The sequence below is a fragment of the Zalophus californianus genome, chromosome X (assembly GCF_009762305.2).
Source record: "Zalophus californianus isolate mZalCal1 chromosome X, mZalCal1.pri.v2, whole genome shotgun sequence".
Classification (NCBI taxonomy): Eukaryota; Metazoa; Chordata; class Mammalia; order Carnivora; family Otariidae; genus Zalophus; species Zalophus californianus.
Window position 1 is genome coordinate 66,127,068 of NC_045612.1, and position 137,505 is coordinate 66,264,572.

Consider the following 137,505-nt stretch of genomic DNA (forward strand, 5'->3'; position numbering starts at 1 on the left):
GCTAATGGACACCAAAAGAAAGCTGGGGTGGCAGTCCTTACACAAGACACATTAGATTTTAAACCAAAGACTATAATAAGAGATGAGGAAGGACACTATAGCCTATTTAAAGGGTCTGTCCAACCAGAAGATCTAACAATTTTAAATACTTATGCCCCTAACATGGGGGACAGCCAATTATATAAGGCAGTTAATAACAAAAGCAAAGAAACACATCAACAACGATACAATAATAGTGGGGGACTTTAACACCCCCATCACTGAAATGGACAGATCATCTAAGCAAAAGATAAACAAGGAAATAAAGACTTTAAATGACACACTGGACCAAGTGGGTTTCACAGATATATTCAGAATATTACATCCCAAAGCAACAGAATACACATTCTTCTCTAGTGCCCATGGAACATTCTTCAGAATAAATCACACCTAGGTCACAAATCAGGTCTCAACAGGTACCAAAAGATGGGGATCATTCCCTGCATATTTTCAGACCAAAATGCTTTGAAACTAGAACTCAATCACAAGAGGAAAGTCAGAAAGAACTCAAATGCATGGAGGCTAAAGAGCATCCTACTAAAGAATGAATGGGTCAAACAGGAAATTAAAAAATAATTTTAAAAAATCATGGAAACAAATGAAAATGAAAATGCAACTGTTCAAAATCTTTGGGATACAGCAAAGGCAGTCCTAAGAGGAAAGTATATAGCAATACAAGCCTTTCTCAAGAAACAACAAAGGCCTCAAATACACAACCTAACCCCACACCTAAAGGAGCTGGAGAAAGAACAGCAAATAAAGCCTGAAACCAGCAGGAGAAGAGAAATAATAAAGATCAGAGCAGAAATCAATGAAATAGAAACCAAAAGAACAGTAGAACAGATCAACAAAACCAGGAGCTGGTTCTTTAAAAAAATTAATGAGATTGATAAACCCCTGGCCAGACTTATCAAAAAGAAAAGAGAAATGACCCAAATCAAAAAAAACATGAATGAAAGAGGAGAGATCACAACCAACACCAAAGAAATACAAACAATTATAAGAACATATTATGAGCAATTATATGCCAGCAAATTAGATAATCTGGAAGAAATGGAGGCATTCCTAGAGATGTAACAACTACCAAAACTAAACCAGGAAGAAATAGAAAACCTGAACAGACCTATAACCACTAAGGAAATTGAAGCAGTCATCAAAAATCTCCCAACAAACAAAAGCCCAGGGCCAGATGGCTTCCCAGGGGAATTCTACCAAACATTTAAAGAGGAATTAATACCTAGTCTTCTGAAACCGTTCCAAAAAATAGAAATGGAAGGAAAACTTCCAAACTTGTTTTATGAGGCCATTACCTTGATCCCAAAACTGGACAAAGACCCGATCAAAAAGGAGAACTACAGAACAATATCCCTGATGGACATGGATGGAAAAATTCTCACCAAAATACAAGCCAATAGGATCCAACAGTATATTAAAAGGATTATTCACCACGACCAAGTGGGATTTATCCCTGGGCTGCAAGGTCGGTTCAACATCTGCAAATCAATCACTGTGAAAGCCTACATTAATAAAAGAAAGAACAAGAACCATATGTCCTCTCAAGAGATGCAGAAAAAACATTTGACAAAGTACAGCATCCTTTCTTGATCAAAACTCTTCAGAGTATAGGGATAGAGGGTACATACCTCAATATCATAAAAGCCATCTATGAAAAACCCACAGCAAATATCATTCTCAATGGGGAAAAACAGAGCTTTCCCGTGTTTAGGAACACGGCAGGGATGTCCATTATCACCACTGCTATTCAACATCGTATTAGAAAACCCAGCCACAGCAATCAGACAACAAAAAGAAATCAAAGGCATCCAAATCGGCAAAGAAGTCAAACTCTCACTCTTTGCCAATGATATGATACTTTATGTGGAAAACCCGAAAGACTCCACCCCAAAACTGCTAGAACTCATAAAGGAATTCAGTAAAGTGGCAGGATATAAAATTAATGCACAGAAATCAGTGGCATTCCTATACACCAAGAATGAGACAGAAGAAAGAGAAATTAAGGAGTCAATCCCATTTACAATTGCACCAAAACCATAAGATACCTAGGAATAAATCTAATCAAAGAGGCAAAGAATCTATACTCAGAAAACTATAAAATACTCATGAAAGAAATTGAGGAAGACACAAAAAAATGGAAAAATGTTCCATGCTCATGGATTGGAAGAACAAATATTGTGAAGATGTCAATGCTACCTAGAGCAATCTACGCATTCAATGCAATCCCTATCAAAATACCATCAACTTTGTTCAAAGAAATGGAACAATCCTAAAATTTGTATGGAACCAGAAAAGACCCCGAATATCCAGAGGAATGTTGAAAAAGAAAAGCAAAGCTGGTAGCATCACAATTCCGGACTTCAAGCTCTATTACAAAGCTGTCATCATCAAGACAGTATGGTACTGGCACAAAAAGACACATAGATCAATGGAACAAAATAGAGAGCTCAGAAATGGACCCTGAACTCTATGGTCAACTAATCTTTGACAAAGCAGGAAAGAATGTCCAATGGAAAAAAGACAGTCTCTTCAACAAATGGTGTTGGGAAAATTGGACAGCCACATGCAGAAGAATGAAACTGGACCATTTCCTTACACCACACACAAAAATAGACTCCAAATGGTTGAAAGACCTCAATGTGAGACAGGAGTCCATCAAAATCCTAAAGGAGAACACAGGCAGCAACCTCTGCGACCTCAGCCACAGCAGCTTCTTCCTAGAAACATCACCAAAGGCAAGGGAAGCAAGGGCAAAAATGAACTATTGGGACTTCATCAAGATAAAAAGCTTTTGCACAGCAAAAGAAACAGTCCACAAAACCAAAAGACAACCGACAGAATGGGAGAAAATATTTGCAATTGACATATCAGATAAAGGGCTAGTATCCAAAATCTATAGAGAACTTAACAAACTCAACACCCAAAGAACAAATGAGCCAATCAAGAAATGGGCAGAAGACATGAACAGACATTTTTCCAAAGAAGACATCCAAATGGCCAATAGACACATGAAATGTGCTCAACATTGCTCAACATCAGGGAAATCCAAATCAAAACCTCAGTGAGATACCACCTCACACCAGGCAGAATGGCTAAAATTAACAAGTTAGGAAATGACAGATGTTGGTGGGGATGCGGAGAAGGGGGAATCCTCCTACACTGTTGGTGGGAATGCAAGCCGGTGCAGCCACTCTGGAAAACAGTATGGAGGTTCCTCAAAAAGTTGAAAACAGAGCTACCATACGACCCAGCTATTGCACTACTGGGAATTTACTGCAAAGTTACAAATGTAGGGATCCGAAGGGGCACATGCACCCCAATGTTTAGAGTAGCAATGTCCACAATAGCCAAATTATGGAAAGAGCCAAGATGTTCATGGACAGATGAATGGATAAAGAAGATGTGGTAAATATATACAGTGAAATATTATGCAGCCATCAAAAGGAATGAAATCTTGCCATCTACAACAACATGGACAGAACTGGAGGGTATTATGCTGAGCGAAATCAGTCAATCAGAGAAAGACATGTATCATATGATCTCACTGATATGAGGAATTCTTTAATCTCAGGAAACAAACTGAGAGTTGCTGAAGTGGTGGGGGTGGGAGGGATGGTGTGGCTGGGTGATAGACATTGGGGAGGGTATGTCCTATGGTGAGCACTGTGAATTGTGTAAGACTGTTGAATCGCAGACCTGTACCTCTGAAACAAATAATACATTATATGTTAAAAAAAAAAAGAAGAAGAAGATAGCAGGAAGGGAAAAATGAAGGGGGCAAATCAGAGGAGATGAACGATTAGAGACTATGGACTCTGAGAAACAAACTGAGAGTTCTAGAGTGGAAGGGGTTGGGGGGATCGGTTAGTCCGGTCATGGGTATTAAGGAGGGAAAGTACTGAATGGAGCACTGGGTGTTATATGCAAACAATGAATCATGGAACACTACATCAAAAACTAATGATGTAATGTATGGTGATTAACATAACATAATAAAAAAAAAAAGGATAACCCAGAGTAGTAGTACTTATATCAGACAAACTAGATTTTAAAACAAACTATACCAAGAGATGAAGAAGGGCACTATATCATACTTAAGGGGTCTATTCATCAAGAAGATCTAACAATTATAAATATTTATGCCTTTAACTTGGGAGCACCCAAATACATAAATCAACTCATAACAAACATAAAGAAACTCATTGATAATAATACAATAATAGTGGGGGACTTTAACACCCCACTCACAGCAATGAACAGATCTTCTAAGCAGAAAATCAGCAAGGGAACAATTGCTTTAAATGACACATTGGACTAGATGGACTTAACCGATATATTCAGAACATTTCATCCTAATGCAGAGGAATACACATTCTTTTCGGGCACACATGGGACATGCTCCAAAACACACTGGGTCATAAATCAGGCCTCAGCCAGTACAAAAAGATTGCGATTATACTATGCATATTTTTAGACCACAATGCTAAGAAACTTGAAGCCGACCACAAGAAAAAAATGAAAAAGACACAAATACAAGGAGATTAATGAATATCCTACTAAAGAATGAATGTGTTAACCAAGAAATTGAGAAAGAAATTTAAAAATACATGGAAAAAATGAAAATGGAAACAGGACAGTCCAGAAAACTTGGGATGCAGCAAAGGTGGGCATAAGAGGGAAGTATATAGTAATACCTCAAAAAGCAAGAAAAGTCTCAGATACACAACCTAAACTGACACCTAGAGGACCTAGAAATGGAACAACAAATAAAGCATTAAGCCAACAGAAGAAGGGAAATAATAAAGATTAGAACAGAAATAAATGATATAGAAACAAAAAAAACCCAGTAGAATGGATTAATGAAACTAAGAGCTGGTTCTTTGAAAGAATTAATAAAACTGATAAGCCCCTAGGCAGACTCATCAAAAAGAAAAGAGAAAGGACACAAATAGATAAAATGAAAGAGGAGAGATCACAGCTAAACCACAGAAATATAAGCAATTATAAGAGAATATTATGAAAAATTACATACCAACAACTTAGGCAATCTGGAAGAAAAGGATAAATTACTAGAAACATATTAAGTACCAAAACAATACTACTCAGCCATTAGAAAGGATGAATATTTAAAAGGGGAGGTGGGTGGGTGTATGGGGAAATTGGGTAGTGGGCATGAAGAAGGGCATGTGATGTGATGAGTACTGGGCATTATATGCAACTGATGAATTGTTGAACTCTACATCTGAAACTAATGATGCACTATATATTGGCTAATTGAATTTAAAATTTTTAAAAGTACCAAAACAAAAACAAGAAAATATAGAAAAGTTGAACACAGACCCATATCCAGCAAAGAAGTTGAATCAGTATTCAAAAATCTCCCAATTAACAAAGTCCAGGGCCAGATGGTTTCACAGGGGAATTCTACGAGACAGAGTTAATAACTGTTCTTCTCAAACTGTTCCAAAAAATGGAAATGAAAGGAAAAGACCCAAACTTCTTCTATGAGGCCAGCATTACCTTGATTCCAAAACCAGACAAAGACCCCACCAGAAAAGAAAATTACAGGGGCGCCTGGGTGGCTCAGTCGTTAAGTGTTTGCCTTCAGCTAAGGCCATGATCCTGGCGTCCTGGGGACTGAGCCCCACATCGGGCTCCCTGCTCAACAGGAAGCCTGCTTCTCCCTCTCCCACTCCCCCAGCTTGTGTTCCCTCTATGTTGTCTCTCTCTCTGTCAAAAAATAAATTAAATCTTTAATAAATAAATAAATAAAGGGCGCCTGGGTGGCTCAGTTGGTTAAGCGACTGCCTTCAGCTCAGGTCATGATCCTGGAGTCCCGGGATCGAGTCCCACATCGGGCTTCCTGCTCAGCAGGGAGTCTGCTTCTCCCTCTGACCCTCTTCCCTCTCGTGCTTTCTATCTCTCATTCTATCTCTCAAATAAATAAATAAAATCTTAATAAATAAATAAATAAAATAAAAAGGAAAATTACAAGCCAATATCCCTCATGAACATGGATGCAAAAATTCTCAAAAAGGTCCTAGCAAGTCAAATCCAACTGTACAATAAAAGAATCATTCATCACACTCAAGTGGGATTTATTCCTAAGCTGCAAGTATGGTTCAATATTCACAAATCATGCAATGTGATACACTACATTAATAAAAGAAAGGATAAGAATCATACGATCTTCTTAATAGGTGTTAAAAAAGCATTTGAAAAATCACAGCACTCAATTTTTATAAAAAACCTTCAAAAAAGTAGGGATAGAGGGAAAATACCTCAACAACATAAATTCTACATAGGAAAGACCCACAGCTAACATCATCCTCAATGGGAAAAAACTGAGAGTTTACATCTACGGTCAGGAAGATGACAGGCACGTCCACCCTTGTCATTGTTATTTTACATAGTACTGAAATTCCTAGCCTCAGCAATCAGACAACACAAAGAAATAAATGCAACCAAAATAGGCAAGGAAGAAGTCAAACTTCCACTATTCACACAGAGCATGATAATCTATGTAGAAAAGCCAACAGACTCCACCAAAAAGTTGCCAGAAGTGATACAGGAATTCAGTAAAGTCACAAGATAAAAAAATCAACATACAGAAATCTTGCATTTCTTTTTTTTTAAAGATTTTATTTATTTACTTATTTATTTGACAGAGAGAGATAGCAAGAGCAGGAACACAAGCAGGGGGAGTGGGAGAGGGAGAAGCAGGCCTCCCACTGAGCAGGGAGCCCGATGTGGGGCTCAATCCCAGGACACTGGGATCATAACCTGTGCTAAAGACAGGCGTTTAACGACTGACCCACCCAGGTGCCCCAGAAACCTTGCATTTCTATACACAAATAATGAAGCAGCAGGAAGAGAAATCAAGGAATCAGTACCATTTACAATACACCAAAAAATATAAGATACCTAGTAATGTACCTAAACAAAAGGGTAAAATATCTGTACTCTGAAAACCATAGAACACTTATGAAAGAAATTGAAAATGACACAAACAAATGGAGAAACTTTCCATACTCATGTTTTGAAAGAACAAATATTGTACAAATGTCTACACTACCCAAAGCAATCTACACCTTTAATAAAATCCTTATCAAAATACCACCACCAGTTTTCATAGAGCTAGAACAATCCTAAAATTTGTATGGAAACACAAAAGACATTGAAGAGCCAAAGCAATCTTCAAAAAGAAAATCAAAGCTGGGGTATCACCATTCTTGACATCAAGCCATATTACAAACCTGTAGTCATCAAACAGTATGGTGATGGCACAAAAACAGGCACATAGATAAAAAGAACAGAATAGAAAATTCAGAAATGGATCCACAACTTATGGTCAACTAATTTCTGATAAAGCAGGAAAGAATATCTACTGGGAAAAAAGACAGTCTCTTTAACAAATGGTGTTGGGAAAACTGGACAGCAAAATGCAGAAGAATGAATTTGGACCACTTTCTTACACCATACACAAAAGTAAAGTTAAAATTGATGAAATACCTAAATGTGATACAGAAAACCACCAAATCCTAGAGGATAACACAGGCAGCAACCTCTGACCTCAGCTGTAAGAACTTCTTACTAGATACATTGCCAGAGGCAAGGGAAGCAAATGCAAAAATGAACTATCGGGACTTCATCAAGATAAAAAAACATCTGCAGAGTCAAGGAAACAATCAACAAAAGTAAAAGACAGCCTATGGAATGGGACAAGATCTTTGCAAATGGCATATCTGATAAAGAGTTAGTATCCAAAATCTGCAAGCAACTTATCAAACTCAACACACAAAAAACAAATAATCCAGTCAAGAAATGAGCAGATGATATGAACAGACATTTCTCCAAAGAAAACATCCAGATGGCCAACAAATGAAAAGATACCCAACATCACTCATCATCACGGAAATACAAATCAAAACCATAATGAGATACCACCTCAGAACTGTCAAAATGGCTAAAATTAACAACACAGGAAAACAACAGACGTTGGCGAGGATACAGAGAAAGCAGAACACTTTTACACTGTTGATGGGAAAGCAAACTGGTGCAGCTACTCTGGAAAACACTATGGAGGTTCCTCTAAAAGTGAAAAATAGAACTACCCCATGACTCAGCAATTGCACTATTAAGTATTTACCAAAGGATACAAATATACTGATTCGAGGGGACTCATGCACCCTGATGTTTATAGCAGCATTATCAACAATAGCCAAATTATAGAAAGAGCCCAAATGTCCACTGAGTGATGAATGGATAAAGAAGAGGTAAAATATATATATATATATTAGAATATTACTCAGTCATCAAAAAAATGAAGTCTTCCTATTAGCAAGGGCATGGATTGAGCTACAGTGTATTATGCTAAGTGAAATAAGTCAGTCAGAGAAAGAGAAATACCATATGACTTCACTCATATGTGGAATTTAAGAAACAAAACAGATGAACATATGGGAAGGGGAAACAAGAGAGAGAAGAAAAACATAAGAGATTCTTAACTATAGAGAACAAAGTGAAGGTTGATGGAGGTGAGGTGGGCTGCGGATGGGCAAAATGCTTGATGGGTAACAAGGAAGGCACTTGTTGTTTGAGCACTGGGTGTTACATGTAAGTGATGAATAACTAAATTCCACTCCTGAAACCTATATGTTGACTAACTAGAATTTAAATAAAAATTTGAAACAAAAATTAGGAAATGTAGTGTTAGTGTAAAAGGAACTCTAACAACTTAGTACAAAAACAGAACTTAAAATGTCTCATTAATAATACTCAATAGTGATTACAGATTGAAATGATGTTATTTTGGATATATTGTGTTAAATAAAATATATTATTAAATTTTTAAGTGCCACCAGAAGGAAAAAAATAATGAAAATTAGACCAGTGGGGCACCTAGGTGGCTCAGTGGGTTAAGCATCTGCCTATGGCTCAAATCATAATCTCAGGGTCCTGGGATCAAGCCCCGCATCAGGCTCCCTGCTCTGCGGGGAGTATGCTTCTCCCTCTCCCTCTGCCACTACACCCTCAAATAAATAAATAAATAGTTTATTCTTAAAAAATTAGACCAGAAATAAATGACAGAAAAACTAAAATCAACAGATAAGATTATGAAACCAGGATTGGGATCTTTGGAAAAATTAATAAAATTGATAAACCTCTAACCAGACTTATCAAAAAGAAGACACAAAGGATGCAAATAATAATAAAATCAGAAATGAGACAGGAGAAATAACAACCAACACCACAAATATACAAATTATTATAAGAATATTAGGAAAAAATTTATGCCAAAAATTTGGACAATCTGGAAAAAATGGATAAATTCCTAGAAACATATAAATTACCTCAATTGAAACAGAAAGATATAGAAAACTTTAACAAACTGATAAAAGCAAAGAAATTGAATCAGTAATCAGAAATCTCCCAACAAACAAAAGTCCAGGGCCAGATGGCTTCACAGGTGAATTTTATCCAACACTGAAAGAAGAGTTCATACCTATTTTTCTCAAATTATTCCAAAAAATAGAAATGGAAAAAAAATTTTGAAACTCATTCTGTGGTCAGCATTACCCTGATTCCAAAAACAGACAAAGACCCACTAAAAATGAGAACTATAGGCCAATATCCTTGATGAACATGGATGTAAAAATTCTCAACAAAATACTAGCAAATCAAATCTTACAGTAGATTAAAAGAATCATTCACCATGATCAACTGGGATTTATTTCTGGGTTGCAGGCATGGTTCAATATTCACAAATCAATCAACATGATACACCACATTAATAAAAGAAAGGATAAGAGCCATATGATCCTCTTAATAGATGAAGAAAAAGAATTTGGCAAAGTACAACATCCATTCATGATAAAAACCCTCAAAAAAGTAAAGATAGAGGGAACATACTTCAACATCATAAAGCCTACATACAAAAGACAAATAGCAAATATCATCCTCAGTGGGAAAAAACTGAGAGTTCTTCCTTTATGGTCAGGTACAAGACAGGGAATACCACTCTCACCAGTATTATGTAACATAGTACTGGATGGAGGTCCTAGCCTCAGTAATCAGACAACACAAAGAAATAAAAGCAATTGAAATAGGCAAGGAAGAAGTCAAACTTTCATGATTCACAGATGACATGATACTCTATGAAAAACCCAAAAGACACCACTAAAAAATTGCTAGAACTGGTACATGAATACAGTAAAGTCACAGGATAAAAAATCAATGCACAAAAATCTGTTGCATTTCTGTACACTAATAACAAAGCAGCAAAAAAAGAAATCAAGGAATCAATCTCATTTTCAATTGTGCCAAAAACCATAAGATATCTAGGAATAAACCTAAACAAAGAGATAAACAACCTGTGTTCTGAAAACTATAAAACACTTATGAAAGAAACTGAAGATGACACAAAGAATGGAAAAAGATTCCATGCTCATGGATTGGAAGAACAAATATTGTTACAATGGCTATATTACCCAAAGCAATCTATACATTTAATGCAATCTGTATCCAAATACCACCACCATTTTTCATAGACCTAGAACAAACAATCCTAAAATCTGTATGGAACCACAAAAGACTCTGAAGAACTAAAGCAATCATGAAAAAGAAAAGAAAAGCTGGAGGCACCACATTTCTGGACATCAAGATATATGACAAAGCTGTAGTTATCAAAACAGTATGGTGATGGCACAAAAACAGGCACATAGATCAAAGGAACAGAATAGAAAACCCAGAAATGGACCTACAACTATATGGTCAGCTAATCTTCAACAAAGGAGGAAAGAATATCCAATGGAAAAAAAGACAGTTGCTTCAACAAATGGTGTTGGGGAAACTGGACAGCAAAACGCAGAAGAATGAAACTGGATCACTTTCTTACACCATGCACAAAAATAAATTCAAAATTGATGAAAATCCTAAAGGTGAACATGGGCAGTATCCTCTTTGACATCAGCCATAGCAACTTCTTACTCTGAATATCACCAGAGGCAAGGGAAACAAATGCAAAAATGAACTATTGGGACTTCATCAAGATAAAAATTTCTCAGGGAGCCTGGGTGGCTCAATCGTTAGGCATCTGCCTTCGGCTTGGGTCATGATCCCGGGGTCCTGGGATTGAGCCCTGCATTGGGCTCCCTGCTCTGCAGGAAGCCTGCTTCTCCCTCTCTACCTCCCCATGCTTGTGTTACCTCTCTGGCTGTCTCTCTCTCTGTCAAATAAATAAAATCTTTAAAAAAAATTTCTGCACAGCAAAGGGAATAATCAAGAGTAAAAGGCAGCCTACAGAATGGGAGAAGATATTTGCAAATGATATATCTGATAAAAGGTTAGTATCCAAAATCTACAAACAACTTATCAAACTCAGCACCCAAACAAAATATAACCCACTTAAAAAATGGGCAGAAGACATGAATAGACATTTTTCCAAAGAAGACATCCAGATACATGAAACAGATGCTCAACATCACTCATCATCAGGGAAACACATATCAAAACCATGATGAGATACCACCTCACACCTGTCAAAATGGCTGAAATTAACAACACAGGAAAGAACAGATATTGGCCAGGATGCAGAGAAAGGGGAACCCTCTTACACTGTTGGTGGGAATGCAAACCAGTGTAGCCTCTCTGGAAAACAGTATGAATGTTTCTCAAAAATTTAAAAATAGACCTAACCTATGATCCAGCAATTGCACTACCAGGTATTTACCCAAAGTACACAAAAATACTAATTCAAAGGGACACAAGCACCCTGATCTTTATAGCAGCATTATCAACAATAGCCAAATTATGGAAAGAGCCTAAATGTCCATCAACTGATGAATGGATAAGGAAGATGTGAGATATATATATATATACACACACACACAACGGAATATTACTGAGCCATTTAAAAATTGCATATTTGAGAGAAGTTAAGATGGTGGATATGTAGGGGGACTCTGGGCTTTCCTCCCTCCTAGTACACAGCTGTATTGATGTCAGATCACTTGGAACAGCCAGGAAATGTATCTAAGAATTGGAAGAAGGATTTCCACAGTTGGAGGGAGACAGTGTGGCAAGTGCAATGTGAATGGAAGTGAATTGGGGGAGAGAAAAGCTGTTGTGCCACAGAGGGTAGGGAACCCTTTCCTCAGGTAGAGAAAAAAGAGTGAGGGAGAGAGGGGTTGAAAGAGTGTGGTATCTGGTTCACACAAGAAAACCTCTTGGACCACAGACTGGGGAGTTGGGGGAACTGAGTGGTGTAAATTCTTTGCAAATAGTGAGTGGAGCTCAAGCTCTGGAGGTCTGGAAGTGCCCGACTTTCACCTGATCAGAGCCTCTAGCATGTGCCTCTGGAGAGAAGGAGGGTGCTGGCTGGGGAGCTTGCACAAAGTAGTATAGCACTGGAAGAGATAGTTCTCCTATCTGGATTACATTTGGAAAAGGCTATATTGCCTCTCCAAGGACAAAAGACCCTGCAGGACCCAGCAATCGGCCTTTCATGGGCATGGGACAAAGGCAGAGAGTGGATAACCTGTTTGCTGTTTTTCATGGTGACATACCATAGATTCCGCACACCATGCAGGTGGGGGACTATTTTTCTGGGACAAAGAGCACTAGTCAGAGCACAGTGAGCCTCTAATCCAAAGGAGAGAGAGGATCTGAGTTGTGCTGGCTCCTTTAAGATTGGTAGTTTTGAATCTCAGCCGCCCAAAGATCAAACGAAGGAGAGCTGGGTGCTGGGTGTGTTGACAGCCCTCACTTTGTGAGGGCTTCCTGAAGTGCAAGGGGGTGTGAAATCCCCTGTCTGGGGACAAGGAAGTGGGGTGTCACCATTTCATTCCCACTGACAACATGGTCAAATATCAGAGAGCAATCCAGTGGCCCCCAGTGGAGGTGGGAGCCCCTAACATCAAGATCCGCCCCCCTGTGCTTGGCAGCTACTTTTTTTTACTGGGGCAGGATTGACTCTGATACAGTACAAGAGACCTCTTATCCAGAAGAGCAAAATAGGCAGCACACTGCATGTACCAAATCTACTGATCATAGAGTGCTTCAAGGCACAGTTCTGGTGGAAACAGAACCAGTCTATATATATTTTTTTCTTATTCTTTTTTTTTCTTTTTACTTTATAATCAGGCTTATAGTAGTTTGTTAGTTTTTTCATTTCCATTTCTCTTTTTTGGGGGATCAGGCTTCTTTTTATTCTTTTCTTTTTTATGTTTTTTCTTTCTTTTCTTTGGAATCAGGCTTATAGTTTTTTGATTGTCTGTTTGGTTATTTTCACTCCGTTCCCTTTGCTATTTTGGGGGGGCAGGGCTTTTTTCTCCTGTCTCTTTTTTTTTCTTTTTCATTCTTTCCTTTTTTCCAGGCTTTCTTCCACAAACAAATCAAAGCACACCTAGATAAAGATCCAAACACTCCCCACTGCAAACAAGGGGGAGCCCTGCAGAGGACTGGTCAGTGGAAAAGAGCAGCCAAAACACAACAGCAGAGTGCACAGAGAATAGAGCAGAAACACTTCCTGATGTGCCAGGCCCTAGACAGTGTGTGACCCCTTTTAATAGAGCATTACTCTGAGGTGCAGGAAATGTAACAAGCTTTCATAACACACAAAAGATAGAAACTTAGCCCAAATGACAAGATGGAGGAATTCTCCCCAAAGGAAAGCTCAGGAAGATATCACAGCCAGGGACTTGCTAAAAACAGATACAAACAATATATCTGAACAAGAATTTAGAACAGTCATAAGACTACTAGATGGCTTGAAAAGGCTTAGAAGACAGCTGAGAAAGCTGTGCTGCAGAGATAAAAGACTTAAAACTAGTCAGGCTGAAATTTTTAAAAATGCTATAACTGAGATGCAAAACAGATTGGAAATAATCACAATGAGGATTGAAGAAATGGAGGGGAGAATAGGTAATACAGAAGATAAAATTATGGAAAATAATGAAGCTGAAAAGAATAGGGAAAGAAAACTATTAGAGCACAGAGGCAGACTTAGGGAACTCAGCGATTCCATAAAGCAAAACAATATCATATCATAGGAGTACCAGAAGAAGAGTGGTAAAAGGGGACAGAAGGTTTATTTGAACAAATTATAGCTGAGAACTTCCCTAATCTGGGGAAGGAAACAGGCGTTCAAGCTCAAGAGCCTCAGAGAACTCCCCTCAAAATCAACAAAAAGAGGTCAACACCATGATGTATCATAGTGAAATTTGCAAAATACAAAGAGAATTCCAAAAGAAGTCAGTGAAAGAATGTCCTTAAACTACAAGGGCAGATACATAAGGCTAGCAGCACACCTGTCCACAGAGACTTGACAGGCCAGAAAGTAGTGGCATCATATATGCAACATGCTAAATGAGAAAAATATGCAGCCAAGAATATTTTATCCAGCAAGGCTGTTATTCAGAATAGAGGGAGAGATAAAAAGTTTCCAAGACAAAGAAAAACTAAAGGAGTTTGTGAACACTAAACCAGCTCTTCAAAAATTATTAAGGGGGAGCCTTTGAATGGGAAAGAGAGACCACAAGTAAAAAGACTGGCGTGGGGTGGGGGGGAGAGAGGAGCACGATGGGGTAGGAGTACGAGACCTAAATTTCGTCTGGTCCCAGGAATTCAGCTAGATAGGGATCAAACCATTCTGAACACCTACGAACTCAACAGGAGATCAAAGAAAAGAATAGCAGCAACTCTCTGAACAGAAAAGTGACCACTTTCTGGAAGGTAGGATGTGCGGACAAGTGAATCTGAGGCAATATTTGGGAAGATATTTGGGAAGACACTCCGGAGTGCAGCCAGAGACGGGGGAGACGGAGTGATTGACTGTTTTTCTCTGGGGGCTCACTGAGAATTGGGGCCCCGAGTTCTTGGCTCCTCTGGGTGGATATTGGGAGGCCGCCATTCTCACCATCGTCCTCCAAAGCTGTACGGAAAGCTTACAGGGAACAAAAGCTCCCGAGAGCAAACCCAAGCAGATTAGTTAGCCCGGCCCCCAGCAAGGGTGGTGCAATTCGGCCTCTGCCTCCGCCTCTGGCAAAGACATTTGAGAACCACTGCAACAGGCCCCTCCCCCAGAAGATCAGCAAGACCAAGCCAAGACCAAGTTTACTGAACAATGAGAACGGCAGAACTCCAGCACTAGGGGGATACTGCACATAGAATTCATGGCTTTTTCCCCATGATTCTTTAGTCTTTCAAAGTTAATTATTTAATTTTCTTTTTCTTCTTTTTCTTTTTCTGAATTTTTCTTTTTCCCTTTTTCAACCAACATCTTCTCAAACCTTTTTTTTAAAAAATCTTTTTTATTTTTCATTTTTAGAGTCATATTCTATTCCTTCATAGTAGTTAACCTTATTTTTGGTATATATATAAGTTGTTCTCTCTTTAAAATTTTGGGATACAGTTTTCTCTAACAGACCAAAGTATACCCTAAATCTCTAGTGTATGGTTTTGTTCTAGTCTCCTCCCTGATCACATTCTCTCCCTTCTTTTTTTTTTTTTTTTTTGTAAATCCTCTTCTTTCTTTTTTCAACCAACTTCTTATATTAACAATTCCTTTTATAAAATCTTTTATAATTTTCATCTTTAGAGTCATATTCTATCCCATCATTGTATTTACCCTTATTATTGTACATACATGTTTTTCTTTAAAAATTTGGCAGGCACTTTCTTCTAACAGACCAAAATACGCCCAGAATGCGGTGTGTGGTATGGATCTATGCACCAGGCTGATCATATTTGATCATATTCTGTTTTTGCTTTTTTTTTATCTTTATCTTTTTCTTTTTTTTCTTTCCCTTTCTTTTCCCCTGGTTTCAGGTCTCTTTTGATTTGTTTAGTCTATATTTTTCTGGGGTTGTTGTTACCCTGTTAGCATTTTGTTCTCTCATTCATCTATTCTTGGACAAAATGACAAGATGGAAAAAATTACCTCAAAAAAAAACAAAAGGAGGCAGTACCGACTGCCAGGGACCTAATCAATATGGACATTAATAAGATGTCAGAACTAGAGTTCAGAATGATGATTTTAAAGATAATAGCTGGGCTTGAAAACTGCATGGAAGATATTAGAGAAACCCTTTCTGGAGAAATAAAAGAACTAAAATCTAACCAGGTTGAAATCAAAAGGTTATTAATGAGGTGCAATCAAAACTGGAGGCTCTAACTGCTAGGATAAATGAGGTAGAAGAGAGAATTACTGATATAGAAGATCAAATGATGGAAAATAAAGAAACTGAGAAAAAGAGATAAACAACTATTGGAACACGAAGGCAGAATTCAAGAGATAAGTGATACTGTAAGATGAAACAATATAAGAATAATTGGGATCCCAAAAGAAGAAGAAAGAGAGAAGGGGGCAGAGGTATATTTGAGCAAATTATAGCAGAGAACTTCCCTAACTGGGGGAAGGAAACAGGCATAAAAATCCAGGAGGCACAGAGAACCCCTCTCAAAATCAATAAAAATAGATCAACACCCCGACATCTAATAGTAAAACTTACAAGTCGCAGAGACAAAGAGAAAATCCTTAAAGCAGCTTGGGAGAAGAGATCTGTAACCTACAATGGTAGAAACATTAGATTGGCAACAGACCTATCCACAGAGACCTGGCAGGCCAGAAAGGACTGGCATGATATCTTCAGAGCACCAAATGAGAAAAATATGCAGCCAAGTATACCATATCCACCTAGCCTGTCATTGAAAATAGAAGGAGAGATAAAAAGCTTTCAGGACAAACAAAAATTAAGGAATTTGCAAACACGAAACCAGCCCTACAAGAAATATTGATAGGGGTCCTCTAAGCAAAGAGAGAGCCTGAAAGTAGCATAGACCAGAAAGGAACACAGACAATATACAGTAAAAGTCACCTTACAGGCAATACAATGGCACTAAATTCATATCTTTCAATAGTTACCCTGAATGTAAATGGGCTAAATGCCCCAGTCAAAAGACACATGCTATCAGATTGGATAAAAAAATAAGACCCATCAATATGCTGTCTGCAAGAGACTCATTTTAGACCCAAAGACATGCCCAGATTGAAAGTGGAGGGGGAACATTTACCATGCTAATGGACACCAAAAGAAAGCTGGGGTGGCAATCCTTATATCAGACACATTAGAGTTCAAACCAAAGACTGTAACAAGAGATGAAGAAGGACACTATAGCATACTTAAAGGGTTTATCCCACAAGAAGATCTAACAATTAGAAATATCTATGCCCCTAACATGGGAAAAGCCAATTAATAACAAAAGCAAAGAAACACATCAACAACAATACAACAATAGTGAGGGACTTTAACACCACCCTCACTGAAATGGACAGATCATCTAAGCAAAAAGAACAACAAGGAAGTAAAGACTTTAAATGACACACTGGACCAAATGGACTTCACAGCTATATTCAGAACATTCCATCCCAAAGCAACAGAATACACATCCTTCTCTAGTGCCTATGCAACATTCTCCAGAATAGATCACATCCGAGGTCAAAAATCAGGTCTCAACTGGTACCAAAAGATGGGGATCATTCCCTGCATATTTTCAGACCACAAAGCTTTGAAACTAGAACTCAATCACAAAAGGAAAGTCAGAAAGAACTCAAATCCATAGAGTTTAAAGAACATCCTACTAAAGAATGAATGGGTCAACCAGAAAAATAAGAATTAAAAAAATTCAGGGAAACAAATGAAAATGAAAACACAGCTGTTCAAAATCAGTCCTAAGAGGAAATTATATAGCAATACAAGCCTTTCTCAAGAAACAAGAATTATCTCAAATACACAATCTAACCCTACACCTAAAGGAGCTGGAGAAAGAACAGCAAATAAAGCTTAAACCCAGCAGGAGAAAAGAGATAATAAAGATCAGAGCAGAAATCAATGAAATAGGAACCAGAAGAACAGTAGAACAGATTAATGAAACTAGGAGCTGGTTCTTCGAAAGAATAAATAAGATGATAAACCCCTGGCCAGACTTATCAAAAAGAAAACAGAAATGGGGGCACCTCGGTGGCTCAATTGGTTAAGCAACTGCCTTCGGCTCAGGTCATGATCTCTGGGTCCTGGGATCGAGCCCCACATCGGGCTCTCTGCTCAGTGGGAACCCTGCTTCTCCCTCTCCCACTCCCCCTGCTTGTGTTCCCCTCTCTCGCTGTCTCTCTCTCTCTCTGTCAAATAAATAAATTAAATCTTTAAAAAAAGAGAAAGAGAGAGAGAGAGAGAGAAATGACCCAAATAAATAAAATCATGAACGGAAGAGGAGAGATCACAACCAACACCAAAGAAATACAAACAAGTATAAGAACATATTATGAGCAACTATACGCCAGCAAATTAGATAATCTGGAAGAAATGGACGCATTCCTAGAGATGTATCAACTACCAAAACTAAACCAGGAAGAAATAGAAAACCTGAACAGACCTATAACGACTAAGGAAATGGAGCAGTAACCAAAAATCTCTGAACAAACAAAAGCCCAGGGCCAGATGGTTTCCCAGGGTAATTTAAAGAATAATTAATACCTATTATATTAATAGGTATATTAATAACTATTCTTCTGAAACCGTTCCAAAAAATAGAAATGGAAGGAAAACTTCCAAATGCGTTTAATGAGGCCATTACCTTGATCCCCAAACCAGAAAAAGACCCCATCAAAAAGGAGAATTACAGACCAAATATCCCTGATGAACATGGATGCAAAAATTCTCACCAAAATACAAGTCAATAGGATCCAATAGTACATTAATAGGATTATTCACCACGACCAAGTGGGATTTATGCCTGGGCTGCAAGGTTGGTTTAACATTGGCAAAACAATCAATGTGATACAATACATTAACAAAAGAAAGAACAAGAACCATATGTCCTCTCAATAGATGCAGAAAAAACATTTGACAAAGTACAGCATCCTTTCTTGATCAAAAATCTACAGAGTATAGGGATAGAGGGTACATACCTCAACATTATAAAAGCCATCTATGAAAAACCCACAGCAAATATCATTCTTAATGGGGAAAAACAGAGCTTTCCCACTAAGGTCAGGAACACGGCAGGGATGTCCACTATCACCACTGCTATTCAACATAGTATTAGAAGTCCTAGCCACAGCAATCAGACAACAAAAAGAAATAAAAAGCATCTGAATCGGCAAAGAAGAAGTCAAACTCTCACTCTCTGCAGATGATATGATACTTTATGTAGAAAACCCGAAAGACTCCACCCCAAAACTGCTAGAACTCATATAGGAATTCAGTAAAGTGGCAGGATATATAATCAATGCACAGAAATCAGTGGCATTCCCATACACCAACAAGACAGAAGAAAGAGAAATTAAGGAGTAGATCCCATTTACAATTGCACCCAAAACCATAAGATACCTAGGAATAAATCTAATCAAAGAGGCAAAGAATCTGTACTCAGAAAACTATAAAATATGCATGAACGAAATTGAGGAAGACACAAAGAAATGGAAAAATGTTCCATGCTCATGGATTGGAAGAACAAATATTGTGAGGATGTCAATGCTACCTAGAGCAATCTACCCAGTTAATGCAATCCCCATCAAAATACCATCCACTTTGTTCAAAGAAATGGAACAAATAATCCTAAAATTTGTATGGAACCAGAAAAGACTCTGAGTAGCCAGAGGAATGTTGAAAAAGAAAAGCAAAGCTGGTGGCATCAAAATTCCAGGCTTCCAGCTCTATTACAAAGTGGTCATCATCAAGACAGTATGGTACTGGCATAAAAAAAAAAGACAATAGATCAATGGAACAGAATAGAGCGCCCAGAAATGGACCCTCAACTCTATGGTCAACTAATCTTTGACAAAGCAGGAAAGAATGTCCAGTGGAAAAAATACAGTCTCTTCAACAAATGGTGTTGGGAAAATTGGACAGCCACATGCAGAAGAATGAAACTGGACCACTTTCTTACATCATATTAAAAAATAAACTCAAAATGGATGAAAGACCTAAATGTGAGACAGGAGTCCATCAAAATCCTAAAGGAAAACACAGGCAGCAACCTCTTCGACCTCAGCCGCAGCAAATTCTTCCTAGAATCATGCCAAAGGCAAGGGAAGCAAGGGCAAAAATGAACTATTGGGACCTCATCAAGATAAAAAGTTTTTGCACAGCAAAAGAAACAGTCCACAAAACCAAAAGACAACTGACAGAATGGGAGAAGATATTTGCAAATGACATATCAGATAAAGGGCTAGTATCCAAAATCTCTTTTTTTTTACAAGATTTTATTTGTTTGACAGAGAGAGCTCAAACAGAAGGACAGACAGGAAGAAGCAGGCTCCCCGCTGAGCAAGGAGCCCGACACGGGACTTGATCCCAGGACCCTGGGATCACGACCCAGGCCGAAGGCAGCCGCTTAACCAACTGAGCCACCCAGACGTCCCTAGTATCCAAAATCTATAAAGAACTTCTTAAACTCAAAACCCAAATAACAAACGATCCAATCAAGCAACAGGCAGAAGATATGAACAGACATTTTTCCAAAGAAGACATTCAAATGGCCAACAGACACATGAAAAAGTGCTCAACATCGCTCAGCATCAGGAAAATCCCAATCAAAATCTCAATGAGATATCATCTCACACCAGTCAGAATGGCTAAAATTAACAAGTCAGGAAACAACAGATGTTGGCAGGGATTCGGTGAAAGGGGAACCATCCTACAGTGTTGGTGGGAATGCAAGCTGGTGCAGCCACTCTGGAAAACAGTATGGAGGTTCCTCAAAAAGTTGAAAATAGAGCTACCATACGACCCAGCAATTGCACTCCTGGGTATTTACACCAAAGATACAAATGTAGGGATCCGAAGGGGTACGTGCACCCCGATGTTTATAGCAGCAATGTCCACAATAGCCAAACTGTGGAAAGAGCCAAGATGTCCATCGACAGATGAATGGATAAAGAAGAGGTGGTATATATATACAATGGAATACTATGCAGCCATCAAAATATTTGCAATGACGTGGATAGAACTGGAGAGTGTTATGCTGAGCAAAATAAGTCAATCAGAGAAAGACATTATCATATGACCTCAATGATATGAGGAATTCTTAATCTCAGGAAACAAACTGAGGGTTGCTGGAGTGGTGGGGGTTGGGAGGGATAGGGTGGTTGGGTGATAGACATTGGGGAGGGTATGTGCTATGGTGAGCGCTGTGAATTATGCAAGACTGTTGAATCACAGATCTGTACCTCTGAAGCAAATAATACATTATATGTTAAAAAAAGAAGAAGAAGATAGCAGGAAGGGAAGAATGAAGGGTGGGAAATCAGAGGGGGAGATGAACCATGAGAGACTATGGACTCTGGTAAACAAACTGAGGGGTCTAGAGGGGAGGGGGGGATGGGTTAGCCTGGTGATGAGTATTAAAGAGGGCACGTTCTGCATGGAGCACTGGGTGTTATATGCAAACAATGAATCATGGAACACTACATCAAAAACTAATGATGTATGGTGATTAACATAACATAATAAAATTTTAAAAAATATATATCTTAAAAAAATGTCTTACTAACATTAAAAGAAAAAAAGATAGTATTTATCTTTCTCAGTCTTATTTCACTTAGTTTAATAACCTCTAGGTGACAGATGGTAGCTGCACTTGTGGTGAGCATAGCATCACTTAAAAGAGAAGGTGAATCACTATGTTGTACACCTGAAACTAATGTAACATTATGTCGACAATAGTCAAATTTTAAAAAATTTTAAGTGGTTAAAATGGTACAGTCCATGTGTTATGTGTATTTTGCCACAATTTTCAAAGATAAATAAAAATTGTTAGTTTTACATTATGTGAATTTTACCACAATAAAAAAAAATGGTTTATTTGCTTTTTTGATGCACTTCGTTTAGTACCAGGAATTATTTTAACTTGGTCCTCTCTTTGTGCTTAACAGGTGATTTGGGGGACTCCTTTAGAATTTAATCCTTATTTATAACACAATTCCTATTGATAATGTCATATTATAAAATTGTTTTGAATAAGACTCATATTTCCAAGTACCTAACCCAAGTCCTATTAAATGAAGGTGGGTGCATCTATCTACTTGTGTGGTATCACTATTTGCTAGGATTGTACTTCTAGCTTCTAAGATTTCTTGGCTATTGAGTTACTCATACCCAACCTGGCCACTAAGCCTCACAGAAGATGATTTCAGTATAACATATCCAAATTCCACTTTCCCAAATTTTCTGTTTTCATGGTTATCCAGAACTAGACTAAATTCTTTTAGTGGTAAATCCCTATGAGCTGCTTATCATTTGCCTGGCAAATAAGTTATCTGCGTGTGCACACTTTTCAAATGTCTCCACCAAAAAACATAGTCTAAAGTCACATATATACATACCCTCAGTGACAAAAACAGCTTACAGGGAGCCCCTAAGCATACTACCCAGCTTGATCTTACTATTCCTTGGGTCATTTGAAGGCTACCACCCAGGAGATCACAAGAAAGGGGTAGAAACATGAGTAAGACAAGGTTCCTGCCCTTTGAAAAACCAACAACTTTTCCCTTCTTTCAACGGGGGCAACCTTCTTCAAGTCTAGAACTGCTCTTAAACGAAGCAAACTGCAGCGCTGCAAAGTGAACTGCAGACCTCTTTTACCCATACTTTGAGGATGTGGCTGGTGATGAGCACACAGGTTTGAGAGTCAGGAGACCAATCTTGCCACTAAATAACAAGTTTCTTCACCTCACTGGACTTCATTTTTCCCTTTAAATAAAATGGACAGCTCCTGGTTCAAAGGTTTACATGTTTTCTTCTATAAGTAAGCTACAAGTAGATCTGTCAATATTCTTCATTTTATTTTTACTCATTCTCCTGCTCAAGTCTGTTCCAGACCTTCCAAAACGTTTTTCCTCCAGATCCAATGGGATGGCTCCTTCAGCAATATGTCCTGCGGTTTCCTGAATTTGCTTCTTAGCTCCCTCTTCCCAACTGCCACTGTTCCAGCCCAATGCTCTCCCTGTAAGCTCACTTTGTCCTTCGCTCTGCTTGCAGCTTCTCTTCACACTAGTTTCACCTTGGTCTGTTTGGGACAGACAACAGCCAGCTTTATTCCCCAGAGCTGTTCCTGCTGGGCTGGTGTCTTCAGATCTTGTCACCCCCACAGATACCCTCCAACATCCCAAACTTTTTCATGAGGTTGCCTCAATTTAGGCAGTTGGGAAGCATCTCACCTCCCCTAGAAGCGTCTCTCTCTCTCTCTCTCTCTCTGTCTCTGATGCCAGCAGCAGTAAATTCTCAATAAAGGCAGTTGGATTGAATTGAATTGACTGAAGACCCCTCTGAGAATCACCATTCCCCAAACTCAGCCACTGGCATTTGTCTCCGGTCAAACATTAGCAACTCTACAACTCTTAAAGACAGTTTGTTTACTCTGGCCTCAACCAAGCTGGGAAGTCTCTCAAATCAATTGATTGGAGAGGGTGGAGGATTGGTGGGGAAGAGGGAACTTGGCCACACCATTCATTGAGTCTTAGTGTTTTTTTTAAGTGCCCCTGACCTTTGCCCTCACAAATCCTTTTGTTAGCGAACATTCGTGTCCAATCCCATGATTCAGCAGTTTCCTCTTTCATGCCAGGCCTGCGGCTGCTGCAAACCCTTAAGAAACAGAATTCACACAATAAAGCAGCCAGGAAGATAGGTTTGCCAATTGGGAGTGCTAATCTCAAGAGAACGGAAGAAAAGTTTGGCGGGTCCCACAATTGCACAAATGAGTGAATAGAATAGCGTGGTATACAATGAGGTAAAGGCACTCCTGAGAAAGAACTCCGGAGCAGTAGCACTCCCTTCCCAGTCCTGAGCAGGCACACCCTGAGTCAATGTCTTTTGTTGTCTTTCTTTCAAAGGGCAAGGCTGCAGCCCTTGGCAGTTGCGCAGGACATATCCGGAAAGGACCTGGGGGACCGGCCACGTCCCGGCAGGCTCCGAACTCAGCCACATGAAAAGGGTCCTCTCTACAGTCACTCCTAATCCCCTGGCTAAGAGGACTAACGAAGAATGTGAAAGGGCTGAAGAGGGGCCCACAGAAAAAGTTCCATCAGTTATATAACCTTCCCTGGTGGGCAATGCTTTTCAAGGAGCCCCTGTCGTCCAACCAGGCACCTTCAGAGGTCTAATCTGTCCTGCCCAGAGCTCAGAAGCAGAGGTGTGCCATGTTGACGTTGTCCCCTGCCCATTGCTGACCCCAAACGTTGAGGTCTTGGAGCGGATCCGTCTACCATCCCGGTTCTTCCCGAGGTAGCTTGTGTGCACATCATAAAGCTGACGTCCAGGGGTTAGGGGGACGCTTTCCAGAGACTGGAAAAATGGGAAAGAACGGGGTCTCTTTCAGCACCCAGGGAGGAGAGGCAGGAGAGGAGCCACCGCCACACCCACCCAACCCCCTCCCCACCTGGTGAACGAACAGTCAGTGTTCACTCTGAGCCTGGCCTGAGGCGATGGCGGCCACTCTTCTTTTTCTCTTCCTCTTGCTTTTTCTTTCTTGTCCCTCCCCTTCCAGTCTTTGGGTTAACAGCTGCTGCTGTAGCTCCTAACTTTCTGCCTTTCTTCTGCCCTCAATGGCTGTTGGCATCCTCAGAGATGGCAAGAGGGCATGAACAGCCTCTGCGAGGACTTCTGCGTGGGGACTTGTGCACTGGGAAAGGGCACCGACGATGTAGTGACCGGATGGAACACGCCAAGTAGCATGACGCTGACGGGGCTGCCAGGCCTGAAGTTGAGTTCGCTTGTTGCTGGGATGCTGATCGATAGGATTACAAGGCTGCTGAGGTCGGCCGGAGAAGGTGAGGGGATATTTTTGGATAGAAGAGTCAGAGGTCGGGGAAGGGCAACGAGAGATCTAGGGCTCATGTTACATCTGGGGCCTCATTTAGACCGGGACGGTATAAAGGTGCATTTCTTTGCCAGCCATTAGGTGCCGCCTGGAAGGACATTTTATCTACCCCCTCACCCCTACCTTGCCCCCTCAACTCCTCACCCCCCCGACCCCCCCCCCCCCCGCCCCAAGCCAAAGCCACGCATCTAGCGCTGGGGCTAAGTGGGTCTGGCCCACTCCTCTCTTCATTTAGCTTCACGTCACCGCCTGTCTTTTTGTATTTGGTGGCCGCTTTTTTCAGCCCGGTCTTTTATCTTTCCTGATCTTGAACGGGTCACTGTAGTTTGGTCTCTTTTCCTGTTTGCAACACACTAATCCGGCTGGGAAATACCTGGAGCGTGACCTGCTTTTGGAGAGTTATCTTTTTTTCTACTTTCTATGTTCCTGGACTTCGCAGCAATTACACTTTCTTGTGCAGTTAGTTATAGAGCTCCTCGGGTCGGAGGATGGTTTTCAGGAAAGTTTTGTCTTTTTCTGCCCAGTGTTGATTTCAATCTTGCCTTTTTTTCCCTTTCCCATAGACATTGACTGGTAAGTGAACCAGGTGCTTATTGTATTGAAGGGAGAAATGTAGCTCCCTTGAGGAATGCATTGCACAGAACTGGGCATGTTTTAATTTAACCACCTAAGGGATCAGTATTTGTGGCTTAGGATGGAGAGGTTGATTTGTTTAGAAATCATTGTTTGTTTTTTTTTTTTATCTTTGCATCACTCCTTGAGCATACCTATTATTATTTCTGTGAATTGTTGACTTATCTAAAGCTAAAAAGAAAACTAGGTGATAATGCCCTTGCTTTTCTATTATTATTATTAAAGACTTACTTGAATGGGTGCCTTATGAAATCCTTTGAATCAAATTGTCTGAGTTTCTCTCAGTAGTATACTTGCAAGTTTTTTCTTTCCCAAATTTGTCCTTATGTAAGCAATCCCTGATAATAGGAAAAATTAATTGTTTTCAGGGAGTTTTGTTGATGCCAAATTCATTTAGGAAAGCAATTATTTTACTAGTATCTTCATAAATATTCAAAGGAATCAAGGACCATAAGCAGCATTCATTCATAGTTTACAGCACCTTTCAGAGAGAAATCAACCTTTTTCTCCCTCCAGTCACCCTAAACCACTACCCATCCCACACCACTCGGCCCCCACCAGGAACCGTCCCACTCTTGAGCACACTGTTCCTCCTTTGACTTGACATTCTCACATAAAAGGTTGAAAGAATAATGAATATCAGTGAAATAACAATTTTTAAGGTAATTTTTGTGTTCTAAGGAGTGGGTGACAAAAATACCAAAAAGCTTTCATGGTTTGTTTTTGTAATTGACCACCACAATTTTTTTTTTTTAGATTTTTTTATTGTTATGTTAATCACCATATATTACATAATTTGTTTTGGTGTACTGTTCCATGATTCATTGTTTGTTCATAACACCCAGTGCTCCATGCAGAATGTGCCCTCCTCAATACCCATCACCAGGCTAACCCATCCCCCCACCCTCCTCCCCTCCAGAAACCTCAGTTTGTTTTTCAGAGTCCATCATCTCTCATGGTTCGTCTCCCCCTCTGACTTACTCCCCTTCATTCTTCCTCTCCTGCTATCTTCTTTTTTCTTTTTTCTTAAAATATGTTGTGTTATTTGTTTCAGAAGTACAGATCTGTGATTCAACAGTCTTACACAATTCACAGCGCTCACCGTAGCACATATCTTCCCCAATGTCCATCACCCAGCCACCCCATCCCTCCCACCCCCGACCACTCCAGCAACCCTCAGTTTGTTCCTGAGATTAAGAATTCCTCATATCAGTGAGGTCATATGATACATGTCTTTCTCTGATTGACTTATTTCACTCAGCATAACACCCTCCAGTTCCATCCACGTCGTTGCAAATGGCAAGATCTCATTCCTTTTGATGGCTGCATAATATTCCATTGTGTATATATACCACCTCTTCTTTATCCATTCATCTGTCGATGGGCATCTTGGCTCTTTCCACAGTTTGGCTATGGTGGACATTGCTGCTATAAACATTGGGGTGCACGTACCCCTTCGGGTCCCTACATTTGTATCTTTGGGGTAAATACCCAGAAGTGCAATTGCTGGATCGAACGGTAGCTCTAATTTCAACTGTTTGAGGAACCTCCATACTGTTTTCCAGAGGGGTTGCACCAGCTTGCATTCCCACCAACAGTGTAGGAGGGTTCCCCTTTCTCCACATCCCCGCCAACATCTGTCGTTCCCTGACTTGTTCATTTTAGCCATTCTGACGGGTGTGAGCCACCACAATTTTTTAACATACCTTGTTGTTACTTTAAAAAAAATGAAAAGTTTGTTTTACAAAGAACAGAAAATTAGACCCTAATTCTTGGAAATTTTTTTAAATATTTTTTTCTACAAGTGATAATCTAAATTGTTTTAATCAAAGATAAATAAATAAAATATTCAGGGAGGAAGGCACGTTAAAGAAAGATACAGCTAGCTTGTATCCAAAGAATACTTTTAAATAATTCTCATTTAAAATTTTGTTTTACTTTATACTGCTTTCCAAGTTCAAAAATAAATGACATATTTGAAAAGTTCTTAGTAATAATTTTTCATTCAATACTAAATAGAAACCTGAATGGCAGAAGTAGCAAACATGGATTTTTTTGGGGGGGGGGTAAAATTTTCCACCTGTTTTTGTGTCTGTGGTGAAAGCTTGCCAGATCTAGGTGGCTACATGCACCTCATCACTGATAAGTGCCAGATTTTACAAGAGTAAGTACCTTTCCGCAGCACTACTTTCATTAAACCTTTGCAGTGCTTGTTGAAAAATCACTTCCAGCTCCGAATTTAAATTGCTCTGCTCATCAGTACAAACCTGACATTCTAGGTCTCCAAATACAGTTTTAAGCTCTAGGCAAAATTCCTTGTGCTTTCTTCCAGTGGAATATGAAATACTTGAGGAAAAGTAAGTTTATTATTAGCCACTTAACCTTGTCAGTTTTCAAAGTCTCCAAAATCTTTTTTTTACTATTAATAGCTATTAAATATTCATTAGAGCATTAAACTTTATTCAGAGAGTTTCAGCATATCAATTTTTGTAGGCATACATAATTTTTTCTGAATCTTCATAAGAATAAAACTTAGAAGACTCTACTGATTTAAATTATAACACATCTTAACTATAAACCAATTGTTCTGTTCTTTTTTTTTCCAGTATAGTTTATTTTTTTAAAATTAACATATAATGTATTATTTGTTTCAGGAGTACAGGTCTGTGATTCATCAGTCTTATATAAAACCCAGGGCTCATTACAACTCATACTCTCCCCAATATCCATCACCCCATTACCCATTCCACCCAACCCCTACCCCTCACCCCTCCAGCAAACCTCAGTTTGTTTCCTAAGATTAAGAGTAGTCTCTAAAATCTTAACACACTGTGTCTGTGTGTTAGGTTTTGTTTCTTTTTGTTTTGCTATGACTTAGATTTAGTTTGGCACTATCACCAATATTTTCATCTCTAAGTGAAAATAAAAATTTTCACAAACTCTCACTCTGTTTTAATTACACTACTTAGTGAATTAAATACTCTAAAAAATGGTAACTTTAAACTTATGAAATATACTTACTTGGTCTATTTGTTGACTTATTTTTTTTTCTAAAAGTAGACAAACTCTTCTTTTTGCTTACATATTTCAACAAATAAAAATAATTTGCCCAGGCTAAAATTTAAATTTTTGAAATGTCTGAAACATACAGTTTCTTTGCTTAGGATAATCTATTTCTGTCACACTCTTTAATGTTCAGCATAATTTGATTTGTAATGATAATCTGAGAACACAGAGTTAATAGCCTTTCTAAAATTAAAGAATAAATGATATTTAAAATAAACCTTTTTAATAATATCTTATTTCTCTATTACACAAATGGCATTCCATTCAACACAGAAAATAAAATGTTTCTGGAGATTAAAACAATTTTAAATAGTCAGGATTATATCACACCAGCATAAGGAATGCTGATATCTGGTATATTAATCTGATGTAATAACTTATAACATATTCATTCTTTAAAACTATTTCACCAAAAATGTCATTGATTTCATCAAAAGGTAAAGGGCCAGAACATTCAAATACAAACTCAAGAGTCTGTCTAGGAATAATAACATATGCAACTTACAATCCCACAGGTCTTTGCCAGAACTAAACATAATTTAAATTATGACTAATGTTTGTAGTTCTGGCTTTTCTTGGGGGCCTTAGTTTAAAAAAAAACTTGTAACCTAAGTATTTCTTAATGGAGAAACTTGAGGGTTAGAAATGCCACATTAGGTCAGCTGATGACCTTCTATTCATATAGTCCACGACTTGTGGTAATGCCAAAAAACCATTCATGAGGAACCTAACGATCTTCTTTTTTTTCTGACAGCTAACAAAATGTCATTTATTCAACTTATATCTAAAAGGAGTTTTAATCATTCAAAACTAGGAGCTGGATTAGAAAACATCAAAAGGATGGAAGAAAGACCTGTAATTTCTGTTTGATGTATTCTGGTAATTTTTCATTTTCTCAATGCCTAGTTATTCGACCATTTGGTGATGTATAACTGATAGAAGACACTCCTGCCTGCATGACCAACTGGGGCCCATTATTAAACTGAACCCACACAGCTCAACTGGTTAACTGTGTGCCCCAACCAACATGTTTCACAAAAACAGATTTCAAAAGTTGTGCTGATTTTGGAAGAAACCTTTTAGGCTACTAGAAGAGATGTTTGTTCCAGAAGCTGCAGCTATAAGGCCATATCCTTCATTTGTAACCATAGAAGGATGAAGCATCGGTGCCTGTTTTGGAGAATCAGCATCATTTATGATCATTTTACTCAAAGATGCTCTATCCCTCTTCAGGTAGTTTGGATCCACAAAGGAGGAAGTGACACTAACTACCTTCTATGATAGCCTCAGAAGAGTGGATATGCATCTCATACAGCCTTGGTTTCTGTTAATAACCCAATATTAATTGAACATTTGGAATTTTCTCTAGTCCCTTTTCAAATATATTTATATACTATACGTATGAATTTTATATTACAAATTCTATATATAACCTCAGCTGAAAACATTACTTAGATGATGTGCCCTAGTAGTTCTTTTTTTATTTGTCTTTAAAACCATTTCTTCAGGGGCGCCTGAGTGGCTCAGATGGTTAAACTGCTGCCTTCAGCTCAGGTCATGATCTCCAGGTCCTGGGATTGAGCCTCACATAAGGCTCCCAGCTCAGCAGGGACTCTGCTTCTCCCTCTCCCTCTGCCTCTCCCCCTGCTCATGCTTTCTCTCTGTATCTCTCTGTCTCAAATGAATAAATAAAATCTAAAAAAAAAAAAAAAAACATTTCTTCAACCTTCAAGTTGAGGAGAGGAGGATCTTATTATGGTATTCCAGTATTTGTTGTACAATGCAGATTTGTCCTAGGTTTACCTAATTTCCTTTTCTGTGAAATAACTTGTGTTTTAAATTTAAAAGTGAAATAGATTAATTTTAGAAAATTTGGAAAACAGAGAAAACTCACTTTAAAAAATATACCACCTGTGGGGCGCCTGGGTGGCTCAGTTGTTAAGCGTCTGCCTTCGGCTCAGGTCATAATCCCAGGGTCCTGGGATCGAGCCCTGCGCCTGGCTCTCTGCTCAGCAAAAAGCCTGCTTCTCCCTCTCCCACTCCCCCTGCTTGTGTTCCCTCTTTCCCTGTGTCTCTCCCTGTCAAATAAATAAATAAAATCTTTAAAAATATATCTATATATCTATATAGATATATATAGATATATATACACACCACCTGTAATCCTATCCAATCAGAGATAGGCACTGGTAAAATCCTAGTATATTTCCAACCAGTCTATTCTTTATGCATATATGTATATATGTGCATAAACATATTACTCATAGTTATGTGTATGCTATATATAGTTTTATATTTAATCATGTTTACCTAATAGTGTATCTTGTGTGTTTTTCCATGTCTTCAGAATTTATTAAGCTCCAGTGGTATTCATTCCCTCTCATCCTTGTATTTCTTTTTTTTTTTAATTTTATTTGTTTATTTGACATAGAGAGCAAGAGCAGGGGGGCAGAGGGAGAAGCAGACTCCCCATTGAGCAGGGAGCCCGACACGGGGCTTGATCCCTGGGATCAAGCCCTGAGCTGAAGGCAGATGCTTAACAACTGAGTCACCCAGGCACCCCTCATCCTTGTATTTCTAGAGTGAAGTTGATTTTGTTTTCTTTTTTTGCTTCAAGTTGTTGTTTAAATTCCAATTAGTTAACATATAGTATAATAGTAGTTTCAGGAGCAGAATTTATTGATTCATCACTTACATACAACACCCAGTGCTCATCACAGCAAATTCCCTCCTTAATACCCGTCATCCATTTAACCTATTCCCAACCCACCTCCCCTCCAGCAACCCTGAGTTTATTCTCTATAATTAAGAATCTATTTTATGGTTACCTATCTTTTTTTTTCTGTAACCCCTATGTTCATCTGTTTTGTTTCTTAAATTCCACATACAAGTGAAATCATATGGTATTCTATTTCTCTGACTTATTTAGCTTAGCATAATACACTCTAGCTCCATTCATGTCATTTAAAATGACAAGATTCCATTCTTTTTATGACTAATATTCCATTGTATCTATATACCTCACAACTTTTTATCCATGCATCAGTCAATGGACATTTGGGCTCTTTCCATAATTTGGCTATTGTTGATAATGCTGCTACAAACATCGGGTGCGTGTGTCCCTTTGAATGAGTGTTTTTGTATCTTTTGGGTAAATACTGAATAGTGCAATTGCTGAGTCATAGGGTAGTTCTATTTTTAACTTTTTTAGGAACCTCCATACTGTCCTCCAGAGTGGCTGCACCAGTTTGCATTCCCACCAACAGTGTAAGAGGGTTCCCCTTTCTCTGCAACCTCACCAGCATCTGTTGTTTCCTGTATTGTTAATTTTAACCAGTTTGACAGGTGAAAGATGATTATCTCACTGTAGCTTTGGTTTATATTTCCCTGATGGTGAGTGATGTTGAGCATCTTTTCATGTTGGCCATCTGGATGTCTTCTTTGGAAAAATGTCTATTCATTTCTGCTGCCCATTTCTTAACTGGATTATTTGTTTTTTGGTTGTTGAGTTTGATAATTTCTTTATAGATTTTATTTACTAACCCTTTATCACGTATGTCATTTGCAAATATCTTCTCTCATTCTGAAGGTTGCCTTTTAGTTTTGTTGTTTCCTTTGCCATGCAGAAGCTTTTTATCTTGAGGAAGTCCCAAAACTTCATTTTTGCTTTTGTTTCCCTTGTCTCTAAGATGTCTCTAGTAAGATGTTGCTCCAGCCAAGGTCAAAGAGGTTGCTGCCTGTGTTCTTTTCTAGGATTTTAATTGTTTCATGTTTCATATTTAGGTCTTTAATCCATTTTGAGTTTATTTTTGTGTATGGTGGAAGAAAGTGGTCCAGTTTCATTCTCCTGCATGTTGTTGTCCAGCTTTCCCAACAGCATTTGTTAAAGAGACTGTCTTTTGTCCATTGGATATTCTTTCCTGCTTTGTTGAAGATTAGTTGACCACAGAGCTGAGGGTCCATTTCTGGGTTCTCTCTTCTGTTCAATTGATCTATGTGTTTGTTTTTGTGCCAGTACCATACTGTCTTGATGATTACAGCTTTGTAATAGAGCTTGACATCTGGAATTGTGATGCCACCAGCTTTGATTTCTTTTTCAACATTACTTTGACTATTCATGGTTTTTTGTGGTTCCGTACAAATTTTAGGATTGTTTCTTCTAGCTCTGTGAAAAGTGCCGGTGGTATTTTGATAAGGATTGCATTGACTGTGTACATTGCTTTGGGTAGTATAGACACTTTAACAATATTTGTTCTTCCAATCCATGAGCATGGAATGTTTTTCCATTTCTTTGTGTACTCTTCAATTTCTTTCATGAGGGTTCTATAGTTTTCAGAACACAGATTGTTTATCTATTTGGTTAGGTTTATTCCTAGATATCTTATGGTTTTTGGTGCAATTGTAAATGGGATCGATTCCTTGATTTCCCTTTCTGCTGCTTCATTATTAGTGTACAGAAATGCAACAGATTTTAGCACACTGATTTTGTATCCTGCGACTTTACTGAATTTGTGTATCAGTTCTAGCAATTTTTTTGGTGGAGTCTTTCAGGTTTTGTACACAGAGTATCATGCTGTCTGTGACTAAAGAAATTTTGACTTATTCCCTGCTGATGTGGATGCCTTTTATTTCTACTTGTTGTCTGATTGAGAAGGCTAGGACTTCCAATACTATGTTATATAACAATGGTGGGAGTGGACATCTCTGTCTTGTTCCTGACCATAAAGGAGAAAGTTCTGTTTTTCCCCATTGAAGATTATATTCGCTCTGTGTCCTTTATGATGTTTAGGTTTTTCCCTCTATCTCTACTTTGTTCAAGGGATTTTTATAAAGAATGGATGCTGTACTTTGTCCAGTGCTTTTTCTGCATCTATTGAGAGGATTATATGGTTCTTATCCTTTATTAATGTGGTGTATCATGCTGATTGGGTGCAATTATTTAAACATGCTTGCAGCCCAGGAATAAATCCCACTTGATTGTGGTGAATGATTCCTTTTTTTAAATTTTATTTTATTGTTAGTCACCATACAATACGTGAATGATTCTTTTAATGTACTGTTGGATTCCATTTGCTACTATGTTGTTGAGAATTTTTGCATCCATGTTCATCAGGGATATTGGCCTGTAATTCTCTTTTTTAGTGGGGTCTTTGGCTGGTTTTGGATAATGCTGGCCTGATAGAATGAGTTCGGAAGTTTTTCTTCCATTTCTATTTTTTGGAACAGTATGAGAAGAATAGGTATTAACTCTTCTCTAAATGTCTGGTAGAATTTCCCTGGGAAGCCATCTGGCCCTGGGCTTTTGTATGCTTGGAGATTTTTGATGACTGATTCGATTTGACTGTTGTTATCAGTCTGTTCAAATTTTCTATTTCTTCCTGTTTCAGTAGTTTAGTAGCTTATATGTTTCCAGGAATTTATCCTTTTCTTTTAGATTGCCCAGTTTGTTACCAGATAATTTTTCATCATATTCTCTTATAATTGTTTATATGACTGTGGTGTTGGTTGTGATCTCTCCTCTCTCATTTCTGATTTTATTTATTTGGGTCCTTTCTCTTTTCTTTTTTTTTAAGTCTGGCTAGGGGTTTATCCATTTTGTTAATTCTTTTAAAGAGCTGCCTCTTAATTTCTCGTTGATCTGTTCTACTGGTTTTTTTCCTACATCATTTATTTCTGCTCTAATATTTATTATTTCCTTCTACTGTCTTTAAGTTTCATTTGTTCTTCTTTTTCTAGGTCCTTTAGGTGTAAGGTTGGGTTGCAAATTCAAGATTTTTCTTTCTTCTTGAGATAGACCTGTCTTGCCATACACTTCCCTCTTATGACCACTTTTGCTGCATCCAAAGATTTTGGACCACGGTGTTTTCATTTTCATTTCTTCCCATGTATTTTTTTGTTTCTTCTTTAATTTCCTGATTGACCCATTCAATCTTTAGTAGGATGTTCTTTAACTCCCATGTATTTGTGGTCTTTCCAAATTTTTTCTTGTGGTTGACTTTAAGTTACAGTGTTGTGGTTACGAATGATGCATCGTGTGACCTCAATCTTTTTGTATTTGTTGAGGCCTGATTTGTGATCTAGTATGTGATCTATTCTTGAAAATGTTCCATATGCGCCCAAAAGGAATGTGTGTTCCACTGCTTTAGGATAAAATGCTCTGAATATATCTGTCCATCTGGTTCATTGTGTCATTCAAAGCCATTGGTTCCTTGTTGATTTTTTGCTTAGATGATCTGTCTATTGTTGTAAGTAGGGTGTTAAAGTCCCTTCTTATTATCATTGAGTTCCTTTATGTTTGTTATTAGTTGTTTTTTCTTTAAAATTTATTTATTTATTTGAGTGAGAGAGACCTCGAGTGAGTTTGTGGAGAGGCAGAGGGAGAGAATCTTCAAGCTGACTCCCCACTGAGCATGGAGCCCAACTCGGGGCTTGATCTCATGACCTGATCCAAAACCAAGAGTCAGATGCTTAACAAATTGAGCAACCCAGGAGCCCCTATTTGTTGTTTTAGATGTGTGGGTACTCCCAAGTTGGAGGCATAAATATTTACAATTGTTAGATATTCTTGTTGGATAGACCCCGTTATTATGATATAGTGCCCTTCTTCATCTCTTGTTACAGTCTTTGGTTTAAAATCTGGTTTGTCAGATATAAGTATGGTTACTCTGGCTTTCTTTTTTTTTTAAGACTTATTCATTTTAAAGAAAGAAAGAGAGAGCACATGACCAGGGAGAGGTGTGTTTAGGTCTAAAATGAGTCTCTTGTAACAAGGCAGAGGATCATAGGGGAAGGGAGAGAAAAAACAAGATGAAACCAGAGAGGGAGACAAACCATAAGAGACTCTTAATCTCAGGAAACAAACTGAGCGTTGCTAGAGTGGAGGGGGGTATGAGGGATGGGGTGGCTGGGTGATGGACATTGGGGAGGGTATGTGCTATGGTGAGTGCTGTGAATTGTGTAAGACTGATGAATCACAGACCTGTACCCCTGAAATAAATAATACATTATATGCTAATAAAAAATAATAAAAAAATAAATTAAATAAATTAAAATAAAATAAGTCTCTTGTAAGCAACATATATAGGGTCTTGTTTTTTATCCATTCTGACACCCTATATCTTTTGATTGGGATGTTTAGTCCGTGTTCATTCAGAGTGATTATTGATAGATATGAATTTAGTGACATTTATTACTTATTAAATCACCATTCTCTGTTCCTTTCTAGTCTTTGTTGCTTTTGATCTTTCTTTCCCACTCAAAGAGTCCCCTTTAATTTTTCTTGCAGGGCTGGTTTAGTGGTCACTAAACTAAACTCCTTTAGTTTTTGTTTGTCTGGGAAACTTTATCTTTCCTTTTATTCTGAATGACAGCCGTGTTGGATACAGAAATCTTGGCTGCATATTTTCCCCATTCAACACGTTGACTATATCATACCATTCTCCTCAGGCCTGCCAAGTTTCTGTGGAGAGATCTGCTGCTAACCTTCTCTTCCCTTGAAAGTTAAGGACTTCTTTTCTCTTCCTGCTCTTAGGTTTTTTTTCTTTATCTCTATATTTTGCAAATTTAACTACAATATATCTTGGTGTTGGCCTGGTTTTGTTGATTTTGAAGGGAGTTTTCTTTGCCTCCTGGATTTGGATGTATATTTCCTTCCCCAGATTAGGGAGTTTTCAGCGTAATTTCCTCAAATAAACCTTCTGCCCCCTTATCCCTCTATTCTTCTGGGAATTCTGTGATATGGAGTCACTGAGTCCCTAACTCTGCATTTGTGATCCTATATTTTTCTTTCCTTCTTCTTTTCAGGCCATTATTTTATCTTCTATATCACTTATTCATTCTTCTGTTTCTTCCATCCTTGTGGTCATTACATCCAGTCAGTTTTGAATCTTTGTTACTGCATTTTTCATTTCTGCTTGGCTAGTTTTTAGGTTTTGTTTTTTGTTTTTTTGTTTTTCTGCAGTAAGGGACTCCCTGGTGTCCTCTATGCTTTTCTCAAGCCCAGCTAGTATCCTTATGATTCTTGCTTTAAACTCTGCTTTAAATTCAGATATAAATACTCTGCAGGCAAAGTATTTATATCTGTTTTGATTAGTCCCTGGCCATGACCTTTTCTTGTTCTTTCTTTTGGGATGAAGTCTTCCATCTTGGCATTTTTTTCTGTCTCTGTCTTCTGTGTTAGGAAAGCCTGTTATGTTTTCTGCTCCCGAGAGTAATGGCTTTATGAAGAAAAAGTCATATACTGTCCAGGTCTTAACACTTCAGGAAGTATCTCTGGTGTATGTTGTGTGCACTCTGATGCTGTGTTTTGGCTGCTCTTTCCCTCAGGTCAGTCCTCTGCAGAGTTTCTCCTTGCCTGCAGTGTGGAGTATTTGGAATTTGCCCAGAGTGTGGCGGGTTTTAACTAGATGTGCTTTGGTCTGCTTGTTAAAAGAGACCTGATGTTATTTTCACCAGAGCTGAGGCTTTGCAGAAGTTTATGGTCAGTGGTGAATGCAGGGGTTTGTGCTGGTCTTCTGGGGAAGGGGCCCGCTGGGCTGGTTCTTGGGCACACTTGCCCAAGAAAAGCAGCACCAGCAGAACACAGGGGGATGGGGGCTTGGCGTAAGCAATTTAGGCCACCACTGTTGGCATTGGGCTGCTTATTGAAGTTAGTTTATGCTGAGGAGTGCAAGTGAGAAATGGTTCCAGTCCCCTCTCTCAACCCTGGAAAGGGGAGTTTTCACCCACCACTGTCCGGGAAGCCCTCACAAAAGAGTGAACGGTCTTCCCTCATGTGTCCCAGGTGTCCCTCAGAGTACTGCCTTCACCCTGTTTGCGTGCAGCCCATCTATCTGCCTTCCCAGTAGCACAGTGCACTTGTGTTCTATCCCAGGCAGCCTGGCTAAGTTTTTAAACTCCAAACTTTAGGGACCTGGCATGGTGTGGACTCATGCTAGTCCTCTGAGGAAGATTCTTGCCACAATGGGACTAATGCAGGTTTGTCCCAGAAGGGCAGTCTCACCAAAGCACAAGGGCTTGGAGCTTGGAGTAAAACACAGCAAGAGCCAGTATCCAGATTAGTTGCCCTCAGCAGTTATCTCTACACTTATCCTGGAGGTGGGGGAGAAATGGCACCTACTGCATCTTTTGTTCCCTGAGAGGGAATGCCACCCCTCCCAGGTGCACTCCAAGAAGGCAGAACTATCTCTCCCAGTGCATCCCAGGGGATCTTCAGATTGCACCATCTGCCCCCAGGTTATTTGCCCTCCTCCACAGGAGCAGTGCAGTGCCCTCAGGGCTCCACACCAGCCTCTAAAACTGTGGACCTCTAAAACTCCAGTCTTTGAACCCAGCTGGTTGTAAAAACACAAAAATCAGCCCCTCTTGTTTTCTTAGTTAATGGCTTTGGGGAAGTATTTTCCTCGTGCAATCCCCTGTGTGCCTCTCTCTTTCTCTCTCTCACCTCTCTTTGTGACCAAGGCCTCTTCACCTCGGCAGCACCCACAATCCAATTTTCTCCAAACCATATCTCTGCACCTCCTACTTTCCAAGATGTGGCCTCTTCTCTCCTTCAAGTTGTGCAGTTTGTTCTGTCAGTCCTCAGTTAGACTTCATGGGGATTTAGAATGATCTGATATTTATTTAGTTGCATTTGAGGGATGAGGCAAGCTTAGGGTCCTCCTACTACTCTGCCATCTTAGCTCCTCTCTCAACAGCATCCCTTCAACTATATCATGGTGGCTGGTGTCTGAGCTATATGGAACAGTCACCTTTGAAAACACATCTTCAAATCCCTCCAAGAGGTGCTTTTATGGTGATCATCTCCAGCAGCTGCCTTCTATATCTTGCTATCAACATAACACATCCAGTTCTGCTGAAATGCTTTTATCCAAAGTTTTGGAGGATGCGAAGTCCAAAATTAGGGTGCCAGTACCATAGAGTTGTGAGAGCCCTCTTCCAGACTTCAGGTTTCAGATGGCTGACTTCTAGTATCCTCACAAAGTGAAAGAGACCTCTATAGTGAAGTTCTAACTTTTGAAATCAATCTTTAAGTATGCTAGTTTTATTGAAATTTAGAATCATTTTTGAATCTTAAATGCTGTATTATTTCTGTGTATTCCATTGTTGTGTAATAGTCTGCTCAAGAGTTATTTGTCTCTTTTGGTTTAACATCGCCTGATTTATGGAAGTCCTCCAAAAATACTTAAATTTTATATAGCATTTAAAAAAATTATACTCAATACCTTTCAAAATGGAGATATTATTAACCAGAACCCCTATTAGAGTTTTGACTTTATATTTCTGTTTGTATTCATATAAATTAGTAGTAGCATATAAATCTCTGACTAAAATAATCTATTCTTTACATTTATTTTTTATTAAAAGATATTTGACATACAACATTGTATAAATTTAAAGTGTATAGCATACTAATTTGATACATTTATATACTGTAATATGATTGCCATTGTAGTGATAATTAGCACCTCTATCATGTTACATAATTATCATATTTTTGGTTGGAATAATTCTAATCTTCTAGCAAGTCTGATGATTATTGTACAATATTGTTGTCTATATTCACTATGCTGTGCATTAGATCTCTAGAATTTATTTGCTAATTGTTGTAAGTTTGTACCCTTAAACAACATATGCCACAACCCTTCACCATTTTACTCTCTGTTTTTATGAGTTTGGCTTTTTTTAGATTAATCATATGAGTGATACCATACAGTATTTGTCTTTCTTATCTCTGACTTATCATAATGTCCTCAGGGTCCAAAATGTACATTTTTTATTACTAAATGTAGCAATTGAAAATTTAAAGTACTTTTGATTGTGTGAAGTTTTTTACATTTTATTCTCCAGTATTACTTCCTGTGTCCATTTTTAGGAAAACATCTCAGTGATACCCTTTATAATTTTCATCCTAATTATGTATATTAATTTTTCTTAGAATATATTCTATTCAATCTGCCCATTCCATAGCTTTCAAGTGAGAAGATGGCACGATAAATGATTAAAATGTTTATTTGTAACTTTTTTCCTTTTTTTAAATTTTTTATTGTTATGTTAATCACCATACATTACATCATTAGTTTTTGATATAGTGTTCCATGATTCATTGTTTGTGCATAACACCCAGTGCTCCACGCAGAATGTGCCCTCTTTAATATCCATTACCAGGCTAACCCATCCCCCCACCCCCCTCCCCTCTAGAATCCTCAGTTTGTTTTTCAGAGTCCATCGTCTCTCATGGTTCGTCTCCCCCTCTGACTTACTCCCCTTCATTCTTCCCCTCCTGCTATCTTCTTTTTTTTTCTTAACATATATTGCATTATTTGTTTCAGAAGTACAGATCTGTGATTCAACAGTCTTGCACAATTCTGTAACTTTTTTTTTCTAAGAGACAATTATTTTTCCTTCAAAATTTTCAAGTTTATTAGGCAAATCATAATCATTCAAATGTTATGAATAAGTATTTCTAAAATTTAGTAGTTTTGAAAGTTTTTTTATTCATAATAAGTGATATATATGTGTATATATGCATAGTATGTCTGTGTGTATATGTCTGGCTTGTGTCTGGTTTGGTACTATGCTATTGATCTTCCACATTCTTCCAGGACTGCTCTAAATTCCAGTGAAGATTGTGGTGGGTACTTAAGAATAAGATCATTCTCTCAGAGGTCCTGATTTAAAGGACAGCAAAACCATTGAAGCAAAAATAGCTTATAACTAACAAGCCTATAATTTTATAAAAGGAAATTTTAAAGTTAAGGACTATAGCAATTGCTCTATATAACAAAGAGAGTTGAAAATATGGAGGACTCTTACTTGCATTCCCTGACATTAGTATGTAAAATATTATTCTGCTTTATATTTCTATATATTATTATTTATTTTACATTTTATGGTCTATATATACTTTTTCTCTATCCAAATTATATATGTATATATATATATCCTAACCTAATTGAACATTTATAGGGTAACAAAGGCGCTTGAGGTTAGCCATTATAAATACATATTTCCCAGCTCACTCCAAGTCCCATCTACCTGTGATAATTTCAAACAACATTGCTCGCTCCTTTTCCTAGTTAATTCTGGAACTTACTGTCTGTATCATGTATTCAACTTTTTATTATATTTGGTTGAGCATTTTGTTTTATATACATGACTCGCATTTATAAACAATTTCATTGTTTAATGTATAGGTTTATTAGTCTGGACCCTTATCCATTTTCCCAAATAAATAATGTTTTAAAATGGTAGCTAGAGTTCAAGACCAGCACAGGACATCTTATTCAACACATCATGTAACTGAAATGCCATATATCTGTGACAAGAAAAAGTAACAGAGTATTCTTATAGTGTTAGTAACTAAAATACAGGGAACACCAAGCACATTGAAATCCTTTCTTATTTAAAATTGAATACTAATACTTGGGAGGGGAAAAAGAATAAAGGACAATAAAAAGTAGTAGCTGGAGACATGTGAATTCTTAAGAAACTTTTGGGGAGGCAGATGGATGGCATTTATTGGCCATATATAATTTCAGTTTTTAAATTAACACTTTCTTTTAGATTTATTACCAGCCCTACTTTTTACTAACTAACTATAATAAGGTTTTTTCCCTCCCTAGACTCACAAATTATAGAGGAATTTTCTATGGGGACTGTGCAAGCGTTGGAAGACCAAAGAAATAAGACGTCATGTGAGAAAAATCTTGTCTGTGGTAGAATTTACTAAGTAGGAAAACTATAAGCTACAGGTGAATTAGGTTAGGGGATGAATTGGAAAGAAAATGGATCATAAGTCAATTATCTATTTTGGCCACCAGATCATGACATCAGGCCCAGAGATAAGTTGGAGGGGATATGCAGGACAGGAAATGACTACATTGTATTATCTTATTTGTTTTATTTCCAAATGGCCTTTCACAAAAGAAAAACTTACCTTTGAGGTCAGGAAATTCACAGTATCTTTCTTTTGTATCCCACACAATCTAAAACACAAACCAATCATATAAAAGATGTTCAACATATAATAGCAACATAATAATATGCCTACTTCATAGGTTTATTGTGAGGATTAAATGAGTTAATGCATGCATAATGCTTAGAATAGTGTCTGGCCCATGGTAAAAGAGCAATACATCTTTATTACTATCATTAATCTTTATTATTATAATTATTACTACTATTGTCAGCTTTCTTTGATTAAACCTCTTGCATATATCCTTGTGAGTTAAAAAGATGATGAAAGTTGACTGTGCGAACTAATTAGAAGTTACCTTAGAGTAGATGTAGACTCCAGCCTTGGCCTCAGAATTAAACTGGTCTTTTGAAAGAATGACTGTGGTTGGGTTGAAAGGAGCATGGAGGTAAGCTCTGACTACATCTTCTGATGTTGACTGACCTCTTTGTGCCCTCTTACTTAGTTAAAAGCTAGAAATATTGATAATTTTTCCATCATTCCCATCCCTCATAGCCCACTTCCAGGATCCTGATCCAATCATTCTATTCATGACAAATTTTACTTGGAATGTAATTCTGATAGATAATAGTTCACAATTTTACTTTTTACTTTTTGGTTTAAATAAAATAGATTACTCTGAAATGAATCACCTATAGATTTTAAAATGCATAATAAATATACTGAATGGTTTTTATGGACTTACTTTTATCTCCAAAGTGGCTATTTTTCATTTTTAATTCTGAAACATGAACCTGTGTATCTTAGATATCAATAAATCAGAGGCTTTAGAGATGATTCCCTTAGATATTAAACTGTATTTATTATTTAAAGTTTTCTCCATTCCTTGAAAATGGAATGTTTCCTTTTGAACAGTTGTAAATAGGAATATTTTTATTTTTTTAAATGATTGTCTACTAGAATAGGACTTTTTTCAATAAAAATTTCATCACCTATTCAAAATTTATCTTTTTAGTTTTATTGAGATATAATTGGCACATAAGATTGTTCAAGGTAAAGGCAAACAGCATAATGTGATACACATATATATTGTGAAATTATTACCATAATAAGGTTAATACATTCCAGGGCGCCTGAGTGGCTCAGTTGGTTGGGCGACTGCCTTCAGCTCAGGTCATGATCCTGGAGTCCCGGGATCGAGTCCTGCATTGGGCTCCCCGTTCAGCCCGGAGTCTGCTTCTCCCTCTGAACCGAACCCCTCTCATGTTCTCTCTATATATCTCATTCTCTCTCTCAAATAAATAAATCTTTAAAAAAAATACATTCCAACTACTCACATAACTACCTTTTTGTGTGTGTGGTAAGAACATTTAAGACTTACTCTCTTAGCAACTTCCATAATACAGTATTGTTAACTATAGTCACCATGCTATACATTAGATGACCAGAATTTAATCATTTAATGGTGGAAGTTTAACTCTTTGACCAACATCATCCCAGTTCCCTCACCTTCCAGCACCTGGCAACCACCAATCTACTCTGCTTTTATGAATTCAGCTTTTTATATTCCACCTAAGAGTGAGTGTTCCATCCATTTCAATTTTTTTAGAACAGTTTGAGAAGAATAGGTACTAACTCTTCTTTAAATGTCTGGTAGAGGATGGCGGAGGAATAGGGGAACCTATTCCAACTGGTCTCCTGAATTGAGCTGGATATCTACCAGACCACTCTGAACACTAACGAAATCAGCCTGAGATGTAAGAAGATATATCTGGATCTCTACAAACAGAATATCGCCAGCGGTTGGTTTTGAGGTATGAAGTGGGGAGCCGTGATTCTAACGACAGATATCAGAAGACAAATGGAAGGGGGAGGGAGTCATCGGGATCCTGCACCATGGGAGCTTGAAAGCCCCCTGCACTGGGGAACAGGCACAGACTCCCAGACCGGTAGTGGTGGGGAAAGAAATTTAGGGGAGCCCCCCGGACTGAAACCTGGAGCTGCAAACTGGGGGTGGCTGGTGTTTTTAGAAGGAAAAAGGGCAGATATGTGCCTGGACCTGGAAGCAGGGTTGGGAGTGCTACTATGAGGTGCACAACCCAGGACCCTATGGTTCTAGCAGCACAGACAGAAACGGAGACAGTGTGGCCTGGGGAGCTCACTGAAGATCAGACTGCAGTCTCTCTGTTCTGAGGCAGAGGGTTGGAAACACTCTCTTCTACTCTGACTCTCCAAAGAGACAAAGAAAGTCACCAGGGAAAGCTGCCAGAGAACAAAAGCCCCAAGAAACCGGTTTTCACTGAGGCCATTTCCCCCCCACACACACAGGGGGCAGGGCAACTCTGCCCAAACAGGGTTGCCTGAATAACAGTGTGGCAGGCCCCTTCCCCAGAAGACATGGTTGGGGGAACAAGAGGCTGACAACTCTAAGGTCCCTATCCCAGTAACAGGTGCATCTTGCTTGGTTTTGGTTTATAATTTGGACTCTGTACATTCCCTCAACCAACCCTCAACAGAATGACTGAGAGGACGAACACCCAAAATAGGAAAGACTCAGAGACTGTGATTTCTGCCACAGATTTACAAATGATATAGATATAAGCAAGATGTCACAAATGGACTTCAGGGTAACAATTATGAAGATGATAGCTAGAATGGAGAAATCGATTAATGGCAACATAGAGTCTCTAAGGGCAGAAATGAGAGCTGAACTGGCAGAACTTGAAAATGCTATCACTGAGATCCAATCTAACCTAGATACTCTAAAACCTAGGGTAAGGAAGGTGGAACAACGAATTAGTGATCTAGAAGACAAACTCATAGAAAAGAAGGAAAACGAGGAGGCCTGGGAGAAACAGCTTAAAATCCATGAAAACAATTAGAGAAATAAGTGATGCCATGAAACCTTCGAATGTCAGAATTATTGGGATCCCTGATGTGGTACCCACAGAGAGAGGACTAGAAGATATATTTGAGCAATTTGTAGCTGAGAACTTCCCTAATCTGGGGAATGAAACAAACATTCGTATCCTAGAGGCAGAGAGGACCTTTCCCGAGATCAAGGAGAACAGACCAATGCCCCAGCATGTAATACTAAAACTCACAAATCTTAGAACCAGGGAAACCATCTTAAGGGCAGTTAGAGGGAAGAGATTCTTATGTACAGAAGGAGGAACATCAGAATAATGTCAGACCTAGCCACAGAGACCTGGCAAGCCAGAAAGGCCTGGAAAGACATATTCGGTGTAGTAAAGGAGAAGAACATGCAGCCAAGAATACTTTATCCAGCAAGGTTGTCATTTACAATGGATGGAGAGATGCAGAGCTCCCAGGACTGGCAGAACCTGAAAGAATATGTCACCACTAAGCCGGCCCTGCAAGAAATATTAAGGGGGGTTCTATAAAAGGAGAAAGACCCCACGAGTGATATAGAACAGAAATTTATAGAGACAATCTATAGAAATGAGGACTACACAGGCAACATGATGACAATAAATTCATATCTTTCAATAATCACTCTCAACATGAACAGCCTAAATGCTCCCATAAAATGGCACAGGGTTGCAGATTGGATAAAAAGACAGGACCCATCCATATGCTGTCTACAAGAGACTCATTTTGAACCTAAAGACACAGCCAGACTGAAAGTGAAGGGATGGAGATCCATCTTCCATGCCAAAGGACCTCAAAAGAAAGCTGGGGTAGCAATTCTCATATAAGACAAACTAGATTTTAAGCCAAAGACTGTAGTTAGAGACACAGAAGGACACTCTATCATTCCTAAAGGGTCTATCCAACAAGAATATCTAACAATTGTAAATATCTACGCCCCCAAAATGGGAGCAGGCAACTACATAAGCCAAGTGTTAACCAAAAAAAAAAAGAGTCATATTGATAATAATACGTTAATTGTAGGAGACCTCAGTACTCCACACTCAGCAATACACTGATCATCTAAGCAGAAAACCAACAAAGAAACAAGAGCTTTGAATGACACACTGGACCAGATGGACCTCATAGATATATACAGAACATTCCACCCAGAACAACAGAATACACATTGTTCTCGAGTGCACACGGAACTTCCTCCAGAATAGACCACATACTAGGTCACAAATCACGTCTCAACTGATACCAAAAGATTGAGAGTATTCCTTGCATTTTCCCAGACCATAATGCTTTAAAACTGGAATTCAATCACAAGAAAAAGTTTGGAAGAAATTCAAACACATGGAAGCTAAAGACCACTCCGCTTAAGAACGTTTGGGTCGACCAGGAAATCAAAAAAGAACTTAAACAAGTCATGGAAATCAATGAGAATGAAAACACATTGATCCAAATCCTATGGGTTAGTGAAAAAGGTGGTCCTAAGGGGGAAATACATAGCCATCCAAGCCTCACTCAAAAAAATAGAAAAATCCCGAATTCACCAACTAACTTTACTCCTTGAAGAACTGGAGAAAAAGCAAAAACTGATGCATAAGCCACGCATTAGAAGAGAAATAATTAAGAATAGAGTAGAGATCAATGAATTAGAAATGAGAAATACAGTAGATCAGATCAATGAAACTAGAAGCTGGTTCTCTGAAAGAATTAATAAGATCAATAAACCAAAGACCAGACTTATCCAAAAGAAAAGAAAAAGGATCCAAATTAATAAAATTGTGAATGGAAGGAGAGAGATCACGACTAACATCAAGGAAATAGAAACAATTATTAGAAATTATTATCAACAACTATATGCCAATAAATTAAGCAACCTGGAAGAAATGGATGCCTTCCTGGAAACCTATAAACTGCCAAGACTGAAACAGGAAGAAATAGACAACCTGAATAGACCAATAACCAGTAATGAGATTGAAGCAGTGATCAAAAACCTCCCGAAAAATGAGAGTCCTGGGCCTGATGGATTCCCTGGAGAATTCTACCAAACAGTCAAAGAAGAAATAATACTTATTCTCCTGAAGCTATCTAAAAAAATAGAAACAGAAGGAAAGCTTCCAGACTCATTCTATGAGGCCAGCATTACCTTGATCCCCAAACCAGGCAAAGAACCCAGCAAAAAGGAGAATTTCAGACTGATATCCCTGTTGAATATGGATTCCAAAATTCTCAACAAAATCCTAGCTAATAGGATCCAACAGTACATTAAAAGGATCATCCACCACGACCAGGTGGGAGTTATCTCTGGGATACAAGCTTAGTTCAGCATTTGCAAATCAATCAATGTGATAGAACACATTAATAAGAGGAGAGAGAACCATATGGTCCCCTCAATGCAGAAAAAGCACTTGACAAAATAAAGCATCTTTTTCTGATTAAAATTCTTCAGAGTATAGGGATAGAGGGAACATTCCTCAAGTTTATAAAATCCATCTATGAAAAACCCACAACAGGGTGCCTGGGTGGCTCAATCGTTAAGTATCTGCCTTCAGCTTGGGTCATGGTTCCTGGGTCCTAGGATCAAGCCCCACATGGGGCTCCCTGCTCAGCAAGAAGCCTGCTTCTCCCTCTCCCACTCCCCCTCTTTGTGTTCCCTCTCTTGCTGTGTCTCTCTTTGTCAAATAAAAAAAATCTTAAAAAAACAAAAACCCACAGTCAATATCATTCTCAATGGGGAAAAGCTGAGAGCCTTTCCCTTAAGATCAGGAACACGACAAGGATGCCCACTCTCTCCACTATTATTCAGCATAGTACTAGAAGTCCTTGCAACAGCACTCAGACAACAAAAAGAAATAAAAGGTATTCAAGTTGGCAAAGAAGAAGTCAAACCCTCTCTCTTCATGGATGACATGATACTTTATGTGGAAAAGGCAAAAGACTCCACCCCAAATTACTAGAACTCATACAGCAATTCAGTAATGTGGCAGGATACAAAATCAATGCACAGAAATCAGTTGCTTTCTTATCCACTAACAATGCAACTGTAGAAAGAGAAATTAGAGAATCGATTCCATTTACAATAGCACCAAAAACCATAAGATACCTCGGAATAAACTTAACCAAGGAGGTAAATGATCTATACTCTAGGAACTACAGAACACTCCTGAAAGAAATTGAAGACACAAAAAGATCGAAAAACATTCCATGCTCATGGATCAGAAGAATAAACATTGTTAAAATGTCTATGCTGCCCAGAGCAATCTATACCTTCAAAGCCATCCCAAACAAAATTCCAATGACTTTTTTCAAAGAGCTGGAGCAAACAATTCTAAAATTTGTATGGAATCAGAAAATACCCTGAATCGCCAAGGAAATGTTGAAAAAATAAAGCAAAGCTAGGGGCATCGTGTTGCCCGATTTGAAGCTAAATTACGAAGTCATGATCACTAAGACAGCATGGTCCTGGCACAAAAACAGACATATAGACCAATGGAACAGAATAGAGAACCCAGATATGGACCCTCAACTCTATGGTCAAATAATCTTCGACAAAGCAGGAAAAAATATGCAATGGAAAAGAGTCTCTTCAGTGCTGGGAAAATTGGATAGCTATATACAGAAGAATGAAACTCAACCATACTCTTAACCCCATTCACAAAAATAAACTAAAAATGGATGAAAGACCTCAATGTGAGACAGGAATCCATCAAAATCCTAGAGGAGAACATAGGTAGTAACCTCTTCTACATCAACCACATCCCCAAAGGCAAGGGAAACAAAAGCAAAAATGAACTTTCGGGCCTTCCACAAGATAAAAAGCTTTTGCACAGCAAAGGAAACAGTAACACAACAAAGAGGCAACCCACGGAATGGGAGAAGATATTTGCAAATGACACTACAGGCAAAGGGCTGACATCTAAGAGCTATAAAGTACTTCTCAAACTCAACTCCCAAAAAACAAATAAACAAGTCAAAAAATGGGCAGAAGACATGAACAGACACTTCTCCAAAGAAGACATACAAATGGCTAACAGACACATGAAAAAATATTCATCATCATTAGCTATCAGGGAAATTCAAATCAAAACCACATTGAGATACCACCTTACACCTGTTAGAATGGCAAAAATTGACAAGGCAAGAAACAACAAATGTTGGAGAGGTTGTGGAGAAAGGGGAACCCTCTTACACTGTTGATGGGAGTGCACGTTGGTACAGCCACTTTGGAAAACAGTGTGGACGTTCCTCAAAAAATTAAAAATAGAGCTACCTTATGACCCAGCAATTGCACTACTGGGTATTTACCCCAAAGACACAGAGGTAGTGAGAACAAGGGCCATATGCACCCCAATGTTCATAGCAGCAATGTCTGCAAATGCCAAACTGTGGAAAGAGCCAAAATGCCCTTCAACAGATGAATAGATAAAGAAGATGTGGTCCATATATACAATGGAATATTACTCAGCCATCAGAAAGGATGAATACCCAACTTTTACATCAACATGGATGGGACTGGAAGAGATTATGCTAAGTGAAATAAGTCAAGCAGAGAAAGTCAATTATCATATGGTTTCACTTATTTGTGGAACATAAGGAATAACATGGAGGACATTAGGAGAAGGAAGGGAAAAATGAATGGGGGGAATCAGAGGGAGAAATGAACCATAAGAGACTATGGACGCTGAGAAACACACTGAGGGTTTTAGAGGGGAGGGGGTGGGGGGATGGTTTAGCCTGGTGATAGGTATTAAAGAAGGCACGTACTGTATGGAGCACTGGGTGTTAAACGCAAACAATGAATCATGGAACACTACATCAAAAACTAATGATGTACTGTATGGTAACTAACATAACATAATATGTCTGGTAGAATTCCCCTGGGAAACCATCTGGCCCTGGACTTTTGTTTGGTGGGAGATTTTTTTTTTAAGGTTTATTCATTTATTTGAGAGAGAGAGAGAGAGAACACACAGGGAGAAAGGGAGAAGCAGACTCCCCACTGAGCAGGGAGCCTGACATGGGGCTCGATCCCAGGACCCCAGGATCATGACCTGAGCCAAAGGCAGATGCTTAACCAACTGAGCCACCCAGGTATCCCCAGTAGGATGTTCCTTAACCTCCATGTATTTGTTGTCTTTCCAAATTTTTTCTTGTGGTTGACTTCAAGTTTCATAATGTTGTGGCCTCAAAATATGCATGGTTTTAGGAAGCTTGGGTGATTCAGACAGTTAAGCATCTGCCTTGGCTCAGGTCATGATCCCAGGGTCCTGGGATCAAGACCCACATGAGGCTCCTTGCTCAGGGGAAGACTGCATCTCCCTCTGCCAGCCGCTCCCCCTGCTTGTGTGCTCTCCCTCTCTCTCTCTCTGACAAATAAAATCTTTTTAAAAATGTGGATGGTATTATCTTGATCTTTTTGTACTTGAGGATTGATTTGTGACCCAGTATGTGATTTATTCTGGAGAATGTGCCATGTGCACTCGAAAAGAATGTGTATTCTGCTGCTCTTGGATGAAATGTTCTGAATGTATCTGTTACGTCCATATAGTCCAGTGTGTCATTCAAAGCCATTGTTTCCTTGTTGACTTTCTGCTTAGATGATGTGCCCATTCCTGTAAGTGGGGTGTTAAAGTCCCCTACTATTACTGTATCAGTGATAATATGTTTGTGTTTGTTATGATTGATTTAAATATTTGGGTGTTCCCAAGTTGGGGGCATAAATATTTACAAATGTTAGATCTTCTTGATAGATATACCACTTGATTATGATATAGTGTCCTTCTTCATCTCTTGTTACAATCCTTGGTTTAAAATCCAGTTTGTCTGATATGAGTATGGCTACTCTTTCTTTTTTTTAAGATTACTTCATTTGAGAGAGAGGGAGAGAGAGCACATGAGCAAGGGGAGGGGCAGAGGGAAAGAGAGACAGACTACCTGCTGAGTGGGGAGCCTGACTCAGGCTCAATCGAGGACTCTTAGATCATGACCTGAGCCAAAATCAAGAGTCGGACACTTAACCAACTGAGCCATCCAGGCGCCCCACTTCTGCTTTCTTTTAATGTCCATTAACATGATAGATGGTTCTCCAGCCCCTGACTTTCTATCTACAGGTGTCTTTAGGACTAAAATGAGCCACTTGTAGGCAGCATTTAGATGGGTCTCATTTTTTTATCCATTCTGATGCCCTATGTCTTTTGATAGGAACATTTAGTCCATTTACATTCAGAGTGATTATTGATATGAATTTAGTACCACTGTGTTTCCTTTAGAGTCAGTGTTTCTGCTGATGTTCTCTGTTCCTTTCTAGGCTTTGTTGCTTTTAGTCTTTCTTTCCCAAAGAGTACCCTTTAATATTTCTTGCAGGGCTGGTTTAGTGGTCACGAACTCCTTTAGTTTTTGTCTGGGAAACTCTTCCTTTCTCCTATTTTGAATGACAGCTTTGCTGGTTAAAGTATTCGTGGCTGCATATTTTTCCCATTCAGCACATGGAATATATCCTGCCATTGTTCTCTGGCCTGTCAAGTTTCTGTGGACAGATATGCTGCAAACCTGATCTTTCTTCCCTTGTAAGTTAAGGACGTTTTTCCCTTGTTGCTTTCAGGATTCTTTCCTCGTCTATTTTGTGAAGTTGACTATGATATGTCTTGGTGTGGGCTGGCTTTTGTTGAATTTGATGGGAGTTCTCTGTGCCTCCTGTATTTCAATTGTCTGTTTGCTTCCCCATATTAGGAAATTTTTCAGCTATAATTTCCTCGAATAACACTTCTGCCCCCTTTTGCCTCTCTTCTTCTGGGACTCCTATGATATGAATGTTATTATGCTTTAAGGAGTCACTGAGTTCTCTTTGCCTACATTTGTGATCGAATATCTTTCTTTCCCTCTTCTTTTCAGCTTCATTATTTTCCATAATTTTGTCTTCTAAATCACTGATTCATTCCTCTGCTTCATCCATCTTCATTATCATTGTATCCAGTCAGTTTTGCATCTCAGTTATAGCATTTTTTTTTTATTTTGGCCTGACTAGTTTTTAGGTTTTTTTGTTTCTTTGTTTGTTTTGTTTTGTTTTTTGCTGTGGTAAGGGACTCTCTATTGTCTTCTATGCTTCTCTCAAGCCCAGCTAGTGTCCTTATGATTATTGTTTTAAATTCTCCTTTAGGTATCTTACTTGTATCTGTTTTGATTAAATCCCTGGCCATGACTTTTTCCAGTTCTTTCTTATGGGGTGAATTTCTCAGTCTTGTCATTTTGTCTAGGTCACTGCCCTTTTTGTGTGATTGTTAGGAAAGCCTGTTATATTCCTGCTCCTGAGAGTAATGGCTATATTAAGAATAGGTCCTATACTGTCCTGGGCCTCATGCATCAGGAAGTCTTTCAGGGTGTGCACTCTGCTGTTGTGTTTTGGCTGCTCCTTCCCTCAGGTCAGTCCTGTGCAGAGGTTCTCCTTGCCTGCGCTATGGGGTGTTTGGACTTTGTCTAATGTGTGGCAAGTTTTAACTAAGTGTGTTTTGGTCTGCTTGTTAAAAGAAGATAGATCTTATTTCCCCTAAGAGCTGAAGTTTTCAGCACTCTATGATCAGTAGACTTGGTTTGTGTGAGGGGTTTGTATTCGTGTTCTGGGGGAGGGGCCTGCTGCACTGATTCTGATGGATATGCCCTAGTGGAGATGAACCTGCAGGGTGCAGGGGGATATGGCTTGGTATAAGCTGCTCCAAACTACACTGGGGGGTGTTGTGTTGCTCACTAAACTGTGTGAGTGCTGATGGACAGGAGGAATATGGCATGGCCCGCTCTCTCATCCCTGGAGAAGGAAGTTTGCACCTACCACTCTTAAGGAAGCTCTCAGAGAAGAGCAAATAATCTCCCTGCTTGTGTCCCCAGCTTCTGTCAGATCCCTGCCTTCACCCTGTCTGTGTCCAAGCTGTCTGCCTGCCGGGCAGCACAGTGCTCTTGTATATTATCTCAGGTATGTGGCTGGGTTTCAAACTCCAAATTTTAGGGACCTAGCATGGCACAGACCAACACTGATCTTCTGGGGGAGGGTCTTGAACACTGTGGCTGGTACCAGTTTGTACCAGAAAAGCAGTCGTGATTGTGCAGTGGCTCAGAGTTTATGGTAAAGTTCCACAAAAAGCTGGCACTAAGGTTTGCTGCCCTCAGCAGGTGTCTCTGTTCCTATGCTAGTGAACAGGGCAGCACATTGGCTCTTGCCAGCTCTTTTGTCCCCAGAGAGGCTGTGCCACCACTACCAAATGCACTCCAAGAAGGAGAACTGTTTCTCCTCATGGGACCCAGGGGATCCTCAGACCATACTGCCCACTCCCAGGCCTCTGCCCTCCTTCCCCACAGGAACACCACTAAGTCCACCAGGCACTACTCTGGCAATACCATGGACTTCTAAAACTTCAGACTTTGCAGCCCACCACTTATAAAAACTTGGGGTGGTCAGCTTCTCCCCTTTTCCCAGTCAATGATTTTGGGGAAGAGTTTTTATTGTATAATCCCCTGCATGCTGCTTTCACTCTTTCTCTCTTGCTCCTTTCTCTATAATCAGGGCTCCTTCACCTCTGCAGCACCCGCAAATTTTTTCTCCCCCAAATTAACTCTCCACAGCTCCTACCTCCCATGATGTGGCCATTTTTCTCCCTCTAGATTTTCAGTTTCTTCACTCAGTCCTCAGATCAATTTCTTGTGCATGCAGAATGATTTGACATTTATCTAGCTGTGTTTAAGGGATGAGGCAAACCTAAGGTCCCCCTACTCCTCTGGTATCTTAACTCCTCTAGGTTCCCCATCTAAGTGAGATCACACAAACCTAGGGTCCCCCTACTCCTCTGGCATCTTAACTCTTCTAGGTTCCCCATATAAGTGAGATCACACAAAGTACTTGTATTTTTCTGTCTGACTTATTTCACTTAACATAATGTCCTCAAGATTCAACCATGTGGTCACAAATGGCAGATTTCCTCCATTTTTATGGCTGAATAATATTCCATTGAGTATATATACCATATTTTATTTATATGTTCGTTAATAGACATATAAGTTATTTCCATGTCGTGACTATTGTTAATAATACTTCAATGAACATTGCATGCAGATATCTCTTTGAGATTGTGATTTCCTTTCATTCAGATATATACATAGAAGTGGAATTTTTGGAACATACATAGTTCTCTTTTTTTATTCTTTAAGGAAACTCCATACTGTTTTCCATAGTGGCTGTACCAATTTATATTCCCACCAGCAGTGCACAAGTGTTCCTTTTTTCCCAAATCCTCACCAACACTTGTTATATCTTTGGTAATAGCCATTCCAGCAGGTGTGAAATGAAATCTCCTGGACTTCCACAATGGCACTCTTGTCTGTGGGTGATTGTCAAAATTGGTGATTTTGGGGGTGGGGGGAGAAGATGGTAAAAAAAAAACTCTTCTTCTGCCTTGTTGGTGATGTCACCCATGCCACATTTCTTAAGTGTCTACTATGTGCTAGGTAATGCAGAATACAAATATAAAGGAGACTTGCTTAATAAGTGGCAAGCGGAAATTTGACCTCAGGCCCTTTGATTCTCAGACTTCCACTATAAAACAATCCAATTTTACCGTCACTGAGAGAAAACTGAAATGATAACAAGATCACGTTTTCTTTCACTAAGGTTTAGTTTAACTGATCAGTGGCTTACATAATTAATATTTATTTCAAGAGTATACAGAATAGACTTTTTATCAAACTAGAAGTGAAATTTAAACTGCAATTCTTTGGCAAAAGTACATTCTAGAAGTCTTTTTTAAAATAATTTTTTTCCAGTTTTAGAAGCAATTATTTGTGACTTCGGAATCAGAATACTAAAAAGTTGCTGTAAGGAACTTTATCTTATGAATAGTACTTCTGAAGGGGGCACCTGGGTGGCTCAAGTCATTAAGCATCTGCCTTCAGCTCAGGTCATGATCTCAGGGTCCTAGGATCGAGCTCCATATTGGGCTCCCTGCTCGACGGGAAGCCTGCTTCTCCTTCTCCCACTCCCCCTGCTTGTGTTCCTGCTCTCGCTGTGTCTCTCTTTGTCAAATAAATAAATAATCTTTAAAAATAATAATAATAATACATCTGAAGGAAAGAGTAGGAAACACAAGCACTTTTTGACCAAAACTATGCATTCTAAATTGAAATACACAAATTATAAGCTTATAGGGAAATTCTAAGTCTAAAACATAATTCTGGAAAGTAAGCATTGCTTCTTTTTTTTAAGATTTTATTTATTTATTAGAGAGGGAGGAGGAACGAGCACCAGCGGGGGGAGAGGCAGAAGGGAGAAGGAGAAGCAGACTCCCCGCTGAGCAGGGAGCCCGATGTGGGACTCAATCCCAGGACCCTGGAATCATGACCTGAGCCAAAGGGAGACGCTTAACGGCCTGAGCCACCCAGGCATCCCTAAGCATTGCATCTTAATCAGGTTAAATTTTTGAGGTATTTTCTTTCTCTAAAAGAGGTAGTGTTTAAGGTTCACAGATTTCTTCAAAACGATTATGTATGGGATAGTATAAAATGTACTTAGATGGGGTTCTGAAGTTATCCTTTTATCATACTACATAAAACATTAGCTATCAAAATAATCCATTTGAAATCATTTAAATATGTCTACTTACTATAAAATTTTAATACTGTCATCTGAACAACTGAATTAAATAAACTCTATGAATATTCATAAAGCAGAATAATTCCTTGTAGTCGTTCCCTGATTGCTATACTTTATTTTAGTGTTACTTGTGTATAGTCATATGGTTTAGCTTGGGCTTTATGGAGTGGGGCACAAAAACCCTTTATAGCAACATGCAGTAGGGCATCCCATCAACGTTTTTTAACTGTAGCATTCCCTATGCATTTATGGAACGGTAAGGATACTTAAGGAACTTAGACTCAGCTTGAAATTAAATATATCAAAACTACTAAGAAGCTGAGGTGCCTGGGTGGCTCAGTTGTTAAGTGTCTGCCTTTGGCTCAGGTCATGATCCCAGCTGGGATCGAGCCCCACATCAGTCTCCCTGTTCAGTGAGGAGCCTGCTTCTCCCTCTCCCACTCCCTGTTTGTGTTCCCTCTCTCACTGTGTCTCTTTCTGTCAAATAAATAAATAAAATCTTTAAAAAAAAAACTACTAAGAAGCTTAAATATATAAGAAAAATGTATATATATACAAAAAATAAGATTAAATGATGAAGGGATAGAATATGACTGTAAAAATGAAAATTAAAAAAGATTTTAAAGAATGAATTGATAAGATAAGAAGTTGGTTGAAAAGGGAAAGAAAAATTTAAAAAAAAGAAAAAATTTTAAAAAAATTAAACTTGAAAGACTAAAGAATCATGGGGAAAAAGCCATGAATTCTATGTGCTATATTGCCCTAGCCCTGGAGTTTTGCAGTTCTTATTGATTGGTAAACTTAGTCGTGGCTGGATGTTCTTTTTTTTTTTTCTTATAAATCCTGTTGATTTTATTTTTTTATTATTATTATGTTATGTTAATCACCATACATTACATCATTAGTTTTTGATGTAGTGTTCCATGATTCATTGTTTGTGCATAACACCCAATGCTCCATGCAGAACGTGCCCTCCTTAATACCCACCACCAGGCCAACCCATCCCCCCACCCCTCTCCCCTCTAGAACCCTCAGTTTGTTTCTCAGAGTCCATAGTGTCTCATGGTTCATCTCCCCCTCCGATTTCCCCCCCTTCATTCTTCCCATCTTGCTATCCTTTTTTTTCTTTAAATTTTTTATTGTTATGTTAATCACCATACATTACATCATTAGTTTGTGATGTAGTGTTCCATGATTCATTGTTTGTGCATAACACCCAGTGCTCCACGCAGAACGTGCCCTCTTTAATACTCATCACCAGGCTAACCCATCCTCCCACCCCCTCCCCTCTAGAACCCTCAGTTTGTTTTTCAGAGTCCATCATCTCTCATGGTTTGTCTCCTCATCCGATTTACCCCCCTTCATTCTTCCCCTCCTGCTATCTTCTTCTTCTTTTTCTTTTTCTTAACATATATTGCATTATTTGTTTCAGAGGTACAGATCTGTGATTCAACAGTCTTGCACAATTCACAGCACTCACCATGTGGCTGGATGTTCTTTCTGATCTTCTGGGGGAGGGGCATGTTGCATTGATTCTCAAATGTCTTTGCCCCAGGCAGAATTGCACTGCCCTTGCCAGGGGCCAGGCTAAGTAATCTGCTGGGGTTTGCTCTCAGTAGTGTTTGTTCCCTGAAGGCTTTCCGCACATCTTTAGAGGATGAGAATGAAAATGGTGGCCTCCCAATCTCTGGCCCCAGAGGAGCTGAGAGCTTGGGGCCCCACTCCTCAGTGAGCCCTCAGAGAAAAGCAGTCAATCACTCCTGTCTCCCTCGTCTCCAGCTGCATTCCGTGCTCACCCGGCCTGTGACCGAGCATTCTATCTCTGGCACATAGTCCTGTTTGGAGGCTCCAAACCCAGCAGATTCCTGCCACATGCTCCCGTGCCGCTCCTCCCTAGGGAGGAAAGGAAGTCACTCCAGATCTGCTGGTTGTTGGGCCTCTGCTCAAAGAGTAGTGGCCCCACTATGTCATGGGCCACGGTTTATGGCAACCCCGAGATGAAAGCCCACTCTTCGGCTCACTCTTTGCAGCTGGCTTCCCCACTCCAATACGTGGGAGCTCTGCCGCACTCAGGCACCCCCAGTCTTTCTGTGATCCTGAGGGTCCTGAGACCACACTATCCCAGCGAGAGCTCCACCCCCTGCTTAGCCCTGGAATGATGTCCCTTGGCACAGCAGACTTTAAAAATTCTGATTTTGTGCTCTTCTGCTCTATCACTTGCCAGTAGCCAGCTGACAGAGGTTCCCCCCCACTCCCCGCAGTCTATCTTGTGGAGGCAATCTGGCAATCAATTCTCCACAGGCAATCTAAATTGCCTCAGATTCACTTCTCCACATGTCCTACCTTGCAGAAAGTGGTCACTTTTTTGTTCATAGAGTTGATGCTATTCTTTTCTTCGATCTCCTATTGAGTTTGTAGGTATCCAGAATGGTTTGATAGCTATCTAGCTGAATTTAGGACAAAATTTAGGTCTCTTACTCCTCCGCCATCTTGGACTACCACCCCAGCAGTAAATTCTATTAATATGACATATCATATGCACCAATGATTGGGAGTTCTGATGAAAATTAAGAGATTAAGGGATGGGAGGGGATACACACACACACACACACACATATATACACACATGCAAAGAGATTGTTGCTATAGTCTCTATTTTTAAAATGTCATTGTAGGTTGTTTTAAATCTTGATCAGTGCAGTCATTTGAATGACTAGGAGAACAATGACTTTTACCATAAGTGAAACAAATTCTGTGGTAATGCAAGAGAGATTTAAATTAGCCTAAAGTGATTTTCACTGTTGAGTAGATATTTTAAAAAGAACACTAAGTACATAGCTATTTCCTATATCCCTAACGTAAGAGAACATACACATTTTCCTGCTACATAGGCTCCATATTTCTTTATGACTCCCGAAAGTTTTCATTTTAAAAAAATTTGAGTCTCTCATTTATGAAAAGTTGTATTTGCCAGTAAAAAGTCTCCTAGGAATACATAAAATCTTGGTAAGGAAATGATGTAAGTAGTGACTAGAATTGTGACATAGTGAACATTCTTTTACATCAGTGTTACCAAGGAGTTGTGAATCATAACAGTACACTTCATTTGGAGGACTTGACTAGCTCCAAGAGGTCCTCCCTTGAGTATCCTCTTTCTCCACGTTCAAAAGAATCATATTATTCTTTCTGATTTTTGTCCAAGTGTTTATGGAATCAAGGATCTGGACTAACCTACCATATTTCATCACTTGGTGCCATCTACACATGAGGTATTTGAACCTGGAAAGTATTTTAAGTCTAAAGGTTTTGGTTGGAAGCTTTGGGCTATGTTTAAGATATTTGGGTTTAGTATCTGAGTTAAAGTAATTATCTATGTTCCTATCCTTTTTAAACAGATCTAGTTGATTCTTACAGCCTTCTAATCAATATGAAGTCTTATTTGGCAATTAAAATCATAGATTAGAAATTAAATGGACTTGATCTGAATGGCTCAAATGACCAATGACTTGTTTAACTAAACAATTCTTCATGCTGTGAAATGGAGCTACCTTCACTTGTTTTCATGAGTGAAGCGTGAACAATTCCAACCCCTTGACACCAGATTTCATATATTTTTATTTATGAAGACTAATGATTACTTTGAAATGTTGCCATAGAACAATTTCAGTTAAGTAACATTTCTGGAAAGAAAAAGTATTTAAAATGCCTTTTCTAAGGAGTATTTCATCAGATTTTGTCATTTAAAATCACTGCTTTGACTTCATTTAATTTACAATTACACTCTTTCTAGAAACATCACTTACAGTGAAAGCCAATCTTTTTAGACATGGCTGAACATGGGCTTACACCTACTCTTACTGAAATACCTCCTGTAGCTTCAGGTATCAATGGCGACCCCATGCATCGGGTAAGGATAGTTTTGCTCTTTCTTTTTCATTATAACTGGTCAAGTCTTTCTTGAATCCAGTATTGCCTTTATTTAGAAAACGTGTATCATTTTTATGATTGCCCACTTAATTTGGAAGTTTTCAGTCTTTTCACAAACATTGATTTATCTTCCTTGTAGCCTTTTTAAAATCCAGTTAGAGACATTTAGGCCACATATAACCTCCTTTCGGGTGGATTTAGCTGCTTTTTCAGCCTCCCTTGATCAGCTCAAAAGTCCTGGTGTTGAAAGATTATACTATCCACAGACAGTATCTTCTGATGAATAGTCTAAAAGTATGACTCTAAAGCAGACTAAACTTCTTTCATACTCATTCATATCTGTGAGTTCAATTTTCTAATATTTAAAGGTTTATTTTGAGCAGCAATGACTTCTACCTACCGGATTGGTTTCAAGAAAGAAAGAATGTGGTTTAGATTTAGCATTTATTCATTTAAAGCAATCTATTCAAAAAAAGTCTTTTTTTTAAGATTTATTTATTTAGAGAGAGAAAGAAAGGGAAGGGCAGAGTGAGAGAGAGAATGCTGAAGCAGACTTCCCACAGTAAGCAGAGCCTGATATGGGGTTCAATCCCAGGACTCCAAGATCATGACCTAAGCCAAAATCAAGAGTCAGCAACTTAACCAACACTGAGCCACCCAGGCATCCCTATTCAGGAAAAGTCTTATCTACATATACAGTGTGAAAAATCACTTAACTTTTTTCTTTGGAGTTAAAAAAGTAAATATTCTACTTCTGCATTATAATTTGGTTTGACATCACCATATCAAAAGGAACGGAGGTACAAATGACCTTCCTGAAATTAAATGTACATTTTTTGTTTTTTTAATTTAATTTTATTTTATTATGTTATGTTAGTCACTGTACAGTACATCATCAGTTTTTGATGTAATGTTCCATGATTCATTATTTTCATATAACACCCAGTGCTCCATGCAGTACATGACCTCCTTAATACCCATGAACAGGCTAACCCAACATCCCACCCCCCCAAAACCCTCAGTTTGTTTACCAGAGTCCATAGTCACTCATGGTTTGTCTCCCCCTCTGATTTCCCCCCTTCATTTTTCCCTTCCTTCTCCTAATGTCCTCCATGTTATTCCTTATGTTCCACAAGTAAGTGAAACCATATGATAGTTGACTTTCTCTGCTTGACTTATTTCACTTAGCATAATCTCTTCCAGTCCCATCCATGTTGATGTAAAAGTTGGGTATTCATCCTTTCTGATGGTTGAGTAATATTCCATTGTATATATGGACCATATCTTCTTTATCCACTCATCTGTTGAAGGGCATCTTGGCTCTTTCCACAGTTTGGCTATTGCAGACATTGCTGCTATGAACATTGGGGTGCATACGGCCCTTCTTTTCACTACCTCTGTGTCTTTGGGGTAAATACCCAGGAGTGCAATTGTTGGGTCATAGGGTAGCGCTATTTTTAATTTTTTGAGGCACCTCCACACTGTTTTCCAAAGTGGCTGTACCAACGTGCATTCCCACCAACAGTGTAAGAGGGTTCCCCTTTCTCCACAACCTCTCCAACATTTGTTGTTTCTTGCCTTGTCAATTTTTGCCATTCTAACAGGTGTAAGGTGGTATCTCAATGTGGTTTTGATTTTAATTTCCCTGATGGCTAATGATGATGAACATTTTTTCATGTGTCTGTTAGCCCTTTGTATGTCTTCTTTAGAGAAGTGTCTGTTCATGTCTTCTGCCCATTTTTTGACTTGATTATTTGTTTTCTGGGTGTTTGAGCAGTTCATTATAGATCTTGGATATCAGCCCTTTATCTGTAGTGTCATTTGCAAATATCTTCTCCCATTCTGTGGGTTGCCTCTTTGCTTTGTTGACTGTTTCCTTTGCTGTGCAAAAGCTTTTAATCTTGAGGAAGTCCTAAAAGTTCATTTTTGCTTTTGTTTCACTAGCCTTTGGAGATGTATCTTGAAAGGAGTTGCTGTGGCTGATGTCAAAGAGCTTACTGCCTATGTTCTCCTTTAGGATTTTGATAGATTCCTGTCGCATATTGAGGTCTTTCATCCATTTTGAGCTTATCTTTGTGTATGGTGTTAGAGAATGGTCGAGTTTCATTCTTCTGTATATAACTGTCCAATTTTCCCAGCACCATTTATTGAAGAGACTGTCTTTTTTCCATTGCATGTTTTTTCCTGCTTTGTCAAAGATTATTTGACCATAGAGTAGAGGATCCATATCTGGGCTCTCTATTCTGTTCTTTGGTCTATATGTCCGTTTTTGTGGCAGTACCATGCTGTCTAGGCGATCACTGCTTTGTAATATAGCTTCAGATAGGGCAACTGGATGCCCCCAGCTTTATTTTTTTTTAACATTTCCTTGGCGATTCGGGGTCTTTTCTGATTTCATACGAATTTTAGGATAGTTTGTTCCAGCGCTTTGAAAAATATCATTGGAATTTTTATTGGGATGGCATTGAAGGTATAGATTGCTCTGGGTAGCATAGACATTTTTACAATGTTTATTCTTCCAATCCATGAGCATGGAATGTTTTTCCATCTTTTGTGTCTTCTCCAATTTCTTTCATGAGTGTTCTGTAGTTTCTAGAGTATAGATGCTTTACTTCTTTGGTTAGGTTTATTCCGAGGTATCTTATGGTTTTTGGTGCTATTATAAATGGAATCATTTCTCTAATTTCACTTTTTACAGTTGCATTGTTAGTGCATAAGAAAGCAACTGATTTCTGTGCATTGACTTTGTATCCTGCCACATTACTGAATTCCTGTATGAGTTCCAGTAATTTGGGGGTGGAGTCTTTTGGGTTTTCCACATAAAGTATCATGTCATCTGCAAAAAGAGAGAGTTTGACTTCTTCTTTCCCAATTTGAATACCTTTTATTTCTTTTTGTTGTCTGATTGCTGTTGCTAGGACTTCTAGTACTATGTTGAACAATAGTGACGAGAGTGGTCATCTTTGTCGTGTTCCTGATCTTAAGGGAAAGGCTCTTAGCTTTTCCCCATTGAGTTTGATATTCGCTGTGGGTTTTTCATAGATGGATTTTATGAACTTGAGGAATGTTCCCTCTATCCCTATACTCTGAAGAGTTTTAATCAGGAAATGATGCTGTATTTTGTCAAAAGCTTTTTCTGCATCAATTGAGAGGACCATAGGGTTCTTCTCTCTCCTATTAATGTCTTCTATCACATTGATTGATTTGCAAATGTTGAACCACACTTGCATCCTGGGGATAAATCCCATTGGTCGTAGTGGATGATCCTTTTAATGTATTGTTGGATCCTGTTACCTAGGATTTTGTTGAGGATTTTGGAATCCATATTCATCAGGGATATCGGTCTGAAATTCTCTTTTCTGATGGGGTCTTTGCCTGGTTTGGGGATTAAGGTTGGCTTCATGGAATGAGTCTAGAAGCTTTCCTTCTGTTCTTATTTTTTTTAACAGCTTCAAGGAGAATAGGTATTATTTCTTCTTTGACTGTTTGGTAGAATTCCCCAGGGAGTCCATTAGGCCCTGGACTCTTGTTTTTGGGGAGGTTTTTGATCACTGTTTCAATCTCATTACTGGTTATTGGCCTATTCAGGTTGTCAGTTTCTTCCTGTTTCAGTCTTGACAGTTTATAGGTCTCCAGGAAAGCATCCATTTCTTCCAGGTTACTTAATTTATTGGCATATAGTTGTTGATAATAGTTTCTAATAATTGTTTCTATTTCCTTGGTGTTAGTCATGCTCTCTCCCCTTTCATTCATAATTTTATTAATTTGGATCCTTCTTTTCTTATGTATAAGCCTGGCCAGTGGTTTATTGATCTTACTAATTCTTTCAAAGAACGAGCTTCTAGTTTCATTGATCTGATCTACTGTTTCTGGTTTCTAATTCATTGATCTCTGCTCTAATCTTAATTATTTCTCTTCTAATGCATGGATTAGGCATCGTTTATTGCTTTTTCTCCAGTTCTTTAAGGTGTAAAGTCAGTTGGTGAATTCGGGATTTTTCTATTTTTTTGAGTGAGGCTTGGATGGCTACGTATTTCCCCCTTAGGACTGCCTTTGCAGTATCCAGTGGGTTTTAGACCAATGTGTTTTCATTCTCATTGGTTTCCATGAATTGTTTAAGTTCTTTTTTGATTTCCTGGTTCACACAAACCTTCTTAAGAAGAGTGGTCTTTAGCTTCCATGTGTTTGAATTTCTTCCAAATTTTTTCTTGTGATTGATTTCCACTTTTAAAGCATTATGGTCTGAGAAAATGCAGGGAATAATCTCAATCTTTTGTTATCGGTGGAGACCTGATTTGTGACCTAGTATGTGGTCTATTCTGGAGGAGCTTCCGTGTGTGCTCGAGAACAATGTGTATTCTGTTGTTCTGGGTGGAATGTTCTGTATATATCTATGAGGTCCATCTGGTCCAGTGTGTCATTCAAAGCTCTTGTTTCTTTGTTGGTTTTCTGCTTAGATGATCTGTCTACTGCTGAGAGTGGGGTATTGAGGTCTCCTACAATTAACATATTATTATCAATATGACTGTATTTTGGTTAACATTTGGCTTATGTAGTTGGCTGCTCCCATTTTCGGGGCATAGATGTTTACAATTGTTAGATATTCTTGTTGGATAGACCCTTTAGGAATGATATAGTGTCCTTCTGTGTCTCTAACTACAGTCTTTGGCTTAAAATCTAGTTTGTCTTATGTGAGAATTGCTACCCCAGCTTTCTTTTGAGGTCCTTTGGCATGGAAGATGGATCTCCATCCCTTCACTTTCAGTCTGGTTGCATCTTTAGGTTCAAAATGAGTCTCTTGTAGACAGCATATGGATGGGTCCTGTCTTTGTATCCAATCTGCAACCCTGCGCCATTTTATGGGAGCATATAGGTCATTCACATTGAGAGTGATTATTGAAAGATATGAATTAATTGTCATCATGTTGCCTGTGAAGTCCTCGTTTCTATAGATTGTCTCTGTAAATTTCTGTTCTATATCACTCTTGGGGTCTTTCTCCTTTTATAGAACCCCCTTTAATATTTCTTGCAGGGCTGGCTTAGTGGTGACATATTCTTTCAGGTTCTGCCAGTCCTGGGAGCTCTGCATCTCTCCATCCATTCTAAATGACAGCCTTGCTGGAAAAACTATTCTTGGATGCATGGTCTTCTCATTTAGTACCCTGAATATGTCTTTCCACGCCTTTCTGGCTTGCCAGGTCTCTGTGGATAGGTCTGATATTATTCTGATGTTCCTCCCTCTGTACGTAAGGAATCTTTTCCCCCTAACTGCGCTTAAGATGGTTTCCTTGGTTCTCAGATTTGCAAGATTTACTATTACATGCTGAGGCATTGGTCTGTTCTCCTTTATCTTGGGAGGGATCCTCTCTGCCTCTAGGACACGAATGTTTGTTTCATTCCCCAGATTAGGGAATTTCTCAGCTACAACTTCCTCAAATATAGCTTCTAGTCCTCTCTCTCTCTCCACCCCCTCAGGGATCTCAATAACTCTGATATTGGAACGTTTCATGGTGTCACTTATTTCTCTGATTCTATTTTCATGAATTCTGAGTTTTTTCCCGTGGCCTCTTCTTTCCCTTTCTTGTCTATTAATTGGTCTTCTAAACCACTAATTGGTTATTCTGCCTTGCTTACCCTAGCTGTTAGATTATGTGTATTAGATTGGATCTCACTGATAGCATTTTTAAGTTCTGCCAGTTCAGCTTTCATTTCTGCCTTTAGAGACTGTGTTGCCATTGATCATTTTCTCCCTTCTAGCTGTGGTCTTCACAATTGCTACCCTAAATTCCATTTCCAACATCTTGGTTATATCTGTATCCATTTGTTAATCTGTGGCAGAAGTCACAGTCTCTGTGTCTTTCTTATTTTGGGGGTTCCTCCTGCTAGTCATTTTGTTGAGGGCTAGTTGAGGGAGTGTAGAGAGCCCAAATTATTGACCACAACCCAAGCAAGATGCACCTGTTTTATAGGGACCTTAGGGTTGTTGGCCTCTTGTTCTCCCAGCCTGTCTTCTGGGGGAAGGTTTTGCCGTGCTGTTACTCAGGCAACCCTGTTTGGGCAGAGTTTCCCTGCCCCCTGTTGGGGAGATTGGCTCAGTGAAAACCGGTTTTATGGGTCTTTTGTTCTCTCACGGCTTTCCTGGTGGCTTTCCATGTCTCTTCCAAGAGTCAGAGAGAAGAGATCATTTTCAACCCTTTCCCTCAGAGCAGAGAGATTGCAGACTATTCTTCAGTGAGCTCTCCAGGCCACACTATCTTGTTTCTGTCTGTGCTGCTATAAACCACAGCATCCTGGGTTGTGCTCCCGTCAGCAGGGCTCCCAGTCCTTGCCTCCAGGTCAGGGCACAGGGGCAAGTCTCTGCCCTTCTGTGCTTCTAAAATCACCAGCCATCCCCAGTTCACATGCCTGTCCCCACCGGCTGCTTCAGGTTTCAGTCTTGGGGACTGCCTTAAGGTCCTTTTCTGCTGCTACTGGTCTGCAAGTCTGTGCCCTGTCCCCAGCGTGGGAGGCTTTTGCTTACTGGTGGTGCAAGATCCCCATTGTTCCCTCCCCCTTCCATTTATCTTCCGATATCTGTCCTCGGAATCACAGCTCCCTGCTTCATACCTCAAAACCAACCGCTGGTGATATTCTGTTTGTAGAGATCCAGATATATTGTCTTACATCTCAGGCTGATTTCGTTGGTGTTCAGAGTGGTCTGGTGGATATCCAGCTCAATTCAGGGGACTGGTTGGAAAAGGGTCCCCTACTCCTCCGCCATCTTTTTCTCCTCCCCTAAATATACATTTTTTTTTTTTTTACTAGATGGAGAATTATCATCTGGACACCACTGTTGGAACACAGTATACTACCAATTATTCACAAATGATGACTCATCCCAAGAGATATACCAGACGGCCTTCTTTTCCTCAGTATTGGATACAACAAGTACATTTGAATTTTACCATCAGACAAGTTTTGTTTTCTGTTTTTCACTTTTTTCAGGTGTTGTTTTTTTTGTTTTCCTGGAGAGTGGGAATTAGTCTTTCCATGTCAATGCACCTATTTTCTATGACCTTATTATATTAAGTTTTACTTGGATGGGGGAGGACCCGTTACTTAGGGATATTGAACTTCTCCTAAGTGCCCATTGATCCAAATGTACTCTTCTTCTTGAGCATTTGAAGACTCCAATAATTAGTGAGTCTGAATATTTTTCAAAATGACAATAATGAACTTCCATACTGTTTTCCAGAGTGGCTGCACCAGTTTGCATTCCCACCAACAACAGAGTTTTAGGTTCTCCTTTCTCCATATCCTCACCCACACCTGTTGTTTCTTGTGTTAATTTTAGTCATTCTGATAAGTGTGAGGTGCTATCTAATTGTAGTTTTCATTTGCATTTCCCTGATGGTCAGTGATGTTGAGCATCCTCTCATATGTCTGTTGGCCATCTGGATGTCTTCTTTGGAGAAATGCCTATTCGTGTCTCCTTTTTTTTTTTTTTTTTTTGCAGTTCAGTTCTTTTATTATTATTATTATGTTATGTTAGTCACCATAGAGCACTTCATTAGTTTTTATTGTAGCATTCCATGATTCATTAGTTATGTATGTTCTTTTTTTAACCTGATTATTTGTTTTTTTGGGTGCTGAGTCTTATAAGTTCTTTATACATTTTGGATACAAGCCCTTTTTCTGATAAGTCATTTGCAAATATTTCCTCCCATTCCATAGGTTGCCTTTTAGTTTTGTTGATTGTTTCCTTCACTGTGCAGAAGCTTTTTATCTTGATGACATTCCAATAGTTTGGTTTTGCTTTTGTTTCCCTTGCCTCAGGAGACATATCTAGTAAGATGTTGCCACAGCCAATCTCAAAGAGTTTGCTGCCTTTGTTCTCTTCTACGATTTTAATGGCTTCCTGTCTCGCACGTAGGTCTTTCATCCATTTTGAGTTTATTTTTGTGCATGGTACAAGAAAGTGGTCCAGTTTCATTTTTCTGCATGTTGCTGTCCAGTTTTCCCAACACCATTTGTTGAAGACACTGTCTTTTGTCCATCAGATATTCTCTCCTGCTTTGTCAAAGATTAGTTGACCATATATCTGTGGGTCCATCTGGGTTTTCTATTCTGTTCCATCGATCTATGTCTGTTTTTATGTCAGTACCATACTGTCTTGATGACTATAGCTTTATAATATAACTTGAAGTCTGGAATTGTGTTGTCTTCTGCTTTGCTTTTCTTTTTCAAGATTGCTTTGTTTGTTTGGGGTCTTTTGTGGTTCCATACAAAGTTTAGGATTGTTTATTCTAGCTCTGAAAAATGCTGATGGTATTTTGATAGGGATTGCATTAAAGGTGTAGACTGATTTTGATAATATAGCCATTGTAACAATATTTGTTCTTCCAATCCATGAGCATGGAATGGTTTTCCATTCCTTTGTGTCAACTTCAATTTCTTTCATAAGTGTTTTACAGTTTTCAGATCACAGGTTGTTTACCTCTTTAGTTAGGTTTATTCCTAGATATCTTACGGGTTTGGGTGCAATCGTAAATGGGATTAATTCCTTAATTTCTCTTTCTGCTGCTTCATTATTGGTGTATAGAAATGCAACTGACTTCTGTGCATTGATTTTATATCCTGTAATTCTGCTGAATTCCTGTATCAGTTATAGCAATATTTGGGTGGAGTCTTTTGGGTTTTCTATATAGAGTATCATGTCATCTGCAAAAAGTGAAAGTTTGATGTTTTCCTTGCCAAGTTAGATGCGTTTATTGCTTTTGTTGTCTGATTGCTGTGGCGAGGATTTGCAAGACTATGTTAACTAAACGCGGTGAGAATGGATATCCCTGTCTTGTTCTTCAAAAAGTTAAAAATAGAACTACCTTACGATCCACAATTGCACTACTAGGTATTTACCCAGGGAATACAAAAATATCAATTTGAAAAGACATATGTACCCCAATATTTATAGCTGCATTATCTACAATAGCCAAATTATGGAAACAGCACAAACAATGACATGGATGGAGCTAGAGAACATAATGCTAAGGTGAAATGCCAGTAAGAGAAAGACAAATACCATATGATTTCATTCATATGTGTAATTTAAGAAACAAAATAAATGAGCAAAGGAAAAAAGAGAGAGACAAAGCAAGAAGTAGACTCTTACCTACAGAGAACAAACTGATGGTTTCCAGAATGGAGGGAGAGGGAAGATGGGTTAAATATGTGATAGGGCTTAAGGAGTGCACTTGTGATGAGCACAGGATGCTGTATGTAAGTGTTGAATCACTAAACTGTACACCTAACACTAATATTACATTGTATGTTAACTAACTGGAATTTAAATAAAACTTTAAAAAAATGACAATAATGATTTTTCATAGATTAATAAACAGAAAAGTTTTTCATCAAAGAATGGTTTATTTCTAGATTATATTTGTGCAAGTTAACCCTGGGGAGACCTTCACCATCATGTCTGATGACGGAAACATTCAGAATATCCAAGGTCAGTAGAAGTATAATTAGGTGTGTGTTTCTTGAAAGCAAATAGAGTAAATTTAAATATTAGTATGAAATGACTTTACTAGTAATCTATTCCATTAGTATCCCTTCCCATTTGGGCCATATGGAATCCTTTTACATTTACATAGTCCTCATAGGAGCATAGTATCAATACAACAACCAGGGCTCATGTTGCTAGTCTTACTAGAGATCTTCATGTAAATTACTTTTTTTAAATTGAAGATTAATTCACGAATTTCATTTGAAAAAGTTCACATCTCGGATATACTGACAGCCACTAATAGTTTTAGACTCTTCTCTTATAGGAGATGACTACTGAGGCCTTCAGAGAGCTCATTCATTCATACATTCAAGTATTTTTTTTAGTGCCTATCATGTTCTAGCACTATACTAGGTATTCAAGATATAACAATATACAGGAGGAGGATAAATTATATATACATATTAGTTTGCAATATATGTATATATAGCATATAGAATTGATTCCATAGTAATATAAAATTAATATTTACTTCATATAAGATTTAGTATTATTCATATTGTGATGGTTGTTTTTGTTCTTATGCCAATTATTTTGTATCCTGAAGTGTTTTAGATCTATGTCTCAAAAATTTTTTAAAACATTGTCATTTTTTAAAAAAATTATCATTTAGCAATTGATTCCATATGGCTGCTATATAAAGTTTATTGTAAACTCATATTTATTATTTTCCCCATTATTAAAAGGAAATTACCATTCTAGGACTTGAGAGCCACATATATTTTTTAAACTAAGCAGTAATTTTAATAATTTCAGAAAAACAAAAGAATGATGACTAACAAAAGTTTCCATTCTGTGTAGGATTTTTATTCCTGTGTAATTGTATGTCTAAGACAGTAAAAATACCTAGTATAAAAGTAGGGTATCACATGAGTAGCATTGGGTCCTTCTCTATATTATTATGTTTTCTAAAAACTTTCACTTTATTATAATCAATGAAAAGCTTAAAATTAATATTTATGTAACATCACTAAAATAAATATATTTTATGGTTCAGAGTGAAACTTCCATTAATCTATACACAACAATATACTGGAAAGCTGTTACTTCGTTTTTATTAGCAGTAAAATTTGCCAAAGATTTTATAATATAAATTTTACCCAATCCCCATTATGTGCTTTATTTTCCAACAATTGTGATGAATTTGCATTGATTCATCTACATTCATACCTAGGTTCCTTTGCAAGTAAGCAACAGACGCTTTGAAAAGGGCTGGCTGCATAGAGCTGGTTTTCACTATGAAAAGTTAAACGGACTTTGTTTAAAGTTATTAAAGAATTTTTTAAATTATTTTAATTAACATATAATGTATTATTTGTTTCAGGGCTAAAGGTCTGTGATTCATCAGTCTTATACAACTCACAGCGCTCACCATAGTACATACTTTCCCCATTGTCCATCACCCAGCCACCCCATCCCTCCCAACCCCTCTACTCCAGCAACCCTCAGTTTGTTTCCTGAGATTAAGAGTCTCTTATGGTTTGTCCCCCTCTCTGGTTTCAACTTTTTACATTTTTCACTCCCTTCCCCTATGATCCTCTGTTTTGTTTCTCTAATTCCTCATATCAGTGAGATCATATGATACTAGTCTTTCTCTAATTGACTTATTTTGCTTAGCATAATACCCTCTAGTTCCATCCATGTCGTTGCAAATAGCAAGATTTCATTTTTTTGATGGCTGCATAATATTCCATTGTATATATATACCACCTCTTCTTTATCCATTCATCTGTTGATGGACAATTGGCTCTTTCCATAGTTTGGCTATGGTGGACATCGCTGCTATAAACATTGCAGTGCATGTGCCCCTTCAGGTCACTACATTTGTATCGTTGGGGTAAATACCCAGTAGTGCAATTGCTGTGTCATAGGGTAGCTCTATTTTCAACTTTTTGAGGAACCTCCATACTGTTTGCCAGAGTGGCTGCACCAGCTTGCATTCCCACCAACAGTGTAGGAGGGTTCCCCTTTCTCCACAACCCCACCAACATCTATCATTTCCTGACTTGTTAATTTTAGCCATTCTGACTGGTGTGAAGTGGTATCTCATTGAGGTTTTATTTTGGATTTCCCTGATGCCGAGGAATGTTGAGCACTTTTTCATGTGTCTGTTGGTCATTTGGATGTCTTCTTTGCAAAAATGTCTGTTCATATCTTTTGCCCATTGCTTGATTGGATCATTTGTTCTTTGGGTGTTGAGTTTAATAAGTTCTTTATAGATTTTGGATACTAGCCCTTTATCTAATATGTCATTTGCAAATATCTTCTTCCATTCTGTCTCTTGTCTTTTGGTTTTGTTGACTGTTTCTTTTGCTGTGCAAAAGCTTTTTATCTTGATGAAGTCCCAATAGTTCATTTTTGCCCTTTCTTCCCTTTCCTTTGGTGATGTTTCTAGGAAGAAGTTGCTGTGGCTGAGGTTGAAAAGGTTGCTGCCTGTGTTCTCCTGTAGCATTTGGATGGACTCCTGTCTCACATTGAGGTCTTTCAACCATTTTGAGTCTATTTTTGTGTGTGGTGTAAGGAAATGGTCCAGTTTCATTCTTCTGTATGTGGCTGTCCAATTTTCCCAACACCATTTGTTGAAGAGACTTTTTTCCACTGGACATTCTTTAGTGCTTTGTTGAAGATTAGTTGACCATAGAATTGAGGGTCCATTTCTGGGCTCTCTATTCTGTTCCATTGATCTATGTGTCTGTTTTTGTGCCAGTACCATACTGTCTTGATGATGACAGCTTTGTAATAGAGCTGGAAGTCCGGGATTGTGATGCCACCCGCTTTGCTTTTCTTTTTCAACATTCCTCTGGCTATTCTGGGTCTTTTCTGTTTCCGTACAAATTTTAGGATTATTTTTTCCATTTCTTTGAAAAACGTTGATGGTATTTTGATGCAGATTGCATTGAATGTGTAGATTGCCCTTGGTAGCATTGACATCTTCACAATATTTGTTCTTCCAATCCATGAGCATGGAACGTTTTTCCATTTCTTTGTGTCTTCCTCAATTTCGTTCATGAGTATTTTATAGTTTTCTGAGTACAGATTCTTTGCTTCTTTGGTTAGATTTATTCCTAGGTATCTTATGGTTTTGGGTGCAATTGTAAATGGGATCAACTCCTTAATTTCTCTTTCTTCTGTTTCATTGTTGGTGTATAGAAATGCAACTGATTTCTATGCATTGATTTTATATCCTACCACTTTACTGAATTCCTTTATGAGTTCTAGCAGTTTTTGGGTGGAGTCTTTGGGTTTTCCACATAAAGTATCATATCATCTGCAAACAGTGAGAGTTTGACTTCTCTGCTGATTCAGATGCCTTTTATTTCTTTTTGTTGTCTGATTGGTGTGGCTAGGACTTCTAATACTATGTTGAATAGCAGTGGTGATAGTGGACATCCCTGCCGTGTTCCTGACCTTAGGGGGAAAGCTCTCAGTTTTTCCCCATTGAGAATGATATTCGCTGTGGGTTTTTCATAGATGGCTTTTATGATATTGAGGTATGTACCTTCTATCCCTATACTCTGAAGAGTTTTGATCAAGAAAGGATGCTATACTTTTTCAAGGGCTTTTTCGGCATCTGTTGAGAGGATCATATGGTTCTTGTTCTTTCTTTTATTAGTGTATTGTATCACATTGATTGATTTGCAGATGTTGAACCAACCTTGCAGCCCAGGGATAAAACCCACTTGGTCGTGGTGAATAATCCTTTTAATGTACTATTGGATCCTATTGGCTAGTATTTTGCTGAGAATTTTTGCATCCATGTGCATCAGGGATGTTGGTCTGTAGTTCTGCTTTTTGATGGGGTCTTTGCTTTTGGGAGCAAGGTAATGCTGGCCTCATAAAACGAGTTTGGATGTTTTCCTTCTATTTCCATTTTTTGGAACAGTTTCATAAGAATAGGTATTAATTCTTCTTTAAATGTTTGATAGAATTCCCCTGGGAAGCCATCTGGCCCTGGGCTCTTTGTTGGGAGATTTTTAATTACTGCTTCAATTTTCTTGCTGGTCATGGGTCTGTTCAGATTTTCTATTTCTTTCTGGTTCAGTTTTGGTACTGTATACGTCTCTAGGAATGCATCCATTTCTTTTTTTTTTTTCTTATTTTTATTATGTTATGTTAGTCACCATACAGTACATCATTAGTTTTTGATGTGGTGATCCACAATCCATTGTTTTCGTATAACACCCAGTGCTCCATGCAGTATGTGCCCTCCTTAATACCCATCACCGGGTTAACCAATTCCCCCTCCCCCCGCCAAAACCCTGTTTGTTTCTGAGTCCATAGTCTCTCATGGTTCCTCTCTCCCTCCAATTCCCCCCCATTTTTCCCTTCCTTCTTCTAGTGTCCTCCATGCTATTTCTTATGTTCCACAAATAAGTGAAACCATATGATAATTGACTTTCTCTGCTTGACTTATTTCACTTAGCATAATCTCTTCCAGTCCCATCCATGTTGATGTAAAAGTTGGGTATTCATCCTTTCTGATGGCTGAGTCATATTCCATTGTATATATGGACCACATCTTCTTTATCCATTCGTCTGTTGAAGGGCATCTCGGCTCTTTCCACAGTTTGGCTATTGCGGACATTGCTGCTATGAACATTGGGGTGCGTATGGCCCTTCTTTTCACTACATCTGTGTCTTTGGGGTAAATACCCAGTAATGCAATTGCTGGGTCATAGGGTAGCTCTATTTTTAAATTTTTGAGGAACGTCCACACTGTTTTCCAAAGTGGCTGTACCAACGTGCATTCCCATCAACAGTGTAAGAGGGTTCCCCTTTCTCCACAACCTCTCCAACATTTGTTGTTTCTTTCCCTGTCCGTTTTTGTCATTCTAACTGGTGTAAGGTGGTATCTCAATGTGGTTTTGATTTGAATTTCCCTGATGGCTAATGATGATGAACATTCTTGCTTGTGTCTGTTAGCCATTTGTATGTCTTCTTCAGAGAAGCGTCTTTTCATATCTTCTGCCCACCTTTTGACTTGATTATTTGTTTTTCGGGTTTTGAGCTTGAGAAGTTCTTTATAGATCTTGGATACCAGTCTTTTATCTGTAGTGTCATTTGCAAATATCTTCTCCCATTCTGTGGGTTGCCTCTTTGTTTTGTTGACTGTTTCCTTTGCTGTGCAGAAGCTTTTTATCGTGATGAAATCCCAAAAGTTCATTTTTGCTTTTGTTTCACTAGCTTTTGGAGATGTACCTTGAAAGAAGTTGCTGTGGGTGATGTCAAAGAAGTTACTGCCTATGTTCTCCTCTAGGATTTTGATGGATTTCTGTCTCATATTGAGGTCTTTCATCCACTTTGAGTTTATCTTTGTGAATGGTGTTAGAGAATGGTCAAGTTTCATTCTTCTGCATGTGGCTGTCCAATTTTCCCAGCACCATTTATTGAAGAGACTGTCTTTTTTCCATTGCATGTTTTTTCCTGTTTTGTCAAAGATTATTTGACCATAGAGTTGAGGGTCCATATTTGGGTTCTCTATTCTGTTCCATTGGTCTATATGTCTGTTTTTGTGCCAGTACCATGTTGTCTTGGTGATCATATGTTCTTATAATTGTTTGTATTTCTTTGGTGTTGGTTGTGATCTCTCCTCTTTCATTCATGATTTTATTTATTTGGGTCATTTCTCTTTTCTTTTTGATAAGTCTGGCCAGGGGTTTATCAATCTTATTAATTCTTTCAAAGAACCAGCTCCTAGTTTCGTTGATCTGTTCTACTGTTCTTTTGGTTCTTATTTCATTGATTTCTGCTCTGATCTTTATTATTTCTCTTCTCCTGCTGGGTTTAGGCTTTATTTGCTGTTCTTTCTCCAGCTCCTGTAGTTGTAGGGTTAGGTAGTGTATTTGAGACCTTTCTTGTTTTTTGAGAAAGGCTTGTACTGCTATATACTGTCCTCCTAGGACCGCCTTTGCTGCATCCCAAAGATTTTGAACAGTTGTGTTTTCAGTTTCATTTGTTTCCATGAATTTTTTTAATTCTTCTTTAATTTCCTGGCTGACCCATTCATTCTTTAGTAGGATGCTCTTTAGTCTCCATGTATTTGAGTTCTTTCCAACTTTCCTTTTGTGATTAGTTCTAGTTTCAAAGCATTGTGTTCCAAAAATATGCAGGGAATGATCCCAATCTTTTGGTACCGGTTGAGACCTGATTTGTGACCCAGGATGTGATCTATTCTGAAGAATGTTTCATGGGCACTCGAGAAGAACGTGTATTCTTTTGCTTTGGGATGGAACATTCTGAATATATCTGTGAAGCCCATCTGGTCCAGTGTGTCTTTTAAAACCTTTATTTCCTTGTTGATTTTTTGCTTAGATGATCTGTCCATTTCAGTGAGGGGGTTGTTAAAGTCCCCTACTGTTATTGTATTATTGTCGATGTCTTTCTTTGATTTTGTTATTAATTGGCTTATGTAATTGGCTGCTCCCATGTTAGAGTCATAGATATTTACAATTGTTAGATCTTCTTGTTGGATAGACCCTTTAAGTAGGATGTAGTGCCCTTCCTCATCTCTTATTATAGTCTTTGGTTGAAAATCTAATTTGCCTGATAGAAGGATTGCCATCCCAGCTTTCTTTTGATGTCCATTGGCATGGTAAATTGTTTTCCACTCCCTTACTTTAAATCTGGAGAGTCTAAAATGAGTCTCTTGCAGATAGCATATCCCTGGGTCTTTTTTTTTTTTTTTTTGATCTGATAGCCTGTGTCTTTTGATTGGGGCATTTAGCCCATTTACATTCAGGGTAACTATTGAAAGATATGAATTTAGTGCCACTGTATTGCCTGTAGTTGACTGTTACTGTATATTGTCTCTGTTCCTTTCTGGTCTATGTTATTTTTAGGCTCTTTCTTTGTTTCGAGGATCCCTTTCAATATTTCTTGTAGGGCTGGCTTGGTGTTCACAAATTCTTTATTTTTGTTTGTCCTGAAAGGTTTTTTTTTTTAATCTCTCCTTCTATTTTCAGTGATATTCTAGCTGGATATAATATTCTTGGCTGCATACTTTTCTCATTCAGTGCTCTGAATATATCATGCCAGTCCTTTCTGGCCTGCCAGGTCTCTGTGGAGAGGTCTGTTTCCAATCTAATATTTCTACCATTGTAGGTTACAGACCTCTTGTCCTGAGTTGCTTTCAGGATTTTCTCTTTGTCTCTGAGACTTGTAAGTTTTATTACTAGATGTTGGAGTATTGACCTATTTTTATTGATTTTGAGGGCAGTTCTCTGTGCCTCCTGGATTTTGATACTTGTTTCCTTCCCCAAATTAGGGAAGTTCTCTGTTATAATTTGTTCCAATATACCTTCTGCCCCTCTCTCTCTTTATTTTTCTTCTGGGAAACAATTATTCTAATATTGTTTCATCTTATGGTAGCACTTATCTCTTGAATTCTCCACTCGTGATCTAGTAGTTATTTATCTCTCTTTATCTAGGTTTCTTTATTCATCATCATGTGGTCTTCTAGATCACTAATTCTCTCTTCTGCCTCATTTATCTTAGCAGTTAGAGGCTCCATTTTTTTATTGCAACTCATTAATAGCCTTTTTTATTTCGACTTGTTTAGATTTTAGTTCTTTTATTTCTTCAGAAAGGGATTCTCTAGTATCTTCCATGTTTATTTCAAGCCCAACTAGTATCTTTATAATTGTCATTCTGAACTCTAGTTCTGACATCTTACTAATGCCTGTATTGATTAGGTCCCTGGCAGTCAGTACTGCCTCTTGGTCTTTTTTTTTGGAGGTGAGTTTTTCCGTGTTTTCATTTTGTCCAGAGGAGAATAAATGAATGAGAGAACAAAATACTAAAAGGATAACAACAATCCCAGAAAAATATACACTAAACAAATAAGAAGAGCCCCAAACTGGGGAGGAAAATGGGAAAAAAAAGAAAGAATATGATCATGCTGGTGAATAGAACAGAGCCACACACTAGATTTTAGGTGTATTTTGGTCTGTTAGAAGAAACTGCCTCCCAAAATTTTAAAGAAAGAAAAATTTATATATATATACAAAAATAAGGGTAAATATGATGAAAGGATGGAATATGAGTGTAAAGATGAAAATTTAAAAAGATTTTTAAAAAAGGAATTGATAAGATAAAAAATTGGTTGAATAAAGAATGAAAAAAATTATAAAAAAAGAGAGAATGTGACCAGGCAGGAGACTAGGACAATGTCACACTAGATCTAGGGTATATTTTGGTCCATTAGAAGAAACTGTATCCCAAAATTTTAAAGAAAGAAAAACTTATATATATACAAAAAATAAGGTTAAATACAATGAAGGGATAGAATATGACTGTAAAAATGAAAATTGAGAAAGATTTTTAAAAAGGAATTGATGTTTGTTGAAAAGGAAAGAAGAAAATTCAACTAAAAATTAGAAAAAGAAAAATTAATGAAAATTTTAAAAATTAATTTTGAAAGACAAAAGAATTATGGGAAAAAGAGCCGTGAATTTTATTTGCTGTATTCCCCTAGTGCTGGGGTTTTGCAATTCTCATTGATCAGTAAACTTGGTCTTGGCTGGATGTTCTTGCTGATCTTCTCGGGGAGGGGCCTGTTGCAGTGATTCTCAAATGTCTTTGCCTGAGGCAGAATTGCCTCGCCCTTGCCAGGGGCCAGGATAAGTAATCTGCTGGGGTTTGCTCTCGGTAGCTTTTGTTCCCTGAAATCTTTCCGTACAGCTTTGGAGGATGAGAGTGAAAATGGCGGCCTCCCAATCTCTTGTCCCAGAGGAGCTGAAAGTTCACGGCCCCACTCCTCAGTGAGCCCTCATAGAAAAGCAGTCAATCACTCATGTCTCCCTGGTCTCCAGCCACACTCCATGCTCACCTGGCCTGTGACCCAGTGTTTCTATCTCCCCTAGCACATGACCCCCTTTGGAGTCTCCAAAGCAGATTCCTGCAGTGCGCTCCCATGCTGCTCCTCCTGGGGGAAGAAGGGGAATCTCCCCAGATCTGCTGCTTGTTGGGTCCCAACTCAAAGACTAGTGGCCAGACTGTGCCACAGATCATGGTTTATGGCAACCCTGAGCCAAGAGCCCACTCCTCGGCTCTGTCTTTGCAGCCGGCTTCCCCACTCCGATACCTGGGAGCTCTGCCACACTCAGGCACCCCCAGTCTTCTTGTGACCCCAAGGATCCTGAGACCACACTGTCCCAGCGAGGGTTCCACCCCCCACTTAGCCACTAGAGTGATGTCCCTCAGCAGAGCAGACTTCTAAAAGTTCCAGTTTTGTGCTCTGTTGCTCTATCACTTGCCGGTAGCTGGCTTACGGAGGCTCCCTCCCCCCGTGGTCTATCTTCCCAAATATTGCCTCAGATTCCCTTCTTCACACATCCTACCTTCCAGAAAGTCGTTGCTTTTCTGTTCATAGAATTGCTGCTATTCTTTTCCTCAATCTCCTGTTGAGTTTGTAGGTATTCAGAATGGTTTGATACCTATCTAGCTGAATTCCTGGGCCCAGATGAAATTTAGGTCTCCTACTCCTCTGCCATCTTGCTCCTCCTCCTCCTATTAAAGAATTTATTAATAATAATTCTCTTTTAGGACCCGCTGATGTACCACTGATGTCACCAAGTGGTACTTTGCCACCAATATATCTTCCTCCTGGTTACATGTCTCAGGTATATGAGTATGGTTTTATTTGGTATTTAGCCCTAAGGCATCATTTAACAGTTATTATGTCACTATATGATAAATCTTCTGAAATACTATTTAGCTGTTCATTTTGTTATCATTATTGCTAAAAAAAAATTGCAGTTAAGCTTAACCAAATCTCCCTTAGATTGTCTTGTAAATAATTCGTTATTCATCTAATGAATTTGCACCTCATCATATTCACTAATCCTCTATTGTTTTTTGTTTCTCAGTACCTTAACCAATCTTGATTACCTATTACAATTGCTACAGTAATGGCATTTGATAGTGTGTATGCTTTAATCCCTACAGTTACGTATTTTCAGTTCAGTAGTATTTCATTCTCAGTTGCTGGGCAGGAAAGGGCACTTTTTAAAAAATTCTTCAAATATTTACCAAGCACCTAAAATGAACAGGGAAATATTTCTCCTATAGACATCAACAAGATATTTTGTGGCCTTGAAATTTTATAATTGAGAATATGTCTTTTTCTATTGCACAACTGTGGAAATCAATAATATGCTAAATAAGTCAATATAATATAGTTTGATTCTAAATTATCTATTTCAACAATATCTAACAAAAATACAAATGCATATTCCTTTTCACCCAGCAATTCCACTTTGAGGAATTTATCCTACAGATGTGTTTTATACAAATTTGGAATAATAAATATGCAAGATTATTCATTACAGTATTGTTTGTGATAATAGAAGGTTGCAAACAACCCACACACTTGTCAATGGAGGACTGTGTACAATAGAGGACATCCATATAATGGAGTACAGTGCAGCTGTGCAAAAAAGTGGGGAAGTTTTATGTACTGACATAGAAAGATCTTTAAGATATTTTGCTAAGTGTAAAAAGCAAGGTACAGATAGTAATAGTGCAAATAATGCTACTTTTCATGTAATAAAAAGGAAAAATAAGAATTTGTATTCTTGCTTATATAGACCAATTCTGGAAGGATTCCTAAGAAACTAAGAGCAATAGTTATCTAATGGGGGCACTGAGCAGATAAGATTTAGGAGGGAAATTTTACATGTATAGTTTTTTATACTTTATGGTTTTAAACAAAGTCAATATTATCTAGTGTCAAAAAATTACCTTTTTGAAAGCCATACATATGGAGACAAGGAAGAATTGTCTTCTGCTTGACCTTGTTTCACTTAGTTATTACTTTTTGATCCTTTAGGTTTTCTAAATTAAGAGCACAGGATATAAATCTAAAACTTAGTTTAAAAAATGACAAATTTTATTAATTCTAATATGTTTATATGGTTCTGTCTTCCAACTTAGGTGGTGGAAGAAAATGGCATTCGCAAAATTATCATTGTGCCTCAGACAATTGACTATCATACAACCATGCCTGCTCCTCTACAACAAGTACCACACTTCATTGGCCTGTCCTCTCCTGTGTATCCACAAGGGCCTCACCTGATGTATCCCCCAGCTCAAGGGGAATTTCCACCGCCTTACATCCAAGAGCCTTTGCCACAGCAGCTGCCACTGCCACTGCTGCCACTGCCACTGGCACTGCTGCCACCACCACCAATGCTACCACCAGCAACATTTATATACCAAGAGCAGCATGGTAGCATATAATTTTCTTAAACAGGAGATATTTTGAGTTTGTCAAAATTAAGAGCATTGGGAAATTAAGTGAAAAAAGTAGAAAGTAGTAACATTTCCATGAATGACTGCATTTCATGCATGTATATTAGGATTAATGAAAATAAGTACTGGTTCAATGTTTAAGGCAAAATACTCATAAACATAATTTTCTATATATTTTTGTACTTGGATATAACATTGATTTATGATATTTATTTTTACTGATTGGGTCTATAAAATCATACTGGAACATTATAAAAGAATGTTTTGATTATTAATGCCATACGGTGGGAATATAAAAGACACTGAAGGGTCAAGATTACAATCATCTTAGGACCTTAAAATGTGGAAGTGGAGTTACTCCCTAGGAAAACAGTATCTGTATTTGTTCATGTTTTTCTTTCTGTACATATCAATACATTATAAAAATACATACCTAATATCTGTATTAAAGCAAAACAGGAAAAATTTTAAAAGTAAAACATGGCTTATCAGTGGTTTTTTTTTTTTGGTTTGAAGAAAAGATTAAAAAGACCTTAAGATATGTAATTGTTATAATTATTAAGCAGTACTCCATTGTCTCTTTTAGAAATGGATGCTCATGGAAGAGGAAATCATAACCAGTCTGATGAAAGGGCTGCTAACATGGGAGAACATATGGAGAAAAAAATGAGAGAAGGCCAACTTGGCGGACACAAGACTAGCTATATAGTTAAGAACACCTCTTTGCTTGTCGATAAAACCAATGATTTTTCAAGTAGTCCTGATACTTCAAACACTTACACTGTGGACTATGCTCCAAGTACCGACACTGTTGACAATACCAGGAGCACCGACACTGTGGAGAATGCTCCACACACCTACACTGTTGACAGTGCATCAAATACCTACACTGTAGACAATGCTACAAGCACTTACACTGTGGACAATGTTCCATGCACCTACACTGTGGAAAATACTTCGAGCACCAACACTGTCAAAAATACTTTGAGCACTTATACTGTGGACAAAGCTCCATGTGCCTACACTGTGACCAATGCTCAGGACATTTACATTGCTGACACTGTTGACAACCCTCCAAGCACTCACATTGCTGACAATACTCCCAGCAATTCTTCCACTGACCATACCCCTAGTACTTCCACCACAGACAGTGTTCTTCCTTCCACCACTGATAGTGTTCCAGACCCTTCCAGCACTAATTATGTCCCCAGTACTTCCACTTCTGACAGTACCCCCAGACCATCAGCTATTGACAGCACTCCAAGCTCTTCCATTTCTGACCATGCTCCCAACATTCCCATCTCTGAGAGTGCTCCCAGCACTTCTGCCATTGATGGTGCTCTCAGTGCTTCCAGTGCTGCCAGCAATTCCAACACTGCTAGTGCTCATGTTGAGACTAGTCAGGGAAAGAAATGGAGTGCTGCAGGAAGTGGAGGCATCAAGAAGAAACCAGGTGGAAAACAAAGCAATAGCCCATCACCAAATGCTGCAGAAAAAGGTAAGGTCAGGAGTTTGGTTTTGTTGGCAATGAATAAACATCCTAATGTTTAGGAATCTCAGTGCATCTTAAATATTTAAGTGCCATTTTGTTTCCATCTCCTCTTGTCCTCATTGTACCCCTAAATCTAAACTCAGTGAAACCACAGTTGGGCTGCCTTTTTAAATCATGGAGAAATGACCATCCTCATGCAAAATGTGTCATGTATCTTACGTGCACACCACGTAATTCTTTTCTAGTTGTCTGCCAGTGAAATACCCCAAATTACTCTATAGTCCTAATGAATTCACATTATTTCATTTAAACGAGGGACTCTGTCTTTTGTTAGAGTTTGTTTAATAACATACACTTTAGACTGCTCTCTTCTTTTAAAATTTTAGTGTAAATTGCTACTAGGTTTTTAGTAGCTCTCCTGATGATGATGTATTGGTAGTTGGATAATAGACATCTAACTTCTTTCTCTTGTTTTTACCAATGTAATATTTTATTTTGGGGTGTTTTCTTTTAGAATGCATAACAGAACATGGCAAGTCATGCTGTTTCAGCATTGAGAAACCTGTAGTAAGTAACTAAAGTGAATATTTAAGTATTCCTTTTAATTTACTTTTTCATTCTAAAATATGCAAGTTCACTGATATTTTTCTCTAGTAAAGTTTTAATTTGAAGTCTTTACCTGGTTAAAATTTCATAATCTCCATTAGCTATTCAGTACATAAAGATTCAGAATGGTATTATTAAAGATAATATTAATGGCATTGCTTAACCACAGTATTTAAGCATCTATATGAGGAGAACAATGTATTTACCATCAAAAAGACTTAGGGAAAGATTATCATAAGTTACAGATTATATTTTTTAAATGCCCTACTTGAATTTTTGTTATTTATTTTAGGTTTCTGATATTCAAACAAGATCTGCTATTATTTCATGGAAACTACGTGGTTCTGAGAAATGTGATCACACCAAATCTCCTGTGACATTTGAACTGGCAATATCTAACAGTGGTAAAAATGGAAAATATAAAAATGTATATATGTAAGTCTCTTTAATCATTTCTCATTTCTCATAATTCAATTCAAATATGTTATCTAAATGTATAGACCTCAACTTATACCTAGGCTGAGTTCTAAAGATTTTTTCTGCAATTTTTTCCAAGCTTTGAATGCAATTTTATACTAAAATAGTTTTATAAATGGTGGGTGGTTGCCAGGTCAGTCCATGAAATTCATTGAATCATAAGTATGTTAGTGCTGAGAAGGATCTTAAATATGAACTGGTCCATTCTCTTCAGTTTACAGCTTTCCTATTTGACAAGTTTAGACTCAGGGAAGAAAATGTTCCCTCCAATTCTCCCTTCTCATTTATTCACTTAGGTCATTTAAGGGGGGGAGTTTCACTTTATGGTAGGCTACACAAATGAGGTATTTACATTGCAACTGGATTTAAGATAGACTGTCCTGGAAATTTCATTACAGAAGCTAGTTATAAGATGGAGCTATGACAGCAGCAGGATGAGCTTAGGAATGTGCTCAGAAGATACAACCAGAAAAAAAAAAGATAAAAAGATAGAACCAGGACTAGGGAGGATATAGTGGAGGACACAGCAAGAGCATACCCAGCCACTCAACAAACAGCTTCTCGACTGAATGGGGACATGTAATCTGAAAGAGAACACACAGAGGCACAGTAGAAAGGAAATCCCAAGTGAGGAAGAAGAAATTCCTTTGCCCACCAAACAATTATGGAAGAAATAAGGCAGAGATCTGGAGCTGTCTCTACAGCACTTTAAAAATCATAATGCATCTTAAACTTCATTTACTAGAATTTGTCATCTTTACTCTGAGACTCAAAGTGAAATTTTAAATGTAATTAATTATTATGTAAAGTTTTACTTCCTTTATAATTAGGAGTTAGAAAGTTTAAATTTAAGAATTATAATACACAATCTTCTTTAGTACATGTAAGAATAAATATTTGAAAGCTTACAACAATTGTCATTACCTTTTTAGAATTACAACCATAAGAAGCTCAGCACATAGAACTATGTCTGAAGTGGTTAGTTTCACAACTCCAGGTTGTGAACCAGACCCTCCACTTGCACCCTAACTAATTAACCAATCCAAGAGCAGCCTGAATTTACAGTGGAAAGTAAGTATTTTACTGCCAAAGTCTCCTCAACATTTTTTTTTTAATTTAAAAACATTCTTTCTGGGGCACCTGGGTGGCTCAGTTGTTAAGCATCTGCCTTCGGCTCAGGTCATGGTCCCAGGGTCCTGGGATCGAGCCCTGCATTGGGCTCCCTGCTTGGCCGGAAGTCTGCTTCTCCCTCTCCCACTCCCCGTGCTTGTGTGCCCTCTCATGCTGTCTCTTTCTCTCTCTGTCAATTAAGTAAATAAATAAAATCTTAAAAAAAAAACATTCTTTCTACTTTGTCCTGAATTTTAAATATGAAATTATCCATGCCTCATCTGATCTATTTCCCTAGCACTTTTTGTTTTTCCATAATCATCTTTCTCTTCTATCTATATCAAGCATCAAGTAAATTGAGAAATGTCAATCATAATTTCAATTAGTAAAAGTTGAAGTGTCAATTTCTGTAACCTAAATTTATTTATAATTGTAGTTACTAATAAATCTACCTCTTAATTATTAACTTTCTTTATTACATAAAATTTGGAAAACAAAACAAGACATAGAATTTGGGTATGTCTAGACTGTAAAAAGTGCATTTTAACTTTAAAATCTGGATTGCTTTAAAAACAAAATGTAAGCAGATTAATTTTACAGTAATTTCAATCACTTTAATTATATAGTGTGTGTGTATGTACATATACTGTGTAAAAACAGACCATCATACTTTTATCTTTCTGACATATTTAGGGTTCCAATGATAATGGTTCCAAAATAAACAGCTTCCTTTTGGAATGGGATGAGGTAAACCATTTTATTTCTTAAAAGCACTTGTTTGTAAATGGTTATTAATGTTATGATGAATTTTTATACTTGCAGCATTTTATAATATTCTAATATTTTGCATCTATTATTAAGGGCAAAGGTGAAGGCTTCAAAAGTTGCTATACGGGTACCATGAAACAATACAAGATCCTTAAACTGAATGCTTCTACAAAATATTCATTCAGACTAGCTGCCAAAAATAACTTTGGCTTGAGGTACATTGAATTATTGCAATATTTAAAAGTCTATACTTTAATAAGAACCTGAAAATAACTTTTCCATATTAATTTATTTTTCAGTGATTTCAGTGAAATAGCAGTCTTCCATACATCAGGAACTATGCCTCCAACACCTCCACCTCCTAAGCTAAAAGAAGCAGGAGTCTGTAATTTGTCACTAGAATGGTCTGCCCCAACTAACACAAGCCCAAATGACAGTCTTACTTATGTACTAGAAATGGAAGAAGCAGGATCCGTAAGTTTTCTTTTCACATGCTTTAATCTTCAACTTCAGTTTTAGGTACATTTTACATGCATCTTATACTGAAAAATTTTAGATTTAAGTTAATTTCTTTTTTTAAGTTTTCATTTAAATTACAGTTAGTTGGGATGCCTGGGTGGCTCAGTCTGTTAAGGGTCTGCCTTCAGCTCAGGTCCTGATCCCAGGGTCCTGGGATCAAGCCCCGCATCGGGCTCCCTGCTCGGCGGGGAGCCTGCTTCTCCCTCTGCCTGCAGCTCCCCCTGCTTGTGCTTTCTCTCTCTGATAAATAAATAAATAAATTCCAGTTAGTTAACAGTGTAATATTAGTTTCAGGTGTACAATTTAGTGATTCAACACTTAAATACAACACCCAGTGCTCATCACAACAAGTGCCCTCCTTAATCCCCATCACCTATTTCACACATCCCCCTACCCACCTCCCTTCTGGTAGCCATCAGTTTTTTCTCTATAGTTAAGAGTCTGTTTCTCAGTTGTCCTCTTTTTGTCCCTATGATTAAGCTAATTTCTACTCAATCAAACCGCATGATTCCCAAGTCCCTGTTTTCTAGAGGGGACCAATGCTGAGCCAATGTTAGGCAAGCCAGTACAGGGAGTTCTGAAGGTACCTAAGTCCTGGAAGATTAGCTAAAAGCAGCAGCAGCTATAACAACACAACAGATACACAGTGAAGTGTGTTAGTTCTTCAGCTTTGGGTCTATCCCAGATGACTTTGCATGGTCACACAGATCCTCTGCATACTTCTACCAGGGCAAACGCTTTCCTCATCTCCCTGGATTCCTGATGTGGGCGGGCAAACTGTTTTATTGCATTCTGAACTTTCAAGTCTATACTAAATCGGTTATTCAACTTAAAAGGCAGCTGTACATTTTATGTTATGTACATTTTACCACATTTTTATATAAAGCAACTAACATTGAAGAAGAGTTCTGTGTAATAAATATGTTAAGTGCCTTCATATACATTATCTCATTACATCCTGAAAAAGGGAGCCCTTTAAAGTAGAAAGTGTCTCCATTTTTTATGGAGGAACTAAGGTTCAGAGAGACTAAGGGACTTGCTCAGGACCACCCAGATGAAAAATAAGCTGAAGTTGAAACTTGAACCCAAGCCTAAGTCCTAAATTCATTGTCTTTCATTTCCAGGGTTGGGTTTTAGACCTAAATATAATGGAGAAGACTTCTCATGCACTATAAGAAATCTTCAGAGAACTACTACATACAAGTTTAGGGTATGTGGCTATAATTTATAAGTTTGTATCATATTTTTAATATTAAATTATACTCTTCACTGGAGATAAAAAAAATGAGTATCTTTTTTGGTTGAAATTAAACATTTTGCATTTAGTTCTCAGGAATCTTCAAATAACCTGCTTTATAATATTATTTACAAACTATGCATTTTCAAATCAGACGTTTATTTCCAGTGGTCAACCAAGGTATTCTCTTTTACTCAAACAGATCTTTGCCTACAATTTGGAAGGAAGGAGTAACCCCAGTGGAGAAGTAAAATATACTACCTATCCAGATAAGCCTGGATCCCCTAAAACACCATATATAAAGGGAAAAAATCTATGCACACAGAGTAAAAATTGGATGGGGTAATGTTTTTGTATTTAAAACGTACCCTTTCTGTCTTAATATTAACTATTGAGAAGAAATCTGCTAATTGCCCTCAGCTTTATAAAATATTCTCTTATTTTCATTTGAAATATTTCACCTTATAAATGAGTTCAGTTGTAAATGACATTTTTTATAGTTCTCTGTTGAGTTCTCTATTGCTGTCTCAGTAAGTCACACATGAACAAATTACTAAATTTTATATGAGCCCTCAAAAATTATAGTTATTCCAAGTAAGATTATATCTAATATAGAGGCCTCAATTAAAAAGACACATCAATGATAAATGCCAGCTTGATAAGAAATTATGTTTTCACAAATCATTTTGCCTCTCAACTGGCAAAATCTACTTCAAGGTACAAATACTTAGCATTTTAGTCTCTTCGAAAGAACTTTAAAATCTTACTTGTTTCATGCCTAATATTAATACCCTATTAAATTTCATGTTTGTATTTTTTCTCCATAAAAATTTTAATTTATAAGATAACGTTCCTAAGTTTATTCAAGAATAATATTAATTTTATTTCTCTTTTCAGAACCACCCAAAGATAATGGTGGGACATACATTTCAAGTTACAGTTTAGAAGTTAATGAAAATTCAGATGGTAAGACATCATGATTTTTTTTCAAAGTTAAATTATAAGGTTTTTAAAAAGTTTTTGTTTAAATACCAGTTAGTTAACATACAGTGTACTATTAGTTTCAGGTGTACAATATAGTGATTCAACCCTTCCATACAACACCTGGTGCTGATCACAACTGTGCATCATTTTTTTTAAAGTTTTTATTTTGAAATAGTTTTAGGCTTATCCAGAAGTTGTCAAAATAGTGTAGGGAATTCCTGTATATAACCTTCACTCAGCTTCTCCTAAAATTAATATCTTACATAACCACAGTACAATTGTCAAAACCAGGAAATTGGCATTGGTACAATACTATGAACTAATCCAGGACTTACTTGGATTTCTCCATTTTTTAGTAGCAAATTATGTTTATTTACTGATCTTTTATTATTTTATGGCTAATTCTATAAGGAATATAATTATTTAACTGTTGTAAATAGGTAACTGGGCCACAGTTAGTTTCCAAAATGCTTATTTCTTAGTATATACACGAGATAATAATGGGACCCATAAAATTTATAAGCTACCTATAAATAAATTAGATAAATTTGCTTTTATCCCTTCAGAGAATTCCTGGAACATAATCTACAGCAGAACCACAAAGGAATTTCTATATGATCACCTGCAACCTGGTACTACATATAAACTGAGAGTCTTTTGTACCTCACCTGTAGGCCAAAGCCAGGTGAGGAAACAGAGAGGGAAGTGCTTAAATTGAGGATTGAAATTATTTATGTTACTAAGTGTTTTAAAAAACTGAATTTGAATTTAATATAATCATAAGGTATTTTGTATTTCTCTTAGCCTTCAGATATATTGACTATTCAAACACCTACTCTTTCTCCTGCATCTTGCCATCCTCTACCTTTGCATGGTGAAACCAAGACCAAAGAAACGAACATCAAATGTGGTGAGGCTTCTTGTATGATTTGAATGACTTCACCTAAATTTATTGTTTTGTAACCTCTGATTTTAATTAATTAATGTTACTGAAGCAGAGCAAGTGCATTTTTTACTACAAAATCAAATAATATTTATAAAACTATTTCTTACTTGGTAATTGAAATCACAATAATTTTTGAAGTATAATTAACATTCAATATTATATGAGTTTCAGGTGTACAACATATTGATTCAATAATTCTATACATTAGTCGTGCTCACCACAATAAGTATAATCACCATCTATCACCATACAGTGTTATTACAATATTACTGATTATATTCCCATGCTGTACTTTTCCTCTCCATGACTTATTTATTTTATAGCTAAGTTTGTAACTTTTAATCCCCTTTATCTATTTTGCCCATCACCCCACCCACCTCTCCTCTGGCAGCCACCAGTTTGTTCTCTATATTTAAGAGTCTGGGGTTTTTTTTGGTTTTTTTGTTTCTTTGGTTTGTTTTTTAGAGTCCACATATAAGTGAAATCATATGGTATTTCTCTCTGACTCACAACACCTAGTAAATACCCTCTAGGTCCATCCATGTTGTCACAAATGTTTTAAATGTCAAAATTAAATTTAAAATTTAATTGACCCAATTAATATAATTTGAGTATTCTGTTACTTTATTAAGTGTTTTGACATTGTGTCTTCTAAAATTATTTTGTATTATTTTAAAGGACCACCCCTAAAATTATTCACAAATTTTTAAAATTTATTCTGTACATTTTTATAGATTATCATCCTAATGAAAACTCTGAAGCACCTGCATATGTCAATAAGGCAGAAGATAACCAAGATGACAAACGAGGGTACCCTAGTTCCAAAGTGAGATCCATAGTGAGTAAAGTAATTTCTGAAGAATCCAGTTTCTTGTTAAAAGTAGTGAATAGTGCTGGAGAAGTTATATTGTTCAGTTGACCCATTCATGGTTCATTTCACTTTGGATGAATATATGCTTCTACTTCCTGTCAGGGTGGGAAGTGACCATACCTGCACAATCATCTTTGTGTTTTCTTATTTGTTTGTTTGTGTTTATTTGTAGTTGGAACCTCATCCATTGAAGTGTGAAACTGCACCAGTCCCAAGCCCTCCTTCTCAATGTGGTATACCTGTGCTAACCTGCAAGGGTCCAACCTGTGTTGTTGTTAGTTGGAGGGTATGCTATCAATTTATTTTTATTAATTTTGTTGATATAAGAGCACACCTATTGGTTTAGTATTTTTTTTTAAAGTCTACAACTCCCTAAGGAGTCAGAGTTTAGATTAGGGTTCCATAAATCTTGGACCATGGTTCTAGAACACACATAAGACCTGATACTAGTACTATTAGGAAGGCTAAGGCTAGGGATGCCTGGATGGCTCAGTCAGTTAAGTGTCTGCCTTTGGCTCAGGTCATGATCATGACCCGCATAGAGCTCCTTGCTCAGCAGGGAGCCTGCTTCTCCCTCTGCCTACCTCTCTCACAAATAAATAAAATCTTTAAAAAAAAAAAAAGGCTAAGAATAGGGGCACCTGGGTGGCTCAGTCGATTGAGTGTCCAACTCATTTTTGGCTCAGGTCATGGTCTCAGGGTCTTGAGATCAAGCCCTGCATCAGGCTCCATGCTCAGCACAGAGTCTGCTTGAGATTCTTTTCCCTCCCCCTCTGCTCCTCCCCCCTGCTCTCTAAAATAAATAAGTAAATAAAATCTTTAAAAAAAAAAAAAGAGGCACCTGGGTGGCTAAGTCAGTTAAGCGTCTGCCTTCAGCTCAGGTCATGATCCCAGGGTCCTGAGATTGAGCCCCATGTCCAACCCCTTGTTCAGCGGGGAGCCTGCATCTCCCTCTGGCTGCTGCTCCCCCTGTTTGTGCTCGCTCTTTCTCTCTGTCAAATAAACAAATAAAATCTTTTTTAAAAATTTAAATAAATAAATAGCTAAAACTATGGTAATCCTATGGTAATCCTGCTTTTCAGACTCTATATTTATAGAGATTAATAAATTTGGAAAACCAAATAGGCGATCAATAGGTAACTAATTTAATTTTTGAAACCAAAATAAGAGATAATAAAATTAAATCAATTTATAGAACTTCAAGCCCCGCATTGGGCTCCCTGCTCGGTGGGAAGCCTGCTTCTCCCTCTCCCTCTCCCCCTGCTTCTGTTCCCTCTCACGCTGTGTCTCTCTCTGTCAAATAAATAAATAAAATCCTTTAAAAAAAAGTGACTATGAGATAATGAAGCTTTAAAAAATGTTTTGCATCCATGTGAATAGCTCCCCATTTAAATAAGCTCAAAAAATAAAAACTGGCCTAGTTATTATGCCACCTATGTATCTTTGAATTTTTCTTCTATTCTTCCCAGACTCTAGCAGAGGAAGGTTTTTAGCATTGACACAAAAGCTTTAGTTTGATAATAATAAATGACAAGTCTGATTACAGCACTGTACAAAATCCAGAGAATACTGGAATTTGTGTTTGAACCCACTAATCAGTAGTAATATTAAGCAACATTAGTATATCTAGGTTTGCTCTTTTTTAAGTAACCTATTTGAGAATACTTTTAACAAATTAAAAATAAGAATTTATCAAATATGTGGGATTAGCCAATCCTTTCTCTTAATTTTATTTGAGCCTTTTAATGTTAATTATAGTATTCTGCCTTATATTTAATTATTTCTACAATTGTCTCATACCATTTAATAGATTATGAGTTTTGATATTGAAAGAATTATGTTGTAACTCTCCACAATATCTAGTATAATGACAATTTATAGAAAGAACTCAAATTTCTGTGTTTGTTGCATCTTTTAGATTCCTGTGTGTAATGGTGCTGAAATCACTGAATATAGACTTGAGTGGGGACAAAGTGAAGAATCAATGCACTTGATTTACACTGGCCCTTGTCTGAGCTATAAAGTTAAAGGTCTCATTCCTGCAACTACATATTTTTGCAGAGTTCAGGTAATCCCAACAGTTATTCCAATGTAAATAAGACAACAGTTATTAACCTATACTATCCACATCCATAATACTGACACCATTTCCAGTGTAGTGACTAGAAGGGATTAATAGACTTCCAAATGTTAAATATTTCTCATGTTCAGCAACATCATTCTGAGCTCCTTCACCTAGCATTTAAAGCCCCACATAATCTGGAACCTACTTTTTATGCCAACTTGATTGGCCATTATATTTTCTACAGTTCTGTTTCCCAAATTACCTTGAACTTAACAATCATCTGAAATGCTTGTTTAAAACACTGATTCCTGCACCTTCACTCAGACCTACTGAGTCAAAATTTCTAATCCAGTGACTTCTTAATCTGTAAAATTAAAAAGCACTCAAAGTGATAATTATCATCAATTAGGAAAAATTTCAGAAACTATTTCAAACAAGTCTATTCTACCGCCACCCCAAGTATGCCTTGTACATTTCTTCATACCTTATTCATTGCCTATCTTGTCCCATAAAACCAAGCTTTTGCATGAATGCTTCCCTGAAAACCTTAGCTGGAAGTGATCTCTTCCTCCTCTGAACTACTAGAATTATAAGACACACAACATTAAGGCTTGGGGAAACAATCCAAATTTGGAAAGATCTGATATGTTGTCCCTATCAACTAAAGCCATCAAATTGTAGGAGCCCTAATACTGAGAATCTAAGTTCCATCTCCCAGATTGCCTTTCATCACTGGAAGTAATTTTTTTTTAAATCCTTTGTCAACTATTTTGGGTATCTATTTTTTTTTTTGGCAAAATGCTCTGACAATATATATTTGTGAGAAGACCACTGCAATTGTCCAAAGGACAGGTGAGTTTATGAATATTAAGGATGCTACAATGGGAATGCTAAGACATTAATGGAGCTGAAAGATAATTGAGAAGTTAAAATCAATGGAATGTGATCCTGCCAAGACAGAATATCCCCATACCTCCCAGGTCCTCCTTCTTACAACTAAAACTCTCTGAACATAACACAACAAACAAGCATAGTTAGACTATAAATGGTGGAAAGAAAGAAAAATGTAAAAAGAAAAGGATCCCAAGGACCTCACAAATTGAAAAACAACACAGTAGTGAGCCCCCTGGGTTTTGTTATCACCGCACACATGTCCCAGAAAGGATATGGGAGAAGCCTCCAATTCAGAACTGCCAACAGAGACAGGGAAAAAAATCTTCAAGAAAAGCCTACATCCTGCCAACAAAATGACTGGGAAAATGCTAGCCTAACCACAGAAAATATCTTAGGTAATGCCCACCATACTCCCACCAAATGAAATTGAAATCTCAATTAAAAAACCACACACATTCCTGCCCTTCCCCAACCCTGAAATTTCAACAGGCAGAGTGGGAAGCTGACCATCCAAGCCACTCCAGAAGCAAGGAACATGCTCCAGTTTCCCTACCCAGTAGTTTCAGTTCCAGCAGGGCCAAGCACGGAGTTAATCTTTCATTCACTGCCTGGCAAAATCAGACAGTGCTCTGCTCCCATTCCCCTGCCAACTGGTGTCAGTATGGCCAAGCAGGGACCTTATGATCTTCCACACCTCTTTGATGGAAGTGGGAAGCAGCACTCTAATTCCCCTGAATGGTTAGTGTTGGCAAACTCAACTTCCACCCTCACCCAGCAGCAATGGACTGACCAAGGTGGTGTGATTCAGGCTAGTTAGCACTCTTCTTTTAACCCTGTGTCAGTGAAGCCCAATGGGAAGTTTATTTTTTTAAACTTAAGTATAGATTAATTGACATACAATATTATTTTTTATTATTATGTTCAATTAGCTAGCATATACTACATCATTAGTTTTCCACGTAGTGTTCAAAGATTCATTAGTTGCATATAACACCCAGTGCTCATCACCACACGTGCCCCCCTGAATACCCATCACCGGGCTAACCCATCCCCTCACCCCCCTCCCTTCTGTAACCCTCAGTTTGGTTCCTGGAGTCCAGAGTCTCTCATGTTTTGTCTCCCTCTCTTGATTTCTTCCCATTCAGTTTTCCCTCCCTTCCTCTGTGGTCCTCTACCCTATTCCTTGTATTTCCACATATGAGTGAAACCATATGATAATTGTCTTTCTCTGCTTGATTTATTTCACTTAGTATAATCCCCTCCAGTTCCATCCATGTCGAGGCAAATGGTGGGTATTCATCCTTTCTGATGGCTGAGTAATATTCCACTGTAGATATAAACCACATCTTCTTTATCCATTCATCTGTTGAAGGGCATCTCAGCTCCTTCCACAGTTTGGCTATCGTGGACACTGCTGATATGAACATTGGGGTGCATGTGCCCTTTTTCACAATGTCTGTATCTTTGGGGTAAATACCTAGTAGTGCAGTTGCTGGGTCATAGGGTAGCTCTATTTTTAACATCTTGAGGAACCTCCATACTGTTTTCCAGAGTGGCTGTACCAGCTTGCATTCCCAGCAACAGTGTAATAATAGGGTTCCCCTTTCTCCACATCCTTGCCAACACTTGTTTCCTGTCTTGTTAATTTTAGCCATTCTAACTGGTATAAGGTGGTATCTCATTGTGGTTTTGATTTGTATTTCCCTGATGGCTAGTGATGTTGAACATTTTTTCATGTGTCAGTTAGTCATTCGTATGTCTTTGGAGAAGTGTCTGTTCATGTCTTCTGCCAATTTTTTGACTGGATTGTTTTTGGGGTGTTGAGTTTGAGAAGTTCTTTATAGATCTTGGATACCAGCCCTTTATCTGCTATGTCATTTGCAGTATCTTCTCCCATTCCGTGAGTTGTCTCTTAGTTTTGTTGACTGTTTCCTTTGCTGTGCAAAAGCTTTTTATCTTGATAAAGTACCAAAAGTTCATTTTTGCTTTTGTTTCCCTTGCCTTTAGAGACATGTGTTGAAAGAGGTCACTGTGGCCAATGTCAAAGAAGTTATTGCCTATGTTCTCCTCTAGGATTTTGATGGATTACTGTCTCACATTGAGGTCTTTCATCCATTTTGAGTTTATCTTTGTTTATAGTGTAAGAGAATGGTCCAGTTTCATTCTTCTGCATGTGGCTGTCCAATTTTCCCAACACCATTTATTGAAGAGACTGTCTTTTTTCCATTGGATATTCTTTCCTGATTTGTCAAAGATTAGTTGACCATAGAGTTGAGGGTCCATTTCTGGGCTCTCTATTCTGTTGCATTGATTTATGTGTCTGTTTCTGTGCCAATATCATGCTGTCCTGATGATCACAGCTTTGTTATATAGCTTGAAGTCAGGCATTGTGATGCCCCCTGTTCTGGTTTTCTTTTTCAACAATTCCCTGGCCATTTGGGGTCTTTTCTGGTTCCATACAAATTTTAGGATTGCTTGTTCCAGCTCTGTGAAAACTATTGATGGTATGTTGATAGGGATTGCACTGAAAGTGTAGATTGCTCTGGGCAGCATAGACATTTTCACAATGTTTATTCTTCCAACCCATGAGCATGGAATGTTTTTCCATCTCTTTGTGTCTTCCTCAATTTCTTTCATAAGTGTTCTGTAGTTGCTAGAGTATAGATCTTTCACCTCTTTGGTTAGGTTTAGTCCTAGGTATCTTATGGTTTATGGTGCTATTATAAATGGAATCAATTCCTTAATTTCTCTTTCTTCAGTCACATTGTTAGTGTATAGAAATGCAACTGATTTCTGTGCATTGATTTTGTATCATGCCCCGTTGCTGAACTGCTGTATCAATTATAATAATTTGGGGGTGGAGTCTTTCAGTTTTTCCACATAAAGTAATGTGTCATCTGCAATGACAGAGAGTTTTTCTTCTTTGCCAGTTTGAATGCATTTTATTTCTCTTTGTTGTCTGATTGCTGATGCTACAGCTTCTAGTACTATGTTAAACAAAAGTGGTGCGAGTGGGCATCCCTGTCGTGTTCCTGACCTTATGGGAAAAGCTCTCAGCTTTTTCCCCATTGAGAATGATATTCGCTGTGGACATTTCATAGATGGTTTTTATCATATTGAGTTATGTTCCCTCTATCCCTATATTTTGAAGAGTTTTAATCAGGAAAAGGATGCTGTATTTTGTCAAATGCTTTTTCTGCATCAACTGAGAGGATCATATGGTTCTTGTCTTTTCTTTGTTAATGTGATCTATCAGTTGATTGATTTTCAAATGTTGAACCACCCTTGTATCCCAGGAATAAAACCCACCTGGTCATAGGGAATAATCCTTTTAATACACTGTTGGATCCTATTGGCTAGGATCTTGTTGAGTATTTTGGCATCCATGTTCATCATGGATACTGGTCTGTAATTCTCCTTTTTGATGGGGTCTTGGTCTGGTTTTGGGATCGGGGTAATGCTGGCCTCATAGAATGAGTTTGGAAGTTTTCCTTTCATTTCTATTTTTTGGAACAGCTTCGGTAGAGTAGGTATTATTTCTTCTTTAAATGTTTGGTAGAATTCCCCTGGGAAGCCATCTGGCCCTGGACTCTGGTTTTTGGGGAGCTTTTTGATTACTGCTTCAATCTTGTTACTGGTTATTGGTCTATTCAGATTGTCTATTTCTTCCTGTTTCAGTCTTAGTAGTTTACAAGTTTCCAGGAAGGCATCCATTCCTTCCAGGCTGCTTAATTTGTTGGCATATAGTTGCTGGTAATAATTTCTAATAATTATTTCTATTTCCTTGGTGTTAGTCATGATCTCTTCCTTTTCATTCTTGATTTTGATTTGGGTCCTTTCCCTTTTCTTTTGGATAAGTCTGGCCAGAAGTTTATCGATCTTATTAATTCTTAACTATTGAAAGATATGAATTTAGTGCCATCATATTGTCTGTAAAATCCCTGTTTCTATAGATTATCTCTTTAAATTTCTGGTCTGGTCTATATTACTCTTGGGGTCTTTCTTCTTTTATAGAATCCCCCTTAATATTTCTTGCAGGGCTGGCTTGGTGGTCACATATCCTTTCAGTTTCTGCCAGTCCTGGAAGCTCTTTATCTCTCCATCCATTCTGAATGACAGCCTTGCTAGATAAAGCATACTTGACTTCATGTTCTTCTCATTTAGTACCCTGAATTATGTCTTTCCAGCCCTTTCTGGCTTGCCAGGTCTCTCTGGATAGGTCTGACGTTATTCTGATGTTCCTCCCTCCATACATAACAAATATTTTCCCCCTAACTTCTCTCAGGATAGCTTCCTTGGCTTTAAGATTTGCAAGTTTCACTATTATATGCTGGAGTGTTAGCCTATTTTTATTGATTTTGGGAGGGGTCCTCTCTGCTTCTTGGACATGAATGCTTGTTTCCTTCCCCAGATTGGGGAAGTTCTCAGCTATGATTTGCTCAAATATGCCTTCTAGTCCTCTCTCTCTCTCCATCCCCTCAGGGATCCCAATAATTCTGACATTGGAATGTTTCAAGGCATCTTTGATCTAAGTCTGTTCTCATGGGCTTCTACCTGCCTATCCCTATCCTCCTTGGCTTCCTTCCTTTCTATCAGCTTATCTTCTAGATCACAGATTCATTGTTCTGCCTCGTTTACCCTGGCTGTTAAAGAGTATCCAGTTTAGACTGCATCTCATTCATAGCATTTGTAGTTCGGCCTGATTAGATCTCAATTCTGCCCTTAGAGATTCTATATTGTCGCTAATGCTTTTCTCAAGCCTAGCTATTGACTTCATGATTGCTACCCTGAAGTCTGCCTCTGACATCTTTCTTATATCCATATCCATTAGATCTGTGGCAGAGGACATTGTCTCTGATTCTTTTCTTTGTTGGGAGTTCCTCCTTCTAGTCATTCTGTAGAGGGATGGTTGAGGGAATGGACAGCATCCAAAATATCAACCATTACCCAAGCAAAAAGCATCTACGAAAAAATCCAAAGTGGGCAAAAGCTACCACAGATACGCCATCAAAGCCAAGATGATCCAAAACAATAAAAAAGAAAGAAAAAAGAGGAAAAAAAGAGGAGGGCGGGGAGAAAGATTATAATCTCTCAGGGTGGACACAGCAGGGTGATCTGCCTGTTCCTGCTTGATTTTTGGTCTGTATGGTAGAAGACACTATATCCCAAAATTGCAAAGAAATCAGAACTTACATATATATCAAGATAAAATTGAATAGAGTGAAAACTGGGCTAGTATGGGGTATAACTCTATAAAGCATATATGTGAAAAAGAAAATAAAAGTTAAGAAGCAACTTTAAAACATCAGTTGGGAAATACAAAATATTTGAAATGGGAGCAGGGTTTAAAAAAAAAAGAAAATGAGTAAGAAAAGAAACCAAAAAAGAAATGTAAAATTTGAGCCTGAAGTATAAACGAGTTGTGAGGGAGCAGCTGGAGCTCCCTATTATTTTCCCCTGGCGCTGGAGTTTCACAGTTCTGTGGGAAATAAGCTTAAGCTTATTCACCTGTTCTTCCAGTCTGTCTTCTGGGAGAGAGGCCTGCTTGCCTGGGTGGGGTTGCCCCACCCCTTGTCAGGGGGATGGGCTTAATGTGAGCTGGTTGGCTGTGTGGCTTTTGTTCCCTGGCATCTTTCCACTTCTCTTTAGAGGGTCAGAGCTAATATAGCCCTGCAACCCAGAGCTGCAATGTTGGGGTCGACACCCCTCAACAGATCCTCCAGTTCAGTCCATCTCCACTTCTGCCTGTACCAATCTCCACATCTTCTGGAGGAGGGGCCTTTTGCATTGATCCTCAAATGTCTTTGCCCCAGGCAGAATTGTACTGCCCTTGCCAGGGGCCAGGCTAAGTCATCTGCTCCGGATTGTTCTCTGTGGCTTTTGTTCCCTGAAGGCTTTCCACACAGCTTTAGAGGATTAGAATGAAAATGGCAGCCTCCCAATCTCTGGCCCTGGAGCCGAAAGCTCGGGCCCCCACTCCTCTGTGAGCCCACAGAGAAAAGCAGTCAATCACTCCTATCACTCCTAGTCTCCCTAGTCTCTAGCACTCCGTGCCCACCTGGACTGTGACCGAGCATTGCTATCTCTGGCACACAGCCCTGTTTGAAGTCTCCAAACCCAGCAGATTCCTGCCACATGCTCCTGCACCACTCCTCCCAGGGGAGGAAGGGGGCTCTCCCTGGTTCTGCCACTTGTTGGGCCCCTATTTGAAGAGCAGTGGCCTAACTGTGCTGCAGATCACAGTTTATGGCAACGCTGAGCTGAGAGCCCACTCCTCAGCTCACTCTTTGCGGCCGGCTTCGCTGCTCCAATACCTGGGAGCTCTGCCACACTCAGGCACCCCCACTCTTCCTGTGACCCCCAAGGATCCTGAGATCACACTCCCCCAGGGAGGGTTCCACCTCCCGATTAGCTGCCTGAGTGACATCACTCATTGGAGCAGACTTCTGTTCCAATTTTGTGCTCCACTGCTCTATCACTTGCCAGTAGCCAGCTGAGGGAGGCTCCCTCCCCCCATGGTCTATCTTCCCATATATCGCCTTGGATTCACTTCTCCACATCTCCTACCTTGTGGTAAATGGTCGCTTGTCTATTTGTAGAGTTGCAGCTATTCTTTTCTTCAATCTCCAGTTGAGTTCACAGGTGTTCATAATGGTTTGATAGCTATCTAACTGAATTCCTGAAATGAAGGTCTCCCACTCCTCTGCCATCTTGGACTCCTCCCCCCCAGTGAGAAGTTTAATCTACATTTCCACCTACCAGCACTGAGACTGAATGAGGACATGGGAAGCAGGGCTAGGCAACATTCAGATCCCTCCTTCACCTGCTGTCCACTGAGGAGCTCAGCCTGCATCTCTACTCAGCATCAAAGAGGCAAATCTAGGTGTGGGAGGCTATGCTACTTGGCACCCTACTACCCCACTCCCTTCTCCTGGTGTCATTAGGACACAACTGGGAACTGAGCTTCCACCTCCACCCTAAAGGAACACAGATATTAATCAGTTCTCCATTTACCCCTTCATGGTATCATCAGGGACCAGTGAGAAGCTGAGCTTAGACCCACACTCAGAGACAGTCATATGGTGAAAATAGTTGCCCTATATAATAACCAAAATAAAAACCTTACTGAATGGGTTCAATAGTAGAGTGATGACAGAAGACAGAATCTGTGAACCTGAAGACAGATTAATAAAATCTGAATACAGATTGAGTAACAGAAAAGATTTTAAAAGAAAAAAATGAACAAAGTTTCAGGGATATATGGAACAATAACAAAAGAGCTAATATTCATATCACTAAACTTCCAGAAGGAGAGACGAGAAAGAGTGGAAATGAAAAATTGTCCAAAGAAACAATAAAAACTTCCCAATTTGGGGAAAAACATAAACCAAACAATTTAAAGAACTGAGAAAATCTAAAATACAACAAATCTGAAGAAATCCACAGTACCAAAACATATCATAATTAACCTTCTGAAAATAAAAAACAAATTAAAAAATCCTGAAAGCACCCAGAGAGAAATGGTACATTACTTATAGGTGAAAATCAACTCAAAAGACAAATATATCTCTTTTGAAACCATGGAGGCCAGAAATAAGTGGCACATTTTTCAAGTCCTGAAAGAAATTAACTGTCTACTTGAAATTATATTCAGTAAAATCGTTCTTCAGGAATGAAAAGAAAATAGACATTCTCAGATAAGGAAAACTAAGAATTTGTTGCCAGTAAAACTCCCAATAAAATTGGATACAGAAATCACTCTTTTAAAAAAAGGAAATGATAACAAAAGAAGGCTTAGAACTTCAGAAAAGAAGTGACATTGGGGTTCTAGTCCAAATGGTGACATAACAGGCTCCTGAACTCATCTCCTTCCACAGACACACTGAAACCACAGTTAAACATGGAACAATTTCCTCTGAAAGAAATCCAGAAATTAGCTGAGGGACTCATAAACACCAGAAAGATGAGAGAAAAAAACACATCAAAATGGGTAAGAAAAGCTGAGATATACTCTCAATATAAACTCCACATACAGCACAGCAGCATACAATGGGGAGGAAACCCACAACTGCCAGTTTTTCTCTGAGGAGTGAGGAATTTGGGTCCAACACCTAGCACACCAAGTTTGAAAACTTCCACCTAATGGGCAGGCCCCTAAAATACCTAGCTCTGAAAGCAAATGGGGAATGCATCCATGAGACCCACAACACTGTACCAAACAAAGAAACAGTCTTAATGGGCTTGCTAGGACTCACACTGGCTATCCCCTCAGGTCTCAGTGCAGAGGTAGTAGAAACACCCATCTCCCAGCCTTTCCCTGAAAAAGGCCTATTTGAATATTTTTAAAGCTGTGACCTAAGAGTCAGCCTCCTAATTTAGACACGTCTAAGCAATAAATACAATCTCCATCTGCCACACTCCAGGTCACTAGTATCTCCTTGAAAGGAGCTTGTGCACATGTATGGCACCCCAGCATTGTGGTTGCCACCCAGAGGATGCAACAATTGATTTCCTGGCTCTGGTGACCAGTGAAGCTTGCATTTATAGGTTTCAGAGTACTGTAGCAGACAAAGAAACAGTTCTTGACTGGCTGTAACCCCAGGGCTCAGTACAGGGGCACAAGTCAGAAACACCCATTTCCCAGTCTTTCCCTGAAAGAGTCTGTTTTGCATATCTTAAAAGCTGCAGCTGAGGGTCCAGTTTCCAATAAGCTTGAATTGAGGTGCTGACTGGTATCCTTCCCTTTGGAACACTGACAGATACTGGCATACCTTAAACCACTGGAACCACTAAGAACAAAGAAACAAGCTCGCACAATCACTAAGGGCTAGGACCAGGCCAAATGATAATGTTCATCTTCTACACAAGGCTACTCCTTAAAGACTGTGAGAGAGGTAAATGTTTTCTCTAATGCACAGAAAGGTAAAATGAGGAAACAGAGAATATTTTACAAGCAAAAAAACAAGATAAACCTCCAGAAACAGCCTTTAATAAAATAGAAATAAGATATTTACCTGATAAGGAGTTCAAAATAGTGGTCATAAAGATACTAACCAATGTCAGAAGAACAATGCATGAACAAAGTGAAAATTTCAACAAAAAGAAAGTTAAAAAGTACCCAATAGAAATCACCTAGGTAAAGAATATAACTGAACTGAGAAATTCAATAAAAGGGTTGAACAACAGACAAGAGCAAGTGGAAGAGAAAGTATCAGCAAACTTGAAGACAGGGCAGTGGAACTCATGCAATCACAGGAACAAAAAGAAAAAAATGAAAAGGAGGGGACTTATGGGCTACTATAAAGGAAACCAATATATGTTTATAGGGATCGCAGGAGGAGGACAGAGAGAAAGGGAAAGAAAGCTTATTCAATGAAATGGTGGCTAAAATATTCCTTAAACTAGGGAAGGAAAACAGCCATCTAGATCCAAAAAGTCCCAAAAGACCAACTAAGATAATCCAAAAAGACCCATTATGCAGACACATAATTGTCAAAAGTTAAAGACAAGGAAAGAATCTTAAAAACAGCAAAAGAAGAACAACTTGTTACATGCAAGAGAACCCCCATAACAATATCAGCAGATTTTTCAGCAGAAATTTTGCAAGGAAGAAGACAGTGGCATGATGTATTCAAAGAGCTGAAAGAAAAAACTGCGAACAAGGAATACTCTACCCAGAAAAGTTGTCCTTCAGAATTAAAGGAGAGATCAAGAATTTCCCAGACAAGCAAGCAAAACCCGAAGGAGTTCATCACCAACACACTGCCCTTACAAAAAATGTTAAAAGGACTTTTAAAGCTGAATGAAAGGACACTAATTACTAACAGGAAAACATGAAAGTATAAATCACAGTGGTAAAAGTAATTACATAGTTAAATTCTGAATACTATATTGTAACATTGGTGGGTAAGACACTTATAAATCTATTGTGAAGGTGAAAGTACTAAAAACGATTACAATAATTTAATGAATACATAAGATAAAAACATGTAAATTGTGCCATTGAAGACATAAAATGGAGGTTAGAGTAAAAATACAGACCTTTAGTACACATGCAAACTTAAGTTGCTATCAGCTTAAAATAGACTGTTATAAATATGTTTTTTATAAATCTCAAGGTAATCACAAAGCAAGAACCTATAATACATACACAAGAGAGAAAGAGAGAGGAATCTAAAGATATCACTGTAGAAAATTATCAAATCACAAAGAGCAAGAGAATAAAAAAGAAACAATTCTGGAAAAGCAGCCAGAGAACAATTAAAATTGCAATAATAAGTCCAAACCTATCAATAATTGCTTCAAATGTAAATGGATTCAATTTTACAGTCAAAAGGCACAATTCTACAGTCAAAATGGCTGAAAAAATAACAAGACCCAACTATATATAATGTCTAAAAGTGATTCACTTCAGCTCTGAGGACACACACGAAGTGAAGGAATAGGAAAAGATATTCCATGCAAAAGGAAACCAAAAGAAGGTAGGGATAGATCTACTTACATTTGACAAAACAGACTTTCAGCCAAAGACTGCAATAAGAGACAGATAAAGTTACTATATAGTGGAAAATGGCCTAATCCAACAAGAGAATATATCATTTGTAAATATTGATGAACCCAACATAAAAGCACCTAAATATATAAGGCAAAAACTAACAGACCTGAAGGGAGAAACAAACAACAATGCAATAATAGTAGGAAACTTCAATATTCCACTTTCAACAATGGATATATTGTCTGAACAGAAAGTGAAAAAGGAAACATGGGATTTAAACTGTATGTTAGAGCAGATGGACTTAACAGATATTTACAGAATATTCCATCCAACAGCAGCATACACATTCTTCTCAAGTGCATATGCAATACTCTCCAGGATAGATCATATGTTATGTCACAAAAAAGCCTTAAAAAATTTAAGATGATTGAAATATCAAGCATCTTTTCCAACCACAATGGTATGAAACTAGACATTAATTATTAAGAAGAAAACTAGAAAATTCACAAATATGTGGAGACTAAAACAACATGCTACTGAATAGTCAAGGATCAAATAAGAAATCAAAAGAGAAATCAAAAAATATCTTGAGACAAATGAAAATGTAAATACAATATACCAAAACTTAATGGAATGCAGCAAAAGCAGTTCTAAGAGGGAACTTCATAGTGATAAATGGCTACAATAAGGAAAAAGAAAGTACTCAAACAAACTAAATTTACACCTTAAGGAACTAGAAAAAGATAAACAACCTAAGCCTAGTAGAATGAAGGAAATAACACAATGAGCTAACAATAAACTAGTTAAATGAAATAACAAAGATCAGAGTGGAAATAAATAGAGACCAAAAAAATAGAGATCCACAAAACTGAGACATGGGTGTTTTTCTTAAAGATAAACAAAATAGACAAACCCTTATCTAGACTTACCAAGAAAATAAGAATGAGGATTCTCTTTTTAAAGATTTTATTTATTTTAGAGAAAGAGAGAATGCACGAGCTAGGGGAGGGGCAGAGGGAGAAAGAGGAGAAGCAGACTCCCCACTGAGCAGGGAGCCTGACACAGAGCTTGATCTCAGGACCCCAAGATCATGACCTGAGCTGAAACCAAGAGTCAGATGCCTAACTGACTGAGCCACCCAGGCACCCCCAGAAATAAAGATTCTAATAAACAAAATTAGAAACGAAAGAGGAGACTTTCCAACTGATGCCCCAGAAATACAAAACACCATAAGAGAGTACTATGAACAATTATATGCCATGTTGAAAAAGGAAGAAGAAATGAATATATGCCTAGAAACATACAACCTACAGAGACTGAATCATGAATAAATAGAGAATATGAACAGATCAATAATGAGTAAGGAAACTGAATCACTAATAAAAAACTTACCAATAAAGAAAAGTCCAGGACCTATCAGCTTTACTGGTGAATTACACCAAACATTTACAGAATTAATAGAAATCCTCAAACGCTTTCAAAAAAATAGAAGAGGAAAGAATACTTCAAAATTCATTTTATGAGACCAACATTACAATACTACACCAGACAAATACAGTACAGGAAAAGAAAATTACAGTTTCCCCAAGAAACATAGAGGCAGGGGCACCTGTGTGGCTCAGTTGTTAAGCGTCTGCCTTCAGCTCGGGTCATGATCCCAGACCTGGGATCGAGCCCCACATCAGGCTCCCTGCTCGGCAGGAAGCCTGCTTCTCCCTTTCCCACTCCTCCTGCTTGTGCTCCTGCTCTCGCTGTCTCTCTCTCTCTGTGTCAAATAAATAAAATCTTTTTAAGAAAAAAGAAACATAGATGCAAAAAATCCTCAACAAAATATTAGCAAACCAAATTCAACAATACATTAAAAAGATCACACACTATGATCAAGTGGAATTTATTTCAGGAATGCAAGGATGGTTCAACATCTACAAGTCAATCAGTGTGATACACCACATTAATGAAATGAAGGATAAAAATCATATGATCAAAAAAAATCATATGATCCCTCAATAGATGTAGAAAAAGCATTTGACAAAATTAGACATCCATTCACAATAAAACAAAAACAACAACAACAAAGAAACTCTCAACAAACTGGTTAGAGTGAACATACCCCAACATAATAAAGGCCATATATGACATGCTCACAGCTAACACTATTCTCCCATCCAAGTACTAACCAGGACTGACCCAAGATAACACTATTCTCAACAGTAAAAAGCTAAAAGTTTTTCTACCAAGATCAGTTACAAGACAAGGATATCAACTCTTGCCACTTTTAGTCAACATAGTCCAGGGAGTACTAGCCAGAGCAGTTAGGGAAGAAAAAGAAAAGGCATCCAAATCATAAAGAAGTAAAACCATCCCTATTTTCAGGTGATACATTATATGTAGAACATTCTAAAGACTCCACCAAAAAAATCATAATTGAGGGTGCCTGGGTGGCTCAATCAGTTAAGCGTCTGCCTTTGGCTCAGGTCATGATCCCAGAGTCCTGGGATCAAGCCCTGCACTGGGCTTCCTGCTCAGCAGAGAGCCTGCTTCTTCTCCCCACTGCCTGCCACTCCCCTTCCTTGTGCTGTGTGTTGTGTGTGTGTGTGTGTGTGTGTGTGTGTGTGTGTGTGTGTGAAATAAATAAAATCTTTAAAAAAAAAAGAAATCATAATTGAATTCCATAAAGTTACAGCATACAAAATCAATATACAAAAGTAAGCTGTGTGGGGCACCTGGGTGGCTCAGTTGGTTGAGCATCTGACTCAGGTTTGGCTCAGGTCATGATCTCAGGGTTGTGGGATTGAGCCCTGTGTTGGGCTCCGTGTTCACTGGGGAGTGTGCTTGGGATTTTTTTCTCTCCCTCTCTCTCTGCCCCACCCCCCTCAAATAAATAAATCTTAAAAAAAAAACAAGTTGTGTTTCTATACACTAATAACAATCTGAAAGAGAAACTAAGTAGATAATCCCATTTATGACTGCATCAAAAAGAATAAAATACTAAGGAATAAATTTAACCAAGGTGAAGGATCTATTTACTGAAACTGTAAGACATTGTTGAAAGAAACTGAGGAAGACACAAATAAATGGAAAGATATTCTGTGCCCATGGATTGGAAGAATTAACGTTGTTAAAATATCTATAACTACCACAGAATCTAGAGATTCAACACAACCCCTATAAGAATTTTAGTAACATTTATCACATTAATAAAACAAACAATTCTAAAATTTCTATGGAACCACAGACGATTCCAAATAGCCAAAAAAAATCCTGACAAAGAAAAAAGGAGAGGCATAACATGTCCTGCTTTCAAACTGTATTACAACGCTATAGTAATCTAAACACTATGGTACTAGCACAGAAACCAATACATAAATCAATGGAACAGAAGAGAGATCCCAGAAATAAAAAGGACATATGGTCAATTAATTTATATCATAGGAGACAAGAATATACAAGAGGAAATGGATTATCTCTTCTAAATAGTAAACTGGACAGCCATGTGCAAAGAATGAAACTGAACCACTATCTTACACCATACACAAAAATGAATCAAAAATGACTTAATGACTTCAACATAAGAACTGAAATCATAAAAATCCTAGGAGAAAACATAGGGGGTAAGCCTCTTGACATAGCTGTGGCAATGATATTTTGGATTTGACACCAACAGCAAAGGCACCAAAAGTAAAAATAAATAAGTGGGACTATATCAAACTAAAATCCTTCAGCACAGCAAATTAAACATTAAAAAAGTTAAAAGGTAGGGCACCTGGGTGGCTTAGTTGGTTAGGCATCTGACTCTTCGTTTTGGCTCAAGTCATGATCTTGCAGCTGTGGGATTGAGCCCTGTGTTGGACTGTGACAGTGTGGAATCTGTTTCAGATTCTCTCCCCCTCTCCCTCTCATTTTCTCTCAAATAAATAAAAACAGTCTTTTTTAAAAAGTTAAAAAGAAACCTATGGAATGAGAGAAAATATTTGGAAATCATATATCTGACACAAAGGTTAAAATATATGAGGAACTCATATAATTCAATAGCAAAATAGTAATCATTCAATTTAAAAATGAGCAGAGGAGTGCCTAGGGCTCAGTCATTAAGCGTTTGCCTTGGGCTCAAGTCATGATCCCAGGGTCCTGGGATCGAGCCCCATATCAGGCTCTCTGCCCTGTGAGAAGCCTGCTTCTCCCTCTCCCACTTCCCCTGCTTGTGTTCCCTCTCTCACTGTGTCTCTCTCTGTCAAATAAATAAATAAAATCTTTAAAATATATATACATATATCTCTCTTAAATAAATAAATAAATAAATAAATAAATAAATAATGAGCAGAGTAACTGAATAGACATATTTCCAAACCAAAACTACATGAGATATTATCCCATACCCATCAGAATAGCTATCATCACACGTTTTTGTATTTTAATTCCAATATAGCTAAAATACAGTGTTACATTAGTTTCAGCTGTACAATATAGTGATTCAACAATTCCATACATCACCCAGTGCTCACCACAAGTTCACCATTTAATCCCAATCACCTATTTACCTCATCCCCTTACCCCCTTCCCATTTGGTAACCAAAAGTTTGTTTTCTATATTTAGAGTTTGTTTCTTGGTTTCTCTCTTTTTCCTTTCCTAATTTCTTTTGTTTTTTAAATTCTACATATGAGTGAAATCATATGGTATTTGTCTTTCTCTGACTTATTTCACTTAGGATTATACTCTCTAGCTCCATCCATGTCATTACAAATAGCAAGATTTCATTCTTTTTTATGGCTGAATAATATTCTGTCATACATATATACCACACCTTTACCCATTCATCTATTGATGTGTACTTGGGATGCTTCCATAATTTGGCTATTATAAATAATGCTGCAATACACAAAGAGGTACATGTATCCCTTTGAATTAGTGTTTTTGTATTTGGGGGGTAAAGAGTGTGAATACTGGACTGTAGGGGAGTCCTATTTTTAACATTATGAGGAACCTCCATACCACTTTCCACAGTGGCTGCACCAGTTTGCATTCCCACCAATAGAGCAAGAGGGGTACTTTTTCTCCACATCCTAGCCAATGTTCGCTGTTTATTGTGGGTTTTTTTAGCCATTCTGAAAGGTGTGAGGTGATATCTCATTATAGTTTTGATTTGCATTTCCCTCATGATTAGTGATGTTGAGCATCTTTTTGTGTGTCTGTAATCCATGTGTATGTCTTTTTTGGAGTAATCAACATAAACTTCACAACTTATGTAAAAATTAACTCAAAATGGACCGTAGAAAACTGAAAATTGAAATATAAAACTATAAAGCTTTTGGAAAAAAAACAAAGAAGATCTTCAGGATCTAATGTAGGCAATGAGTTCTTAAACGTCATACCAAAAGCACAATCCATAAAATGAAAAACTGATAAATTTGACCTCCTCAAAGTTTTTTTAAAGATTTTATTTATTTATTTGAGAGAGGGACTAGGAGAGCACAAGCAAGGGGAGTGGCAGAGGGAGAGGGAGAAGCAGGCTCCCTGATGAGCAGGGAGCCCGATGTGGGGCTCAATCCCAAGACCCTGGGATCATGACCTGAGCCGAAGGCAGATGCTTAACCAACTGAGCCACGCAGGCGCCCCTGACCTCCTCAAACTTAAGAAGTTTTACTCTGCATAAGACCCGGTGAGGAGGACAAAAAAGACAAGCATAGACTGGAAGAAAATCTTTACAAAACACATATCTGACAGTGGACTAATACCTAGAATATATAAAGAACTCTCAAAAGTCAACAGTTAAAAATCCAAACAACTCGGGCGCCTGGGTGGCTCAGATGGTTAAGCGTCTGCCTTCGGCTCAGGTCATGATCCCAGAGTCCTGGGATCGAGTCCCGCATCGGGCTCCCTGCTCCTTGGGAGCCTGCTTCTCCCTCTGCTTCTCTCTCTCTCTCTCCCTCTCTCTCTCTCCTCCTCTGTCTCTCATGAATAAATAACTAAAATCTTAAAAAAAAAAAAATCCAAACAACTCAATTACAAAACAGGCAAAAGACATGAACAGACCATTCACAGAAGAGGATATACAGATGGCAAATAAACACATGAAAAGACCTACAACATTATTAGTCATTAGGGAAATGCACAGTGAGATATCAACACACCTAATCAAAATGGCTAATAAGAAACAGTAATAACACTAAATGCTGGTAAAGACGTAAAAAACTGGACTAATCATACATTTCTGGTGTGAATTACATCCACTCTGTAAAATAGTATGGGAGTTTCTTACAAAACTAAACATGCACTTACTAATATGCCCAGCACTTTTGGGCACTTTATCCCAGAGAAATGAAAATGTATGTCCACAGTAAAACCCGTACATGGATATACATAACTCCTTATTTGTAAAAGCCAAAAACTAGAAATGACTCAGATGTCCTTCAACATATAGTTTTAAAAATTAGCACATTCATACACGGTATACTATTTGGGAATAAAAAGAATCAAACTATTGATTCACACAACTTCAGTGGATCTCAGGGGAATTACGCTGACTGAAAAAAAGCCTATCTAAAAAATTTACATACTGCATTATTCTATTTATATAACATTCTTGAAATAGCAAAAATACAGGTTAAAGAATAAACTACTAGTTGTCAAGGATTAGAAAAAGAGGGAAGGAAGTTGCTGTAAGTATAAAAGTGTAGTACAAGGGATACTTGCAATGGAATATCTTAACTGTTGGTTGTCACATTAAGCTACACATCTGATAAAACTATGTATGACACTATACAAATGAGTGCATGTAAAACTGGTGAAATCTGAATAATTTCAATGGATTTTATCAATGTCAATTTCCTGGTTGTATATTGTACTATAGTTATGCAAAATGTTCCTTTTGGGGTAAAGTGTGTAAATTGTACATTTAAGTCCACAATGATCTCAAAATAAAAAAAAATTACAAAATCAATAAAACAGTGAATTGATGTGAACTTCAGGCTACCACCAACAGAGATAGTAACTAGAAAATAAAGGAAAGAAAGAAACTTTAGTGGGCTAAGTGATGAGTTCAGTTCAGGTATATTTTTCCTGAAATGTCCATATTAGTATTCTTCACTTACCTTCACATATTTAGACTTTTTACCTTAAATATGTAACCTAAAGATTTTGGTGTCTATGTGAGCATCTTCAAGTAATTTTGTTTCATACTGCAATATATAAATGTATCAAATCAGAGGCACCTGGATGGCTCAGTCAGTTAAGCCTCCTACTCCTGATTTTGGCTCAGGTCCTGATCTCAGAGTCGTGAGATCAAGCTCCACATTGGGCTCTGTTCTGGGCATGGAGCCTGCTTAAGATTCTCTCTCTCCCTCTCCCTCTGCCCCTCCCTACCACTTGCATACTCTCTCTCTCTAAAAAAACAAAAAGTATCAAATCAATAAGTTATACACTTTAAACTTACACAATGTTATAGAGCAATTCTACCTCAATTTAAAAAAAAAACATTTTCTTAGAATTTGAGGTTAAAATTTTTGTCTTGTTTTTATACAACAAAATGGTTTATGCACAAAACAAAATAATGAAGCTCTAACAGAATATACTTTTTCAGGCTGCAAATGTAGTTGGAGTTGGACTGTTTGAAGAAACTGGCACAGTAACCACACCAGCAACTGTACCAGCAGTAGTACCAATGCTCCATGAAGTCGAAAACAAAGTTCCTGCCAAATTGGCATCATCTTGCATTGCTATTCAATGGGAGGAACCTGATTGTCATGGCTCTCCAATCACTGGATATAACATTGAATATGGAGACAGAAAAATTCTGACTGTTGAAAGAGTAACAGAGTATCTTCTAAAAAATCTACAGCCTGATACCACATACAAGTAAGTTGCTTGTATCTTACTTTGGGTAGATGAAGTTTTTCTAAGAATTTTGAACAAATCTACATTTCTTTGTTTTATATAATCTACACATTTTTTGAAAGAGAATTTTACTGTTTTAGAAAAATCTGGCACTACTAAATCTACATTTCTTTGTTTTATATAGTCTACACATTTTTTGAAAGAGAATTTTACTATTTTAGAAATATTTGGCATTACTAAAAGCCAGTTTCTCCTCATCAAAAATTGTCAATACTGATAATGCAAATTCAAGATTTTCGCCTCAAAAATTTGACTATAATAATCAGTATAATATGATGGTCAGTATCTTTTCATAGGGTGACTAGGGGCATAGTTTAAATGTAGAAATTTATTTTCCTTTCTAAATCCAAATTAATAGTTTAATTTTTTTTTCTTACCACTAGAATCAGAATTCAAGCTATCAATCATTATGGACTAAGCCCTTTTAGCCAATCAATAAGAACCAAAACCAAGCCACTACCACTTGATTCTCCTCATCTTGATTGTGTGGTCTATGGACACCAAAGCCCCAAACTGAAATGGGGTATCTCTTCAAGCAAAGGGTTACTTTCCAACCTTATAAGCTACAATTTGTTAATAGGAGATCAATCTGGGAGGTAAGCTATCTGTACTATTTAACATGTATTCTAATAAAAATGTTTTAAAATTTCCTATCTTAAACATATAATCCAAAGCGGTTTCAATGAACTGATAGATGTGAAAGCAGTACATTATCATGTTAGATAGTTTCTTAAATTCCTACTGATAATTTAGTTATTTTTGTTCTTCCAAAACATTTCTTCCTTTATATAACACACATTAATAACAAGGAATAGAAGTTACAAAAGGAATATGAAAGCCAGCACCTTGCCATTATGACATTTACAACCTGATTTTTTTTTCCTTTTGTGTTGTACCCACCAGGCTTCAAGTTGATTTATTTAGGATTTACTGAGGACCAGTTTCAAGTCTAGAGTTACTTGTACCTAAGTGAACTTTGATTAATAATATTGCTTCTCCCATCTTGATTCCCAATCCCAGATTTTCTATCATTTACCATGGATCTTGTCAGACTCACAAAGTGCACAGACTGAGTGAATATATGCAATACAAATTTAAAATCCAAGCATGTAATGAAGCTGGTGAGGGACCACTGTCTTGTATCTATACTTTCACTACAACCAAACCTCCACCAGCCAAACTTAAAGGTAAGTATTATAAGCCAGACAATAAAGGTTGCATTAATATGAACTCCAATAGCTCAGATATAAAATTCTGCAATACAGTCTATTTTAAATGTTGAACAATAGCAGAAGACTCTAGTGCTTAATTATGGATTCAAGGTGCAATTTAGAATTTAATAAGACTCCAAAAATTATAATGTTTTACTTTTTAAAAAGTTTTTTAATTCATTAGTTAACGCACAGTATACTATTAGTTTCAGGTGTACAATATAGTGATTCAACACTTCCATACAAAACCCAGTACTCATCACAAGTACACTCCTTAATTCCCACGACCTATTTAATCCATCACCCCACCCACCTCCCCTCTGGTAACCATCAGTTTGTACTCTATAGTTAAGAACCTGTTTCTTCGTTTAATTCTCACTCTTTTTTTCCTTTGCTCATTTATTTTTCTTCTTAAATTCCACATATGAGTGAAATATGGTATTTGCCTTTCTCTGACTACCTTATTTGGCTTGGCATAATACTCTCTAGCTCCATCCACATCTTTGCAAATGGCAAGATTTCATTCTTGTTGTGGGTGAATAATATTCCACTGTAAATATATACCACTTCTTTATCCATTCATCAAATGATGGACATTTGGGTTGTTTCCATAATTAGGCTATTGTAGATAATGCTGCGATACACATCAAGGTGTACGTATCCCTTTGAACTAGTATTTTTGTATTCCTTGGGTAAATATCTAGTACCGCAAATGCTGGATCATAATGCAGTTTTTTTTTTTTCACTTTATTTAAATTTTATTAGTTAACATACAGTACAATATTGGTTTCTGGAGTAGAGTTCAGTGATTCATTACTTACATACAACACCCAGTGCTCATCACAAGTGCCCTCTTTAATACCCATCACCCATCTAGCCCATCCTCCACTCACCTCCCTCCATCGACCCTGAGTTTGTTCTCTATCATTGAGAGTCACTTATGGCTTATTTCGCTCTCTCCTTTTTTTTCTTTTCCCCCTTCCCATATGTTCATGTTTTCTGTCTTAAATTCTACATATGCATGAGATCACATGATATTTGTCTTTCTCTGACTTATTTCACTAAGCATAATACACTTTAGCTCCATCCATGTCATTGCAAATGGCAAGATTTCATTCTTTTTGATGGCAGAATAATATTCCATTGTATAATATACCACTTCTTATTTATCTATCAGTCAATGGACATTTGGGCTCCCTCCACAGTTTGGCTGTTGTTGATAATGCTGCTATAAACAGTGCGTTGCATATATCCCTTCAAATCTGTATTTTGTATCCTTTGGGTAAATACCTACTAGTACAATTGCTGGATTGTAGGGTAGTTCTATTTTTTAACTTTTTGAGGAACCCCCAAACTGTTCTCAAGAGTGGTTGCACCAGTTTCCATTCCCACCAAGTGCAAGAGGGTTCCCCTTTCTCCACATCCTCACCAACACTTGTTTCTTCTGTTAATTTTAGACAATTTAACCAGTTGTTCCTTGTGTTGTTGATTTTAGCCATTCTGTCAGATGTGGTGTGATATCTCATTGTAGTTTTGATTTGAATTTCCCTGATAATCAGTAATGTTGAGCAACTTTTCATATGCCTGTTGGCCATCTGTATGTCTTCTTTGGAAAAATGTCTACTAATTTCTGCCCATTTTTAATTAGATTATTCATTTTTTTATATGTTGAGTTTCATAAGGTATTTATATATTTTGGATATTAACCCTTTATTGAATATGTCATTTGCAGATATCGTCTCCCATTCAGTAAGCTGCTTTTTAGTTTTGTTTTTTCCTTTACTGTGCAGAAGCTTTTTGTCTTGATGAAGTCCGAATAGCTTATTTTTAATTTTGTTTCACTTGCTTCAGGAGACATGTCTAGAAAGAAGTTGCCACAGCTGATGTCAAAGAGATTACTGCCTGTTTTTTCCTCTAGGATTTTTATGATTTCCTCTCTCACATTTAGGTCTTTAAATCACTTTGAATTCATTTTTGTGTATGGTGTAAGAATATGGTCCAGTTTCATTCTTTTGGATGTTGCTGTCCAATTATCCCAACACCATTTGTTGAAGAGACTTTTTCCCACTGGATATTCTTTCCTGCTTTATGAAAGATTAATTGACCAAATTTCATTTGGTCATTGACCAATTTTCATTTCTGGGTACTCTATTCTGTTCCATTTACCTGTGTGTTTATATTTGTGCTAGTACCAAACTGTTTTGATCACTACAGCTTTGTAGTATACTTTTAAATCTGGGATTGTGATACCTCCAGCATTGTTTTTCTTCTTCGAAATTGCTTTGGCAATTCAGGGTCTTTCATGGTTCCATACGAATTGGAGGATTGTTTGTTCTAGCTCTGTGAAAAAATGCGGTGGTATTTTGATAGGGATTGCATTAAATGTGTAGATTGCTTTGGGTAATATAAACATTTTAACAGTATATTTTCTTCCAATCCATGAGCATGGAATGTCTTTCCATTTCTTTGTGTCCTCTTCCGTTTCTTTCATTAATATTTTACAGTTCTCAGAGTACAGGTCTTTCATCTCTTTGGTTAGGTTTATTCCTAGGTATCTGATGGTTTTTAGTGCAACTATAAATGGAACTGATACCTTAATTTCTCTTTCTGCTGCTTCATTATTGGTGTATAGAAATGCAACAGATTTCTGTACATTGATTTTGTATCTTGTAACTTTTATGAATTTGTATATCAGTTCTAGCAATTTTTTGGTGGATTCTTCTGGATTTTATGTATAAAGTATCATGTTATCTGCAAAGAGTAAGAGTTTTACTTTTTCCTTGCTGCTTTGGATGGCTTTTCTTTCTTTTTGTTTTCTACTGCTTAGGCTGGGACTTGCAGTACTGTGTTAAATAACAGTGGTGAGAGTGGACATTCCTGTCTTCTTCCTGACCATAGCAGAAAAGCTCTCAATTTTCCCCCATTGAGGAGAATATTAGCTCTTGGTTTTTCATATATAACTTTTATTATGTTGAGGGATGTTCCCTCTAAATCTACTTTATTCAGGGTATTTATCACAGATAGATGTATTTTGTCAAAGATTTTTATACATCCATTGAAATAATCATATGGTTCTTATCCTTTCTTTGATTAATGTGGTGTATCACAATGATTGATTTGGGAATATTGAGCCACACTTGCAACACAGGAATAAACCCCACTTGATTGTACTAATGATTTTTTTAATGTGTACTTGGACTCAGTTTCCTAGTATTTTTTGAGAATTTTTGCATCCATGTTCATGAGGGATATTGACCTGTAATTCTCTTTTTTAGTGGAGTCTTTCTCTGGTTTTGGTATCAGAGTACTGCTGGCTTCAAAGAATGAGTTTGGAAGTTTTCCTTCCTTTTCTGTTTTTTTAGAATAGTTTAAGAAGAAGGGGTATTAACTCTTCCCTAAATGTTTGATAGAATTCATCTGTGAAGCCATCTGGCCTGGACGTTTGTTGGGAGTTTTTTGATTATTGATTCAATTTTATTGGTTATTGGCCTGCTCAAGTTCTCTATTTCTTCCTGTTTTGGTTTTGGTAGTTTGTGTTTCTAGTAATTTATCCATTTCATCTAGATTGTCCAATGTGCTGGAATATAGTTTTTCATAATATTGTCTTACAGTTGTATTTCTGTGGTGTTGGTTATTTCTCATTTGTGATTTTAGGTATATGGGTCTTTCTCTTTCTTTTTGATAAGCCTGACTAGGGGTTTATCAATTTTATTTTTTTCAAAAAACCAGCTCCTGGTTTCACTGATCTGTTCTACTGTTTTTTAGATTCTGTATCATTTATTTCTGTTCTAATCTTTATTATTTCCTTCCTTCTGGCTTTAGGCTTTGTGTGTTGTTCTTTTTCTGGTTCCTTTAGCTGTAAGGTTAGGTTGTTTATTTTCTTCTTGAAGTAGGCCTTACTGCTATATACTTCCCTCTCATCACCACTTTTGCTGCATCCCAAAGGTTTTGGACCACTGTGTTTTCATTTTCATTTATTTCCATGTATTATTTCTTCTTTGATTTCCTGTTTGGCCCTTTGTTTAACTTCTATGTATCTGTGATCTTTCCAAAATTTTTTTTGAATTTTATTGTTATGTTAGTCACCATACAGTACATCATTAGTTTTTGATGTGGTGATCCACGTTCCATTGTTTTCATATAACACCCAGTGTTCCATGCAGTACGTGCCCTCCTTAATACCCATCACTGGGCTAACCAATCCCCCCTCCCCCCTCCCCTCCAAAACCCTCAGTTTGTTTACCAGAGTCCATAGTCTCTCATGGTTCATCTCTCCCTCTGATTCCCTGCTTCATTTTTCCCTTCCTTTTCCTAATGTCTTCCATGCTATTCCTTATGTTCCACCAATAAGTGAAACCATATGATAATTGACTTTCTCTGCTTGACTTATTTCACTTAGCATAATCTCCTCCAGTCCCATCCATGTTGATGTAAAAGTTGGGTATTCATCCTTTCTGATGGCTGAGTAATATTCCATTGTATATCTAGGCCACATCTTTATCCATTCATCTGTTGAAGGGCATCTTGGCTCTTTCCAAATTTTTTTCTTGTGGTTGACTTAAAGTTTCTTAGCGTTGTGGTCAGAAAGAAATGCATAGTATGATCTCAATCTTTTTGTGCTTCTTGAGGCCTGATTTGTGACCTAGTATCTAATCTATTTGGCTAATGTCCCATATGTGCTTGAATGTGTGTTCTGCTGCTTTAGGGTGGAATGTTCTGAATATATCTGTTAAGACCATCTGGTCCAGTGTGTCATTCACAGCCATTGTTTCCTTATTGATTTTCTGCTTAGACAATCTGCCCATTGATGTACATGGAGTGTTAAAGTCCCCTACTATGATTTTATTATTATCAATTAGTTCCTTTATGTTTGTTATTGGTTTGTATATTTGGGTGATCCCATGTTGGGGCATATTTTCAATTGTTAGATCTTCTGTTGGATTGTCCCCTTTATTATGATATACTGCCCTTCTTTATCACTTCTTACAGGCTTTGTTTTAATGTCTAGTTTGTCCAATAAAATTATTGCAACTCTGGCTTTCCTCTGACATACATTTGCATGATATATGTTTCTCCATCCCCTCGCTTTCAAACTGCAGGTGTGCTTATGCCTAAAATGAGACTCTTTGGATGCCTGGGTGACTCAGTCAGTTAAGCATCTGCCTTCAATTCAGGTCATGATCCCGGGGTCCTGGAATCAAGCCCCGTTGTGTTCCCTGTTCAGCAGGGAGCCTGCTTCTCCCTCTCCCTCTGCCCCTCCCCCCTACTCATGCACTCTCTCTCTAAAATCTTTTTAATTTTTGAAAAAATAAAATGAGTCTCTTATAGGCAGCATATCAATGGGTCTTGTGTTTTTTATCCATTCTGACACCCAATGTCTTTTGATTGGAGCATTTAATCCATTCACATTCAAAGCAATTATTGATACATATGTATTTATTGCCATTTTATTACTTGTTTTGTTGTTGTTTCTGGGGATTTTCTTTGATCCTTTCCTATCTTTGTCACTTTTGGTCTTTCCAGTCAATGAGTGGAAAATATTTAATATTTCTTGCAGGGCTGTTTAGTGGTCATGAACTCCTTTCTTTGGGAAACTCTATCTCTCCTTCTATTCTGAATGACAGCCTTGCTGGATAGAGTATTCTTGCCTGAAGATTGTTCCCATTCAGTACTTTGAATATACCATACCACTCCATTCTCATTTGCCAAGTTTCTATTGAGAAATCTCCACCTAGCCTTATGGGTGTTGCCTTATAAGTTAAGGACTTCTTTTGTCTTCCTGCTTTTAATTTTTTTATCACTATATTTTGCAAATTTCAATACAGTATCTCTTGGTGTTGGCTTTTTTTTTTTTTTTTTTTTTTTTTTGATGGGAGTTCTCTGTGCCTCCTGAATCTGGATGTCTGTTTCTCTCCCCAGTTTAGGGATGTTTTCAGCTATTATTTCCTCAAATAAATTTCCTGCCCCCTTCTCTCTCTCTTCTTCTGGGACTCCTATCATACATATGTTACTACATTTGATGGAGTCAGTGAGTTCCCTAAGTCTATTCTCTTGCTCCATAATTCTTCTCTCTTTTGTTCAGTTTATTTTCCATTACTTTCTCTTCTAGGTCATTCATTCATTCCTGTGCTTCTTGTAGCCTGCTGTTTATTGCACTGAGCCTCTTTCCAAGCTCATTTATTGCATTCTTCATCTGATTTATTCTTTTTAAACTCTTTTATCTCTGTGGTAAGGGTCTCCCTGATGTCTTCAACTGTTTTCCCAAGCCCAGTAAGTATCTTGCTGCTTTTTAAAAATTTTTTATTGTTTCTTTAAATTCTCTATCAGGCATGTTACTTATATCTGTTTCCCTTAGATCTCCTGCCATGGCCTTATCTTGTTCTTTCACTTGGGATAAATTCCTCCATCGTGGCATTTTGTCTAAGTCTCTTCCTTCTTCTCTGTGTTAGAAAAGCCACTTATGTTTCCTGCTCCTGAAAGTAATGGCTTTATGAGGAAGAGGTCACATGGTGTCCAGGACCTGGCAGTTCAGGAAGCATCTCTGGTGTGTGCTGTGTGCTCTACTGTTGTGTTTTGTCTGCTCTATCCTTCGGGCCAGTCACCTGCAGAGGCTCTCCTTGCCTTGTCTGGGCAGTGTTTGGGCTCTGGCTTGAATGTGGTGTTAACTAGATGTGCTCTGATATTCTTGTGAAATGAGACCTGATACTAACTTCCACTAGAACTGAGGCCCTGCAGAACTCTCAGGTTGGAAGACATGGTGTGGGCAGAGGTTTGTGCTGGTCTTCTAGGGGAGGGGGCTGCTGCACTGGGACTGAAACAAGCTTGACTGAGAAGAGCAGAACTGCAAGAGCATAGAGGCATGGGACTTGGTGCAAGCAAGTTAGGCAGCCAGTATAGGTGGCTCTGTGTTTATGCTTAGGCCAGGGAGGGAAATGGTACCAGCCAGCTGCTTTGTTCACTGAGAGGTATCTCCATAAACACTGCCCCTCTAAGAAGCACTCCAAGAAGAGTGAAAAATCTCCCCTCCATGAGTCCCAGGCATTCTTCAGATTCCTGTTTCCTCACTGTATACCCCTGGGTTGTTTGCCTGCATTCTCTCCAAGAGCAGAGCTCTATCCCAGCCAAGGCCACCAACCTTTAAAACTCCAGGCTTTAAGACTCACTGGTTGCAAGAACTCACGAAATTCAGCCCCTCTTGTTTTCCAACCCAGTGGTTATAGGGAAACATTCTCCTGTGCACTGCCCTGTGTGCTCCTCTCTCTCTCACCCTTCTCCACAACCAGGCAACCTCCTCTCCATGGTAGCCAGGATCCATTTCTCCCCTAAATCATGTCTCCACACTTCCTACCTTCTTCAATGTGGCCTCTTCTCTCCCTTTAGTTGTGGAGTTTGTTCCATCAGTCTTCAGGTCGATTTCTGGGGTATTTAGGGTAATTTGATAGTTATCCAGTAGTGTTAGTGGGACATGACAGGCCTAGGGTCCTACTACTCTGCCCCCCAAAATCATAATATTTAAAAAAATATCTTTGAAATCAACTAATTCAGCCAATCACTCTACCACCACAGCCCATTTTTTAAGAGAAAGAAGCGAATTCCCTGAATGGTAAGTAACGTAACTAAAGAACACTGTGAGCCAGCAGCAGAGCTATAATTGGTATGGTAGGCTCCTGATCCCCATCATAGTTCTCCTTCTACTTTGTCATGATATCCATTCCTTGCTCATCTCACATGTTTTCAAATGGATTAAAACACACACACACACACACACACAAATATCAGCTGATAGGTTTAATTATACTGATTAAAGCTAAAAAATATACTTAATATATGGTACATATTCATACATATTTAGTACAAATATGTAACTTCATATTTGGTAATTAATACACAGTTGGTAATTTCTGAAACTGAATTTAATCTCCCTATTTGAACAGTGAAATCGACTGCTTTCTATAATACATAACAAGGTCAACTTACAGTCATGAAAGCTCAAGCTTTGAGCATTTTTTCCTTCTCATTTGTGAAATTCAGTTGTTCCAATCTTTCCACACAAGTCCAATCACTATTATGAAGTAGTCTGTTTTCAGTGAAAAGCTAACTGGAACATACTGGAATTAAACATGACTTAGACCACAATAATTCCTTGTTCTCTTCTTATATATTTAAGATTCATTTTCCTGAAATGTATAGAGACTAATAACATAAAGACCCTGCCCTCCTTTCCTCACACAGTTGCTGTGATCCTAAAATAAAATTATTAACGTATGTGGGGCACTTGGGTGGTGCAGTCAGTTGAGCATCGGATTCTTGGTTTCAGCTCAGGTCATGATCTCAGAGTCGTGGGACTGAGCCCCACATCAGGCTCCATGCCTAGTCCGGAGTCTGCTTAGGATTCTTCCCCTCTCCCTCTGCCCCTCCTCCCTTCTCTCTCTAATAAATAAATAAAATCTTTTAAAAAATTGTTAATGTATGTGAAATGCTTCCAAATATATGATGCACCATATAAATACAATGAAAAAGATTATACCAGTAGGGATTAAACAATAGTAATAAAACTCATAAGGTGTTAGTAACAAACAAACACGCATTATTGACAGTTTTAAGTTCTTGAAGTTTTTATTACAATTATTCAGATGCTTGATGGTATTGCAAAAGGCTTTATACTAAGAAATATAACTATAACTATATATTTCTTAGATTAAGTGTACATGGACTGCCTTTTAATCATCATGGAAAACTGTATCAGAATTCAACATATTCAAGATCATCTAGGAAAAATGAAACCCTCTAAACTGAAATTCTCTTTTTCTAGCACCTAAATTACAGCATGTGAATAGCAGTATTTGTGAGATCAAATGGGAGTCTTTGGAGCCAATAAAAGGAGATCCCATTGTTTACAATCTTCAACTCATCAGTCAAAAAGGAACTGACCTGGTAAATTCTTGCAAATTTAGTCTTTAAAATTTTATAATTTTATATTCTACTGGGAATTGAGCTCTTGTTGAGGAGTAAGATACCCTTTTACAATGTTTAAAGCGATGAAATCTTATCCAAAAGTCCTACCTTCTCCCTAATGCTTTATGTACATATTATTTTGGGACAATTTGATTATTCATTCAATTAACATATTACTATTGAATGATTTGATATTTCTAGGTTTCACTGATCACATGCACAACTCACTCCAAACCAAATGCAAATAAAGTTTAACAATTATAAGTCTTTGTTATTTCTTACACTGGACAAAATTACCTAATAGTACTGGGTCCTCATGATATTAGAGACTGTAAGCATAAACTTTTAGTTTTGCTTTGAATGTATTTATGAGGTGAATGGGTTAATTCATAGTTTTCTTGTTGTCAAAAACTATACCATATTTTTTATTTGGTAAGACAATAAAATTTTCATTTTGTCTCATTTTTCTTTAGATATATAAAGGACCAGACACTTCATTCTCCTTTTCCAACTTTGTGACAAATGCACATTATCACTTCAAGGTCTGTGCTGGACGCCAATATCAGAATTCTGCTGGGATACAAGAGCTCTGGGGACCATATAGCCCCAGTGTTCTCTTCTCAACTCATAAGCAACATCCAAGGCCTGGAAAAGGTGGTGGACAAAAGGGGAGAAGCAGCACTGGTATAGAGAAAGATGAAAAGCCCAGGATAGAAATGAGTAATGATACATTTGTTCTAATCCTTGTGACAGGATTTGCACTACTTGCTATTCTGTGTGCTGTTATAATTCAACATTATCTAATCAACTAATGTATTTTTATGCATTTTACCTTTTTAGGAATTTCTAAAACAAATTACATCAAATACTGAAATTGCTAGATACATCTCAATTCTTACTTTAAATCTCATTTGGTAGAACATTAAACATTTATCTGACAGTAAAAGAACTGCCTTACACTCAAGAAATTCATTGTGACAATAGAAGAGATTTTATAAGGAAACAGGTCTATTTTAAATTTGAGAATGTTAGCAACAAAAACACTTCCACTATTACGTAAAACTATCTAAAACCTCTCATGAAAGCTATTCTCTGCCTTAATTTTTCTAAGTAACCTTTTGCAAATTTTTGAGAATTATGAGAGGATAACAGCATTTGGGAATTTTATTCAGAAGGGGGAAAAATCAATTCTATATGTCAACTTACATTCGTATGAAATAATAAAAACATATCTACCAACTGTCTGTATTTTAATTTTTTCAAAGTAACATATTCAGCTGTTTAGCTTGTACCATGATAATTACTTTGATAGTGGGAAAATAGTAACTTATTGGCATTTTGTGAGTAGAAGCTGGAAAGTGGGGAGCCATTTTATACTATTCTAAACTCTTTAAAATACACTCAGTGATGATTACCGTGTAATCACAATGATTAAACATACATATAATGACTCATATTTGTACGTCGTATATTAAAATGATTTCTTCTGGTGAGAGACAGACTAGCACACAGGGGAGCTGGTGGGGAAAATGAATCCCCATAGCAGTTGGCTTGGATAGTGAGAGGGGCCAAATTCTGTGGTTTGGTGCAACCAGCAGGACTTGAAGCCTAGAGTGTTAAAGGTCAGTGGGCTTGGCTGGGATAGAACCCAGAGGGCAGTATACTGCTCTGGAAAAAAAGGCAGGCAAACAACCTATGGATACCAGCGTGTAAACAGTGATCTGAAGAGTGCCTAGGGCACACAGTGGGGAGGTTATTCACTCATCTCAGAGCCCATCCAAGAAAGTGTTCACAGAGAGACCCTCCAGCAAAAAAGGGACTGTCAGGCATCATTTTCCTATACCTGCCCCTCAGCATAAGCATAGGGCCATCTGTGGAAACCAGCACAGCACTGATACTTGCTACCTAACTTGCTTACACAGAGCCCTGCCCCCACCCCACACTCCCATGGAATCCCCCCTCCCAGTCATGCTTGCCTCTGTCCCGACACAGGAGGCCCCATCCCCCAGAAGACCAGTCAAACCTCTGCTCATGCCACATCTCCCAACATAGGAGTTTTGCAGAGCCAGCTGACATCTCATTTCACAAATAGACCAGAGTATACCTAGTTTAAACGTGCCACATTCAGGCCAGGGACCAAACACTGCCCACAAGAGGCAAAGAGAGACTCTGCAGATGATTGGCCTGAAGGATAAAGCAGCCAAGACAAAACAGCACAGCAAACACAGCACCCATTGGAGACACTCCCAAAAGTGCCAGGCCCCGGGGGACAAGGGACACTACACAGCAGGGCACTACAGGACCTCTTTTCATAAGGCTATTACCCTCCAAGAACAGGAGATACAGCTGACTTTCCTAACACAGAGGAAAAAGGCACAAAAACTTAAACAAAATGAGAAGACAGAGAAATTTATCCCAAATGAAAGAAGAGGACAAGGCCATGGCCAGTGATCTAAATGTAGGAGATATAAATAACATACCCAATAGAGAATTTAAAGTAATGATCTTAAGGATACTCACTGGACTTGAGAAAGGAGTGAAAGACATGAGTGAGACCCTTAACACAGAGATAAGAAATAACAAGGAAGGGGTGCCTAGGTGGCTCAGTCGGTTGGCAGCTGCCTTCAGCTCAGGTCGTGATCCCAGGCTCCTGGGATTGAGCCCCATATCGGGCTCCCTGCTCAGTGGGGAGTCTGCTTCTCCCTCTCCCTCTCCCTCTCCCCTCCCTGCCTGGCTCACAGTCTCTCTCTCACTCTAAAATAAATAAAATCTTAAAAAAAAGAAATAACATGACAGAGATAAAGGATTCAATAAACAAGATGAAAAACACACACTAGACAAACCATAAGAGACTCTTAATCATAGGAAACAAACTGAGGGTTACTGGAGGGGAGGGAGTGGGAGGATGGGGTAACTGGATGATGAACATTAAAGAGGGCACGTGAGGTAATGAACACTGGGTGTTACATAAGACTGATGAATCACTGAACTCTACCTCTGAAACTAATAATATATTCTATATTAATTAACTGAATTTAAATTAATTTTTTTAAAAGATGAGAAACACACTTGATGGAATGAACAGCAGGATGCAAGAAACAGAGGAAGAAATTAGTAACCTAGGAGACAGAGTAATGGAAAGTAATCAAGCTGAACAAGAGAGAAAAAGCAATTACACAACATGAAAATAGACAGGGAACTCAGTGACTCCATGAAACATAGGAGTCCCAGAAGAAAAAAGAGAAAGGGGCACAGAAAATTTATTCGAAGAAACGATAGCTAAAAACTTCCCTCATCTGGGGAGGGTAACATATCCAGATCCAGGAGGTACAAAGAACTCCCATCACAATCAACAAAAGCAGATGCACACCAAGACATACTGTAATGAATTAGCAAAATATAGTGATAAAGAAAAAAATTTAAAAGAGGAAGATAAAAGAAGACAGTGAGTTACAAAAGGAAACCCATAAGGCCAGCAAGGGATTTCTCAGCAGAAAATTTCCAAATCAGAAGAGAGTGGCATGATATAGTCAAAGTGCTGAGTGGGAAAAATCTGTAGCCAAGAATACTCTTCCAGCAAGGCTATCATTCAGAATAGAAAGAGAGACAAAGAGTTTCTCAGACAAACAAAAACGTAAGAAGTTCATGACTACTAATACAGCCCTGCAGGAAATATTAAAGGTGATTCTTTGAGTGGAAAGGAGAGAACAAAACTAACAGTATAAAGGTAGAAAACACAAAGGTAGTGAAAATGAATATTTCTATAAAAAATCAGTCAAGGAACTCACAAAATAAAAGGATATAAAATATAACAACATATACCTAAAACGTAAGGAGGAGTAAAGAATGGGTTCAAACTTAAATGACCATCAACTTAACAGAGAGTGCTATATGCACAAAAGGTTATATACAAACCTAATAGTAACCATATATCAAAAACCACAAATAACTATGCAAATAAATCCAGAGAAAGAAATCCAACTATATCACCAAAGAAAATCAGCGAACTATAAAAGACAGAAAGGATCAGAGAAAATCTCCAGAAAGACAAAACAAGTAATAAAATGGCAATAGATACATACCTATTAATAATTATTTTGAATGTATATGGACTAAACACTCCAATCAAAAGACAGAGGGTGTCAGAATGGGTTAAAAAAACAAGGCCCATCTATATGCTGCCTACAAGAGACTCATTTTAGATGTAAAGACACCTTTAGATTTAGAAACATCACGCAAATGGATGTCAAAAGAAAGCGGGAGTAGCAAAGGTTATGTCTGACAAACTAGACTTTTTTGTACTTGTGTTGTTTTTATCCTGCTTTGGTGTCAGAGTAATATTGGCCTCACAGAATGATTTTGAGTGTGTTCCCTCTATTCTACTATTTATAAGATTTTGATAAAGATTGTAATTATTTTTTGAAATGTTTGACAGAATTCTCCAGTGAAACCAGGTAGTCTTGGGTTTTTTTGTGCTAGGAGATTTTTCAGTCCTAAGTCAACTTTCATTCTTGTTATTGGTAGAAGATGATTTCCCACTTCTTAGATTCAAGATTCATGATTCAATCTTGGTAATTTGTGCATTTTTAGGAATTATCTGGTTTTTTTCTAAGTTATCTGATTTGTTAGTATATAAATGTTTATAGTAATCTCTTATCTCACTATGTATTTCTGTGATATCTGTTGTAATGTTTTCTCTTCCATTTCTCATTTTGGTTTTTGAGCCTTCTTTCTTTTTTCCTCAGTTAATGTAGCTAAAGCATTGCCAAATTTGTTTATTTTTTGGAAAAACTGGTCCTTACTTTCAATGTTATGTTATTGTTTACTCTGGTCTCTATTTTTTTATTTCTGATTTTTCCTTGTTATTTCCTTCCTCTACTAAATTTCAGCTACCTTTCTTCTTTTTCTAGTTCCTTGTGGTGTAATGTTAAATTGTTTTTTTCTTTCTTTTTTTTTTTTAAAGATTTTATTTTTATTTTGACAGAGAGATAGAGAGCACAAGTAAGCAGAGAGGCAGGCAGAGAGGGAGAAGCAGGCTCTCTGCTGAGCAGGGAGCCTGACGCGGGGCTTGATCCCAGGACCCCAGGATCATGACCTGAGCCGAAGGCAGCCGCTTAACCGACTGAGCCACCCAGGCGCCCCAAATTGTTTTTTTCTTAATACTAGCATTTATATCATAAATGTCACTCTAGCATCTACTTTTGCTGCACCCCATAGGTTTTGGAACATTATGTTTTTTCTTTTGTTTTGAGATGTATTTTGATTTGCCATTTGATTTCTTATTTGGCCTACTGCTTGTGCAGGAGTCTGTTTTTAGTATTTACATATTAAATATTTAGTATTTTAAAAAAGGGAAAGCTGTCATGAAAATTAAAAAGATAATGACGGGTCAAAAAAAAAGACAATTTGAGTCAGAGTTTATGTTACTTGAAGCTGAGGACAATCTAACCAATACAATTTCCACACATAGAGGAGGCAATCAGGTGTTTTAATTTGAATCAAAATGTAGTTTTTATGAGCTTATCTGCAAAAGTCTTCATCACACTTACAAAAGTTAAAAAATATATTATTACCTAGAGGTGAGTTAACAGTTTCTGGCAAATCTTGACTTCATTTGATGTTACAGTCATCTACTTTGAAGTGACAATGGAGTCTAACTGTATTATAAGCAAGTTGAATTATGCCCTAGAGAGCAAAACCAGAGGAATTCTGAGTAAAAGAATATGATTCTAACAGTTGAGTGATGAGAAGCAATTGCAGGAAAAAGAATAAGAAGTTTGTGTAATCTTGTTGGATGCTTGCTTTGTTAGTAATATTCTTCAATGCCAAGATTCAACCTAAATGTTGAATAATCATACATGATATTAAATTGCTTTGGTGAAGCTCCTTTCTTCTAACAGACTCATAATTTCTTTTAGGGATCATTAGATACTATCTCATTCATCTTTACTCCATCCTTATGATTATTCCTATTGTACAGATTGGTAAACTGATCTTTGTGTGGTCAACAGTAGTACCTGGTCTAAAACTATCCTTTGGCAAGGAAGAAAAATAAACAAGCAAGGTTGTCTATTGCAGAATGAAAGCAATGATTCTAGCTGCCTGGAGTGGAACTAGAATCAGCAACGTAAAGGTAACAGGAGCCAGTTTCAGTTCACAATAGAAAAGTTTTCCTAACAAGTAAATGTCCAAAAATGGAGTTGGCTGCTCCAAGGATTCTTGAATTTAACTTCTCATCATTACAAGTTTGAGAGCTACATCTGTCAGGAATGCAATAGAAAGGATTCTTCCATTGTTGTGATATCTAAAATTCTATGAAAGTTACAATTATATGATTCTACTCTCAAATACTGAGAGAAGCGACACTCTAGTGAATACTATGTGCAAAAAACGGGTAAAAAGGGCGCCTGGGTGGCTCAGTTGGTTAAGCGACTGCCTTCAGCTCAGGTCATGATCCTGGAGTCCCAGGATCGAGTCCCTCATCGGGTTCCCTGCTTGGCAGGGAGTCCGCTTCTCCCTCTGACCCTCCCCTCTCTCATGTGCTCTCTCTCTCAAATAAATAAATAAAATCTTTTAAAAAAACAGGTAAAAACTATTAAATAGCTAGACGTTACAGAAAATAAATTCCTGTTTCCTTAATAATCATGACTGTAGGCCCAAGAAGGTAATCTGGGCACCAGTTTTTCCACATATTATTTATCCACTAAGCTAGCAATCCTATGAAAGGACCAGAGATGACCCTCCTACTGTCCTGGAAAAATGAAGAGATAGAAAGTTTTAGCACACCACTTGTAAGTGCTGCTGGCTGATGAGATAAGTGTAATATATTTATTTTTGAGAGTCTGAAATCAACATTGATTTATTTTACCACTGGAACCCTATTACACTCATCTCTCTGGACTGCTCACTAACTCTCTCTCCCTCTCTGGCTTCTCTGTCAATCTTCTCAATGTTTAGTGTGTACCCACTTATTGTGTTTGGTGGCTGCATCACTGTTTGGCGGACAGCAGCTAAAATCAACCCTGGGTGGCCTGACTCCCAAAACAGTATCAACTCATTAGGCCAATAGTTCCTTGTCTATAACATTCTGTGGACCTGTTCTGGTAAGGGAGGATTTCTGGGTTCATATTTACTTACTCATCAATCTGGGAACAACTATTCTCATTAATGTTCTTTACCTGCCCTATCCCATTTTTGTTGCTCTGTCTGTTTGTCTACATTCTACCTCCAATCATGTACTCTTCCAACCAAAAGCTATTATAAGGCAGTGAGGGAAATCTTAACATCATGACATGCCAAAGAACTCATTACATTATCCATTACAGCACTTACCACATTGTGTTTTGTTAGTATTCTTGTCTGTTTTTCTTCATTACACTGTGAAGTTCAGGGAAAGAACTGTGGTTTTATCTTCATATCCTCACTGCCTCATTCAGTGTTTGGCACAGAGTAAGTTTTCAATGCATAACTCGAATGAACAAAATTACCAAAATGCTCACTATCAATATGTTCAAAGTGAGTATACAATAATCTAGGCAATATAATTTTATATTTGATCAAGTCATTTGACCAAAACAATATGCCTGGAAAAAACACAATGCCTTTTTTTTAACAAGAAGGATAGGGGCACCTGGGTGGCTCAGTCATTAAGTATCTGCCTTCGGCTCAGGTCATGATCCCAGGGTCCTGGGATCGAGCCCCACATCGGGCTCCCTGCTCAGCGGGAAGTCTGCTTCTCCCTCTCCCACTCCCCCTGCTTGTGTTCCTGCTCTCGCTATCTCTCTGTCAAATAAATAAAATCTTTAAAAAAAGGATAAACCTTTGCTCAGTTCTGTTTTACAAAGTTGCTTAGATACTTTAGTTTGTTTGATCACACTCTACGAGTGAGTTTGTTAAAAGTTGGCTAAGTCACATTGAGGTATTTTACTGTGAAAAACACTCACAAAGGCTAAGGATTACATAACCACTTATGGTTATAAAATACACGTACTTAGGTAAGTGGGTAAAATGCAAACTTCTAAATAACTTCAAACTTTGAAAACAAGAATGTTTATTGGGCACAGTCTGGAGATAAATTAGGAGTGTCAGCCGACTTGAGTGAAGGCTGGAAGCAAAAAGGATCCAAAATAATAATACAGATACAATAAGTCACAAAAAAATTATTCTATGCCTTTTTATTTTTATATTTTATGATTTTTTAAATAATAGCATCGTGTTTTATTGTTACAAAAGGAATGTGTGTTTATATGAAAAATTTAAATCCACCAATACAAAAACATAAGAATCACTTGTAGAACTATCATATAAAATAATTATAATTAGGGGCACCTGGGTGGCTCAGCTGGTTAAGTGTCTGCCTTTAGCTCAGATCATGATCTCAAGATCCTGGGATCGAGCCCCGCATCAGGCTCCCTGCTCAGTGGAAAGTCTGCTTCTCCCTCTCCCTCTGCCCCTCCCGCTCCTGCCTGTGCTCTCTCTCTGTCTCAGATATAACAAATAAAAATCTTTAAAAATAAAATAAATTAAAATAAAAAATAATTATAAATAGCAATTTGTTGATGGCCTTCTAGTCTTCTTTTGTTGAATCATATGAATAATTAAAAAAGTAATGGTATAATTAATTTGATTTAATAGCTGTATTAAGGGAAGGAGTTAAGATGGTGGCATAGTAGGAGGACCCTAGGCTCATCTCATCCCTCAAACACGACTCAATAACTATCCAATCATTCTAAATACCCCAGAAATCAACCTGAAGACTGACAGAACTAATTCCACAACTAAAGCAGGGGGGTGCCACACTGAAGAAGGTAGGAAGTGTAGAGATGTGGTTTGGGGAAGAAATGGATCACAGGTGATGTGGAGGGGAGAGAACCATGGTCATGGAGAAAGGCAAGAGAGGAACAAATGGGAATGCATAAGGAGAACACTTCCCCAAAGTCACTGGCTGGGAAAACGAGAGGCACTGATTTTCGTGAGTTCTTGCAACCAGCGTGGCTTAAAGCCTGGAGTTTTAAAAGGTCAGTGGGCTTGGCTGAGGTAAAACCCTAAAGGTGCTGCTAGGTCATAAATCAGGCCTCAACAAGTACAAAAAGACTGAGATCAAAGCACTCATATTTTCTGACCACAACACTGTGTAACTTAAAGTCAACCACAAGAAAAAATCTAGAAAGGTCACAAATACATGGAAGTTAAACAACACGCAACTAAACAATGAATAAGTCAAACAGGAAATCAAAGAAATAAAAATACATGGAAAAAAGTGAAAATGAAAACATAGTGGTCCAAAACCTTTGGAATGCAGCAAAAGTGGTCCTAAGGGAACAGTATATAGTAATACAGCCCCACCTCAAACAGCAAGAAAAATCTCAAATACACAACCTAACCTTACACCTAAAGGAACTAGAAAAAGAATAACAAAAGAAGACTAAAGCTAACAGAAGAAGGGAAATAATAAAGATTACAACAGAAATAAATGATATAGAAACTAAAAAAAAAAAAACCACACACAATAGAACTGATCAATGAAGCCAGGAGTTGGTGCTTTAAAAAAACTGATAAACCCTAGCCAGACTCATCAAAAAGAAAAGGGAAAGGACAAAATAAATAAAATCACAAAGGAGACTAGAGAAATAACAAACACCACCACAAAAATAGAAACAACTATAAGAGAATATTATGAAAAACTATATGCCAACAAATTGGACAACCTGGAAGAAATAAATTCTTAGAAACATATAAACTACCAAAACTGAAACAGGATGAAATACAAAACATGAACAGACTGATAACCAGCAACGAAATTGAATCAGTAATCAAAAATCCCCCAACAAACAAAGTCCAGGGCCAGATGGCTTCACAGGTGAATTCTACCAAACTTTTAAAGAATACTTATTCTTCTCAAACTATTCCAAAAAAATGGAAATGAAAGGGAAACTACCAAATTCATTCTATGAGGGGAACATTACCGTTATACCAAATCCAGATAAAGACTCCACTACAAAACAGAACTACGGGACAATATCCCTAATGAGCATAGATGCAAAAATTCTCAACAAAATACTAGCCAATCAAATCCAACAATACATTAAAAGAATCATTCACCATTATCAAATGGGATTTATTTCTGGGCTGCATGCATAGTTTAATATTCACAAATCAATCAATGTGATACACCACATCAGTGAAAGAAAGGATAAGAACCATATGATCCCCTCAATAGATGCAGAAAGAACATTTCACGAAGTACAACATCCATTCATGATAAAAACTCTCAACAAAGTAGGTTTAGAGGGAATAGGCCTCAACATAATAAAGGCTATATATGAAAGACCCACAGCTAATGTCATCCTCCATGCAGAAAAACTGAGAGCTTTTCCTCTACAGTCAGAAACAAGACAGAGATGTCCACTCTCACCACTGTTACTTAACATAGTACTGAAAGTTCTAGCCACAGCAATCAGACAACACAAAGAAATAAAAGGCATCCAAATTGGCAAGGAAGAAGTCACTTTCACTATTTGTATAAGACATAATACTCTATATAAAAAACCTGAATGACTCCACCAAAAAATTGCTAGAACTGATACAAGAATTCAGCAATGTCACAGGTAACAAAATCAATATACAAAAATCTATTGCATTACTATCATAATTGAGGGGTCTATCCATCAAGAAGAACTAACAATTGTAAATATTTATGCCAGCTTGGAAGCACCTAAATATATACATCAATTAGTAATAAATATAAAGAAACTTATTGATATTAATACGATAATAGTAGGGGACTCTAACACCCCACATACATCAATGGACAGATCATCTAAGCAGAAAATCAACAAAGAAACAATGGCTTTGAATGACACACTGGACCAAATGGATTTAACAGATATATTCAGAACATTCCATCCTAAAACAGCAGAATACACATTCTTTTCAAGTACACATGGAACATTCCCCAGAATAGATCACATAGCAGCCACACAAAAAAGCCTCAACAAATTCAAGAATACTGAAGTCATACCAGGAACCTTTCCTACTACAAAACTATGAAACTAGAAGTCAATCACAAGAAAAAATCTGCAAAGACCACAAATACATGGAGGTTAAACAACATGCTACTAAAGAATGAACGGGTAAACCAGGAAATAAAAGAAGAAATTAAAAAAATATGGAAATAAATGCAAAAATAAAAGAAAATGGTTCAAACACAATGGTCCAAAACTTTTGGGATGCAGCAAAAGCAGTCATAAGAGGGAAGTATATAGCATTACAAGCCTACCTCAAGAAGCAAGAAAAATCTCAAATACACAACCTAAAGAAGCTAGAAAAAGAGCAAAAAAGATATCCTAAAACCAGCAGAAAGAAGGAAACAATAAAGATTAGAGCAGAAATAAATGATATGAAACTAAAAAAAAAAAATGTTGATCAACAAAACCAGGAGCTGGTTCTCTGAAAAAAATCAATAAAATTTATAAACCTCTAGCCAGATGTATCAAGAAAAAAAGAAAGGATTCAAGTAAATAAAATAACAAATGAGAGAGGAGAAATAATACCACAGAAACACAAACAATCATAAGAGATTATTATGAAAAACTATATGCCAACAAATTGGACAACCTGGAAGAAATGGATAAATTCTGAGAAACTTAAACTACCAAAACTGAAACAGGAAGAAACAGAAAATTTGATAAGACCAGTAAACCAGCCAAGAAATTGAGTCAGTAATCAAAAAAAAAAAAAACCCAACAAACAAAAGATGGCTTCACAGGCAAATTCTACCACGCATTTAAAGAAGAGTTAATACCTATTCTTCTCAAACCATTCCAAAAAATGAAAAAGGAACAAAAACTGCCAAATTCATTCTATGAGACCAGCATTACCCTGATACCAAAACCAAATAAAGACACAACTAAAAAAAATGTACAGGCCAATATTCCTGATGAACATGGATGCAAAAATTCTCAACAAAATACTAGCAAGATGAATTCAACAGTACATTAAAAAAATCACTCACGGGCGCCTGGGTGGCTCAGTTGGTTAAGCGACTGCCTTCGGCTCAGGTCATGATCCTGGAGTCCCAGGATCGAGTCCCGCATCAGGCTCCCTCCTCAGCAGGGAGTCTGCTTCTCCCTCTGACCCTCTTCCCTCTCATGCTTTCTATCTCTCATTCTCTCTCTCTCTCAAATAAATAAATAAAATCTTTTAAAAAAAAAATCACTCACCACAATCAAATGAGACATCCATGGATTGTAGGGAGGTTCAATATTTGCAAATCAATCAATGTGATACAACCCATCACTAAAAGAAAGGATAAGAACCATATGATCATTTCAAAACAGACAAAGCATTTGACAAAGTACAACATCCATCCATGATAAAAACCTTCAACAAAGTAGGTCTAGAGAGAACTTACTTCAGTATAATAAAGGCCATATACAAAAAACCCACAGCTAATATCATCCTCAATGGGGAAAAACTGTGAGCCTTTCACTATGGTCAGGAACCAGACAAGGATGTCCACTCTCAGCACTTTTATTTAACATAGTACTGGAAGTCCTAGTCACAGCAATCAGACAACAGTAAGAAATAGAAGGCATCCAAATCAGTTAGAAAGAAGTAAACTTGCACTATTTGCAGATGACATGATACTATACATAGAAAACCTGGAAGACTCTACCAAAAACCTGCTAGAACTGATATACAAATTAAGTAAATTTGCAGGATACAAAATCAATGTACAGAAATCTGTTGCATTTCTACACACCAATAATGAAGTTGCAGAAAAAGAAATTAAGAAAACAATCCCATGTACAATTGCACTCAAAATAACAAGATACCTAGGAATAAACCTAACCAAAGAGGTGAAAGAGGCAAAACATTGATAAAAGAAACTGATAACAACACAAAGAAATGGAAAGGCATTCCATGCTCATGGACTAGAAGAAGCAATAATGTTAAAATGTCCATACTACCCAAAGCAATCTACAGATCTACAGATCTAATGCAATCCATATCAAAATAGCAAGAGAATTTTTCACAGAACGAGAGCAAATAATCCTAATATTTGTATGGAACCACAAAAGACCCCAAATAGCCAAAGCAATCTTGAGAAGGGGAAAAAAAAAAAAAGCTGGATGTATCAAGCTCCCAGATTTCAAATTATACTACAAAGCTATAGTGCTATAGTATTCAAAAAGTATGACACTGGCACAAAAACAGACACATGGATCAATGAACTAGAATAGGGAACCCAGAAATAAACCCACTTATATGGTCAATATTCAATGACAAAGGAGGCAAGAATGTACAATGGGGAAAAGACCATCTCTTTTCAATAAAAGGTGTTGAGAAAACCAGACAAAAACATGCAAAAGAATGAAAGTAGAACACTTTTTACGTCATATACAAATATAAACCAAATATATTAAAGACCTGAAACCATAAAACTCCTAAAAGAAAATATAGGCGGTAAACTCCTGGACATCAGTCTTGGCAATATTTTTCTGGATCTGTCTGCTCAGGCAAAGTAAACAAAAGCAAAAATAAACAATTGGTACTAGATCAAACTAAAAAGTTTTGGCACAGCAAAACAAGCCATCAACAAAACAAAGGCGATCTGCTAAATGGAAAAAGATATTTGCCAATAATATATCTGATAATGGGTTAATATACAAAATATATAAAGAAATCATACAACCCAAGGCACCTGGGTGGTGCCGTCTGTTAAGCATCCAACTCTTGGTTTCAGCTCAGCTCATGATCTCAGGGTCATAAGATTGAGCCCCGCATCAGGCTCTGCACTCAGTGGGGAGTCTGCTTGAGATATTTTCTCTCTCTGAAATAAATAAATCTTTAAAAGGTAAGAATTCATATAACTCAATGTCAAAAAACAATCACATTAAAAAATATATACCACGGGGAAAACAGTTTCCTCAAAAAATTAAAGATAGAGGGGCCCCTGGGTGGCTCAGTTGTTAAGCATCTGCCTTTGGCTTGGGTCATGATCCCAGGGTCCTGAGATTGAGCCCTGTATCGGGCTCCCTGCTCTGTGGGGGGCCTGCTTCTCCCTCTGCCACTCCCCCTGCTTGTGTTCCCTCTCTCGCTGTGTCTCTCTCTGTCAAATAAATAAATAAAATCTTTAAAAAAAAATTAAAGATAGAAACACCATATGAGCCAACAATTCCATTTCTGGGTTTTTATCCAAAGAAAACAAAAACACTAATTCAAAAAGATGTATGTGTCCCTGTTTACTGCAGCATTATTTATGGTAGCCATGATAAGGAAGCAATCTAATGTTCATCAATAGATAAATGGATAAAGAAGATATAGTATATATATACACAATAGACTATTATTCAGCCATAAACAAGAGTGAAGTCTTGCCATTTGTGACAACATGGATGGACCTAGAGAGTATTATGCTAAGTAAAATAAGACAGAGAAAGAAAATTGCCATATAATTTCACTTACATGTGGAATATTAAAAAACAAACAAACAAAATAGAAACAGACTCATAAATACAGAGTACAAATTGGTGGTTGCCAGAGGGGAGGGGTTGGGGGGGATGAGCAAAATAAGTGAAGAGGATTAAGAGGTACAAACTTCCAGCACAAAATAAATAACTGGGATGTAAAGTACAGCATAGGGATATAGCCAATAATATAATATTATAATAACTATGTATGATAACAGATGGTAACTAGATTTGTCATGTTGATCATTTCATAATGTATATAAATATCTAATCACTGCATTGGGATACCTGAAATTAATATAATATTGTATGTCAACTATACCTTAATTTTAAAAATACTATAAAAAAATCAAAGAATATTTTTGGGGGTGAGGGGCAGAGGAAGAGGGAGAAAGAGAATCTTATGCAGGCTCCACACCCAGTGCAGAGCCCGATGCGGGACTTGATCTCACAACCCTGAGATCAGGGCCGAAGCTGAAATCAAAAGTCAGACACTCAACTGACTGAGCCACCTAGGTGCCCCAAAACAAAAGAATATTGATATCTTGTCCAAATACAAACTACACTTTGCTCATCTACGCTCATATTCAAGCATAGATGTAAAGTTTGACATATTCTATTCAGTCTATAAACTTTGTACCAAAGAAAATGAAAAGATCTTATCTGCTAAGTGTACATACATCTTATACACAATACTGCTAAAAAAAAAAAAAAAGGAATGTGATTTCTTACCTGGGCTATTGAAGCTTTCAGAATGAAGTTTTGTTCACTTTTAAGTTTTCTCAAAATGTGTAAAAGCACCTAGTGAGATTTTTTACTGTACTGAAATGGAAGGAATAATCTCCATAAAACATGTGCCTTACAGGATAGCTATCATTGTTACTGCCCATAGAAAAGGTGTTAAAATGTTGGCCTGCTGTAAACTTGCTTTCAAAATGCAGGACAAGGAAAATGTCCTTTAATTTGTAAATACACTGAGGATGAGAATGGTGAAAGGATTACAGTTAAACAAAGATGTATATGCTGTCTCTCCAAAACCGCTTGATGATCTTTGAACAGGCCATATGGAGACTAGAAAAGAATTAACTGACCGTGCCCAAGTTGCCTGATGTTATGTGTAGGCTACAACAAAAACTCATACAGAAACTCATACAGTTTTTGGAAATAAGACTACCTCAGAACAACAACAAAAACTCATCAGAAAGTCACCCAAGTTAAACAGGACTCTTGTTTCTTTACTAAAATTTTAACTTATTTGGAATCCAACTTCAATTTCACAAATTGAAACTACCTCTGCGCTTTAAAGCCTTTTTCCCTCAGGGGAAAAAAAGGTTTAATTTATGATGACATCTAACATGCTTTGGAATGTTAAAAAAATGATGAACGTTTTAGTCATGGACGGCCTAGATGCAAAGGGCCTAACTGACTGACAAATAGGTGGTCTACCAAGACAAGCCTCTAGTGAATAGACATTTCTGGAGAACTGAAAACTAACTCCTACAAACCTGCTATTCCTAGTAAGTAATACTTAGGAATATTACATCCTCAAACACTTTTTTTGAAAGGACATTTAGGTTGATGTCACCACACTGGACTGACACCGAGAATCAGTCTAATGTGGGCTTGATAAGACCAGAGATGCATATCAAAGTGAATATTATGTTAGACTATATTCAGTTTTACCACTACATAAAAGAAAACAAGGATGTCCTAATGGCTGCAGGCAGTTCAGAGAAATATTATTGGAAAAGAAACAGAAAGAGTAAAAATATCTTACTATACCATAGAGCCAAAAGAAACATTTCACTATTATTTTTTACTAAATATGGGCAACAGATATGTCTAACTTGTCATACATATTATATTTACATTCTCCTTTTTAAAAGTCTTACATTTATGTATATTAAGAATATACACTACAACCTATAAAATTTAAATATTCAAGAATTAAAATAAATTGCTGTAACAGGGGACAGAAATATGAAAAACAGTCATATTTTCTCACACAAAGTATTTACTTAGTCCTACTATTAATACTAATTGTTTAACTGTTAACTAGTCCTATTGTTTTGTTTAAATAATAGCATGTAACAGAAAAGTAATACAGGAAAACAATTTTAAATAAACATCTACTTTCATATTTTTATATTAAAATAATAACACTTTTGCACAATTATTTATTATGTATTAAAAGTCTTTTCATCTAGTATAGCTGTGTCCTGTGTTGGCGCTCTAAAGGTTGGTCACCCCAACGGTACAGTACCATTTGGATGGGGGAACAAAATATAAAAAAGGTAATATTTGTAAATTACATAGACAAGAAACTGGTAAACTGTGGTGCCTTCTGTGAAAGATAAATTAGTAGGTGGAATAAGCCAGAGAGGGTTTCTTTTTCTTATTTTTTAAACGTATTTTTAGAACTTTGTACCTTGTGCATGTACTACCTAGTCCAAAGGGAGAAAATCATTATTAGTCTTACACAGTGATTGCTCAGAGTGAGCTGAGAAAGGTGCTTGCGTTTCCCACTGGAAACGTGTTAAGAACACATAGTTCTTCGGGGACATGCTGAAAATTCAAGATGGCTGCCTGGTGGATGACTGATTCAGATGAGCCTGATGAGGTAAGCTGGTGCCCAAAACTGAAGGGTCTGCTAACCCCCACAAATCAGTATGAATTTGTTTTGTGAAGGAAGCCATTAGAGGGTTTTAAAGAAAGGAATATAATTATGTGA

The 137,505-nt window shown here is 37.7% G+C and overlaps 1 protein-coding gene across 1 annotated transcript; it reads left to right on the top strand.

Moving 5' to 3' along the window:
* The first annotated feature begins 24,690 nt into the window (after positions 1–24,690).
* Positions 24,691–121,112, top strand: LOC118356499 (fibronectin type III domain containing protein 3C1-like). Its single transcript, XM_035725444.1, has 18 exons — positions 24,691–24,880; positions 78,073–78,149; positions 79,462–79,756; positions 80,366–81,277; positions 81,786–81,838; positions 82,170–82,304; positions 84,158–84,211; positions 84,326–84,447; positions 84,532–84,706; positions 87,777–87,882; positions 88,653–88,756; positions 88,962–89,075; positions 90,708–90,857; positions 109,821–110,095; positions 110,518–110,730; positions 111,155–111,321; positions 120,158–120,279; positions 120,774–121,112. The coding sequence occupies exons 1-18, from the start codon at positions 24,691–24,693 to the stop codon at positions 121,110–121,112; spliced, it is 3,603 nt and encodes a 1,200-aa protein (XP_035581337.1).
* The last annotated feature ends 16,393 nt before the right edge of the window (positions 121,113–137,505 follow it).

Bases quoted from the DNA above. Each gene is read 5' to 3' on its own strand.
- LOC118356499 (XM_035725444.1), top strand. From the start codon at position 24,691: ATGAACAGCCTCTGCGAGGACTTCTGCGTGGGGACTTGTGCACTGGGA. The intron at 88,757-88,961 runs GTGAGTAAAGTA...GTTTATTTGTAG, and splicing joins GTTCCAAAGTGAGATCCATA to TTGGAACCTCATCCATTGAA. The intron at 110,731-111,154 runs GTAAGCTATCTG...TCCCAATCCCAG, and splicing joins ATAGGAGATCAATCTGGGAG to ATTTTCTATCATTTACCATG.